The sequence below is a fragment of the Paramormyrops kingsleyae genome, chromosome 7, assembly GCF_048594095.1.
Source record: "Paramormyrops kingsleyae isolate MSU_618 chromosome 7, PKINGS_0.4, whole genome shotgun sequence".
NCBI lineage: Eukaryota > Metazoa > Chordata > Actinopteri > Osteoglossiformes > Mormyridae > Paramormyrops > Paramormyrops kingsleyae.
This window is the reverse complement of record NC_132803.1, coordinates 14,235,162-14,376,690: the sequence shown is the minus strand read 5'-3', so window position 1 is coordinate 14,376,690 and position 141,529 is coordinate 14,235,162. Positions and strand designations below refer to the sequence as shown.

Genomic DNA, 141,529 nt, shown 5'->3' with positions numbered 1-141,529 from the left:
ATTTCTATATATACTGCGTGTTAAACTGTAGGTCCACCTTTCTCTGTCTCCACATCTGTCAAACTGTTTTCTAAATTAGAAATTTTTCTCAATGCAAAGTGAGTTGGTGTCACTCAGATGGATCTCTACACGTATATAGAGTGAATCATTTATTAGCCCTTGTACATGGAGATCATTGTCGGCTAAACTGACGTCTGTGGGTCACACAAAGGTGAATGCTGCTCTAGATAATTAAAATGTTTTAAATGCAGCATGATGTCTCATTTGAGATGAGGTGAATTCAAAACCACACACATATCTTAAAAACGGCATTAATTATATGTTCTATCTGACCAAATAAACAGAAGCTGAGGTATGTGTGATATCTTCGCTATTTGAGCTAACCCACGACAGTAGCATTTCAAACGTTTGTGTTCTGCCTGTTGCCGGTTTTGACACAATTGTAATACAAATCATAGAGAAACATTTAAGCCTGTGCCATTGGCACTTTAATTTGCAGAGAAATGTAATACATTTTAATGTGGTTTATTGTAATTTTTGCCTAGTCATCATTCAATACTGTAGCATTTAGGGTTTTTTGTCAATGCTGTTTTAGATGCAAAAGGAATACATCTCATCATCAACTGCCAGAAGGGTTGGAAAATTTTTCTTTGTGCAGAAAGAAAATCTGCATTTCATTAAATTTAACCCCTTTCTTTCCGAGTCGTCATCTTAACATGCCTAAATCTTGTTTTTGCCACCTTCTTATACTCAACTCTACCCAGCCCAGAAACAACAGTTGTTATCAGTGTGAAATTTCTTGCCAGAGTGTGTGACTGCGGTATGTGTTGGATGTGTTTCTCAAAAAGCATGCCCTGGAAAAACAAGAAAATTCTCATAAAATGTGCGTTGAACTGGCCTCTGCTTTGCCGCACTGCCTTTTGAGGGTGAGTCCACAAGACAGACTGGGCTTTTGCTGATTGCTTTGGCCAAATCTTTCTTGACATTGAACAGCAGGTGTTTATTTTTTTATATATTTTATAGGACTTAACCTCCTGTAGACGCCAGAGTGTGTCTATTCTCCCTGCAATTGTAAGATTCGTTCAGCTGTCCAGGGTTGTGCGTCGATCATTCTGGGCAAGCTGTAAGGAGGGCGGCGGGGGGCCAGAACACATTACCTGATCTGACACTAAGCAACGCCATGTCCGCTGGGCCGAACAGTTTGAGCTGTTGAACTGTATAAATGCAGTGATGTCAGCCCCAGTGGCTGATCAAAGGGATTGTACAGTGCTGGGAAGACAGTGATCTGTATGATATAGGGGTGGAAAAAAACGGCTGCAAAATGGGAGCACAGGCAGAGCTAGATGTATTTGCCTGCCTAATTAATTAGGCTAATGAATAGAAAGCCAGAGTGCATAACTGCTCCGAATTGTATAAAACAATAAGCTAACGGTGAACGAATAGCAGAACATCATGTTTACTGAAGGTGCTCTTCAGCAGAACACCTTAAGCTTCAAGCCGATTTCCCTTTAAATGGAGCGAGACCTGTTTTGCGACCAGTCGATTTACCCTGCAGGGGCTGCAAGCTTTGCAATCCTCAGCCTTTGGCCTCCGTCTTGGCATCAGTGTGGCTTGTGTAGCTTGACCCCAGGGCAAAAAGGCATGCTAGATGGGATTCGCCCTCTTTGGAATGGGTGCTTACAATCAGCACAGATCAAACAGTCCCAGAACTGGGAGAAATCTGTATATCTATGAAATTTGCTGGCTGGAGGTGTTTTGGAAGCAGGGGCGATGAAAGCTTTCAGGTTTGGAGGTCTTATCAGAACACAGCAGACTGTGGAGTAGTGGCTGGGGGGTTGGGGGCAGTCGGGGGCCAGCTCTCAGCCACCCCAATGTGTGCTGCTCAGGTCCACTGCTTGACCCCCCTAGCTGACTACCTCCACGCCTCAATACCTTCTTGGGTTCCAGCTACTGAGAGGGTGGGTGGGGGTTTTTCCAAAGGCAGATACATTACTGTGGGTTAAATATCTGACTTGCTACTCCAAAGCTGCTAATCATAGGTGGTTAAGGGATCGTGTCCAAAAAGTTTCACGTTGAATGCTCTCGCGGGGTGCTGCAGCTGTAGCTTCCAGCCAAGATACTTAACCCACCGTTAAAATGTTGATTTATGAAGTTAAAGAGAGCAACGCCAACCTTTCCGGATGACAACTGGAGCAGCTCTGAAGGTGACATGAAAGTGAGAGCGGGCCCGGTGTCACCTGCCCCGCAGCGTCGCGTTCCGGTGACGGCTCTGCTTAAGCGGCGCTGACGGATCGCCCGCGAAGCCGCAGTTTATCACAGCCATGATTAGCAAGCAGCGCGCGGCGTACGGAAGGGGCTTATTAACATGAACAAACGCTGTAAACGCTGTGAATAATGAGGGAGAGAGGCCAAGTCACTGGCGTATTGTTAATCAAGCCCTGAGCGCAGAACTATGCAAAACATCTCGATTTACCAGGCTGTGGGCTGCGCTTTAGTTGAGATTTTTTTTTTCCCAGGGAAAAAAATGCAGTTTTTGCAACATTAAATAAATAGACTTCAAATTGCCATTTCCAAGGACAAGCTCAGGCTCACCTCAGGCGCTGGACTGAGAACAAGAATCTTGATTGAATCTGCTGGGCCGGGCTTCTGATTAGGTCGCCGGCGTAATTCCCAGTGGGTCAGCCAGTTAATTCAGCCCCATACTGCAAGACCAGTCATAGGGACCGAGCTACTGGTTTGTGTTTGCAAAAGAAATGTGTCAAATAAACAACTTGAAGCTGGATAAAGTAGTAGATTTGCCAATATTCCAGGAACAATATGCTCTAATTGTAAAGTTATTTAAGTATATCTATATCATATATTATTAATCAGTTTAATCCTTATTATAGCAATAGAAATAAACCTTTGTTCTTTAGTTTTTTTGGTCAATGAGAAACATTAGCATGTACAGTACCTCTTGTAAACCCTCGTTGCCCTTCCTGAGCTCTATATTCCTCAGAAAGAATTCATCCAAGGTAGCTTGTTATGTTCTCTGCCTTGAAGGCTTTAAAAATATCACAGAGAGATGCTGTGCATCAGTGTGCTTTGAGTGCGAGGAACAACTGTGGAAAAAAATAACTGTTCTTAGTTTTCTATAGCGAAACAAAACAAAAAAAACGAAATCTTCACTTCTGTTGATCTCAGTTTTTTTCAGCCTTCTTAACAGGGCTTGTCGAGGGAGGTGTGGCCGTAGCAGGATAGCGCTACAGTAAAAACGCAATGAAGCGAGTTCTGCCATTATGCGCTCCTGTATGAGGCAGTGATTTGCATGTATACACACTGCCTGCAATTCAGAGCTCTTAAATAATTAAGTGAAATTATGGATATAACTGTACTTAGAGTGACTGTGCTGATATTCTCTTTGCCACATGCTGCATGAATGATATTTCCCCCCCCCCCCTCCGTTCCTTTGGCACATCGTGGGAGAGAAAGGAGGGGAGGGCGGCAGGTGTGCCAGATTGAGATGGAACGTCTGAGCCCGTCTGCCTGCCTAGCCCGGCAGTGGTGACATAAACCTATATAGCGTAAATGTGTTTGGGGACAAACAGCAGCATGCACAGCATCCGGCTGTCTGCCCCGTGGAATCAAAGTCTGCAGAACAGCATCCAGATGGAGACTCTGCACAGAGAACCTTATTTCTTTGGTGAAATGCTTGAGATCTAAGTTGTCTACTGCCAGTTTTTTTTCCATTTATTATTTCTGTTGGGTTAAAAAAAAAAAAAGGAATATGTGAAATCACTGATACAGAAAATGGATCTGTCAACAGCGAAGTTACAGCACTTAGCAAATCGTAGTCATCACTTTTCAAGATGCCCTGAGAGACTGGGAGCAGAAATGAAATATGGTGAGGGATTGCAGAGATTTATTTATATGTGTTATATAAGGAATAATCTTTTATTATTTTCAGAAATATTTCCTGAGAAATGGTCATCTGTGTGTGGCAGTGACTTCAGAGGGGACTGCAGTTTAGTATGGAAAATCCTACATGTACAACTGGGCATTAAAAACATGAACAAATTACTGGTGACCTCGTGTGGCCTGTGAATGTGTGGTCATGAGTAAGGTAATGAGCCCTCATGTGTAACGTGATTGTAAATGTTGGCTGTTCAGTCATCATATGGTTATGTAACCTCTTGGGAGAGACGCTAGCGGGGAATGGAGCGAGTCTTTGGTCATATTTTCTGGGGGTTTACTTGCATCGTTCACCTCGATCAAGCAGTGAGGGAGTAAACTCCACTGTATTAATGGTAACATCTGGCAAGAATCTGAGCGCAGCAATTCCATTATATCAGCATGTTGGATTCGATATGCTTGAGTTGTTGGTGGCTTAATTGAATACACGATTTAATCCTGCCTCAGCCAACTGCCGCAGCTCATCATAACCATCGCAATTCAGGTTTCCAAAACCTCAGGTGATGACTAACATGCTCTGAGGCCCTTTGCTGGTTGCAGCTGGTGACCCCTGGACTAAGTTAACACTTCAAGCAGCATTGTGAAAAGCATGCTTGGCGTGCCACAGAAGTCGGTGAGGAGTGGAGAAAGTGTTTAAAGCTGAATATCCAGGGCTTGGCCCATCTCCTTTTTAGACGTGAGAGAAAGCTGGGAGAGATGCGAGCCTCAACGTGCTGCTGTTTCTCTTCCTGTCACGACGACAGAGCAACACCATTTATCATCTGCGCCGAACCTCGCTAACGCCAAAACTGAGGCTGCATCTTTTGTTTGATGTTTGCTTGCTTCAGGAGTTTTGCTTATTTTTCCTGTAGAATTTGTCTCACCAGTCAAATGAAATAAATGTCTTGTGGGTTTCACTTTGATTGTCTGACTACATTGCCTGAGGAGTTATATAACTTAAATATTTTATCCATTATGTGTGCATTGCAAGGTAATATTTAAAAAATATTTTCTTTATTTTTAAGCATTTTTGTTTGGTGACAAAATACTGTTTAAATATAACAAAATGCACACATTTTTAGAAACGTACATTGTTTGGATAAAATACACAAAAAACAGGCACAGCAGATCTTTAAACAGTTTGTGGTGAAACGAATAGCACAGCAAAACAAAAGGGGCTTAAGCACTTGTTTGTTTGTATTTAAAATGTATGTGTTTTTGTGCGTGTCCTTTTCAAATGGCAGATGACAGTTTCTCTTATTGCCGGGCAGAAGTAATGCTTGGGGGAAAAAAATCGCAGTGAGGGAAAAATTTTATCGCTCTCTGACAGCTTGTGTCGGTACCAGCTGTCCAGCTTATTACAGCTCCTTGAATTGCAAACATTATAGTCCTCAGGTGTCCAGCGTTGGTGTGTGTGTGTGTGTGGGGGATACAAGCAAATCCTGCATTCAGTTATTCCTGTCCCTGGATGGATGACATTAATTTACTGATAGACTGCCGCCTGTGCTCACCCAGAACTGCTTCATTTGAATGTTTTGCATGATTCATTTTGGCGTATGTGAGCCTTCATTGTGATTTCAAGAGGTGTAATGACTTTTGACAGATAAGATGAAAAATTTAATTTAGTGGAAAAATGTAATGCGGGGGTAATTTCTTGGGATGGGGTTGAACAGGAAAGCCTGTGATTATTTTTATACTTCAGTAAGCATTTGCTGATTAATATGAGTGATTGTACATATGCACTTGGTCTTTCTGAAGATTCTGGCACATTTGCGGGCAAATAAAATGGTCCTATGCTGACCGCTTGGATTGTAACGAGCCTTTTATCTGTAATGGCAGTGTAAACACACAGTGCTGTTGCTTATTTGCTGTTGCTTATTTGCTGTTGCTCAGGGCAACGCTTTTGTTTCAAACAATCATATTGTGCTTGACGCCTCCATGCAGATTTCATGGAGTGGGGCAACTTCAGCATCCTTTCAGGGCTACAGCAGCCAGTCCTTCCCGACGTCCGTGTGACAGCGCTCCTGTCCCTGATTGGATGTTCTAGAATATAAATAGTCAGGTGCTACTACAATTCATTTATAATAGTTTTTTTTTTTCTTTCCAGCGGTTCTCATATTCTGTTTCCACATGAAAGTTCTGATAAATGGCACAGTGTGCTTACATCTTCAGGGCCCAATTAATCTGTTGAGTGAATCTGTAGAAATATTCCTTCTCAGGCCTGCAGTGACCAAGGAGGAGGGTAATTCGCAGGTGCAGGATGGGATTCAGGCGCTTGGTAATTTACTTCAGATGCAGCTTCCCGTGAGAATTGTCCTGGCATCAAGGCGGGCAGGCCATGGTGGATAATATTGATCCCCCCCCCTTCAAAGCAGCGTCAGATCTAGGCATCGAGACATTTATGGGGATATCAAAGCCACTTTACGTGTCGAGCTTGCGCCCGCTTTGAAATTCCCCCAAACTCCAGGTGTTATCATGTGCTATTTTAACAGCCTTTCATCACACAGCAAAACTCTGAACCTGGAAGTTCTTTTATGCAGTTTTCATAGTTTTGTTTGCTTGTGTAGAACAAAAGGAGGGACATCCTGTCTCAAGACTCCTGCCAATAAAGTGAGCATCTCACCAGTTTGTGGGATCACAGCTGCTGGACTAATTGAAGCCTAAATAGTGAAGTTGAAGCGGTTAGTTTCTGATGGCTTCGTGACAGAGATGAGCCGTCTTTCTGTTCCTGACCTTCTGCAGAAAACAAGCCTTCCCATGTTTATTATTGTCGCATAATCTCTTCTGTCTTTATGTTACTTGAACTGGTTTAATTTCCTCTGCACTTCAAATGAATTAGCTTTCTGTTACTGGGAAGTCGCAAACATCCTTTGAGCACTTCGGTAACGTGTTAGTCTGACTACAAAGGTCAGATCTATTGAAATACAGCTGCATCTGTGGGGTGCTTTCCGAAAACTGAATGGATTGTCGACGGGATCTTCGTAAATTTCTCTTCCCCATTACGAAAGGAGCTGGGATTTTCTGGCTGAGAGCTGGGTGAAAGGTCTGAATATGTTGCTCTTTTTTTTTGAGTAATGAGATGCAAAGAGTGAGTGCAGGAAATGGAAGGAAAATGGAGAGATGGCACACTTTAAGTATCAGGCATTGTGTGATATTGCTATAAAATCAACTCAAGCTTTGTTATCTTTCTAAGAGCCGCTGACGTTTTGAATCCATTGACGTATTTGGGAAGCATATTTTACAGTAGTCTGGGGTAACCTGGTGCTGTAGCTCCTTGGCATCTGTATGAACTTCAAGGGAAGAACAAGCAGATAATTCACATGCTGGATACACCAAGTGTCGTTGCAGTCATTCCAGCTGAGATACATCAGTCTTCTCTGGACACAAACTAACTCCTATACGTTATAAAGATGCATGACACATTATTTTGTACAGGATACGTTTCATAATGTGCCTTGTGTTGACTGGGGGCCAGTTTGTTACACCAGTAGCCACAAAGGGCGGCGTGAATGTTCGTGTCTGATTCATCACCTAGGTCCTCCTCGTGAAGGATTTCCACTGTGCAGCAGTTTGTAATGCTCTTACACGTGCTGACAGAAAACAGTGGCTAGGGGACATTTGGGACAGCGAGAGCTCTCTATGAAGACAGCCTTTTCAGGTGAAATGTGCTCTGGACACAGTGTATGGTGTGTAACCTCTGGTTCTCCTGTGAGGTGAACTCTCGCAAAGAGCTTGTGGACCAGACAGGTGGAAGCTTTGCTTCTTGACTGGATGACCTGCTTTTAACAGCTCTTCTTTCCCTTATATTTGTCACAGGCTGTGTTTATAGGCAATCCTGATACAGGTATTTCACTTCATGGTCACATTATGTTCTAGGAGGCTCTTTGCTGCTCATGCCTGTTCAGCTTGTTAAATCTTGCCTAGGGTATGCATGAATGTTTTACTTAAACAAAAATGTTCTGAGGGCAGAATAAAAAACGATTGGTTCAGAGTCAGATTGTAGAGGAGGTAGGTTAAAGCAACTAGAGGAGGCGGGACCAACCAATCAGATGCTTTGTTCCTGCCTCCTCTAGTTGCTTCGACCCACCTCCTCTACAATCTGACTGGTTATCCCTCTGACCCACTCATTTTTTCTTCTGCCCTCAGAACATTTTTGTGTCAGTAAAACTCCCACAAGGGCCCAGGGACCTGTATCACAAAGCAGGATTTCTTGCATAGCTGGATAACATCTCAGATTTAAGGTAGTTAGAGCAAAATGTAAGTCAATGCAGATAAAGTCCATTTAAACTGAAGTACCTTAAATCTGACAATTTATCCGGCTAAGCAAGAAATCCAGCATCGTGATACAGGCCCCATGACCTCTTCCTGTGTTTATTTTATTCTGTTCTTAGATTTATTTCTCTATTTCTAAATCAATAAAGCTGCTAACATCTGGGGTTAATTGGACTGCACTGCTGCCACCCCTTTCAGCCTATAATGCACCGTTACCGAAACCATGCAAAGATACTGGGCAGCTGAGACAAAGGTATGGCGTGAGCGCATCTGTTAGACCGTGGTGATCAGCCCTTGCCAGACGGTTACACCTGTAGTAGACTATGGAGTTGTTTTCAGAATGGATGTGTGACAAAGAGGTTTTTGAATCGGGTCAAGCCAGCCGGTGTAACACTCAGTAAGGTATGTAGCCTTTGTAGGTAAAAGAATGTTCATGCTTCTAAATGGTAAATGGGAATGCAATGAAAGGGTAAAATGGTACTAACCTTATTTTGGAAACTGGTGTTGTTCCTTAAAAGATGAACAAAAAAACTGCTAATTACAATTTTACTGGCATTTTTTGATGATCATAGAGAAAGTAAATGCCTGTGTGGTGCCACTCTTTTTGCTTGCTTGCAAGGGCCAATTTCATGAATAAAGGACGTGGGCTTTAGCAGAGACAAAGGGAGATTCCACAGACAGTGAAAGTTTCTCAAAAAAAAAAAAAAAAAAGAGCCATTCAGAATCGGAAGAATGCTTTGTACGGACCCTTGCACAAAGACGAAAGGCTGCCGCGTAAACAGCGCGTATCGGGCAATAGAATTCTGAAGTAGTGTCATTCTGTAGTTAACAGCAACAGCCATACAGCTGAGAGATATGAGCGGTTCTTCCCAGAGGACAACACTAATTTCATTTGCATGTGGCAGCAGGCCAAACATGGCTGGTGCATTGCTCAGACAGAATGCTAATCCAGTCATCCACTTTTTCATAAAAAACGGGATGGTGCACTCTGGGTGAGAGGTCAGTCCATCATTGGATGCACATTACACAGGCACACAACAACTCTAGGCACGTAAGCTGCATGTCATCAGCCTGATCATGGTTGGAAACTCAAGGAGAGCATATGGGAAATGTATAAACCCCGCAGACACAGATCCTGGACAGGGACTTACAGTCTAACAGCCAGAGAACACGAAGACTAATACTCACCTTCTCATAGCAACAGAGGGTTTATGTCATGTCACCTGAATCCCGATATCCAACCAATTGTCATTTGAAGACGGAGAGAATGCTAATGAAATTGAGGAAGGAAAAATGAAAAACTATAATTATTTTCACAGGTTGCATTGTTCATGAATAAATTGATTTCCAAAACTCATTTCTTCTTGGACCCGTGGAGCAGAAGTCTGGAAGCAGAAGACTGTTTGAGAAGCAGTGGCTAGTGATGCCTACGTGCCTCTGACTCCGTGTCTCTGACTCCGTGTCTCTGACTCCGTGCCTCTTGCTGTTACCTTTATAACACCATTTTATTGGCTAAAACTAGTTCTTTTCCAGTCTGTTTTTGTTCATTTGGTTGGATAATTAATTAATCCTGCTGGTAGAAATGCGAAGATTGTTTCAATAAAGCCTTTAAACTCTTACTAATGTTACCCAGTATACTAAATGGTGAATTTCATTGCTGTCTTCAGTATATTTTTTTTAGTTTTTGGCAGTACGTCTTGCTTTTATAAGACAAGGGAGCATTATCTTTGATTGGCTTGCCTGGTCACCTCTGTTGCCCATTTCTGATGTCCGTGTGTGTTGCTGTGGACTTGTGGAACTGTTGGGTTGAGATTTATTTACACTTTCCGTGACTGGTTTCTGTTGTTATAGGTGAAATGGATTCAGTCCAGAAACCAGCTACATGGTAACATAATTCTAAGAGTGCGAGGTGTTTAATGCATATTCACAAATCACACTCTAGCCTGGATAGGGGGGGGGGGCAGCAGTGGCTTTTTCCAGGTCAAAGGCAAGACACCATTACTCAGGGCCTGCACCTGTAAACAAGAATCGATCAAGGCAGGATGACAATGGTTACAATCACAGCAGTACATAAAGGCTTCATTTCATTTTACCTTCCCTTTTGTATTAAGGGTAATGTCTCCTGTGTGGGTAGGCACTGCAGTGTCAACGGACCTGTGCACGTGACCATATTGTGAGCAGTGGAATGATCCACAAAGGCAGATGGGGGAGCAGCTTTGAGGAGGCATGCCTGGGGGGGGTGGGGGGGGTAAGCACACAAAGGCTTAATATAAATGAGAAACAGGGAGGGTGGGATGATGGCACAGGGACCTCCTGTGTGTAAACGGGAATTGAACTGCAATTGAACAAGAAATGTTTGCATGACTCATGCAAATATAACGGATTTCTAAATGAAAGATGAAATGGGACCGAGTCTCAAGAGGGACAGTTTCTTTAAAAAAAAAAAACCCGTCGGAACATTTCCTGAACACGTTTCTTTCTAGTTCAAACACGATGCAGAAACGCAGTCAATTTAATGATCCAAATGTAATTAAAATTATAAATACACCCAGCGAGTATCTCCCATAGATAAACAATAAATCAAAGGCTAGTTGTAAAATTAACAAATCTCATTCAAGTATTTAAATATTTGTCTTTCGATGTTTCTATTAATTATTGATAAGCGGAATAACTTTTGTGCTTCGATTTCTTTTTTGCAATTTTTTCAAATAAGTGGAGAGTGATGCAATGCCTGCAAAAACGAGGAAACGAGGAAACGAGGAAACGAGGAAACGAGGAGCCCCAGACAGAAAACAGGAGCCCAATTTAACCCGACGGGGCCTGAAAGTACAGCATGGCTCCATGATGATTTACTGAAGCGTGACGCCCTGCCTTTTTTAAGCCAGAGGAGAGAGATTAGCAGTCTGCGGCCACAGAGGGGAGATTACAGCTGGAATATGAGAGATGCGGGAAGTTGCTGTCCAGGGATGCCAGCTGTCTCTGTGCGAAGTGAGATGGATGCTAATCAAGGCCTGCCACCTGCATTGAGCTCTGTAGGCAGTGCCAACCCACAGAGAGTCCTGGAGTTCAGGGGGCTTAATGGAGGGCAAGGGGAGGGCACCATCTGTCCCACGGGGGTGAATCAGCTCACTCCATGGATTAGAGTAAGTTAACTTTTTACCAGGGTGTGTCTCCTCCCGCGGTGAGCCTGGACGCCATATTGCGAGCTGTGTTGATCTCTTTGTTTGCCCTTGTTGTTTGCCCATATTTCTGTATAATAGCTTTCCTCCTCCCCCTTTCAATCGTAGTACGGTCCCCGCCTCCTTTCCCAGCATCCCACTTTATCATGAACTTGGCCTTTTCCTGGTGAACCATTAGACAGTAGCTGACAGGCTTAAGACCTAAATGGACAGAAAAATTTGCGCGATTTCTAGTAAATATATTTCCTTCGTATGGAAGACAGTATGGCAGTGTTTCCCAGTCTGGTCCTCAGGGACCCACATAAAATCCATGTTTTTTTGCTCCCTCCCAGCTCCCGGTAGCAGCGAAAACGTGGACTGTCTGGCAGGGAGCTCAGAAGGAGCAAAAACGTGAACCGGCCGAGGAGCCGTCTCAAGGTGACCGATGACTCATCTCCAAACCAAGCATGCAAACTGAAAAAGCACTTAATGTTTAAGTGTCAGGATGAGACGCAGCCTCAACAGGTAAGTAGCGACCAATGGCGACCGGCCACGTCCGCTTTGCTTTCCTTCCATTCCGGAGGGTTTGCGGGGAAGTGGCACACCCGCTCGTGACGCACATCTCCACAACTGTCCTACAGAAGCTTTTAGCGTTAGTGTTGAACCACTGGCTGTCCAAAAAAAAAAAAAAATACAGCCATAAAACTCACTTAATGGACTTCATGAGGGTTGGGAAAAAAAAGTCTAAGTGCTTTACACAAAACCTCAACTGATGGACGACAAAAATCATGCACAACCGAGGTTCAGTGTAGTTATTGATTGTATGTGTCCTTCAGCCTTCGGTACAGGATGAGTTTGAAAAGGATTATGGGGAGAATCCAAAAGAAATCTTGTTTACTGGTAGCTGGGACATGAATTTCTTTTTGATGGAAAGGGGACCTTCTACACTCTTAGAAGCTTGACATTTGGTAGTGCTTGCAGGAACTTTTAATATTTTTAAAGTAACTATTGAAAAAAAATCCAACACTTACATTGTATAGAAATATCGAAAATCAGACTCCCAGCTTTTGTACCTGATTCAGAATATTTGTAGAAAACGTCCAAGGTTCTTTTGGTTCTCACAAAGACTTTTCATTCCTTCCTTTTGACCACCTCACCTCCTTCCCATTACCACTGATTTTGCTTCACACGTCAACACTTTGTAGCTGCCCTTGTGAAAACAAAAGACAGACCAAGAGCTGATCCCCCCCCAAAAATGAATTTAGGCTTTACTCTGTTCTGTGTGCTAAAGCCAGTGTAACAGAAATCCCTGCCTTAGGGGGATCATAGGAATCCTTGATCTGAAGGGAATCTACAGCAGTGTTTCTCAACCTCCCCCTGCCAGACGGGCCACATTTTTTGCTCCCTCCCAGCTCCCTGCCAGACGGTCCACAATTTTGCTCCCAGATGGTAGGGTAGCTTTCAGGGTTCTTCCTCCCTGTGTCTTTGTATCATTTCTTATTGCAGTGTTTCTCAAATTGGTCTTCAGGGACCCCCAAACAGTACAAGTTTTTATTGTGCTGGGAGCTGAGAGGGAGCAGAAATGTGAACCGTCTCATAGGGCGCTGAGAGGGAGAAAGAACCTGAACCATATCAAGGTTCCTAAGGGCCAGGTTGAGAAACACTGTCTTAGAACTTTCTGGCTCATTCAGGTAGGCTGCAAACTTCTTGTAGGGCATTGGAAAACGGGTAGTATGTGGACTTTGTGATTCTAATCACAGTGAACACATTGCTTTGTGCACTTATGCACACTCTCCAGTTTCTCTTTGCCATACAAGAGGAAGCCCTCTATGAGACCAGTTTTCATCTTTGAGATCTAGGGAATCCATTCTATCAAGCATCTCTGACTCTAGAAGACCTCTTACTCCTCCTTCAGTTAGCGGGCAGCCAGCTTCTCCAGTAGACATCAATGATTAGAGTGGTGAGGGTCACACTGGGTAAGGGGCGGCTCTTGCTCTTCTAGTGGACTCTCAGCTGAGTCTCTGATTCCAACAGCGTAGTGGCTGAGGAAAGGTTTAGATGATGATATTTTTTTCTCCCTGTATGGCATTCAGCTCTCTTACAGCTCCGAGCTCTGTGCTTTGTCCCTGTCTCACCTCTTAAACAGCTCCCCGAAGACACCTTGTCACGCCGGCACCCGTTCCTCTGCCTTCTACTGCCAGTCCTCATCCCCTCGGTGTGACTTTAGTGGTGTCGCCCAAGAGGCCGCGTGACAGTCTGTCTCCGGCTGTCATCAGAGCGCCGGTCGTTAATCTGCTGCGTCCAGCTGCTCGCTCGTTAGCTTCCAGCAGATGCGAGGGAGGAAGGGGGAAATGAAAGAACGTTGAACTCTGCACATGGTCCCCTCATAAAACAACACCTGGAAGCTACTGGCTATTCAGCATAGAACTGCAGCAGAAGGTGCTTGTGTCTTTTGTCTCCAGTCTTACTCTACCTGAGCCAGGAGTCCAGAACCTTCTGCTATTGGCGTGCCATGTTCCGATCTTGGCAGTGAAACTTCAGGTAAAATAATGTCCGAATCAAATCTGCAGCTGTTATAGTAACTCGAGCTGAGCTCGACTAGTTTGGGTGATTGTTTCATGAAGATGATTCCTCCCTTAAAGCTGTACAGTAAATTGAGGTGACTGAGCCAGACTAGCAGTGGGGGCAACAAGCCCCGGGTGCTACTCCTCGTTTGAAAGGACGTTTGCTTTTTGCTGGCCAGTATCCCCCGGTTTGTCCTTGTCATTGGAGGACTTCCATGTCTTTTTTGTATTTTTCACCTAGAAATGGGTATTTAGCAATCTTACCATCTACATCCCTCTCTATGGAGGCAGCGTATTTTAATATTGTCATTCTCTCATTTTGTAAACGGCGTTTGTGCCCAATGTACCAATAGACCATCTTCTTAATCAGTGCAGGGTGACATTTCTGCTCAGCTTTAGGACATTAGTGGCATGCACCATGGCTGTCTACCTGGCCCTGCAGCTTACACAAAAGGCTTTGTGTCACAGACAAATGTCTTTGCTGATCTCAGATGTGTCAGTCAGTGCTACAAAAGGGTGCCCTTTACTGTTGTGGGATGCCGCCACTTTAAGGAAACCTCCATCTGAAAGCTGCACGGGTTTTAGCTCCGTTTGCAAGACTATTCCATAAAAGCACATCCTGTTACCCATAATGCATCATGCACACTCAGGCAGAAAATTACTGAGACTTTCTCAGCAAGCAGGGCAGGTGTGATTCCCTCTGTAGGTAAAGCTGGTCATCAAGGGTCAGTTGAGGGGCTTGTATGTTCTGATAAAATTTTCCTCGCTTAGCCGAGCCGTGTCATGTAAGGCCACTGGGAAGATTTACTGCCTTTAACGTTTTATTCCACAAATGACATATATTCTTCCCTACAGAAGCAAAAGCTATTTTTCAGCCTTTCTGCATAATTATTTATAAATGTATAAGGGGTTGTATTATATGATATAGTTAGCTGACACTCCTGAACGCATGGATAGAGGAGACTCCAATTAATTGGCTCCCAAACTCAGAGAGCCCTGTGTCAGTGGTTTGGGAGTGAGGGTCAGGTGGGAGTCGTTTAAGGAAATAGGAAATCTTAGTGTAATTTGAAAGCTGACATGAGGTGATATAATATAATTCAGGCACAGTAATATACTTAAAGCCAGCAGGGCATAAATAAAGAAGTAAGATTAGGCGGTTGGGAAGCTTGTAAGTGCAGGGAGCAGGCCTGGTGCTTACGCACATGGGAACTCCGTCACTTCATATCCGCAAAGCCCGAGTCCCGCAACTGTAGCCAAAGAGAGCTACTTAACATAAACGGCTTCAGTAAAACTCCCAGCTGTGTAAAAATGGCTTTGACAAGTAGTGAAAGCCCTTGATGAAACGGGATAAGCTCAGCTGATAAGCACAAGAGAAGGCTGAGAGAGCCAGATTCCAGGCCTATGCTTAATGCACATGCAGAACTAGCTAAACGCTACTTAGGCGCCGTTTGCTGGTACGACACACGCATCATTTCCTTCTTAATGTTTTTATTTTCCGCTTTGTCGCATCTCTCACTAAAGGTAAAATGAACAAGTCACACGTGCCCGAAACGTGGGGGACACGGGCGTCCTTTCATGACACGTCGCTCTTTGTTGTGAGGCCCTTTATCCGCCTCCCCGCGCATTAACAACACGCCGTGCTGATTTGAAATTAGTTTATTTAACGATGCTTGCTGATTGCTTGCTGATACCCTCACGCTTGACAAATGGAGCCTGTGTGATGCTCATTTGCTTTTGCTGATGTGATGTTAATTGCATAACAACAGTTTCATGAAGGGAGTGGGGCGGGTCAGTCTTGTGATTTGGCATCAGAGGACACAAATTACTTTTTATTTTTGGCCAACTGGTTTTCCGTTGGCTGCAGGAGAACCTGTGGTCTGTATTGTGGAGACGTGCTGTATGGTAGTGCCAGGCACGGCCCTGCTACAGTTTTGTTTCCCAAGGTACAAACAACAATGTACCCCCAAGTAGTGTCAATACCAAAATCATGACTTCGATACCTGCCTAAAATATTTCGATACCAATACTGAAACGATACCACAGCAAAAATCTTAAACATCAATAAAATTAATTGATAAATAGATGACAGAACACGGAACTTAAAACTATTATTTTGAAATTAATTAAATAACATATTTTGTCAATATCAGTCAATTTTGTCACAGGTGCAGAGCTATACTGAACACGTTTTAACAAAACTAAAATGATTCAGTTGCAGCTGCTATGCTGTTTTAATACAGTACATGCATAACACTGATAATTGGATTATTGTAAATAAATAGATCAAAGTCGTAGCGTTAAAGCTTACATGCTATCCAATATTGTCCTCTATATTTGAGTTTGTTATTTCTTTTACAGTTCTTCAAATTTGCAAGATATCACTTAATAACCAGGAGCACACATCCTTGGCAGAGATCTGCACTATACTGACCACATTTTCACAATTGGCTGGAAACTAAACCTGGGACTGGACGTGAATGCGTACAGCGAACGAATGGCCGAGAGTCCTTTTTTACTTCTGAACGAGAGACCCGAAGGAGTGAACGAGTTAGCGAGTGAGACAGTGAACGAGAGAGAAGCACCTCGGTCGTGACTGAAATACACCATCTAGTGGTGAAGTATATAGCCTATATGTGCAGCGACTTCCCTTAGGCTGCAAATTAATTTTAGAAATGCAACATTTTCACGATTTAAAATTATTTTGACCAAGATTTGTTACAGTTTGCTCTTTAGATCACTATGTAATGAACTGTTTGGTTTGCTTTTTAAAAAAACGAGTAGCTAAGATACAATGTTGAGATACTTAGACAAATATAACAAATATTCTCTCATATGACTAATTGGTGGTATTTAGCTTACTCTTTAGCACAATTTATCATAAATAATGGACTTTTTTTGACATATCAGAACACAAGTGTTTCAGATCTGTTTTATGCAAATAGGAAGTGCCACTGAACGAGTTGGTGAATGAATAAGATTGAATTTTTTAGGTGAACTGAGGCTCGATTTTGTGGATTTGAATCTCGCCCCAGTTCTGTCTGTGTGGAGGTTTCCACCTGAAGGACGTGCTGTTCTTTGACCTTGGTGCATGTGTTGAGGTCTTACAAATAATCACAGCCATAGTCACACAGCTGTTGACTGAACATGGATGGAGAGACCAGACTATGGAATGGGCCACCGAGGATGAGATTACCGTGTCTTGCTAATCGCTGCATAGTTTGGCCCAGTGGGGACCAATGAAGTAACCCAATGATGATTGACAGGACAGGATAATCCCCGGTTATATGCAGGTGAAGGTTTCAAATCCTCATTTCTCCTGTTGTTGCTTATGGTGTAATTACGATTACACCTAGGGAATTCCTGTGGTTTAAGAAAGCCTTTGGAGATAAATCATCAATTGAACTTTAGCACTATGTAAAGAGCTTGGCTGCCATAAATCAGCAGGCTTCAGAAGGTCTAGACTGGTTCCTCAGAGGTACAGATCCTGAGGGCCCAGCCTCCCAGTGGGAAGATCACATCTACAACTGGTTGTAACATGGTGGAATCTCTCAGAAGAAGCTTGTGTTTGGGCAAGGTTTCAGATAATTACACTCCGCAGGTTTTAAGGTGACCCTCAGCCATGGTAAATCAAAAGCTGCCACAAAATAAAGGTCCCAATTTATTATCTTCTGGTACAATTGCAGTAATAACAAAGTCTATGAAATTGCACCTGTTATGCATGGTGCAGCAGTCAGTATTGAAAGCCAGTGGAACCAAGTCGTTTATACGAGATGTCGTATTGGGCATATGAGGGTGACCCACATATTACTTACAGGCAAAGATTCACCTGTATGTCCTGCCTGTAACGTTCCTTTCACTGTTAAGCATGTGTCATTGTATTGTCCTTAAATTACCTGCCTTTGACGTAGTTATCATTTTCTGAGCTCTTTAACAGAGGTTTTTGTTAAAAGCAAGACATAGTCCTTCTTTAGACTTTTTATCTTAATCTAATCTTAAACATCTTTTTTAGATTGTTTTGCATGTTTGTAACAATTTATGATTATTTATGATGTTTTAGCCTTTTTATTTGTTCAATGTGTTTTATTGTCCATTTGCTCGCCATGAATATAGCCCTGGTTGCTGGCACGGTGTTAAAAGTTAAGATAACTAACTAACTATCTTGTGGTTTGAACCTGTTGGGACCCTGCCTTCTATAATTAAGAATAATTATTTCCATTATTAATTGTGCCTTATTGCCTTTGATTTTCTTTCTTCCAGTGCAGCAATGCTGACCATGTGCTTATCACCTGTATTCTTCAGAGTCCCATGTCTATTTCATTAAGACGTCTTAAATCGGGAAATAGAGGTACGGGTAACAGAGATGACATGTTTGGGTGTTTTCCTTGGGTTAAATGTGATTAGAAGATGCCCACACATTTTTAAAACCACCTCGTTTGAGTAATTGCGTTCTAGATCCGATATCCGGGAGGTGTAGATTATATGATGCATCTATCGACAGTGGGATAGTATAAAGTGGTATAAGCATAATTTCATAAACTGTTTATAACAACATATCACAGCAGGTTATTGCAGTGCTTTAAACATCGGCTACAGCTGCGATAACCTGTTTTAAAGGGCAAGGTAATAAATCTCAGAGACATGTCCTTGTGTTTCGCAGTGTTTGCAATGCAAAAGTCCACAGTCATTGTGACGTCTCCGTAATGCCAGCGTCAGTCTGAGCTGGGCCTCTCTTCAGTGAAGGTGGTGATGGCCGTCGCAGTACCTCTGTGCTTTACCTGTGTAATAATAAACAAAATTACCCACAAAATTAGCCCTTCGCTCGCTGGTGATTCTGACGTCTATGTAAAAGGCAGTAATTATCACAGGGAAAATCTGGTGGGAAAAAAAATGGGAAAGCTTAATCATGCATGGAATGTTAAGGAGCGCTAAAAGTTGGAAGCTCAATTACCCGCATCGCTCTCAGGAGCACCGTCAATCAGTCAGCCTCGGTCGTGTTCCTCTTAGAGCCCTTTTCGACGTATACAGTGAATTAAGGAGCTTTATTGCACAGTCCTTTATACGCTATTGATTTTTTAAAAATATCACTCCGGCTAAAAGCTCTGAGCAGATTGGATCTGTCTTATAGCTACTGTGATACCAGGAGGGCTATGCATCGAAAATACAACCTCTCTCCTTTGCAAGTAAAAGTGCTTGTAAAATAAGAGGTGTGTGCGTGCTTAAACTGACGTTTCATCTTCTCTTTTTACCAATGCTGGAATGTGCCTCAGGCTTATCAGAGCCTCATCTTTGAAATGTACTGTATATCGTGGCTTTTACAGGGAGGCGTAGACACCCAATCAAATAGGACAAAGTAATTGACATTGCTGGGTCCCAAGGTTCCTGTATACGTAGTATAACAGCTGTGTGCTTGTGTCGTTCCTCTACGTTATCATTCCACTTATGATCCCAGCGGAGGTACTCTGCTGAGGTCTACTTGGGGGAGGTATGGGGTGGGTGGGGCATGTCATCAAGCTGTTAGCTAGGCTGCTATGACAGCAGCAGTACATGTAAAAACTGCCCTTCAGAAGGCATGTGAAATGGTGATGGTGCCTTAGGGCATTTTGCGTGTGCTCAGTCCTCCAATTGGCATTTCTGTGCCCCCACAGCCTGTGCACTGAGGAACCAGAAAAGCTGGTCAGTTATGGTCCACGTGATGTTTTGGTTAGGTCACTGTGTAGACAGCTGGGAGTTAGGGTTAGGTTTAGGGTTAGGTTTACGGTCACCCTCGTGGCAGTGCTACCTGGACCAGCGGGAAAGCATCCAGTCAAATCTAGATGTTTATTTTCACAGGGCTCATTTCGAACCATTTAAAATAAACTTGTCAAATAAATTTGCACCAGGGAAGTAGCTGTTTCTGTGCTGAGGGGTTCTGTTATTACTAAACATTCCTTGGCCGCCACCTAGTGGTCCTTAGAAGTATGAGCACATGGTTGTTTTTTTGGACATAGTATATCACTGCATTACGACTATGCCAGCTGCTGGACATTTCCAACTGTTTATTGCTATTGTTTTAAGGACAGATCAACTCATGTTAGAGGAGGGGAAACGTGTTCGGGAATGTGCTGTCATGGTGACCTTTGGTACCGTTGCGTAAACAGCGCTCGTAAAAAACCCACAACAGCACAGTGAATAAGCTCTCTGTGGCTTTGGTTCTGCCTTTCTGTGCTGCCCAATAGAAAACAGATTTATTTTATGGGGAAATACAGCTGCTTATTCCAAAACCATTCCCTGGAATAAAGACGGAATCGCAGAGAGACCATGAGGAACGCCGGCTGGATGGAGCGTCTCTCCATGGGACCCTTGATCTTGTTGGTGACGAGCCTCTGCACGGTGACAGGTGAGCAGCTAACAGGTATTGGGGGAGGCCCACAGAACCAACTGCTGCCCATTGGTTATTAAAGGGCCATATGCCATGATGTTTTCTCGGTACGGTACGTAACAGTGTTTTGCAAAGGCATTCTGATCCTTCCTAGGGCGTCCTGTGCTGCGTCTGTACTGTATGAGAATGTGGAATGCCTGAATTGGTCAGTAATTATGGCCACAAGCCGTCCTGGGGTCAGCTTCTGCTGGCTCGCCACCACCAGCTTAAAGTATTCTATACACGTTCTTCTGGTTGGCTTTCTGCTGTGCTTTTTTCGTCCAGGATACTTGGCCCTGATCTTTTCCTAACCCTTCCTCAGTCCTATCAGATCCCTTGTGGCTTTTAGACATTCTAGCGCCGAGCGTACCTTGGGCTGTTATTGCAGTTAGCCACATTACGAAGAATGATTTACGGTTTTCCTGCCGTTGCGCTACCATGACTCTGCTGCTGTCATGGTTCACTCTGCGGATCCCTGGATTACGCGCTGTGCTCCGAGTGGGCCAAGAATAACATCTGGTATTTAGAACAAAAAATTGAATCTCTTGGTCTTGTTGGAGGAGCCTGTACGTAGCTTTTCTGTCCTTTGGAATTACCCAGATGCCTTAATACAAACTCCACAAGGGATCAAATCTCTATGTTAATGGTTGTCTCCATGCCACCTGTGCGAATCATGAAGTGCAGCTGAAAGCCAACAGAGGCTCTTTGGTTCCCCACCATGCCTGGCTACTCTGTTTGGTGGGATGAGCCTGACTTGTAACTGGGCTGCTCCATTTCCTGTGTTCCCAGTCATGACAGGCTGAGGGTCTAACATCTGACTGCAGGTGAATAATTATCAGCTGTTTTTCTCACTGTTTAGTGAAACACCAACCTTAAATGTAGTGTGTACTGGCGTCTAACCTTAAATGTAGTGTGTACTGGTGTCTGACCTTAAATGTAGTGTGTACTGGTGTCTGACCTTAAATGTAGTGTGTACTGGTGTCTAACCTTAAATGTAGTGTGTACTGGTGTCTGCCCTTAAATGTAGTGTGTACTGGTGTCTGACCTTAAATGTAATGTGTACTGGTGTCTAACCTTAAATGTAGTGTGTACTGGTGTCTGCCCTTAAATGTAATGTGTACTGGTGTCTAACCTTAAACGCAGTGTGTACTAATATCTAGTAATTTACCTGCTATACAGTGACTCTGTATTATTCGTTGTATCATGTTTAATACTTTATTCAATTTGCATGAATATGGCTTTTCGATTCTCCCCCATACGGCAATGGTACACTGTTCATCCCTCCTGCAGCGTTAACGTGTGAAGGACAGTGTGGACAACAGCTGCAGGCGTGTTCCTGTCACGCTACGTGCTCGTCTCTTGGGACCTGCTGCACAGATTACCGGCAGTTCTGCCTGGTGGTGTCTCCGTACTCAGGGACGATGTTCGGTGGGACGGACTTTGTAGTCCTCAATGCAACATTTCCATTGGACTCCACTGTTATCTGCAGGTACAGACCAACGCAATGGCAAAACGAAACCAGGCTGCAAAGTCTGCTTGCAGCTTGGGTGCCAAAAGTGAGACAAACACTGTGTGTCGCTGGCAGGTTCAACGGCGACGTTTACACGGCTGGCTATGTGGACGTCGAAGGCAGGGCTCACTGTATCTCCCCCTTACTCTATGAGACTGGGTTTGTTCCTTTTGAAATATCCATGGACGACGGAGTGACATTCAACAGGACAGGGATGTGGTTATCAGGTACTAAAGAATGTAATGGACAACCACACTATTACAATCTGTTTATTTAGGAGACATTTTTTTCCAAAGCAACACATTTGGGGCTTAAGGGCCTTGCTCAAGGGCCAAACTGTGAAATCACCTTGCTCACCATAGGATTTAAACCAACAACCTTCTGATCACACAACACACAAATGATACAAATTAAACTGAATCTGTGTTTCTTTTTTTCATAAATTGGGTGTTATTGAACCCTATTATTCCTAAAGGTTAAACCCCTAAACTGACAAATTCTGTCATTTGCGAAGCCATTTAAGGTGTCGTCATTGCTTTGAGCTCAGCTCTTTTTTTCTCCTTGCAGTGCATTCTGGGAAACTGGAGGCAGAGTTCAAGGTGGCTCTGGGCAATGCTACGCAGTGGCAGTACTACGGCACGGCAGGCGTCGGGGGCAGCCTCAGCCTGTCATGGAAGCCCTGGCAGATCAGAGCGGACACGGTCAACATAGAACTCTGGGCCTACCGGGAGACGGGTAGGTTCGCTGCAGAGATGTTGTGGCTTGGGTCCTCTCAGACAAATCTGTGTCAGATTCGGGCCACACAGGCACATATGTCACTACTTAACCTAGAGAATTTGGAAGCCCTCTGTGCACCTCTCCCTCACTAACATGATGGCGGGAGGCGGTTGTGTGGTCACTTTCACCATCACGAGTTGATTTGAGCTTTTTAAGAAAACATCCAACCGCATTTAAACAGATGGATAATGACCGCAATTGATAGATAGTATCTGCTAGTGGCGGCTGGGCTGGGTTTATGATGTCATTGTCTCGCCACCACCACCAGGGGAGCCCTACTCGGTTTCCTGGGCCTCCGAATGGAAGTACCTATATTCTCTGGGGAAGGGGCTGCCCAACAATGGTAGCTTCAGCTTTGTTCCAAAGCCTGCTGAGAGCCCTTTCTCTGAATGGGAGCTTGGAGCTGTGCGAGTCAGTGCCGGCTCATACCCTGATGGGACAAGGTAAGGGGGACACATTAGGCTCTGCCAGTCACATAACCGCACCATGAACAGTGCATGTGGGGTGGAAAATGACATAACCATGCAATACTGAAGTTTAACTGGCTGCCAGAAATGTAAGTATTTACCCCTAGATTACCTGTTATTTCTGCTAAGAAGTTGAATGCTAGGAACATGCTCACTGGAACTGATAAATAATAGTAATGAATTATCTGTCATTTTCTATCCACTCATGGGAGGTTTACTTACACAAAAATGTTCTGAGGGCAGAACAAAAAATGATTGGTTCAGAGAGATAACCAATTAGATTGTAGTGGAGGTGGGTCCAAGCAACTAGAGGAGGCAGGACCAAGACATCTGATTCATTGGTCCTGCATCCTATAGTTGCTTGGACCCACCTCCTCTACAATCTGATTGGTTATCTTTCTGAACTAATAATTTTTTGCTCTTCCCTCAGAACATTTTTGTGTAAGTAAAACTGCCCTGAGCTTTCTTTCCACAGCAAATGGGGGCGGAATTAATATAGAGCTAAACCACCAGCTAAACCATCATGCTGATCTCAGGTCGAGGTCCTTGGGAACCTCTTTGCACGGCAGTGTGCTGATGGCTGCCCGAGCTCTCACTGCGGTGGGCATTATGTTTCAGGGATGTTCATGCCGCCTGGAGTGAGGACCATGCCCTGGCCTGGCACCTCGGCGATGCCTTCCGGCAGGACTCTGTCGCCTGGGCGACGGCGAAGTGCCTGGCCTGGGACATGCTGGAGAGCCGGTTGCCGAACTTCCTTAACGAGACGCTCGACTGCCCCTGCACTCTGGCCCAGGCGCGCGCCGACACCGGCCGCTTCCATGTGAGCCGGGCTGCCGACACTGACGGTCCTCGAGCATCATACCTGCTAAGCGCTAAAGAGACGCCTAGAGAGACGTGTGAGCATGCAGAGTGACACGACTTGGCTGTTTCCTCAGACGGACTATGGCTGTGACATAGAGAAGGGCAGCGTGTGTACCTACCACCCAGGCAGCGTCCACTGCGTGCGAGCCATACAAGCCAGGTGCCAGCCAAACAAGTCAACATAACTGTGGTAGCGAAGAGACGGTAGCCATGAAACGATTGGCTTAAACGTAAAAAAATGTAAATATGCATAGAAATATGTTAAATGGAACTGGTTTTGTAATACGTAATTTTTGGGATTAGGTTTTATCAATCAATAATTCTGTGTTTTCCCTCCTCCCACTACATCCGGTGACCTTAGCCTGTGTCATGTGACAGATTAGGCTGTAAGAGATTAAGCCCTAAACCAATCAGGGATGCCGTAGATGATGTCACTCAGCATGAGACTGACAGTCTGTTTCCCGCCTACCGGCAGCCCTAAGTACGCCGCTGGACAGCAGTGCTGCTACGACGCCACAGGCTCCCAGGTGCTGACGGCGGACTCCATCGGGGGCAGCACCCCCGACCGGGGGCATGACTGGGGGTCGCCGCCCTACAGGCGCCCTCCGAGGGTGCCCGGGGCATCTCACTGGCTGTACGACGTGCTCAGCTTCTACTACTGCTGCTTGTGGTCTGACAACTGCCAGTACTACTTTAAACACCGGCCATCAAGCGACTGCAGGACCTACCGGGCTCCAAAAGCAGGTGGGCCTTCCAGAGACTCTTCCTCCTTCCCATCTCAGATTACATCTCTGAGCTGCTCTTGGCATCTTATCGTCACGTTACCTGGTTAACCATCTAATTGTTAGAATGGGTTACAGACACCCTGACCTGCAGGGAAGCCCCAGGGCAGTGAAATCGTTACCCTTTGTGTCGTCTGTCTGCGTGTCCTGGTCTTCACAATAAAGCTTCCTTGCATAGCTGCTGAGAGAGCCATTCAGCTATCAATTTTTCTTCATTAAACCGAACCTCCCCCCTAATCGTTTTTGTCAGTAAGAAAACAAGTGACGAACAAGTGAGAATATGTACGAACCCGGCTGCTAATTTAATTCCACGGTAAATCACCCAGCCGGTCTGTCGGTGTTCTGCCTGATAGACATTTTTCTTCTGCGATGGTTTCCTCTGAGATGCACCGTGTACAGCAATCAAGAAAGCAGCTGAGAAAATAATCTCTGTTTGTAGCTTCACTTAATGTGCTGTTTGTGGTGTTTTTTGATAACTAGCAAATTCTCAAATGTATTGCTTACAACAGGGAGTGTGGCACCATTCACCAGTTGAAGTGTTTTGACGTTAGCTCAGCATGGTCGATGTGCAGCTGCTTTGTGTGTTGAGTGGGGGTTGGGTCTTCACAGGTGTGGCGTTTGGCGACCCCCACTTTGTAACGTTTGACGGCATCAGCTATACCTTCAACGGGCAGGGGGAGTACTACCTTGTGCGGGCGGCCAGCAAAGGCTTGACCATTCAAGGGCGGACGGAGAGGGTGAAGATGGAGAACGGTGAGAATCCTAAAAAACAGTACTGCCCTATCTCCTGCTTTCCTTCTCGTAGGGCATAAGAGGGCAACGCTGACCCTCATGGCCAAACCCACCCATGCTAACCTGAATGGATCTTTCAGGCACCCTAGCAAAGGCGGCCATGTTGTCTGCGGTGTCCATGCAGGAGAAGACCTCTGACATCATCGAGGTGCGTCTGGCCAGCCAGCGGGATCACCTGCAGCTGCTGAGGAACCAGCAGGTCCTCTCCTTTGCCGAGCAGAGCTGGATGGACCTGTCAGGTTGGGCTTTGCCCTCGACTCCTTGGCTCATAATCACTCATGGGTCACCATGTGTCGCTCCCCCAACACTCAGCATCACATGACCTGGCACGAGACGTTTCTGGGACTTAAGTTCTGTTCTCCTTTAATTACCCTTTACACTTTACATTTTGATTACCGTCTAGGAAATGATGTATGGAAAATTATGATGTAGTGATAAATTCTACAGTCTGCTGACAGACACCAGCGATTATAACATGATATGTCCCATTAATGGCTCCTTAGCCACGTGGAGATTCTCTGGGTAGCCTTTGTTAATATCGTATAGTTTAAGCATTAAAAGTTTGTTTCCCAAGAACAACCGATAGGACGAAGTTGTTCATTTTATGGGGAGCAGTTTATAATGTAATGATGGTGGTGATGATTAGCACAGCTTGGAACACTGTGCCTCCATAGTCCAGGAGAACCAGGAGATAGGTGGGGCGTCTTATGAAATCAAGATGTACTTTTCGAGTTGTGGTGTCTTGAGGCTTTAACGTTGTGGCAACATTATGACGCTGTATTTTGCGCTACTCTGCCCCCCCCCCCCCCCTTCCCCCCTACAGGTGTGTTTGTTTTTTCGCCGATCCCACAGAACATTACTGTTATGTTCCCTTCTGGCGCGGGGGTGGAGGCACGGGGCCGTGGGGGGACCCTGGCCGTCACTGTACTGCTTCCCGAGGAGTTCTCCGCCGACACGCTCGGCCTGCTGGGTCAGATGAACGGCGACCCCGCGGACGACCTGGTTGCCAGCGACGGGCAGGTCCTCCCACCAGACCAGAACAGTCCAGAGGACCTCTTCTCCTTCGGGGCTGGCTGTGAGCAACACTTTTTACTACGATCCATATTTTCATCCCTGATCTGGTACTGAACCCGCATAAATGCAAACCAGATATCATATACTATAATGTGACCCTGCAGACCAGGGGGGGGAGGGGCAGTTGGGTGTTTAGAGTAATTCGTGCCAGTTTCCAGTTTTCCCCCTCATGTCAGTGTCAGAACTGTGACAGCTGCCTTTAGGTTGGTCAATTCACATTTTTCACTTTGACAGTTTTAGTTGCTTATATGGCACTTTTGGGGCCCTGTTTACACTTTATTTTATTGTATTGGAGCCAGTTAGGATGAATACTTTGCGTGAGGACCGTGCAGCTGTTCCCTCATGTAACTCAAACCTTCAGATTAGTTTGCGGCTTTGAATATCAATTGATCCATTTTCATTAGTGGATCAAAAGTTTCATATGGCAGACTGAGCCTCAGATGCCTTCGGGATTAACTTTTCTTTTAGTGTGTGACCAAAAACGTGAGCTCTGTCGGGAAGATCTCATAATCTCACATTCGCCGTCGACCGTAATAGCTTCTATCACATTGCGAATTGCCCTCGAAGGTCAGCAGGGACGAGATAACAAAGGGTGGAAGTTTCTCGCCTGCGAACGGCAGCGATCATCGCCATCACGGGCACACAGCAGACGGGTTTATGGCTGCAGGCCTGTAAAATTACCTGGACTTTACTTGCCAAGACTCTGGCGTTCAGAGGTGCCAAAGAAGGGGTGACTGGGAATCGCCCTCCTTAGCTGAAGGCGTTACCAGGGTGACAGGCCACCCAGCTAAGGTGGGGCTCTAACTGCTCGTCGTGTCCTTCGTGTTTTTGTTCACTCGTTGGAAAACGCAGCCGCCACGTGTGATCGAGGTGCGGCTTGATGGAGAGCAAAGTGCATTGCGGGGAAAATAAATCCCTCTGGGTGCCGCTTGCCCGTTACCGAGAAAGGCAGCCACGCACTCCCGGGAAAAATACGCCAATTACTGTCAAAACTGGGATGCCACGTTTCAGTGCATATTAGGAGCTAAGCTGAAGTTTGTTGACTGTAGAGGAAAAACGGGGTAAATTTTCAATTTTTAGTGTTACATGAATAAGCATCGAAGAGTCATTAGGGTTTATGACTCCTATGTAGTCAATGACTCCATTTCTGTCTTTTACCCGGTTTACGCTGTCAGAATAGGGGTCTGATGGGGCCTTTATATCTTCTAGGGCAAATAGAGAACGAGACGTCCCTGTTCACCTACGACTCCCCTTATCTGCTGGACACCTACTGCTTTGCGCCCAAGCACAACCCGGACTTTGTGCCCGCCTTCTCGGTGCCCGAGGACCCCAGCGACCCGCTGTACGCGCAGATGAGTGCGCTGTGTTCTGGCGAGGGCTTCCCGCTGTGCCGCTTCGACACGCTGGCAGCCCGCAGCCTGGACATGGGCAACGCCACACGCGAGGCCTTCCTGGCACATGTGTCAGTCGTGGAGGATTTGAGGCCAGGTAGGGGGGTCTGCACCATGCCTGCTGCTCATGGTGGGGGTGACAGACTTTCTGACCACAGTGCTTGGGTGGTTATTCCTGGAGATGCCATCTTGAGGTGTTCAAGCCGTGTAACTAAGCACATTTTACTAAGATAACAATGGCCGTTTATCTTGGGCTCATTTTCTCTTGTTTATTGAAAAACACAACTGATACTTAATAGATAATATAAGATAACTTAATTCAGATAATTAAAGATAAATTTCGTTGATCATATTTTGCATCCAGCAGCAAGGTAGATGAAATGCAGAAAACATGTAGGGCAAAATGAATTTATATGTGCAATAAGAAAAAAGCAATAGTGCGGGACTTTTCTGTGGCAAAGAGGGCAAGCTGACTGAGGTGTTATAATGATGGAGTTTAATTCAGTTTAGGCTCAGGTTCTGTTCCGATTTCAGCTTGTTTTTTCTCCCCGCGTCCCACCCTGCCTGGCTCGGGCTAGAGATGATATGACAGACATTCAGCACATATGGAGGTGAATGTCTTAACTGGGAGTTTCAGTGACGTTTAAAGTCTTGTCAGTAAGGAGAGCCTCTCTGCCCTGCTTGTCAGTGGTGTCCTGTGGCTGGCTGGGCCCTCCCAGCAACGGCAGAAAGGCAGGGACGCGGTACCTCCAGGGGGCAACGGTCAATTTTGCCTGCGATCCTGACTACGTCCTCTCGGGGTCGCTAGAACGTACCTGCCAAGCAGATGGCCACTGGTCAGGTGACCCCACTCACTGTGTTCGGGGTACGTCGGCCGATGACATCACGCTCCTCTCTCCTCGCCCCCGCTCTGTCTGTGATGTTCCCCCTGTACTGTATGCTATCAGACTCTTACACTTCTTTTCTCTGACAGAATGTGAACCCACAGAATCTCTGCAAAGACACAAATCACATTAATTTGGTCAGATATTGCTACTTTTGTATTATTAAATGTCATGTACTAGACATTTTTATGCAGTATAAAAACGTTTCCATCAATATTCCAACAGCTGCAGAAATTTCCCAGATAGTTGAGGGGTGTTTTTACTCAGTAGGTAAATACTTGAAGGAAATGGATCTGTTTCTTCAAATACTATAGCTCTGTTCATCATTAAGCAGGGTCCTGATGTATAAATCAGTCTGAAAGTTAATAATAAAAAAGGATCAATATTTTTCTTGGATGAAATGGGGGTATGCCATTTTAAATTTATATCGTCGCATTTAGTGGCTTGGTTCCCCCTAGTGATCAGAATAGGAATTGCACCAGAAAGGCCAGTAGGTGTGATGAATGCCTCTTTGGCTGGTAAACTGCATACGTGTTGGCATCCTAAGATTCCTTTTGTTTTTTTCAGATAACATCCTGGGAATTGTGCTGGGCAGTGTGATTGGGTCCATTGCGCTGGTCACCTTGATAGCAACAATTGTAAGCCACAGCAAAAAGCAGCAGAGGTATTGAGCCTATGATTTGCATAGATCTCACCTATATTTGTATTTTTTTTTTTACTTGAAATAAGGTTACTTGAATACAAAGGTATATAACCGTTTATAGAGACCGCTGTCAATGTCTGTGTACAGGATTTGCTTTGTTAGGGGGACACACTTCAAAAAAACTGAAAACACATACGTGAGAGAGACAGAAGGAACATGACTGTGTTTAGAATGCTGCACACTGCCAAGAGTAGCATGCTGGTGCAGTCACAGAAAAAAAGTTAAAATGCCAAAAGTCTTGTATTTTGTATGGTTACTTATGGTTAAGGTTAGGGCTGGGTAGGGGTTAAGGGTGTCATTCTTGGGATTAGGGTTTTTCTCATAGAAATGAATGGACAGTCCCCACAAACATATGAATACAAACATGTATGTGAAGAGAAAGAGAGAGAGAGAGAGAGTGAGAGAGAGAGAGAGAAGATAAGGGAGTAAGGGAGAGTGTGTGTCTGTTGGTCTTTCCAATCATTTCCCAGTATTGTGAAGGTAACCTTATACTGGGATGCGGAAATCCATATCCCATCATACAGAAACTTTGAGAAATTGGGTCTGCTGGTCCGATCTCTTACAGAACATGCTAGAACATAGCCAAACCACTGTCTGAAGAACAGCACACTGTTTAAACCATCAGGGGCTTAGTCCCACCTGAGCATTCTTCAAGAAGCCACAGCCCCCCCCCCCCCCCGCCCCCCCATCTCTGGAATGCAAATCAGCGCTTAAAGGCACGGAGAGCTTGAAGAGCTCAGTAATCTTCAAATGAGCTTCTCCATCACTCTCTTGCGGCCAACCACACTGCCCGGGACCCTGGGGCCCAGCGGCCTTCAGACGGCTCGTCTTTAATCTTCCTGGGGAAGGAAAGTGTCGGAGGTTTGCTTCTTACACGGGTCCCATGTACCGTTGGGGGTGGTGGGGGTGCAACAGATACACACACAAATATTAAGTTTGCTACACCTGAGGTGGAAGCTACAGGTCCAGAAAGTACAAATCCAGACCAACCAGTTGAGTATATAGAGTCAGAGTCACAGAGTACTCAACTGGTTGGTTGAAGCAAAACCTTGGTCTGGATTTTTACGTTCCGGACCCAAACTTTCTGCCTCTCTGTAACACATAGTATACGCGCACCCGGTTTTCAGGCTGTCAATCAGCAGACCAACAGTGGCTGCCTCAGTATCTCACCAAAGAAGCTTTTAGGCCCTCAAGAATTTTTTTTCCTTTCCCCTTCGCCAGGTGGCAGATCATAGCACATGGCCACCATGTCTGTGGAGCCAGGGTGCTGGGGGGCTTGAAGATAAGGCCTCACCTTCTTTGCAGTCTCTCCTCAGCCTGTCGCTTTCATCTGTACTCACCATCATAATATTCCAAATTCCCTTTCAGAAGGGCGCCCGAGACGGAGGCCAACGACATCTGAGTGATGGAGCACCATGAGCGACTGCTTCTTCTAGTTCTGGTCATCCCCAAATTTGTGACGTCTGGTTTACTCTACCTACTTTCCACCAGGACAACACTCAAGAGATTCAAGGTTCAAGAGTTTTATAAGTCACACACACTTTTATACAGGTTCAACACGCAGTGAAATGAAAAGCTAGTCTGCTCCAAGATTGTGCAAAAAAACCCAGGAATCAACCCCAGGTCATATGAAGAGGAATCTTGCACGATACCACTACACCAACAGCACTCAACCAATCCCATGGTGGCTCAGGCTGATTCTTCAGCAACACATTTCCATTGGCGGCACTGGGACGATTGGACACGGGATCTGCATGAGTGGACTGTCGGTCTGTCAGTACATGCAGGGGTAATACCAGCTATTTCACTGGGCAGCGCCGTCCCTGATTGCTGGCTGCTTTTTAGATTTCGTTCTGTAAATACTAGCTAAATGAAGTCATGGTCCGTTACTGTTCCTAGTGTAAACCCATCTTCTGCCACAAACTCGCAAAAAACGGGGTTGTGGGGAACTCCCCACATCATTTAATCTTTCATCTCACTCCTGTGAGGAGAAACGCAGTGCCCGTTGGTGTAATATGGGATTTGCATACAAGGTTTATGCCTTTGCCTTTGACTCATGGACAGCACCAGCACTTTTGGGGCATTTTCTGGGTGTGACGGACATTATTTCCCCCCTCATTCCTCTGTGCTCCTGTCTTATCCTGTCATATGACCTGAAGCTGTAATTTGATGTGAAAATTAGAAGAAAAGATGAAAAATCATAAAGGACGCCCTGAAAAACAGCAGCATTATATGTCTGACTAGGACACGGTTAGTTAGCATATAATCTCTGATTCTTGAAAACACTGATCTATGAGAAGCGGTGTCAGATTAGGGCCGCATGCTGCCATGTGGCCCAATCAGATAACTTTGGGATGGAACTGCTTGTGAGTTTGTGGAGGTAAGAGGAAAACTCGTAATGTGGGTCTGCTAAGGGTTAGTGCTGGAAGCAGACCTCCTCCGCGGGGCTCCAGGTCACGGCGGGACGGAGCTTTTGAAGCTCTGCAGTGGAGCAAGTCTGCAGTTCATGCTGTTTGACTTGGCATATGCTTTTATCGACAGTGTTGCGCATCGATGGCGTTACTGGATTATACAGCTGCATTTATGGTGTGATTGGGAGTGTGCTAACGGCATTTAAAACTAGATCCAGAAAGCAGATATAATACAGGCTGGGTTCCATTTTGGATTCAGATGTGTTTCTAGTTCGAGAATCTAAATCAGAAATGTAATGTGTGTGAAAGACCTGGGCTGGACCTGGATCCCCATTCCAGACTCAGAACAGATATAACACAAGCAGGGGCTGCATTGGTATCTGGTTTCATTTTAAATCGGTTTCTGATTTCAGAGTTAGAAACCACATCTAAGTAGGCAAGATGCCATGCTGGATGAGATCTTTGGAGGAACATCTCCTGGCCAGTCCTGACAGAGGGTGCCTCTCTCAGGAGCTTCTGAGATGCGTCTTCAAAGCCAAGCTTAGTGAAGCCCCCCCCCGACCATGCCTTGGGCCCTGAGCTCCGCGCACGCTGGAGATCACAGTCGCGGCCCCCCAAGGAGCCTGCCCTGGCTGGCATCCTGGGCCCTTTCTTGTGGCTGCCTCCCTGCATGGGATATTAACAGTTGTAATCTCCCCAGGTTTTATCCGAGATGGGGAGGCACACATGTGCATTTCTGCTTCATCGCTGGAGGATGAAAGAACAATTTCCAGCTCGTTGCCGACACTTGTTCGTAGCTGTAATGTTTACGTGTGCTTATCTCATAGCCCCCACCCACCCCTCCCCCCCCCCCGCCTGCCGCTTCAACTGCAATTACGGTAATTCTGCTCAAACACTCGTTGGTGTTCTGTGTTTGGCAATGGGCTGCATTCTCTATGGGGAATTTCCATCAAAATCGCTTCTATCCCTTTATAGTGAGTGGATTAATGTGGCTCATGGACTGGCTTTAAGTGGACTTCTTCTTTAAACTGGAATACAGTTTCTAAAATTTGCAGCTCGTAGTCAAGGTTTTCAACCCCCCCCCGGGTTGTTTGATGTTTCAAATTAGCTCCTGCACATGAATGCCATGAAAGGCATGTTCAGGTAGAGGATGACAAACAGGTAAGACTGGGTCACACGGCCCGGCTGACGTGCGTTGTGGGTGCGGTGCAGACGTGACTCGTGTGGCGAGTCTTCGCAGCCTTTTTTTGCCGCGTTTCTGTACCCAGACAGCGGGCAGTGACTGCAGAAGGGGCCTGTATGCCGTGTGACTTCACTGTGCATTTCGAGCTATTTCAGGGACTCAGGCCGATGCCTCACATCCCCTCTTCCCTGCCTGTGTCCCGTATCCCTTCTCAGGATGCCAGGAAATGCTTGTTCACTGGTCTGGTAGCGCAATGAGTGTATAGGGGCACATATGGTGGTGTGTTTTGGAGCTATGAGTCACGATGCAGTTTTTTGGAAGAGCTGACGTCTTCCCGTGGCAGGAGGCCAAAGCTCTGCGTTTGGGGAAAAGCGCTCCACTTTGGTGACAGTCTGGCGGAATGAGAACACTCACCACATGGAGGAACGTCAAACTAATTCCACGTGACGTGTAACCATGTAACATCTTGGCTGGGGTGCTCTCTGCCCTGGTTGACCTGAGACCCAGTGGATGCAGTGTCATGTTTTTTTGGATGTATGAGAGCCATGTTTTGGGGGGGGGGGGGTGGAAAAACAATCAGTACGATAGGCCTTCCTGGGAAACACACTGGCAACAAAGGGCACTGCCGCCATCCAGTCTAGCAGAACCTTCAGCTGCTGTGCTTCATTTGTTCAATGTCTTATCTCGCCAAAGCCATTGTCCATTTTCACCGCTAGCAGTCCTGTTTTTTCGACACTTTGTGTGTCTTTTCTGTGACATTGACACTTTATGACTGAGCATCAGCGACCGACTCAGTGCATTTCGTAAATCTACCTGAGGTCCTCATCAGCTGGTTCCGAAAATTCTCGACAGACGTCCAAAATCAGGATAAATTGTCCTTCACTGTGGACACTGGAAGTAAGAAAAGAATCCATCATTAGTTTGTTTCGCTTACGTAAAATTCAAAACGGCTTAATGCATTTATACCGTTGGATGTTTTTACCATCACAGTCCAAAATGGGTTCCCACCCCTGTGCCTGAGCCAACAATGTTCAGGTTTATGTCTCTAAACCACTGGCGTGCGAAATGTACAAAAATTTAATAAAAACAAATAATAAAATAAACAAGGCAACACTACAAGTTATGGAAAATACTGATGTTACCTTAGATTTGTTATTGGAAGGCGGGCCAATCATTTGGCGGGCCAATCAAAAATCCCTGGGTGGCTAAAAGCTGTTAAATGCTCCTAAATAATGGCTAAGATCGAAGATATGTACCTCAGACCGTAAACCCTTCAGATCTTAGAGGACTTTGTTCCTACTATCACTAATCAGGCATAATTTCTTTGAACTCGTTGCCATTAGCTGCTAGGCTTCCTGTGTAGCTCGGTCACTGCTGACAGTCATCGTGCCATTTAACGGCCGGGAAAGCGGAGGGAAGAGGGCACCCAAACATTTCATCAGGACTTTGATAATTCATCCCGTCTAGGAAGTGAAAGCAACATTAAAAAACAAACTGTGTGTTTGGGTTGAGGGCCATGAGCAGGATTTGGCCTAATAATTGTTTTTATTTTCCATGGCCAGATCTGGCAGAGATCATTAGGTATCGCTGTCATTGTGGCTTCATAACAAGGCCTGCTAATGGAGGAGGTGCACTCTGATGTGTGGAAGGCGCACTACATTTCTGGTGCTGTGTTACTCTGCCCCCCAGCAAGCCTGGTCAGTGATCTTTCCCTTGTTAAAGATAAAATTACAGTGCTTATTACCCCAAACATTACCCAGGCTCTGAAGTGTTGATTTGGCAGAACGTGTTTAACGATATCACTAGGACAACTTAACGATATTACTAGAACTATTTTCCAAATGACAAGTTTCAGGGGATATTGAGGCTCCTTTCATACAAATCACATAATAGCATTGTGCGATTGCACTGATTATAGTCGAAATGCTCTAAAAACGTTCTAATGTCACTTTAATGTAACTTCAAGAAGAGAGCAACGCATATAATAATAAAGCAAAACAGAATAATAGATAGAACATAATATTCCCTTAACAGCCCACTGGAGGGCAATACAATTCGCCCCTCGGGGTACGTTACCGGGGGATTTCCCTCTTAATTAGAATTTCTTTACGCTTTCTTTTAACTTTGCATTTTTTAAGTCACTGGTGTTTCATAACGAAAGGCGTTCCTCCTACGGGGTATGTACTCTGCAGCTGGGTGCACTGGCTTTACGAATACGTAGTGCTGACAGCTCTGCGGCTCTAATGATCCCCCCCCAATCCCAATACACACCCCACGTTTACTGGTCCAAGCAATTGGGCAGATCTGCTGCCATGTGACCTGAAATCGGATCTCACTGTCACCACGGCCCCAGTCCGCGTTCATATCTGCGGCGAGCGGGGCAGAACTGGCCGCACTCAGGACCGGTCGCTGCCGCGTCTCCTTCGTCCCTTCAGCGTTTAAGTCCGAGCTCTGGTCACCTGCGATCCACCTCCTGTCTGCTTGGACGGAGAGAGGAAAAACCTACATTCCTTTTTCATTTTTCCAAGCGTAGCGATGAACTCGATTTTAGCGTCTGTGCTGTTTTTTGCTGGGTTTTTCTACAGAGCCACCTCTTATCAGTTAGGCACAGGTAAGTACTTTAACATCACCTATTCTTTTTTCCCCACCAATTTTAATTCGTCTCGAAATGTGTCGATTGACCTTCTTTCTTGCCCATTTACTATCTGGATCTTGCAAAGCATGTTTTGATTTACTTTAATTAAACACGCTCACTTTATTTAGAAAAATGATCAACGATATACCATGACAGTACGTCTCGGCTGCAGAATCCGTCAGTGTTGTTTTCTATTATTCTTCATAGATATTATACGTTTATTGTCGAGAAAGAGGCAATATTTGTCCATCCGTGACTCGGCACCTGACACTTGCGGTAAAGTTTAAAAAGCTGTTGGATGCCTTCCTATTAGTAATGTAGGACTCATCTGCAGGAAGATCTGACGAAGGCAATACTTTAAAATGAATTTTTACTTTTTGTTTTATATTTGCTTTTAACTTAATTGCTTGTTAAATATTGTTAATGCAAGCGTTCATACTGTATTTCACTGATATTGTATTTCTTTTTCCCTGCTTGTCCAAACCACCTTACAGTTTTACTAGCTATACCGTCGGATGTTTTAATGGAGCGTTAAGTACATTCTAACGATGTAAAGGTATCCCGGTCCCCTTCCCAGACCGGCAGTCTCCAAGTTGTAAATCAGTGTCCTCCAACACCACCGCTCCCTAAATGCAGAATCTCTTATTGCATGTTATGAGTATCTACGGGATATTTTTCCGTTTTCAATCTAGTACCCAAATATACTTTGACTTCTTAATGTGATTAAACAAGCATCCGTTGCGCAGTGCAGAATTATTTCTCACGTGTTTGCCGACACGAGTTTATGTGCTTTGGCCACGGCGAAATGTGTTTCCTATTTGGGTTAGTGGAGCGTTAACTTGTTGAGGACCGGATCGCTGCGGGAAACCAGAAGCCGCGGCGAAGGACGGCGATCTCCCGCGCTGGCTACCCGGACCAGCTCCCTTTTAGCATTGCGTGGATCTCTAGGTACAAGTGATGGACACCAATGAAGATGCGTCCGGTCACCTGTAACAGTGCATAGTGCCTTACAAATTACGTTTTAAGGTCTTTTAAAAAGCTTGATGTTCGGGATGATTCAGTGGTGTAGGCTGCTGGCTGCCAGCCCACTCTAATGTATTGGACTAGATGATGGACTTTCTATTGTTACGTGAACGAATTCATTCAGTTGGAAAAAACAGTAACCAGATCATGGATTTTAATGTATTCCCAGCTTTTGCAGCTAGTGTTCTGGACCTTAAACGGCTTGGATCGTTATGTAGCCTATCATATATTTGGATACTGACTTATTTCGGAAACAATTAAATATCCTGGTCAAATTGTAATTTTTTTTTTTGTTTTGGATTAAATATGAAAAAATGACATAATGATGAAACGATTAGCGTGAAAATTTATTTAACCGAAAAGTTGGTTTCGGATCTCTGTGCCAGGTAGAGGCAGCTGCAGCTGACAATTGTTGCCAGGAGAAAAATTATATATATACTCCTGTAGCTAAACAAGTAAAGCATTGTGATAAAGAAGGTTTGGGTTCTAATCCCAGGGAGAACACATAAATTGTAACGCTGTCCTCTGCTTTAAGTCATTTTGGAATAAATTGTCAGATAAATGAATTAAAAAATACATATATATTCAACTCATGTTCTCAGTTCCTGTGTAACGTGTAAATCAATGTGTCCTGCAACTAGATAGTAATGGTGACCGTCTGTTAGAAATTTGGGGCTGTAGTTAGTTTGCAAGATTATACATGGGACAGTACAGATCTTTATGACTGTGGACGGGACATCATTTACCCGGAACCGGGCGCGAAGGAGAACTCAGCTTCTGTCTCTTATTAGAGGCCCGTCCAAGGCCGTACACAGAATGTTCTGGGTTTTATTTCAAACAAGCGAACACTGCTTTGTTTCTTGCTTCTCGCCAGATGCTCTTGGTAAACAACTTTCCAGATGTGGCCTGGACGCTGCCTGAGCTCGCACATCAAAGGGCACGCCGAAAGGACCAGCATTCCAGGCCTCCTTGTCATTAGAGCCTTTCCAAAGTGGACCAGGAGCAGGTTAGCTGGTGGACTCAAGCGCTCTGGCTCTGTGGATAGGAATTAAGCCTAGTTTGTATTTCACCTGTCCGCATGCTGTTATGCTGCTCGTATGGTCATGCTTGCGGACTTCTGCATACATACTGTATTTGTCTGTGTACGCAGATGGTCGTGGTTGGTGTATATGTATGGCAGTGATATTCCACCAGATCAGCAGGCTCTCGATTCCTTGCACATGGGCAGTCAGCATGCAAAAAGTCAGGCCCTAACGACACGCGGACAAGTGAAGCACGGGATTGGTCTTTACAGTCCCCTTGACCGACTGACCCTCTGTCCTCTGTTCCGTCCAGTGGAGTGGACAGCGTGGGCACAATGAACGCTGTTGTGCATACATGCCACCCTGTACAGTTCTGGCTTGGGAGGGAGGGGGGGGTTGCATTCTGAGAAACTGCATTTTGGATTTGTGATGAAAGGCAAATCTGTTGCTGGATGGGGATGGATATTGGACTTGAATGCATTTACTTAATTTACAGAAGTCCAGGAACATGACAGAAGGCAGACAAACATCCTCCCACTGTCTCTGCACTCAGATGCGATCAGAGACTAAGTGTTTTTGTTATAGGGGTTCATTCTGGCCTCACTGGAAGATGTCATCTGTCATTCTGTGTCATGATGATTTCAGCTATTCTTATTTATATTTACTTGGAGAATTTAATTATTGATTTCTAAGAAGTGAGTATTTTATGGTAAGGTCCTTTCCGGCCCATCCTTGGTTCACTAAATTAGAAGGGTGAAGATTTATTGCAGGATCGGAGGATGTAGATGCCTGCTTGACAGACGTATGCGGTGCTTGAAACTCTTGGCGTAGATCGAGGAGCTCCGACGGCTTTTCCCCAATGACGCGTTGGCAGGAGAAACACATCATTCTGGGCCTGTTGTCATGGCGTCTGGCGCCTGACTTGCAGGACCGGGTTTTGGCAAGCGGGCACTTCAGTCTTCATGGCCCATGGATTAAGACAGAAGTTTGTTCTGGCTCATGATGGTTGATAGACATCAAAGGCTAAAATTCACCCCAGGGGAACTTCAGGAACTTCCCGAATACAAACGGGTAACTGGTTGCTTAGGCTGGGGTTGCATGGACTTTATTTACCAAACCAGTTGCCTTCGTTACAGATTTTACGCCGTCAGAAAGTTTTTTTTCAGAAACTTCCAGAAACTGTATGGAGAAGAGGCAAAGGGCATGGAAGAGCGTGTGCAAAAAATAGTTTTTATTGTGGAGATGAAGACATGACAGGACCTGCTGGCTCGCCCAGTGCCCTCGTTCTGTGCTGTACAGCGTAACCTCTTCCTCAAAGGACTGGGTGGGCACAGACGTGAATGCCAACCAGATCAGTTCATCATAGTAAAGGTCTTCTGTTTCCTCCATGTCATCTGTGTACAAATAAAAGGTTGACAGGCTGTGGGATAACTGCTCACGTCTCTCCCACTTATTCCTTTGTAAATGCTTCACGGTACACAGGTTTAGCAGAACCACAGACGGGGGCTCCCAAAGGCACATTGATACGATACCCGTCTGTGGCATGTAACTCCTTATGGTACCTAAATCGTCCCATTGGCCTGTCATCCTGCCAGCACCGTGGAAAAAATGACAAGCTCTCTAAATAAAGGGAAGCTGTTCTGTTTTTTCTTCTTCTCGTCTTTCCCCACCCTCCATTCCTAGGCTTCATTCCTAGACCAAAACCACTATGTGGCTTCAGGAGCAAATGATTACCCCAGACACTTTGAGGTGCCATCTCTGGCAATGGAGGGTACTGCAAGGGCTGTATGTTTTGTAGGTCTGTTGTCTTGGCGGGCTTTTGCAGAGAAATATCTTATACGTGGGTTTGTTATAACCCAGTTCAAATGAACTCCCCCCACTGGTGTCACCTCAGTGATCTGTTTCCATGAGTTACCTGTCCTGTTATTTAGGTATGAACCAGCTAGTCACTTGCTTTAATGTAGCCGAGATGGTGACTGATGTCTGAGAAACGCATCAGAAGGGCAGGATGATAAAAAGTATATAAGGTAATTAGACTGTTTGGGTGGCTGATTCTAATGAAAGGTTTGGCTTCTTTTTTTAACGCTTCCAACTCTTACAGATTTTTCACGGCTCAAGCTGTTCACAGTCGGAATTGGATTTACTGTAATCATGGAGTTTGTCTTGGCACACTTGGTCCGACTCAGCATGAAAACAAGATACGACGACAGTGAGGGCATCACAGACAATACTCTGACAGACAAGCCTGCAAGTGCAACTATTTAGACCTCTAATTGTAGTACAGAGACTTTCTTTGTACTGCAACTGCTGGGGTAAAGTTCCCTGTTCAAAGGTACAACTATTAGCCTCTGGGGCAATCCTAACCTTCCAAGTTTCAGCTGTGCCATTCAGCCTTGCAGTCACAGCAGGAAAAAACAAATAAAAATGCAGCAAGACAACCAAAAAGAAATTCATAATTCAAGCTAATTATGGTTCTTGGTTCATTTGTAGCGCTTCATGAAAGAGCAGCCTTCTTGTCCGTCTTCCTGCATGCGTGTTTGTGGGTTATGTACGTACGCGTGTGTGGGGGAGCAGTGACGCTTCACAATGCCTTTATTTAGAATGAGAATGAGACGGTTGTCGGGGTTTCCTGATGGAAATGTGCTGGGCCTGAGGTCAACCTTTCAGACAGACGCCATCTTGAACAGGCAGGAACTAGCTTCACTAGGCAGACCGGCCACTTGCCTCTCACGTGACTTTGCCTTTTGAAGACCTTTCAAAGACGACGTTCTTCCTTTTTAAATGTTTCGTCGGTTGTGGCTGACATTACAGTATCCTTCTGAGAAAATGCTCCTGACCACAAATGTGTATTTTTGTAGTTGCTTACAGTAATTTCATTCTATATTTTTGAATGGCTCGTGTGTGTTTTTGAATGTTGTTTCAGAGCTTGGTGGACGGTCGTCCAAATACGCATTAAGGTCCCTTTCTTAGCCTGTTAAGTCAGTCGTCCATTTAAGTCTTTATGCAACCCTGTAATTGTGCAATCTTAGGAACTGGGAGTTTGCTTTGGTGCCAGCACTGGACCCAGAATGCACAAGCTAACCCAACAGGCACAAAGGGCACCAGAGACCAGTAGGGTTTGGCTGCACACTCTGACCAAAACCACCTAAACTTAACAAGCTCAATGGGTCTTCACTTTTGGGCCTGAGGTCTGAAGCTCTTAGAGGTGGTACTGGGGGAGGCCAATATGATTGTTAAACTCAAGCTGCTCTGAAATACAAATAATTGGTTCTGGTGTTTGTGACCAGGAACACGGATGGATGGCACACGCTGGAGTCCACCAGGACTTGAACCAAGACCAGAATGATGGGTGAAGAACCCTGGTTAATTTTAAAAAGAAAAATAATCATGGGAGTTTCACTTACACAAAAATATTCTGAGGGCAGAAAAAAAAAAAAACGATTGGTCCAGAGAGATAACTAATCAGATTGTAGAGGAGGTGGGTCCAAGCAACTAGAGGAGTTGGAACATGGAACCTCCTCTACATTCTGATTATCTCTCTGAACCAGTCATTTTTTTGTTCTGCCCTCAGAACATTATTTGTGCAAGTAAAACTCTCATGAGCAAGTAAAATACTGTACCATATTTTCCTATTTCAGGAGATATGAAACACATGCCGTGCTGACATGCTCTCTGACTCTGCTTTGAATATGTTGTCCTTTGACCTCCATTCTTCACTTTGATAGAGTAATTTGGACGATAACTTATAACAGAGCCCAACAGAAGAAACGCATTAAAGCTCAGTCTTGGCCACGCACCAAATTTAATTAGGAGAACTTGACCAGCAATGGAGTTGGAGCTTCTCTACCTTTTGCCTGAATTGGGATGATTAGATGACTTTGTAGCCCTGTGCCTATAAAAAAGCACTTTTATATTCCTGCCAGAAGCAGAATGACATGCTCTGATTGGATCATAAGGAGGGCCCACGCTTAGGTACACGTGTCGTTAAACACATATGCGTCTAAGCGCCCTTGCACAGCTGTGTGTCTGTTTTTAAAATATTTGTATGAGTTCCAAACATGTGAGATCGTAGGAGATGGTTCCTTTATCGCAGGCTGAGATGTTAGCAAAGTGTTTTGGTTTCTCCAATACAGCCGTAAAGATTTTTCTTTTTATTAAATATTTTCCTCCTTTTTCAAATTACTGTGGTTGTTTTCATGGATATTTTAGAAGAAAAAAAAACCACAGGGCTCCAGAAAAACGTTTATTTTGTGTCTCATGCTCCCTTGATAGGCCTTATGCTGATTTTCATGTTGATTTTTCTTATATTTTTTAAGCGTTCATTTGTTTCATACACCACAGCCTTTTCATCATTATGCCCCCGATTCACTTCATCTGCTTTTCTGCTGTTGAATATTTCCAGTAAAGTGTTCACCCACTGATGCCCCCCCCCCCCCCCCACAGATAATTAACATTCCACTCATGCCAACAAACCATAGGCGAGGGGGGGGCTTTCCGCATTTGCGGCCCCCTGTGACATCCGTGCCCATTCCCAGGGCACCGTTGGCATTGAGCCATTTCTGAGATCTTCTGACTTTCCCCCACAGCCTCCGTTCTTACCCAGTGAATTGTTGGGCCTCCTTGGCAGAAGAGCAGCTTGAGGTTGATGTTGGCCATGAAGAGCAGGTATCTTGGAGCATCTTAGGCAAGGGAGCTGCAAGTTAATAGCATGGCACAAAACTTGGAGGAAGTCCTCTATACACATGGGCTAGGTTCTCCATGCAAGTTCTCATAGGTGAATCATCTTTATTGAAGTTTATTTATTGTTCCGTTACCATTCAATTCCAGCTGACTGGGTTCTATTTACCTGGGTTCTATGTACCCTTTCATACAGGTTAATCTGGTCCACAGATAATCTAAATGTCTCCAGTATGTAACATGTGGGTAACTTGCATTTAGGGTTCTTTCCCTCCTTACTTGTGTGGAAAAAACCTTTTCACATGTTAGATTTGTTCCTGAAGTACCAAGCTATGCCAGGGCCTGTCTTGGGGGTGAACCAATAGGGGACAGGTCTTGATCTTTAACTGTTAAACCAGTCTCACTCTGTGTAGGTGAGGCATGGGAGATGGCTGTCCAGTAGAATGGCACGAATAGTTCATGCTTGGTATAATGATGCCTTCCTTGGTTCTGTGCCGTTCATGTTTTTCTGATGAAAATGGATGGATTTCTGAGGTTGCATTTGCTCCTGGGGCCCTGATGTGTTTTCACAGCTCTGCTCTTCCCGTTCGGCCACCGCCTCCCCTCCGTGGCATGGTTAGCCGCAGAATCCTTCTGGGTGCCAGAGTCTCTAAACCAAGTGCCCAAAAAAAGGGCAAAATGGACACAATGCCTGATTTTCTTTGGAGGTGCCCCAGCTGGCATAATTGGACTTGACAGGCTGCTTTTGGGCCTGGTCTCCTTTCATTTCCTTTTTCCGTTTTGAGACGACCAAGTCAATAGAAGTATCTGCTCTGCACTTGTGGAATCGTCTGCAAAACCGATCTCAAACGATTCAGTTTGCATATTCCAGTTCCAGTATGGTTTTTAGGAGAATGCTTCTTCTAAAATTTCGAAAGGAGAAGGCATGGGTCTTCTAAATGTTGCTAACTGCAAAACATGCATCAAGATCCATGCAGTTGACTAGTGACAGACGACGAAGGGATGGCCTCCTTGTCCTGGCCTGAGGCTTTGCTTAGAAATGGTACTATAAAGGGATTCTCCTGTGTTCCAGAGTGCTACACGGCCAACGGTGAGGACTACAGGGGCCAGCAGAACCAGACTAGCCTCCACAATGGTCTGCAGTGCCTCTACTGGAACGAGACTCTCCAGCACCCCTACAACAGCGTCAAGTTCCCCAACGGAGAACGGGGCTTGGGCCCACACAACTACTGCAGGTAAAAGCACGAGGTTACTCCCCATCAGTAGTACAGAATTAAGCTTTTTTCATTCACATGAATACCGAGTGTGAATATTAGTCAAACTTCAGGTCTGCGTTCCTACTTCGATTATTTGTTCTTGGTGAATGAGTGAAGGAGCAAAATGTTCCAGAAGAATTGAGACCTGCTGCCTTTACGAGAAAAAAATCAGTAGAGGGAGACCCAAAGGATGACAATATCTATAAAGGCCTTTTATTGCTATCAATGGGGGCAGCGTGTGGCTCAGTGGACTAAGCCTGTGTGCTTGTAATCACAAGGTCGCCAGTTCAAACCCAGCCTCAGCATGTCTATGGGTCCTTGAGCAAGGCCCTTAACCCCCCAGCTCCCTGGGCGCCCCAACAGGTGGCTGCCCTTCACAGACAGCTTGTTCTACAAAGAGCAAGTTGATGGAGGCATAAAAAGAATTTCCCCATGAGGGACAATAAAGGTTAAATAAATTATTGCTGTTCTGCTACCTTTTCTTCTAGCAAGTGAAGTGAGGACATGTTCAATATCCAAATCCTTTGCTGCCTGCATGTTCAGACCCTGAACAACAACACTAGCAGACTCTTCAACCTGGGAAAACATTACTGACAGGTTCCTTAGTCTAAATTGTTGCCTTGAGTTTTTTTTTGATAGAAGGTTCCTGAGGGGATTCCGGATGTACTGACCAGTAAGTCCAGCATCGCTAATCAGAGTGGCTCATGCTGATGTCGAGCTGAGGAGGTGTCCTGTTGTAATGACGCTCTGCTCTATCTCTTCAGGAACCCCGATGGCGACGTGGGGCCGTGGTGTTACATTGCAGATAATGAGGATGGAGTCTACTGGAAGTACTGCCAGATTACCACCTGTGAGAGTGAGTCAAATTGTTGGTCAAGGCTTAGTTTGGTCATTTGAAGCTTGGAGTCCAGCCCCATTGCAGCTCATACTATTGGGTGAAGAGGACTTTAGGGTGAGCTAAAGGACACATGGGAGTGTAGATTCTTACGTGTCTTAATTAATGCATCCACATTCGGCAAGTCCATCACCGTAGTGGTTGACTAGACATTTCCATGTATTTATTTTGTGGACACTCTCTTTTTGGTCCATAAGGTGATTCCTACACCCTTCCAGTCTAGGCTCTGTGTTATTGGAATCTCAGTGGTATGGGTCTGGACCAGAGTGTTCCAGTGAACAATAGTCTGTTGTCCGACGAATGATGAACTTTAACCAGCAGCTCCGCCCCCAGTCCTGGATAAAAACTACCCCTCTTGTGGGGTGGGGTTGGGGCTTCGAGTTCTGAATGCTATTTTTGAGGAAGACCATGTTCAGAGAAACTGCAGACATTTACAACTGCATAGTATCAGCCTGTCAGATGGGAACAGTCTGGTGTGGAGGTGCCTGTTTGCTCCAGATGGGGTTTTTACCCCCAAACCCATATCTTTCCCTTCTTCTGCGATCTCCGCCTTGTGACCCAGAGGTGACTGCAGTTTCCCCGGTCCGGGTCGGCTGGCTGCGGTCTCTCCCGCCGCTCTCATTGTACTCCTGCCACCCTCCTTTCTCTTGACCCCCTCTTTCAGAGAAGCGGTTGCAGTAATTTTCCTGAAGCCTGAGGCAGAGGCAGGGATGGCTATTTGCGCTATGCTTTGAAATCCGCCTACACCTCGAAGGGTGTCGCCTTTAACCATGTGTGACATGGTATGGCTTAGACTCAAATACGGTCGGTGTTTATCTGCTTAGTATTAGCTGTAAGCAAAGCAGGTGGTCAATGGCACCAAAGGTATTCCTAAGAGTGGACTGCTACCAAAGAATGTAATAGGGACAGTCCTGTCACCACTCACCTGTCATTCTCCATCTCCGGCGGTAACAATGTTAACATCCTTTAGTGCTGGTCGAGCCCTGGAGGAACTCCCCCCCCCCCCCCTTTGAAAATGCTCCATAAATGTTATTGAAGTGGTCTGCGCACACCTGCACAGCATGCCTACAGGGAAACCCACCTGAGTGTTGCCCACCCCCCCCAAGGAATTCACCTGTCAGCTCCAGGCGCCCCCCCCCTCCCCACCTCCCCTCCGGAGAAGCACCCTGAAATGACTTGGGCCCCGGATCCAGGTGGGGTTCTGTTACGCAGAAGAACCACAAAGAGGACAAAGACACAGACCACGTTACAGCTAACAGACAGTTAAAATCCCAAGAAAAAAAAGCTACTAGAAGCAAGGAGACTTTGAAGCCCACGGTGGGAGGAATTATTATGGGCTGTTAATCATTATGTAGGATAACCCACTTCCCACTTGGTTGAACTGGTGCTCAGCAGTGCGTAAAGACAGCGCACAGTAATAATAACACCTTTGGGTTTTAAAGCGTTCGTCCCGTTGCTGGTGGAGTCTTTGAACGACATGTGTACGCGCATCTTGCTGCAATAAACATCCAACTACGTTTAAAAAAAAATGTTTGGGTAAAGACAGCCTTAGAAAGCACAGCTGAAAAAATTCGATGGTGAGGTCAGGAGGCTCTAATAGACTCTGTGGTACATTAATAACGGAGGTGGGGGGAGCAGAAGGATGCAGAAGCTTATACTTCAAAGGAACGTTCCGGAGCCTCTTTGTAAAACACCCCTTGTGTTTTGCATTGATAAACTTTAAAGCGAGAGCAAGCACAAACGGGATGCAATTTGCATCGTACGGGAAAATACGTCTCCATGCCGACGCTGACGCTAGACCGCGGTTGTTGGAAGTCCTGATGCAAATTACCCGGAGACAAAGATTTTTGATGTGTGTAGACCCGGCCCAACTGTTGGAGGTCTTTATCTTGCTTATATTGAAGTTATATACTGTATACTTTGGCTTTGTAACAGACTCTCTGCTTTAGCGGGAGCTGATGACCGAGCCGCATAGCCTTCCCACTCGAAAATCTCTGTCTATTAGCAGATTAGCAGTTTTCACTTGGCTGCCGTTCTGATCATGTTGACAGAGCTCTGCACGTGTGCGCTAAGCAGATCCCAGTAGGGTCACACGACGTCTGGATCCCTCCCAGGGCGTAACCTCGTTTGCAGGAAGGTGCCGTGCCGTTTCCCGCTCATCTGACGTCATAAGGGGGACCATCACTCTGTGGTGTTTATCCGTCCACCGTTCCCGCCTTCTTTAATACGCAGTGCCTGGAAACTTTGGCTGCTTTAAGGACAACGGGGACCCGCCCACCCTGACGGGCAGCACCGAGACCTCCAACAGGCTGACCATCCCTGGCTGCATCAGCTACTGTAGGGCACAGAGGTACAAGGTAATGTCACCTCAGGACCCTGGCACAGCTTTTTTTACATTTACATTATGTTCTATGAACATAAAAATGAAAAGCCAACTTTGTGGTTACATACGCATCAAGTGACTCGATATCAGCACTAAAATACAGATATTGTACCATTTCACAGGACAGTGTAATATATTGTGCTGTACTCTGCTAAAGCTGCACATTCATGCATAATGGATAATGTGGGCGGGGACCGATAAACTGACAAAAAGAAAATATTGTTTTGGGAAGAAGTGAAACTAAAATCAAGCTTGTGACATGGGAGAAGGGGGGGGGGATCAAAAGACTTTATAGGGAACCAGGGGCAGTTAGCAGTAAGCAATCTGCGGAACTTGCGTCACCTGACACCTGCCGCTTTTGTGTGGTCTGCAGCTGGCTGGCATGGAGGCCGGATATGCCTGTTTCTGTGGCGACCACCTCGACTACAGCCTCCACGAGGAGATGCCCAGCACCGAGTGCAACCACGTGTGCTTCGGAGACCACACCCAGCCGTGTGGGGGGGACGGCCGCATCCTCATCTTCGACAGTGAGTGCATGGTGCCCACCCCGCCAAAAGCCCACCGACCCCAGCCAACCATTTGCAGCCCCAGCCCAGACCCCGTTTTTACATCTCGGAGTAGGTATTGTGTCTGGAGATCTCATGGGAATTTTACTCTCCAAAAGTCTTCTGAGGGCAGAACGAAAAATGATTGGTTCAGACACCAAACCAATCAGATTATAGAGGAGGCAGGACCAACCAATCAGATGTCTTGGGCAAGCCTCCTCTAGTTGCTTGGACCTACCTCCTCTGTAAACTGATTGGTTATCACTATGAACCAATCGTTTTTCATTCTGCCCACGGAACATTTTTGTAAAACTCCCATGAGCATCTGGAGACGCAGCTACATTAGTATTGGTGATGTATCCTTTGCCTTGCAGCACGTGTAGGTTCCTGTGGCGGGAACTACACCTCCCCATCAGCGGTTCTGTACTCTCCGGACTTCCCTGACCACTACCAGCCAGGTCGTGCCTGCTACTGGACCATCCAGGTGCCAGGAGCAGAGGCCATCCTCTTTGACTTTGCCCTCTTCGATGTCGCGGACCGGACGGACATGGTTGAGATGCTGGATGGCTACACCAACCAAGTGGTGGCCCGCTTTGACACCGGAAACCCACCGAGGGACACCACCAACATCAGCGCCGACTTTGTCATTCTTTACTTCTACTCGGACAGAGCTGAGCAGGCCCGAGGCTTTGCTGTGCAGTACCAAGGTGAGACAGCTTGCTTTGGTTACACACAAGTGGACTGTGGCACAAATTAAGAACAGCATCACAAACATATGACATTCTTAAAAGACTAGAAAAGAGTTAGAAAGTAGTATCAGAGGAGATATTAACTCCTAACAGCAGTTATATGGGGAGGGGGTGAACTCTGGGGGCCATCTGGTTGCCAACTCCCTCCCAGGCAATAACCTTAAACAGAAAAGTAGTGATGTGAGGGACTCACATGGTGGATGGGAATTCCACGTGCTGTCAAATCATTGGCTGGTTTAACCCAACGAGAACCAGGAAAGCGTCCAATGAGAGTCATGGAAAGAAATCCCACCACTACACAACAGCTATCAGCCACAAGTCCTTACTGAGAAGAGTTCAAGCATGTGGAGAACATCCCTGCAGCACTAGAACAGACCCACCATGCAAAGGAACCCAATCATATCCCTCAGGTCCCCGTTGTGGCCCATTAGTTATGCCCAGCCTCGCTCCATGGCCCCCTGTGCGTCTTCACTGTGCCCGGGCCTCCCTGCAGATGTGAGCCTGCCACCAGCAAATGCTTTGCAGACATCTAAAAGAAAATCCCTCCCTTCTCAAGCCTCACTCCTTATAAACAACATCTGTGCTTTGGCAGATCCAAGAAGTGCATGTTACAGTCTGAAATGATAAAGGAGTCTGAGGAAAACAGCCCAGTGTCTCTCAGAAATGCTAGCGGGAGACAGTCCGTCCCCAGCCTGCTGCACAGAAGGGTGAAAAGAGTGCTCCCCAGGATGGGTAGACACTCCTCCTTTTTACGTTTGTCATCTTCACCATCCCTTTGCTCTGTACCCGTGTGTGTGTGTGTGTGTGTGTTAGCGCTGCCAAGACCAGGACACGGTCCGCTGGATCATGAGGAGGAGGAGGAGGAGGAAGAGGAGGACACTAGCGCAGCCGACCCGGAGCAGGAGTCTGAGAGCACCACAGAGCGCTCCAACGCTAGCCTGAGCGGCCGCTCCAACCAGGTGGTCTACGTCATCACCTCCACGCCGGGCGAGGTGGACCGCAACATCCCAGGTGCCTGCTCACAGTTCCATGCCCCCTGACAAAGCCATGCAGATTTTAAGCAGTTGCCTCCTTTGAAAAACATCTTTAAGATGCTCACCCTCCCCCCCCGACTTTGGGTTAGTGCAACGCTCTTCAAATCTGGACCTCAATCCCAAATCCAGGCCTTGTTTTCAGTTCTCCCACGTAATTAGTTTAATAATTACCAATTCTGATTGGCCGCAGAGGTTTCACACCTGACTGACAGGTAAAGGAAGGCTGGAGAATCAGTGCTGCCCCTGATTTGAATAGCCCTGGGTTAGTGTTTGCTAAAATTGCAGTTATAGTTTGGTACATGTTCTGTTTCTAAAATGAAGATGTTTGCAGGGTAAACAGTACAGGGTGGCAGTTTGTCTCTCTCTCACCCTTTCGTCATCTCTATCACCTGCTTTAATGTCTCCTGCTTCCTCTCAATAATTGTAATCATCATCTTCACCTTCATCTCGTCCTATCACAGCGTGGACCATGTATGCCATGGCAGCGCTCCTGACCCTGGTCGTCATAGCGACGGTGGCGAAATTCTTGCTGCACATGGCCGAGAGGTGAGATTACTTCCGCCCCCGATGGCCGTCAGCCCGCGTAGACGGGACCGCAAGCGGCGCAGTCTCTCTGAGTCTGGAGCCGCTTGCCATACTCTCGTTTCTCTCCGTAGGTCCTCATCCTACCCCGACCTTGCCGTAGCAGAGACCTGTGCTCAGAACACAGCCAGCGACCCCTGGGTCATCCTGTACCGACCATCCACCATCTCTCTCTTCAAGAAGAAGCTAAAGAGTCACCAGAGTGACCTCAGCCCCCTGGTGAAACACTAACAGCCCTGCAAAGGACCTGCCTCCTGTTGGCCTTTTGGGGGTGGGGTTTATACCAGAGGAAAACAATGCAGCATCGCACAAAGCACTTATGGACCAATCAGATGTGGGAGGGGAGGGGCCAGGGCTCTCCTTGGCCCGGCACTGCTTCTGCACCGGCCACTCCATCCCCGCCTCTTAAGCTGCTTACCCTCCTATGAATATGGCCAGTGGCCGGGTCCATTGGTTAGGAGACGCCATTACAGGAGGAGAACGAGGCTCGTCTTCACAGTCCCCATCGGGACAGAAAGCGCAGCGCCAGCTGCATCTATGGGTGACTGCAAGCGACGCCCCTTCACCTCTGCACTCAAGCCTTGCTGTCGCGCCTAGTTCTGCAGGAGGACCTTCCCGAGCCACCGCTGGGGCATAAATGAGCGCTGAGCAAGGGCCCAGCTTCCAGGAGGAATTCCATCATCATATCACATTAACTGTAGTATGAATCCACTTCACACAGCACTTCTGTAACTAATAAATTGAGCATATGGGCCAAAGAAACATATAGGTGAGTCAAATGGCACATTTCAAACTCTGCCAGCCCAAAATCTGAACCCGGGAACTTCAGTACATTAGTACCGACTTCCAACTAATCCAGCCACCCAGCTATTGGACTGACAGTCCTATACCAATCACATGTATATACCAGCAAAGCCTCATGGGAAATGGGGGGGCGGGGTCACATGAAATGGTAAGATGTTATACATTTTAACACAGAATGGTATATTGTTCAAGCAGGGCGGCTGGCAGACGATCAGGATCAGAGGCGCGGCTGCAACAGCAGGGATTTAAACAGTACGTGAATTTTGACGCTGCACTGGCCTGCCATGGAAATGCCGACGGGGGAGGGGGGGGGGGGGGGGTTTAGGCAGGGAACGTCTCTGGAGAAGAAAACATTCCAAGTGCTGCATTCATGGTTCACGGAGTACAGGCCGGCGGGATGCGGAGGTGAAGGGACCGGACGTCGTGTTTGGGGGATTTAATCGGCGCTCCTCAGGCAGACGTGGGGGGGGGGGGGGGGGCAGTCGCTCCTGAGAAAGTGAGCAGCTCCATTCATCGACTAGGTGCACAAATAACTTGCTAGAATGGCAAAAAACTAAGAGACAACCTGTTATTTATTATTTTTTTTTGTTGGGGGGAGGGGGGGTGGTGTGTGTAGTAATGCAGTGTTTAAGCAAGTGCCTCAGCAGGAGGTCTACATGTGTTATCCACAGTGCCCCCTGCTGCCTTTGTACAAAAAGGGAATTTTATACTAATGTAAAATGTTTATAGGTGTGTAATGTCATAACTACAGGTTTAACTGCTATATACACTATAAAGCTATAACTTGGTTTGGTTTTGGTAGCTTGGCGCCTGTCAGCCACAACTCCCACACGGTTTTGTCATGCAACATAAGATAATAGTGTCACCTACAATGTAAAAATTATTTAAGAACTTTATTTTTGTCCGTTTCAATGAATGCATCTGGTGATTTAATAAACGAGTTAAGCACGCATGTTTGGAACTCTTCCCACGAGCAGTCTAAGGACAGTGTGAGCAGATTACGAGGAAAGTTGATATCCACTGTGGAGCTGGACAGCGAGGCGTCCATTCTGTCACACAGAAGCTTGGGTAGAATGTGACAATGCATTTAATTCTTAAACACTGGATCCATCAAAAAATATTTTTTCCCCCTGTACATCCCAAAATAGGTACCAATTCTACATCTGATTAAAAAATACGCACCATTTTTGGTCAAATGCAATCTTTGTGTATACATTAATTAAATCACTCGAAAAGACAGGACATGAATAAAATTAAATAGCAAATACAACACAGATTCTTTAGATGTTTTGCATATACATAAAGACTGATGCACATAAAATACAATAAAAATTTAAATGTATATGACATTTGTGCACATAATTCGAAGTGCTGAAAAACAGAAATCAGACAAATAGCAAAACCACAAACAAACCTATTTCCCCCCCAAGGGTGTGAAATTCTGTCATACGAGAACCACAGGATCTACAAGCTTGTGTTTCATGCTTTTTTTTTTTTTAAAACTGCCTTTTGCTGATGGGAATGATTTTGTCATGTTGCCAATTTACAGTATAATTTTTTTTTTTTTCTTTATTGAACCAGCCAGGTGATGTTAATTAGCATCTAGGTATTTTCACTCCAGGTTTTGGCGGATCTCCATTTAAACCAAAAGGTGAGCGCTTCACTTGCCTAAAAGGGATAAAAAGGGACCTCCATTCAATCCAAATATCCAGCAAGATAACTCAGGAACGCAGCAGTAACTGCTAAGCCTACGTTTGTTTACTTGTCCGGTTTCCATGGGAAACCAAGTCTGCGGCTCCAAATACAGCAGTCAGGTCTGAGGGGTGGAAAGACGCATTCTCTCCTAAGTACCTGCAGCCCCCCCTGGGTTTCACGTGAGCTGGTTGCCATTATGTGCCAGAGAAGCATCCACCATCTGCACCATCTCGGTGAAGCAGACCTTCCAGCCACCTGGCATGCCAACCACCCTCCACGCCATACTTGCACGAAACAGTAGAAATTTCATTGCATAAAAATATGTAGCCAAAACATTATCATATCAAAACATACATCATAAATAGATAGAATGTCTAAAAACCCATCAATGGTGAAGGTGCAATGGATCAAGAATTAAACGATATTTCATAAAATTCTATATACAGTGCCTAGCACAACACATTCATACCTGGGTAATGCCAACATGTCATCAGCAAGGGAAATTCTCCAGAGGGAAGTTGCTACGCACCAGCTCCGAAAACTCATGCAAGTAACGTAGTTCAGTTGGAGCCTTTGCTATGAATATATGCAGACAACCGCAGCGTTACCCATCGCGATTAAAATTGTTATGCTGCAATGACTAGGCAAAGATGTGCCCATCATTCGTAATCAATGCAACGTTCAGAAGCATCTGCGGGGGTGTGAGAATCTCTGTGAGGCACCAGAAAAAGAGGGAGATTGTTTCATTCTGCAGGAGGACAGAACGGTCCACAGGATGGACGAGCCCTACTACATTTCCCATGCTGCTCCCATGATCCTTTGCTGCCACGTCTCTTCCTGGTCAGCTTCAAGTTTGCATGGAACGTGCAGGACTACCAAAAATGTATCCACCTGCTCCGCGATGTGCAGGAACCACAATATCAACAGGGAATTCTGAGACTAGGCATTATAATTTAAAATATTTGCCATCTTTGCTTCTGATAAAAAAAAAAAAAAGCAAAAAAATATGCACGATATTTGCATAACTATACAATCTCGAATATTAAGTACTACATTCCAAAGAAATTAGACGGTCATGGTACATTCTAAGCTTGTCATGTACAAATGCGCAAGTTCACAATGGGCCCACAGGTTTTTGGGATCCCAACTCTGAAGGAGGCCCCAGACCAAGGCATGCTGGGTACTCATGTGTAATGAGGTAGAACATGCAGCTGGGAAAAAGCGAGTGGGCGTGGCCTCTCCATACACTGTCTACATTAACCAGCAGCACTGAGGAGCTGTGTCACGTGGGGAAGCAGACCTTGGGCTCCCCCTGCTGGCCGGGACACGTGTTCCGAGAGCATGTTTGATCTCCATCGCTCCCCACGGCATGGCACACCCCAGCCAGCTCCTTCCCCTCCCTCTCTGCAGGAGGGTGCCTGAGGGGTTCTAGGTGCTGCGGAGTTCTGTGGGCCTGACAACCCGGCCTGCAGAAGTTCTCCGTTCTGCCTATGCCGGCCCGAGCCTGGTCAGAGGTGCTCCTGAGGTGGACACAGCAGCACTGGCTGCTGTCCCAACCAAGACGGTCCTCCGTGGTACAGCCACAGGGCTGGTCCTCGGCGTCTGCCTGATCCATCAGGCTGTTACATGGGCCACTTGCATGGGAAGTTTGGGTCAACAAGCCCTGGATGCGCTGTTCATCATCAACCATTTCCAAGAACTTAGCCTCTCCAAGTTGATAATGTCTTTCTTTAGTGGCAGCAGGCGGGATCTTGAAATGGCAGCCACAGGCCACAGTGTGACTACCCCGGTCATCCTGAACCACACTACGGAAGTCCGCTCTGGCGCCCTCTAATGCCCCAGGTGGTGTACTACCATTTCTTTCCATTGGTTCACTTGAACTACAGCTTCTCCTGTTGACGTCAAAAGTGCACTGGGTGAGCAGGTCCTGTCGCCGTCGAGAAGGGGACCCTGGCCGCCCATGACGGGTGGGGGGGCTGCCATTCCTCATGTCCAGCCCCGCACTCCCGCCAAGACTCCCACTGCGAAAAACGAAGGGGTCAGTGTCGCTGCTCAGGGAGCTGCGAAAGGTGGAGCAGCTACCAAACGTGGCTCGGTTGCTGGTCTCCGTGGAGTCCAGCATGGAGTCGCTGGAGGAGGAGCGGCCACGTCCACACCGGGCAGCGCTGCTGCTGTCACTGCCGGGCCCGTCTCCCAGGTAACCGCTGCATACTGACTGGTTGCCATGGTAGCAGGTGCGGGCGGGGCCAAGGCAGGAATGGATGCCGAGGGCAAAGCCAGTGTGGAGCGCGGCGGGGCAGATGAGGCTGGATGTTGGGAGGACCTGTTCAGCCCCAGGATTGCTCGGCCCCTGGGGGAAAGTTAACCCTTGGTAGAAGTAATGCTGGTACATAGAGTCGTTTGGGGAGACACAGGGAACTCTGGGAAAGGAGTGACCGTGAAGCCTGGAACGCCTGAAGGTGGACGAGGAGGCCGACGGCCGGTGGTATGTCCCAGCGGGCTGGACGTAGAGTCCTGCAGGCTGGGAGCAGTCCGGCATGAGCCGGGATGAGGCCCCACCCGCCTGCCGGACGGGGGGGTAGCCACGGAAGGTGGCGGAAAACCGCGGGGCGTACAGCGTCCGATCGACGCGCCCGCCCGTCTGCGTCGCTGTGGGCGCCAGGCTGCCACGGAGACCCGTTCCGCCGGAGTTGGGGTATCCAGGGGTGGTGCGGTGCACACGGCCCGGGTGGTGGGCCGGGAGGACCACCCTCGGACGACGAGCATGCGGCGGAACCCCCGAGTTGACACAGGCAGAGCGGAGGTTTCCCTTCTGTTGTTCTGCACGGAGGAGAAACGGAAAGCTAAGAATGAGCAGCAGCCCCCACCCACCCAATCTAATAACTGGCCCCCGCACAAAATATCCAGCCATGACATGTACCTGAGGGGCAAAGCAATTAATGCACTTTAATCTAAAACGGACCAAAATGTCAGCATCCATGGAAGCTGCAAGTCACAGCAGCTCTATTCTAATCCCTCATGTCTGCACCAGGAGCTGCAGCAAAAACCCCAGTGCCCTGTAGGTGGCGCCACAGAAAGCTCACCCACGATGTTGCGCCGGCAGTGAGGGCAGGTGTGGTGTTGCAGGAGCCAGGGGTCCACACACCTCCTGTGGAACCTGTGGGCACAGGAGATCACCCGCAACTCCTGGGGGGAAACAGTCACACCAGCAGTAAAAAATCTGGACGGGGATTGAAACAAAACATTGAGAAAGCCTGTTCATTTTTGACAGTGGGACGGATTTTATGCAAAAAATAGAAACTGGTCAACATGATCAGGTGTGAAGCGACTGAGCAGTAATGATCTCTCCTGCTGGAGGGAAAATCACGCGAAGCTGGTACTCCAGGTTACGAGGAATCATATAAACATCCCAGGACTTCCGCACTTCTGCAGCCAACCTTTCCTGGAATCCGCCAACCATGTTTGTTTTGAGTCTGATCAGAGGAGGGTGTATGTTTATATACAATTTCTAGTCCAAGCTTCTTGCTGACTGTTACTATTCCCCTCACCAATGAACAATCAAGGAACGCGTGCGTTACCGATTTGACCGTCCTCGTCGTTTCAATGTTCTAGTGGCGTGCACCTGACCTGGATGATGAAAACGATGTTACCACAGCTGGGAAGGGAGGGGTGGCCGTGTGCACCGTACATATGAACCAGCCTGACATCTGCCAAGTAATACTCAATCCCTGCTTTGCAGATGGTTTTGCCCTTGTCCAACTCCTCCTTTTCATTTCAGTTTTTAAATGCAAAATGCTCCCAAATATAAAATTATAAAATTTACATTAGCCAAGATAGGATAAAAACCAGAACACTATTAGCGAGAGTGCAAACAGTGCACCTACATACTGGTATATACTGGTGTCAAACTCCAGTCCTGGGGGGGCGGAGCCCTGTGTAGCTTAATTCTTTCCCTGTTCCACCACAAATGATTCAGCTCAAGAGCTGTGTGGTAATTAGCACAAGGAGTTGAATCAGGTGTGTTAAAATGAGGGGAAACCCAAAAATGTGCAGGGCTCCGGCCCCCCAGGGCTGGAGTCTGACACCCCTATCCTATACGGTAACAGGACTGATACAAGTAAAATTCTATGTAAATATTTTCAAAGTCACTGGGAAAAGGCATAAATTAACACGGTAAATCTTGGGATTTTATGGATCGATAATGAACTATCAAAACCAGTATTGCGGTTAATGGAAAAATCCATCATTTTCCCGACCCCTACTGGACTCTAAGACAAGCAGCTGGAACACGGGGGAATTGAGGGATGAGGGAGAGGGGGATAGAGGGACTTTCCTTCTATGTTTACAACCCACTGTTCCTCCATTTACATGCTTAGTGAGGATGAGAAGCATTTAAAAACCAGATTTCTAAAAGTCAAAGACCTTTATTTTGAATGAGCAGCTATTTAAGCAGACAAATGCTACTGTCGTCATTCTTCATTCACAGTAAGTGTGGGACTAAATCCACGCAGGAACGTGCATTTAATTACTTCCTTCTGCCAATGCTCCTCCTGACTGCATTTACGGGGTGAGGGATTTTTCGTTCACTGGAAGACAATAGGCAACATAAACACTGGGCATTTGTCACGCTGCGATAAACACCATGTTTTATTCACTTAACCTTGTTGCATCCCTCCCTGCCAAATTAGGTCTCGCTGTGCGACACACGGCACCATGGATGCTTCCTGGCTCATTATAACATCAATATCCAACTGGAAGTGGAATTGAATTCGACCTCTGGGGGGGGGGGGGGGTCACCACACGGCATTCTGATCGACTCCCACAGTAACGTTTAATCGTTCAGCTTCAGCGAGTGCTTGCATAAAAGCTTCTTCCAGTAAAATACTACGGTGCGTCGCAGGTGTTTCAGTCAACGGTAACATAAGCACGAGGCAGAACTCATAAAATAAAGGTCTTAAAGTTTATCCCTTAATCCCGCTCCTCCTTCGAAAGCAGACAGAAATCAAACTCTGTGCACTAACCTTTCATTTGCAAGCACACTTATTTCTAGAGTCAAAAAAAAAAAAACACCATTTGTTAATTTCACCCTGTAGGTGGCGGCAGAGCTGCAGGCTGTGTGACCACTATGGCACCTTTCTTAGGCTGCCTTAAAAAAAAGCCTGGCGCCCGACAAACTGCAGCTGTTAGCTTAGTGGTGATTATCTGAAGTGGTTCACAGTGCAGCTGCTATAACCAGACCCCGTCCGGCGACTGACCTCTCCGTCGAGGTAGCGCTCCAGGCAGATGGCACAATCGGAGGCAGAGCTGCCGCAGAGCGAGTCGCGGTGCCCCTTGGCCTTGAAGTGACGCGTCTCCATCTTCTCCAGGGCCTGCATGGCCGCCCTGTTCACGGACCCCTGCCGGGCGAGGAGAGCAGCCGTGCATCAGATGGCCGCCAGCACAGTTTCCAAACCGGCCATGACGCCATGAAGATGCTTCATCGAGTGCCAACTGTAGCTCCTGCCTCGGGCTGATCGGGAGCTGGCGCGGTGCCACCTTACAGAATAAAGTCTACGGAGAAACGACGGCAAAGCCAGAGGAGACACTCACCTGGGTTCTCCGCTGCTTGAGCTTGATCTTGATGAGCAGGAGGAGGCAGACGAGGGACACCGCCACGAAGAAGGCCAAGAAAACGCCCATGTCGAAGAACTCGGCCGGCTGCTGTGGAGAGGAGAGCCCAAAAGAGGGAGAATCAGGCCTTTCCAGGGGCTGACTGACCTCCAGCTTGATGGCATGTGGGACACTGAGAACATGCCAGGAGATATTAAAATAAAGAGCTCTGCTGATGGCAGTTAACTCCCAAATCATTACTCGTCAACATGGAAAACGCCGAATGAGACCAGGGTCCGAAACACATTAATTGGCTCATGCTGAAAACCTGCTATGATCTCAGTTGTAGAATTGGCAGATTTCCCCGTTTCTATCAGTTTTACGATGACTTATCAGTATTTCAATTCACCGCTGAGATTATCATCGTTCCTGTGGTTTCACACCAAAACTGCGTCTAGTCTTTTGTTCCTTGCCAACACATCACTTATACGCGAATCCAAATACATAATCCAGCCGACACGCTTCTCTAACGCTTTCACGTTTTCACACGCTTGTCGTCGCTCACCTGGGGCGGTCCGTGCTGGATCCTGGCACGGGCGACCTTCTGCTTGTTGACGATGTTCATGAGCTTCACCGCTTCACCCCCCTTGACAAACACCACAGGCCTCTTCAGGGGGGTGTCCGAGCCCTGGTCCAGCTTCAAAGGCCCACCAGACACATTGCATATGACACATGCCATCAGTAAATACTTTTATACGAGTTTATTATCCTTGTTCATCTTTTAGTAAGCAGGAAGTGCCAGGTGCTGATTGGATACCAACCTGGTCAATGGCACCAGGGTCCTCAGACACGTCCAGGATAACTGCAGTGGCCCCTCTCTGGACAGCTCTCTTGGTCTGGATGGATGGATGGAAAACAGGACTTCAGTCTTCAATGTAAAGGCAAGAAACTATGGTCATGACTACATGGTAATCCCCATCAGACTGGGCTGGCCAGGTCCAGGCCGCGCTCCCAGCACAGCGACATTCTGGTGCCAGAACAGGTCACAGATTCTGAAAGTGGCCAGTAAGGATTTTGTAAGAAAAGGAAACTGTGCCTTTACAATGTCCCAAACCCACATCTCAGACAAAAAGAAATAAAAAATAAAGGATCGAAATCTGGTTTTAGTTCAACTTGTCTTTTCTATTGCTGTGACAATTTCCATCCTTTAGTTATATATCAATTGATACTGAGATAATGCATACATGCATCACTTACATTCAATTTTTTTCTGTGATATCTAAAAGCAATTTGACCAAACTGCACAAAAAGTTCATTGTTATTTAAATAATCAGGATCAAGTTGTTTGAGCCCATTGAATTCCCAGGTGTGACAGGGTAACTGGAGACAGTGTGAGCCATTGTGATTTCTATCCAGTGTGTCATTAACAGAAGATTCTCACTGCGGTTTTTCGAGGTCTTTGATTGTTTCTTTTTTTAAACAACCTAACATGAAGGGACGGAGGCTAAACGCCCCAAGTTTCGGATCCTCACACGTAAAAAAAGACGTACGGTTAAAAAAAGTTAATTTCACAGATGACCGGCAAAAGTGGACGCAGGCATGAGAAGAAAGGAAGGACGTCTAGCTGAGGAGGGAAAGGAGGAAGCGTTTCACAGCCGTGAGCGGAGAGGGAGCTGGGCCGCGTGCGGATGGCGTAAGACCCAAGGCGGGCGGGAGGCCCGGCACACCGCCCCACTCCCGTTACGGCCCCCAGCCAATCAGGGAGGCTCCCGAGATCCTGTGACGCAAGGCCCGGGAAACGGTGCCGACGGAGCGGGGAGGTGGGGAGGCACGTGGCGGCCGGGGGCGTCTCCAGGAGACTGCTGGGGCAGAAGGAGCGTCGCCGTGTGCCGGGAGACCGAGCCTCACCAAAGACGGCACCAGCGCAAGGAAGCAAAAGCCCGATAAAATCAGCCTCAAGGTCAATCCATCACCAAAAAGCCTCCTTATTTGTAACCAACACCAGATTAAGTTCATCCGCTCTGAATGGAAATTCACACTATTTTCATCTGGAGAGGCACCTCACCAGACAGACACAGGTCTTTGGCAAAGCATCTAAGCGGCTTGTTATTCTGCAGGGGGAGGGACACGCCCAGCTCTGATTGTGTATCCTAACCTTCCATTACAGCCAATCTGAGGATCCCTCAGCCAGTATAATTAAGGTAATTAGGACTTTGCAGTACCCTGTCCTGGTACAGTCTGAGGTTGTATGTCAGCTTTTTATTTCAATCTTTTCTCCTTGATACCTCCAACTCGGTCTCATGACTGAAAGGACTGTTTAATGACCCCCCCCCCCCCCCCAACCCCCCCGCTAGCCGCGCAGAATGCAGGTACCTCTGTAACAGTGTATGTTCAGCTTAATGATAAAATGATCAGAAATGCCTCTGCACAGGGCACATAGACTCTGGAAAGAAGCTGCTTTTCTGCAGGATACTGGCCCTCAGCCGATCACCAAGCTTCTCTGCATCATGCAAATCTGACCCAAACATCTCTAAATAAACAAACAAAAAAAGGCTTGAAGAAATGCTAAGAGAACACAGAGGATCAGGTTTATCCAATTTTTTATTTATTATTAATTAATAAGAAGAATAATATCATCATCATTATGGACTTTGAGCAGAAACACACTATGAACAAAGCCTCTCTATTCGCATTTGTCAACTAGTAAGACTTCAAGCAAAGGAGTCACCCAAAAATACTCAAATCTAATGCTAAATCTCTCCAGTTACAGTGAGCTGGAAGAACAGAAACTAGAATGAAAGAGATGAGGAAAAGCCTGAAAAATGATTACATTTAGATCAGAGAGATCAAAAGGTGTTTGTTAGGACGTTTACTGGGAGAACAGGTCGAACCAGAGGTGACGGTCTGGTTCTTCAACTGGACATGAAAGACCAGTCACGCTAAACACACCCAGACAAGCACATTAATAAAGAGAGGCAGCTGAAAACTGGGGCTCAGCATCTAATCTCTATGTAAACTTGCCTAAAGCACTGTCTGGATCAGCATTGTTAGCGCTGATGTAAAGCTGTCCTCCTCTGCCCGCCCTCCCCAACACCACAGCGCACCTGCCCTCGCACACGGAAGGCTCGGTGCATCAGGGATTTCACGTTTCAGTGGGAATTCACCAGGCTATGAATGCTACAGACACAAACCAGAGCGCCACGCTTACTGGACCTTCCCATCAAAGCTAGGCTGCTCATGTTTTCACTTCCTGTTGTTGAAGCTATAACCAAGTTCTCCAAGCACACCTGCAGCATTTTACTAAGAAAGGCACAGCATTTAAGGGGAAGGACTTTCAAAACTCATGAGATGAAGAGCAAGAAGTGGAGTGCAATACCACCACCATCACCCCTGTTTAAAAAGTTTAGGGACCGTTGTGAAATTCTGGACACGGTGATTAGCATCCAAATCTCAGTGCAGGACATCGCACGCACCAGTGCACCCACAGCTGGATGATCCCACTACATCATACTTGCGTAACTTCCTGACCAGATTACATCACCCTCTCTGCTGGGAGGGGGGTCTGCAGAAAGGTGGGAGCAGCACCCCCATGGTTTTCTGGGGGTCTGATATAGCCAGTGCTGGACTCCCAAGATGAGAAGCGCCCTTGACCAATCACAGTAAACCTCTGACTCTGTGCTGCAGGCTGAGATCTCACTCAATACCCTTGGACAGGTACTTAGGAGATGATTCAGACCCCTATTGATAAAACAAGCCAGAAAGCACATTAGCAAGAAAGCAAGAACTTCTAATGAGTTAAGCCTCAAATTGCCCAAAGGTGAAAACCTCATTTAAAAGAACATTTCAAAGTGATTCGATCATGCTTTTACTAAAGCAGGATCTTAAAGGCACATTAACCAAATGCTTAACTTGGGAAAAGGACAGCCAGAAATTCTTAGTAGGCGTTCAGTTTATAGCATGGGATATGACTTAGGCGGCTTTGTAGCATGCTTTGTGGCTCAAGCAGACCGACATGTGACATTTACGCGCTGTGCCACACAAAGGCCTTCCTTGTGCCCTTGCATTCTTCCCTTCAGTTTACCCCGTCGCAATATCTAAAGGTCAAACATAGCATAACTGGCACTTCCTTTGATCTGACAGGGCAGGGACAGGGAGAGGAACAAGACGACAAAGCTGTTCTTGTAAGCCAGTCCACAGCGAGTGAGGTCTTGGCACGTATTAACAGAGCTTTATCACTTATTTTACTTCATCCAATTCATTGCCAGAAATCAAGGAATCCAAACAAACGTCCCACACCGACCATCGCAGCAGCCAAGGTTAAACCTGATTCTTAGGGGGCTCAGGAATCCCTGGTCTGCCAGCTCATACAGAACAAGCAGAAAAACCCACCAGACCCCCATTAGATTGCCTGCCCCCCCCCCCCCCCAAGCTGGCCCAGAGTGAGGCCCCATGATCTCTGAAACCCAGACAGTAACTGCTCTGAAACGAGGCGAGCTGCCGGCACCAGCGGAGTTTCATCTTCAAAAGGTCCGACAGCAAACAAAGGTGGAGCCTCCGGGCATGGCGGGCGTGCAGAGGAGGGCGCGGCCATTCCGCCCGGAAGCTGGGACCGCCGGGCATGCTGGGACCTGACCGTTTCCAAAAGGCTAGAACAATCGCGGCGACTGTTTTGTTTTATTCTGCAAACTGACGCACGTCGGTTCAATGGCCTTTTCAAGTCGCTGCAACTGAAAGTTTAATCCTCTTCCCCATCCCACCTCATTTACCCAGAAGCCTTTGCACACCCCCAGTTAGCCCCACCCTCCTATCCTTCAATTCAACACCACTATCACCAAGCATAGCCCAACAGCAAACGGTGAAAATAGGATTGTAGGTGTGCATGTATGTGTGCGTGTTGAGGAGTGATCTTGAACACAGTAACACCTCCTCTCTGACAAGGGGTGCACTGTCAATAATGCAGTCACTCACATCATTGTCCGCTATTATTCATCAACAGGGTTCAGTGGATATTATCACCAGTCATTTTGTTTGCAGATTATTTATGAAGACAGTGTTTTGATGGGGTTTAATTTATAGGAAACACATTCCATACAATCAAGTAAAAGCTGGATGTTGATGGTGATCACACGGCCTCACAGCGAGGTAAACGCACTCTTACCTTCCCCAGGACCGTGAGGCAGCTTGGGTCCAGCTCAGGCTGCTCCAGCTTGACCACGCCCACCCAGCCGTAATCATGGAGATCCTCCTCGTTGTTGCCATTGCAAAGACCCAGCGGGTGGACCTGAAACGGCCCAGACAGCATGTCACACATCCAGCCACCAGGGAGCTGTGCGCGTGCCAAGCGGAAACCCACCAAATCAATGCCACAAGGGGGCGCTGTCATCTGGCATAGGCGAGGTCATGGGGTCAGGCGCCTTCAAACGTGACAAATACCACCTCATTGTTACGACCCCTTTGAAAACATGCCACTACCCACAGTACAAAAACAATTAAAGAGTGTAAATGTAGCTTCTACTGGGACATGGCCGGATGCCTTCAGCTAACGCGGATAAATCATGCCAAATGGAAGCCTTTTTAAGCGATACTCTGGGGATGTGCAATTAGTTCAATAACTAATTAATAGAGATATTTTACAGAAACCTTGACGTCCTTTGGTTTCATAAAGTATTTCACCGGAACAGGTTTCACCCAAGTCATGCCTTTTAATACATAAATATAAAAGTTTGTCTGAGGAACAAGTACCGTAACATCCTTAACATCTTCAGAAAGTTACCAAAATACTGAGGCAACAAGAGTACAACCCAAAGCATTTTGCCCACACACACACACACACACACACACACACACACACAAACAGCAGCATAAGAAAGTAATTATGAATTCGCCAAGGACCGACACCAGGAAAACAGATTTTTATAACCTCCATCTTCAGTTAAAAAAACGACCAAATGGTTTATAAATAACTTATTTACTGGCTGTTTTACAATGCTTACTGAAACAAACAATGATGATGAGCCTTAAGCAGCAAAAGGCTCATTTATTCCCCAATAACCTCATAAATTAGCATTACTTTAAATGCTTTGATGGACTGGCCTGACCACAAGCTCCCAAAAGCCACAAAATCGCGGCATCAGGGTGATCGACACCCTCCCCCAAAGGGTGGAGCCAGCCTCACATTAAAGGGCCATAGAGCCACATCAGCCTATCACAGTCTGGGTGTACAGGTTTCACAGAGTGTCAGGTGCGTCTGCTTGGCACCAGAAGGCGTCCCGGCAACCATCAGGATCAGGTGGCGGAGGATACAAAGGACCACATGTACTCCCAGTGGCCGTGTTCTGCTAATCGGGAAGGAGGTTCTTGCAGAATAATGACACGTCCTACCAGTAAAGGGTGGGGGAGAGTCGGTAGATCAAAGCAGAGAAGCCTCCTAGGGGCAGAGCCAAAAATGATCCCAGTTCCGCGACTACCCTCACGCGCACCCCCACCTCCTCGGAGTGCCATTGAAGTCATGCCGGAAAGATGACACACACACCAGAAGGACCGTGGCATCGCTGGCGAGGGATTTAAAGCATTTTCCCATAGTCCTCCCTCCCCAAAGGGGATAATGTTCAAAAGAATCATGCCTTGTGGCCTTTAACCTCTCCAGAAGGTCGGTGCCGGTTGGAAACCCCCAGGGCCAACATGCAGATGCTGACCCCAGTCCGTGGTGGGGGACTTTGGGGTGAGTAGATCCTAAATTTGCTCTTAAAACGTCCCACACACAACCACATGTTTTGGGGGGGGGGGGGGGTATATCAAAGAGTTCCGGGAATGTCACTTTTTCCCAGAAATTTTAAAAGAAAATTAATCATAGGGTAACTCATCCCACTCAAATTATCCATGTCAAGTCTGGCTCAGACCAGTCGAGACCCTAAGATGTACTGTAGTCTTAATGCCTTTATTAAGATTCTGGCATTGGCGGCATCACACCCCCCCCCCCCCCGAAAGACTTTTAATACAATTTAAAAATTCAGCTTAGATTTCCATAAGATCAGTCTGCATGTTTCCATCAGTAACCGCTTGACCAGAGTTGAGATTAACGGGACGACAAAGCTGAGCTTGTAAGCCAGTCTACAGCGACTGAGGAGAGTGGAGGTCAAGGGGAGGTCATGCGAGCTGACGATCGCAAGTTAAACGGAAAACATTTCGTTGACCTTTGGGAGGAAACTGAATTACACAAGATCTCCACACAAACAAAGCAGAGGCTGCATACAGCTGTATTAAGTGTCCTGAAGGTAACCCTACCCACCACAAGTCCTACATTGACTGGATCCAGTCCACTGCTACTCCTGAGAACCCTGCAAACTTGCTGATCATAACAGTTAGCCACACTGCTGCCATACACACCGTACCACAAGCTCAACGTTGTCTCCATGGCTACAAAGCGCCCACTGCTGCTGATTTTGAGCTGTTGTTGCTCATGTTCAGACAGATTATATGGCCCACGGGTGGCAGCAGGGAAGCAAGCATGAGAACCTTCTAAGGCGGAATGTGACACGGGGCAGAACTAAGCTCAAGCCTGAGCAGGCAGCAGCCCAGTAGAGCGAGCGGGAGGTGGACCAGGCTGCCGTGCAGGATTGGGACTAAACCAGCCCCGCTCAGTCTCTCAGGGGCTGGAAATAACCTCAGAGCAGCGTTACTGATGCTGCCGCCTGGGATGGCAGAATAAGAGGCTTCACAATCTGTCGATCATCCAAGAAGGTGCGAGTGAGCTAAAGTGATCAAGCACTTCCATGGGTTCCACTATACATCATCCAATGCAGATCTAGTCCAACTTCAACACGTTAACCCTGGACCTCACCATCAGATATCAAAAACCCCAACCAGAAGACTGAAGAGACTATAACCATGATAATATTTTGCCATTGGACAGACAGGAGCGGACTGTGCTAAGATAGTACCCAGAAAGTACAGTGCATTCTGGGGGAAAGTCACTCTGCACAGAAGCCCACACCATGAAAGAAACTGCACTCCCTCCTGGAAGACATTTCAGAGGGCTTCTGAGATCCAGCTGACCAAATAGGTGACTGCAGTCAGAACTTCTCGGAAGGTTAAAAAAAAAAAAAATCCATCCTACATCTGTGCTTAAAGCGTGGTTTTGGGGTAGACTGGGGCTCTGAAAATTGTCCGTATAATATACAAAACTCTTAAGAGGTTTAAAATGAATTTGCTTACAACACTAATCTCCAAGCCTTCATGAAGCCTAATCCAGCAAATAAACACACACTGTGCTGTTCATTCATATAAATCGCTTAGTCACACAGAAATAGGAAAATCCTGCAGCAATGGCCAAATGGTAATAAGGCAAGGTCAGGTAGCCCCCTGTGTACACGCCACAAGAAACTGGGAAGACCTGACTTGATGGATACAGTGGCTTTCCATTGATGAAAACACTCAGTCACCTCTCATTAGAGCAACTGTTGACTAAACCTGAAGGCCTGAAGCTTAGGATGCAATTCCAGCTGCAATTATGAGTTGGATGTGAATGCTGCTGGTGTAGTTGACGTATTTGTGGTTTAACTGTGCCACAAACATTTCCTGCTTCAACAAAGTGCAACCCTGGACTGTACATTAAATACTCCCCCTCCTGTTAATTTGGCTCAGTTTACTGGGCAAGAAATTAACCATGATCACATCAGACAGTTAATGGGAACTCGGAGACGGACAGGGACAGAGAGGGACTCAAAGGGGGCACTGAGGTGACAGCTCCCAGACAACCACCGACTGAATGCATGCTTAACAGCGCTGACAGGACTGCCTAAAACAAGACGTTCAAAGACATACAGGATGATGTCACCTGGTACCTAAGGCAACCAGAGTCATGAAGAAAGAAAGAGCTGTGATATAGGTTTGGTGCCGGTGGGAAGCAATTGAATCCTTTTAATTATCTACAAACACAGAAACTGCAGCAGAGTGTGTTACAGCCCACGGCCATAATCAACACAAGGCTCTTAAATGTACCAGATTCTCTTGTTGGCATTATGTTTTTGGGATAAGCCCTTATTCATACAGCAAACCCGTGTGGGTCAAAAGTCAACCCCCAACCCCCTTGAACAGAGCATGGGAGTTTTACACACAAAAAAATTTTCTGAGGACAATGAAAAATGATTGGGTATCTCTGTTGACCAATCTGATTGTAGAAGGAGTGGATCCAAGTAACTAGAGGAGGTGGGACCAACCAGTCAGATGTTTTGATCACGCCTCCTCTGGTTTCTTGTACCCACCTCCTCTACAAGCTGATTGGTTCTCTCTCTGGGCCAATCATTTTTCATTCTGCCCTCAGAACATTTTTTTGTGTAAGAAACTCCCAAGAGCTTCAAGGCAACCAGGCTAATGGCTCATAATACAAGTTTGCCACAGATAACAGACAGCACAAGCTTACCTGATCCCCAAGGCTGAAAGAGTCAGTGCGTTGGATTTTATGTTAGCAAACTCAGAGGGGCAGGGCAAACACAGACAGAGCAAAGACTCTTCCAATTACCAGATCCACCTGCCGTCTCCAGAGAGACCACCCAGCAGCGTTTCAAAGACCTGAAGAGACTCTTTCATAACACTATGAAAAACAGCAGCATTAGCATTACTTTTATTAGTCTAAACAGACTGGTGTAGCCACAGAACCAATACAGCAACCAACAGGGGTTAACTCAGAAAGACGTCTGAAAACCATTGGATTATAGAGCATTCCACGTAGAGTTAATAAGCAGTTTGAAGTCCAGCACTTTAACCAGAAAGGGCCCGCTGAGAAGCTGCTACTTTCAGGAAAGCTGCTCCAGTGAAGCTTTCTATTGTGATTTTTTTTTTTTTGCTGGAAGAGGCTACTTAGAAATACGCCACGTCTAAAAATCCACATTCGGTCACTTAAAGGATCATGTGACTGTACCGCCTATGTAACTGTACGAGTTCAGCAGCCTACAGGACAAGCTTCTTTCAAAAGGGCTCAAAAACGCTGGCTGTAACAAACAGGTGGGTTTTTTTTTTAAAAAGCAACATTATAGCAATTTAACACTATTGCTTAACGGCCCATAAAAAGTCATTAACAAGAATGCCCTCTTAACTTCACTTAGCTCACAACCCTATTGGCTCACTTTTCCTTCATCTTACACGTAACAGGAAAATGTATACTTAGCTGCGTTTAACACTAATTTACATGCTATAAAATAATGCATTTCTTATCGGATGACAGAGAACAAATACCAAAAATGTTGATGCAATCTCTTGTAATCGTTTATTTGGTTTGGGAATTTCCATTCAGCTCCCCAAAAACAGCTGCAACAAGTGAAGCTGAGGAACCAGGACCATGTCACACGCCATATTGTCGTCAGAGCCGGAAAACTATCCAAAATCATAGGCAAGCAGCGGAGATCACGCCTTCTGCTGGCATGCACACCAAAACGTGGGGGGACGCTCACTGCCATCACTACCGGACTCATCTTCATTTAACATATCAACACCCGATAGATTTCCCACCTGTTTGCATGAAGCCCAATAAAACCAACTGATTCACGCCGAAGTCTGAAACAGCGACAGAGCAGCACAAACGCAGTGCTCTACATCTGCATTACATTACTGTAATTACATTCAACGGCTCGTGTGCAATTATGGGCGACTATAATCGACAATAAATACAATTAGTTAGAAAATGTTTTGCAACTTGTTTTCACATACTCGCTTTGAATCAATATTATGATTGAAAGTCAAACGCAAAATACACCAGTCATCGAAAGTTGTCAGGTTGAGTTACCAAATAACTTCAAGCAGGTTATGAATATCAAATAAACGACAGGGTGCCGCTTCCAACAAAAATGCATCTTTGAACCCGAGTCGATGTCCACGACTTTTGCGGCAAAATAGGAGCCATCTTGGGACCACCCCCTCCAAAAAAAGTTGGGGGTGGAGGATGATCAAAGTGAAAAGAAACGGCACCGCATGCAGCCCTACACGCGTGAGGATAAGCGGGCATTTCCCTGGTCCCGTACCTGTACGATCTCGCCTTCCGCACTGATAGTGGCTCCGGCTTTGGAGAAGCGACCTTGCAGACCCGTAGTGTAAGTCGTGTAATCCCCATTGGGACTGGACTCGAACAGCACCACTTCGACGAAGGCGGTGTCCTTGGCAAAGGCGCTTCTCGAAGCCGCCACGGTCACCAGGATCAGGAAGGCCACCGGATCGCTCCGCGGAAAAGTCATCATAGTGCCGTCCGGGTCGACGCCGATCGGGACATAATTCCCACTTGCTGGGGGAATGCCCCTGACTCAATCCGAGCACTTAGGAAAACTCAAGAGATCGAGCACCGTGCTTGTGCGGAATGGATCGCAAAAAACGACGAGCAAACTGCGAGAAATGGACGGAAACGCACTTATTTGCTCCCTCGCAGCCTTGTCATCTGCAAGACGCCTCGCTTCTTTTGCTCTTCCCTCGCCCTCTGTTATTTCTAGTCCTATAAAGCGGACCTCTTTTGATCTTCAAACACGTGATTTTTTTTTTCCCAAAAGGGTTATCCCCACCCACAATATTCCTGACCCTTTACTTCCCACTCCGTTTTCCCGCAGCTACTAAAGTTAAGGGCGCGCTACACTGGCAATTATGCTGAAAGGAGAAAAAGATAATCTTTTTAGTTTTACTTTCCTTGTGGTAGATATGGCATTTGATTTGATTTACGCTCAGAAAAATGTCTCAACGTGTCTACTGTCTAGGTTTGAAAACAGGTCTACTTGATAACAGGGCACACCAAAGAACACGTTTTCCAAGAAAATTGCCTTTTAATTCTGTAGCCTGTACTATCGAAAACTAATCACCTAGCTTTTTTAAAACAGCAGTAACATTAATTTTTAAAAAATCCGGAATTTACTGTGGCTTAATTAAGTTAATTCTTTTCCGAAATATTGCGATTATTTTTTTCTTTCAGAGTTAGAGAAAAAAAATAACTGAAGCAAAAACTACCAAATTGCCCCTGTTTGGGAATAATCTCGACTAGCAATTTGAAATGTTCGAAAAATAGGAAATAATTTGTTTCATTTAATTTAGATCTAATTTCCCTGTTAGGAGAATCAAACAGCGAGTTGACATTTGCCGATTTTGTGTAGTACTGTTGATGAATGCTATCAATGATATGTGGCTTACAATGACACATGATTATTACTTTATTATTGTTATTGTTATTATTGTATTGTTGTTGAGTTTTTACATTGTGGCAGTCTCAAGCAGATGCCGAATACTGCCACCTTCCACAATCTGCGTAAACTACGTGCTAAAAGATGTTTACATTTGCATCCCTCTCGAGTTTCATTCAGTGGAATGGAGTCACTGGAATGCAAACTAACAGTGAATGGAGGTTTGTTCCCCTGGTCCCAGACTAAACATTTCCCCCCTCCGTTTCTTTTCACTCAGAGCTATAGAAGGAGGAAACAGCCAAGAGAGGTGCCCATTTACCTACCCTCCTGAGTCAAAATTGACTGGAAATGTGCTTGTTTGCTGCAGGACTTACAAAGGGTCTGTGCAACTTCAGAAGTAACAGTACTTACTGGCAGCTTGAGGTTCCATCCCCCTTGTTTGAAGAACATGGTGGAGAACCAATAAAAAATTAACAATTTCTTGTTAATTTTCCTCACATTACAAGTATGTGGGGGACACAGATGAATCACATGGAAGGTTGGACCACAAAACAAGACAGCAGTGAAGAAAATGCTCCTCCCAAATGCAGAACAGATTGATAATTGAGTTCACTTTATGCAGTGCCTTATGATCAGGGAATAAGCCCCCCCCCATCATCTTGCGCTTGGTAACTGCATATTCCAGTGTCCCGTATTCCCTCTCCTCCATACCCCATCCCAACTCCTGACGCCTACTCTACCAAATGTCACTGCAACATGGAATCCTACTTCCCAGGGAGCTCACAAGACCAGCCAATGGCACTGTTGCTGCTAAGCAGCCATGGCTGAAAATGTGTTTGTGTTCGCAGTGAAGGACAGCATTCTGTGAGATCAGGCCCCACATCACCACAAGTCTACACTACCTGTGCTTGTTTTCCCCAGTGAGATTGCAAAAGGAGGAAAATAAACTAGTAAACACCACGATGCTCACTTCCCCCATATCCAGAAACACAATGCTGTAACATATGTCAGCTATAAGCTGCCTTGAATCCCCCCTTACCATACACCAGCTGTTTCTGAAAGCACGCTTTCAAAGTCTTCCACACACAGGAGGTTATTAGTTTCATCTCACTTAACTGGAGAGCTGCCACCAGGACATTAAACACGGAGTATGCTTAGTAGTAATCCTTAGAAAGTATTATATTCAAGGTGACAGAGTAGAGTTCCTCTGATAAAAAAGGACAAGATTAATGGCGACTAATTGGCTGGAATGAGATTATCTAATATAGTGACTATTACGGTCAATAAAAAGTTTTGTCTACGATATGGTAATCGCAGTTCTGAAGAACAGTGCGTTTTAAGTGAATCGTATTAAGTTATGCCGCCCTCTTGCGGTTGTGTGTCGTCAGGGACTGATGCTGTTTAACTTCCGCTCTGAGAGCAAATCTTTGAGAGGCGTTAATGGTAACAGGGCTGGTCAAAGTCCACGTGACGCTGTTAATTTGGATACCCCAACACAAGAAAAGCATGCGCAAATATTTTTTTAGAATTTAATATCTATATTATATATACAGGCTATGAAGTGGTTTTGATAGTTTTGAAACATGATCGTATATTCGATTAATCGCGAAGGTGTGTGTTAAAAATAGTTTTACAGCCCTATTAGCATTTTTTTTCTGATCACACCGTGCTAACCTATGCCGTAACACTGACCGGCCCTGCCTCCGCTCACCCGAAATCCGTTACGGACTAGGCCTAATTCTATATTGAGAATTTTGTATGTCTATAACTTTATTTGTTATATAAATTACAACATTTTGTCGGTCTAACGTCCAACAACTTCACTGCGTCTTTTAATGACGTGCACATTAGCTAATGCATTGATAAATTATGTAATGTTACTTTACTATTTACGCAGCGATCATATTGCAATACTCAATTACGACAGCAGGTGGCACCAAAAACCAAAGAGTCATTTGTACTAGAATGGCCCACCAGAAGACTAACGCATGTCCTGGTTTTAATTACATTTAGGCTTTCAAGTACGTCATCGAAGAAAGTAGCTCCATAATGACTATTTATGAGCTATCCCTCTAAGCAGTGAACCTCACATACAGCTGGACATTCTTCATAAGAACAAAACTGCATTACATCAGTGCTACACTGCTACAGTGCTACACTGCATAACAACAAAACTGCTTTACACCAGTCCCCTAGCAGACAAAGCAAGGATAATTCAGTGTAGGGTGTTTTTTTTCTCAAATTCTATAACTGCAATGTTACTTAATATTAGAATGCATTGCTGTCCTCTTTGCCCCATTTGCAAAGCATTTGCTATGTCAAGCATGTGCAAGCTTGCTTAACATCATATGACAAAGGAATTTAAATCACCAAGCCTTGTTCCCAGAATCCTTCTCTGTGCCCATAGAGCCCAGCTGTATTATTATTATTTTCCATTGTGTGTAATGCAGAGCTTCATGCTGCTGGTGTTCACTTCACAGGAGGGCAAGGCTGGGCAGGTACCGTAAGGGGACTTTAGCACAGCTCCCTTCAGACTGTCATTAAATTATATCTGCTGACTGTAAGTTAATAAGTAAGCAAGAAGTAAAATTTAAAGCTATCCCAGAATCCCCAGCAGCTGCAATAATATACTGAAAGCGTCAACAACACCCATATAAATGGATTGAGGTTAAGGAGTTAGCGCCGCTTCGCACCAGGGATGTGCTTGTCTCTGGTTCATGGGGCCTTGCAGAGCTCACACTTCAACACTGGTGAAGCCAGTCAAACTGAGTTGCGTCAAACAGAAGAATCCAGGCATTAATCATACTAAAAATATGTGTTGATGATTTGGCTTGTCACCCGGCTATAGGATGTGAAAGACTTATTCCCTGTAGTGTCTGCTGAGTTGGGGAAGAAAAGGGAGGCGTCTTGACCTGGAATCATCAACGCGTCCGTACAAGGGCAAAGGTGTCCATGGCAAGACTCATCTACACCATGCAGACAAAGTATTGGGATACACCTCTTAATCATTGAATTCAAGTATTTCATTCAGATCCATTGCCAGAGGTGCATAAAATCAAGCACCTAGTCAATAACACTCTCAAAAAGAAGAGTACCAATTTGTACCTTTTCTTGTCACTATTTCTGTACCCTCAAGGGTCTGCCAATTGTACCCTGGCAGGAGGTAAATGCGCTTTTAGTCCAATTTAAGGTACATAAATGGAGCTGTCATTGCTACAAAGGGGGCGTGAACTCAGCATTGAGGCCTATGGGTTTAGAATGGGATGTCATAAAAATTCCAGTAGGTTTAATGGTCAGGTGTCCCAATACTTTTGTCCATATCATGTATGTCCATGGCAAAATGTTTCTATTGAGGGGAAAATATGTAGGCTTTTCAATAGCATGTCAATGGTAAATTTGCATTTTGATCAAATGACCATCAGATTTCACCCTGGTGTTGAGCCCCGGTCTTGACCTAACAGTAAAGCCCAGGTCCAGGTGGGCTGGCAGCACAGCGGATCTCTTAGGCCCTTCCTGAGTACCAGCATGTTCATGCCGCTGCCGTCCAGTTTACACCCCACTAATCTTTGCAGATTTTCACTTTGACCGTGGACATGATGCAGCATAAGGGGATATTTATTCAACTGAGAATTCGATACGAGCTCGTTTTGGTGCTCTTTAGTGCTCTTTCTGATTACTACGTTATTCCACAAATTATGTACTGGAGGCTGGCTTTGACTCCCCAGAAACTTCATCTCACCTTGCTTTGACTCCCCAGAAACTTCATCTCACCTTGCTTTGACTCCACAGAAACCTCATCATGTTGGGTTGAGGTGGCACAGCTCATGCTGTCACCTTTATTTCCCCCTGCACCCGGCATCTAAGATGGACATTCAGTTGGTTCCCTTTTCTAACAATCGGTATGGAACCCCCACCCTTCATCCCTGCTGTTCTGGCCAGATGTCGTCCCACATGGGGACTGTGTAATTAGAGGTACTGACTGTATTCACATATCTGCTATGCATAGTGGAAACCTAAGTAGGTCATGAAGCACCCAGAGAAACATCAGAAAAGATCTGACCTCATCATCTTAAAAAAATGCTATTTCTGTTTCTTTTGTGCTTTGAGACTATTATGCTGCAAAAGATGCTATACATAATAAAATCAAAATACAGTACAATGAAATTCATTAGTTCCTCGTAATAATTGTGTGCTTCATAAAGGTTTCTCTATTTCCATCTTTAATGCCTTTCCACTCTCTTGAAAGGGAAAATAAAACTTTGCATGGTCTGAGAATTACAAACGGAAATGCTTCAAACTCTGACTGTCTGCCTCAATCTGCTGCCTGTTTCTCAACTATCAACTTTGGTCAGTGATGATACAGGTATCTGATTCCCACAGAAGCTCAAACATCCGTACCGTATGTTGTTAAAAGAGTATAAGGTTTTTTTTAACATGTAGATTAATGCACTCTTCTGTAGATAGGATTAGTTGTATTAAAAGTCTGATTTTCATGACACTGTAGAATTGAAAGGCGGGAAATGTAACAATTTATTTAATAAATCCACCTTTTAAAACCAGGCAGCAGCACAGTGGTTGGGCGGCAGTGCAGTGGTCGGGCGACAGTGCAGTGCTTAGCACTGTTGCTCTCCATCTATAGACGCAGTTCTGAGTCTCAGCCGTGGCTCCACACATGTAGCGCTCCTCCCCGTATCATCAGCGGCTTTTCTCCGGGGTCTTCAGTTTCCCCCCACAGTCCAAAAACATGATAAGGTGGATTTCAGTGTGTGTGCCCTGCAATGGATTGGCATCCCATCCTGGGTTAAACTCCATCTTATGATCGTAGCTTCTAGGAAAGGCTCCTGACCCCAGAGACCCTGCATAGGACTAGCGGGTATTGAAAACGGATGGATATAAAACCTTAAATGGACACAATATTTAGTAGTTTATAAAGTCACTGGATGGAAGTCACTGTGTATTTTTCCTATCACATAGCAAACAATGCTGAACAAAAAGATAATTCTGTATTCCAGTGACTAAAGCATACAGTAATAACCAGGTTCAAGGTACTTTTGGATGCCTGGAAATGCCATCCTTCCTGTGGGTAAAAAAAAACAACAAAAACCATTGCCTTTGAAAATATACCACTGACCTACCCACCCCCCTCAGCTAATCCTCAGCAATCCATTTAGAAAAATCTTATCACTGGGGACCCCCCCCCCCCCCACCTTGAAGTACAATAATGTGCACCTGTGCACATATTAGTGTGATATAGCCTCACTGTGACTCAAGAAAGCATGCAAAATAATTACATTTATTCTCAAAACATCTCTAAACATCATTTTCACCCAGTCTGGAATTAATCCCAAGATTTTCCTCCCCCTCTACACATGGTCCAATAAGGACGAGTGAAGAATAGTGTGAAGTAAGTGTGTGTAATCACCGTCTGCTTCTTTTTACCCTCCTTTGTCAAACAACGTAGCACAGTTGCAGAAGGCAGCCATTCCCTCACTTCCACCCACAGAGCTGTGGAGAGAGGCTCTGCCATGAAAGGATTAGAGAGCCTGTCTATTCCTTTAAATCACCAATTCCAAAATACTCCTGTCATATTTTGTGGCCCACGGGGGACAATGGATGTTTTATTGTTTTTTCTTTCTTGTTTAATGTGCTGTGATCACCAAGATGCGTTGTGATGTTAATTAAATTGTCTGTAATCGTTACATCTTGCTTTCTTCTCTCGAAAGAGACCCCTACTAACTGTGAGCATCTACAGCAGTCACGCTACCCATTATTTAACGGCCAAGCAAATCGTTACGTTTTTCTCTGATAAGTGTATTAAACGGGTTAGTCTGACCTTCACGGTATTTTCTCATATTTTTACGACCGATAGCGTTTATGGCATCTTAATTCTGATGTCGTAACTAGCCTTATGTTCCTTGCTTTGTGAAACAACTGCCTGTTATTGCATCACTCATCTGTGGACAGCAGGTTAAAATGAGTTTACAGGAGAGGTACCACCTATTGGTCATAGCAAACAGACGCATAAATAAGGGATGCTGAATCATTTAGCAAAATGCTAAATCGATGTCTAGGGTAAGGCTTTGCAACCCTGTATCTACTTAAGTTTGTCCCATATATAAAAATGTTTCAATTTTAACATGTTTTGTATTTGTCCCGTCAGCTTCCACATTTTGTAACACTAACGTTAACCATTTATAGTTTTAAAAAATCGTTAACAGGTGCATATATGTTAAAAACAACGAAAAATTATGCAAATCGTATGAAACTGCATATACAAGAACTGAAAATTATGCATGAAACTACAAAAACTGCCATAACCCTGAAAGTAAAACTAATTTTAATATGCCAAGTGTACGTGCTGTTTTAGCCCCGAAATCCTATGAAAAAATATTTTGAATACCGCTATTTTAAATTTTTTTCAATCTTAATTATTTCAAATAAATTATTAATTACTATAAATTTATCACATATACCACAGACACCCTCAGGCTGCAACAAACATGGATGTTTGAAAAGTTTATTATGATTGTTGTGGATACATAATAGCAAATAATATACAGTTATTACATTAGTACAGGGACGTCAGATACGTTAACAGAATGCTCCTAGCTGTCACGGTGACAAAGTTGCATACTCCGGTAGCTGATCAGAAAAAAATATATTTTTTAATCCAATCAGCTCACACCTTGCATTGACGTCAAAACCGCATACACCAATCACATTTCACCACGCCAATAGTATACAGCTTCGGACGGAAATTCTGTGGATCATTAAAGAATCGGGAGGTGGGGTGTATCAGTGGAAAATTAAGGGATATATTACGTTTTTTTTTTGTTTTTATTCTGAAAAAAAAGTCCTGTTTTTTCCTCATAATATAAATTATATAAAGTACCACTATGGTGGTTGTGACAACAGGGACAGGGGGTGCCCATAAGATATATCTCATCTCCGGGAAACAGTCGGCGGGGTCCGGCGCGGCAGATGGGAGATTTAGCCGGTCGGTGTCTGTCGTCTTGCCCCCTTCGGGGAATCAGGCATCTTCGGATACAGACTCTCAGGGATCTGGGCCGCCTCAGCGCAAAAGACAGCGGCTCACACATCTGAGCCCAGAAGAGAAGTCACTGAGAAGGTTGGTGCTTTTCCCCCCCTTTTTATTTATCATTTTTTATCAAGTATAACAATTATTGGGGAAAAAGCTGTCTACAATGAGTACTGTTATTTATTTTAAAATAGTCTTTTCCTTTATTAACATACTTCTTGGCCGTGGTTGTTAGCCCCCCTCCCCCTCCCCCTGGCCATCCCGACGCGGTGTCCGCCTGCGTGGCAATATGGCCGCCCTGCGCATCCGAATAAAAGCCTTTACTTTGCGTTTCTTACAGGAAGCTGAAAAACAGGGTTGCTGCCCAGACAGCAAGAGACAGGAAAAAAGCCAAAATGGGCGAACTGGAGCAGCAGGTTTCTGAATTAGAATTGGAGGTGATTCATTTATTTTCCCCGATCTAAATAGCTGGAATTAATTTTATTTCGCAGATATCACACATACGTGACGGTGTTTATATTTTAAGGGAACTTCCATTATGGTATTTTTTATTACACCATATGCGTGTACTGTCATGTCTCCGTCAGAACCAGAAACTTCACTTGGAAAACAAACTGCTTCGTGAAAAGACTAAAAGCCTCATGAGTGAAAACCAGGAATTTCGTCAGAGGCTGGGGTTGGACACTCTGGACGTCCAAGAAAAGGTATCAAGATGAGCTTCTCACTTACGGTTACCTGTCTGTTGTTTTGTTTCAGAGTCAGGTTGTGTAAGTAACATTCAGGCTTTCTTATGGAACTGATTTCTCGATTTCAGTCAGAGGTTCAAGTCCCCCAGAGCTGTTGGGGTGTGACTTTTAAATGTCTGGCCGTCTGACGTGTCTGTTCATGTGTAGCTGTATGCATTTCTCGTGTGGCTGAGGGGGCGATCATATGCGCCGTGGCTGGCTTAGTCCAGCCTCTGACGATCCCTATCTCCTCCGTCGCAGTTCCAGAATGCTCCGTCCAGCGTGGATGCCGTCAGCACGGTGATCGGGTCTTCTGAGTCCGCAGCACTCAGGCTACGTGTGCCTCTGCAGAAGGTGCAGGCCCAGCATTCATCAAAGCTGAGGAGCTCCAACTGGATGTGTGCAGTCATGGCTCTGCAGGTCCTGAGGTGAGTAGTGGGGGGGGGGGCAGCATTTTAAGAGGTACCCCTGGGGGTGGTTTTTGGGTTCTCCTGTTGTGCCTTGAATTGCATGTGTGGGAGTTGGCTCTGGTTCATTATCTCTCCATTTGTCTCCCCAGTCTGATCTCCTCCTGGGCATTCTGGACATCCTTGACCCAGAATTGTTGCTCAGGTGTGGCTCCCTGGACCAGGACGCCGTGCCGGAGTTGGACCGGGTCGAATCAGATCCAGTATCCGCCCCCTCTCATACAGATGTGGGGGCCCCACCGACAAGGCTGGAAGGCCCTAATGAACTGATCCACTGGGACCACATCTACACACGGCCCGTGGAGGTACAGCAGGAGGCCACGGCGGAGCAAAGTGAGGAAAGCGACTCTGAGGTGAAGGTGGCTGGGGAACGGGGCCTGGGGGTGGAGCCGTCAGCTGAGATGCTCCCAGTCAAGGAGGAACCAGAGGAGAAGGACTTGATCCCCCCACTAAGCCAAGGTGACTTGCTTAGTCCCGGGGGTCCTGAGGAGGGCTGCTACCTGTCAGAGGCGTACAGCGACTCTGAGTATGAGCGTTCCCCTTCTCCTTTCGGAAGCATGTCCTCTCCGCTCTGGGATGACATCTTTGCCAATGAACTCTTCCCCCAACTCATCAGTGTTTGAGGATCCAGCACCATAATCTTGCTCTTATATGTAAACACTGCCTAAAATTGCTTCATTAGACCAGTAATCTCATATGCTGCAGTAGAGCCCACTAAGCCTGTATTGTCCCTTACCAGCTGTCTTCAGGACTGCTGTAATGGGTCTCCACCGATGATTCGTAGTTACAGCGCTTGAGTTACTCCTGGCTTCGTAATTCTGTAGTTGTATGCTTAAAGGATTATCTGTAATTTGAGTGGTATGAGATTCAGAATGTTGGGAAAGCATTTCTGTACTTTGTGCAGGTGATAAATGCCACCTAAAAGTGAGAGCACTGAATCTATTTATTTGTTTGGTTCGTTCCGCCATGTGTATCATAAGATGGAGCGTTGTTGCTGGTGTGATTTCACCATGTTCTTTATTCCTTTGTACATTTTCATACTAAGGGTACGCTTTCCTCACAAAATAAATATGCATAAAGAGAATCAAGCATTACAACTTCCGTGTTCCTTGTCTCCTTCTCCGGTTCTTATGTGTTCAGTGGTAAAGGGTGGGGCAGCACCGTGGTCAGTAATATAAACGTGACGCCAGAAGGATGTGGGCTCCAGGTCCTGAAAGGTCTTTCTCAGTCTTATGAAAAACAATGGCCGCTCCTGTATTTTTGACGTCCTTATTAGCATAAATAATGTTTATGCCTTATTGAGATAGAGGCTTCCATTTTATTGCCGCTGCTAGTAGCTTTTTTGCATAAATGTTCTAGAATTTCAGTTTTCTCCAGAAAGCAAGCACCAGTGAAACTGACCTCACTCGTAATGCTCTTATTGTTTGATCAGCAGGTTCTCGGACAGGTACGTCAGATGTTATGGGTGCAGAGCAGGTGTAGCCGTACTGATGTTCCTGTCCAGCCTGCTGCTTATTGATCATGGGGCAACTTAAATCCAACCCTTCTGAGCGGATTTGTATTTTTTACAATGTGAATTCCACTAAAGTCCAGTTAGGCCCTGGGAATCTAGGTGCCACTGGAGCTTTTAAATCAGAAGAACATCCCCGCCAGCCTCCCCTGTAAAGTGTTGAATCTACATCTGTCATGGCTGCTCCTCTGTTAATATCCCAACCACATATCATGCAGCCCGTTCTTTTTTTTTTTTAACCATAGGCTTTATCTTAAAAAAAAAAAAAAAAAAAAAAAACAGTCTGCATGATATGAAATGATATGGAAAAAAACCCATTTCCTCTTCTGCTCCTGGAAGTGTGTTGCTCTTTGTTCCTGTTTTTGGTGGCTTCCTGTTTGAGGTTTGATCTTCATCTAAAAGTTGCTCAAAATCCCCCGCTTGTTTTCTCCACAGCTCTTATAGCCGACAGAAAAACAACGCTGAACAGAGACTCGTAAATTCCATGCTCTGACCACACTAAAAAGAAAAAATAACCACCTGAACATAACGCGAGTTAAAAGCATTAGAAGTTGTAGAGTTCAAAGTATCTGTTGGGTGATATATTTTCTGCCCCGGGGCATATATGGGTGACAGTTTGTGAGTAAATTTGTTGAGTGGATTACCTTATAGACAGTAAGATGTAAAAAGGGTTTATAATACATCAGGTTCCACATGACCTGCAAAAGGATCTTATCGTGTCACAGCAATTGGCACTCATGGTCGGCTTCTCCTTCTGTCATTTTTGACCGAAACATGGGCGACTGAAATACCCATTTCTGGAAAATTCAGCTGTCTGATATATTGCATTAAGTCACAATGTGTAAACACTCGTCGCAGAACAACCACATTTAATTAACCAAAGGTCAAATGAACTTTTATCTGAGTGCCCAAATAAAAACACCCTAGTATGACTCATGACATATTTGAGTCCATTTACGATTTCACAATCGGCATCCATTTTTGCTTGCCTCTAAAGCTGAATTACTTTTAATTATTAGTTTTAGTCTCAGACTGAGTTTGGGTGTGTTCATCTGGTAAAATGCTGTCAATCTGCGGTATAACTTAAAAAAGCAGATTCATAGAATCCCTGTCTTTCAAGTTTGTCACCTTCCTATGACTTTGGGCGTTTTCCTGTAACTCAAGATTGTGGCACAAAAGAATGAAAATATGTGTGTTATTTCAACAATGGAGAAGATGTGTTAACATTCAGAGTAGCGTAGCACACAGCCTGTACTTGCTACTGAACAGGGCCTTCATAGTGCTTTGTGGGAGTCCTCTTGAAATTCGCCTCAATATATTTCCTGATTTGGTTTCCAGACAGCGCCTAGGAATCAGCTGGGTTGCCTCCCTCCCTGTACACAATATACAACACAAATTCTTCAAACTGGGGTTTCTCTAACTGGATAACTAAAAACTGGCTGATGGTGGGGATTGAAGTGAAAGACCAGCCAGGATGGAGAGCTTCCCAAACATGCTCCAGCTTCCTACAGGATCTTGAAGACACACTGTAACTTGGAGTCACAAATAATGGACCATCACCTGGATTTTAATTATTTGTCTTATGTTTGTCTGCCACGGATTAATAACAGACAGATTCAGAGTAGGTCAGCAGGATTATATGGTGTGTAAGTGGTCACAGACATCGGGAGCGTCACATGACCCGCATTCTGATGGACCGTCAGTTACGGCACTACGGCCATGTGGCGCGATTCCCTGAGGGTGATCCGGCTCACAGGATCCTCACTGCTGAGGACCCAAGCGGCTGGACCAGGCAGAGGGGACGCCCACGTAACACCTGGCTGCGGCAAGGGACTGAACCCCATGTCGGCCTGGGGGGTTGCCAACCGGGATCCCGAGGTGTTTCGTCGTGTGGTAGGTGCAGCAGCGTGCTGTAACACTGCATGCCCCCCCCCCCCCCAACCAGACCTGACCTATGTGGTCACAGTTCCTATTCATCTAAACATTTAAAAACACTATAAATAAGAATACCGTCAATATGAACAATGACATATATGCTACATTCTGGGCTCTGCTCAAAGGATTTTGTCACTGCCTGGCACTAATTGACTCAGGAAAAAGTCTTAAAACATTTCAGTCATATAACCTCAATCAAGGCTTTCCTCTGACCCTTTGACATCGGTTGGCCGGACAGCATTATCGTGACGACTGGAGGTCGCTCTCTCAGTCCCCATTCAGGCCTGGCATTCAGCCTGCTCTTTAACACCCTGACAGGACAGGACTCACTTTGAAACCAGAAACCGAAGCTGAGGATTCAGTGGCTGAGACCCAGCTGCTGTAACCAAAGCCTCGCAGCATCGGTGGGTGAGGCTGCTCTATCAGTTGTTTAACTTATCCGGTTTCCTTCGTACAGCTTTATTCCATGTACGTCACTATCAAGAAGTCATTCAAGGATGAGTAATTGAAACAAAAATTTACATTTTACTCTCCCATGTCACAATGCCTAATACTTCTAACGATAGGCAAGTACGATAAATCAGTGACAATTAAAGACATGCACTGCATGCCTTTATGTGATACGCAGGTTTTATTTTATGACCAGTTCGCACACAGTAAGTACAATATAAAAGCGTCAATAAAAATCCCCTTCAGCACCAGCGCTACGTGGAAGGGCTTGACGTGTGAGGGGAAGAACATGAGTATTTTTGTATTGCTATTTTAACGGGGCTTATGTTGTGTTTTTCATCTTAATCTGAAACACAAAACACGCACATACAGTTTAAATTACAACATTCTTGCAGACTGATCTGGAAACCTGATCACGCGCAGTGTCTATAAAAAGGAACGCAAGGAACTATGGGTAAGAAACGGTCATATTCAGGATAAAATCAACTGCCCCCAAGTTGGTGAACTTGCTAAAATTTAAATGTCGATATACATTTTTTGTTATTAAACGGAACTTTCTGAACATCTCAACACTTAGACAATCCCTAAGGTAGGGTTGCCATCCGTCCCTTACAATACGGGATCCTGCCGTATTGGAAAATAAAATGTTGCATCCCGTATTATAAGGGACGGGTGACAACAATACCCTTAGGACAAATCATTTATCGTCTTGCGGACAAGGCTTCTATTACCTTGCTCTTCCAAATATAAAATACGACATGTAAACACAATGTCTGAAATTAACAACTACGGCGCCATCTCCTGGACATATAAGAGTATTTTATTTATTTATTATGTAATTTCAGAGTAAACAGCTTATCACTCAGAAGATTTTAAATAATCATGTTTTGAGCAGTAACGACCTGAGATTCACACACTTCTTTGTGTGTTTTTTAAGTGTGTTTGGAGCCTGAATGTTATACTAACACAGAAGGCAGCATATTGTTTGCATATACCACAATCGATGTATAGGTATGTCCATAAGACACAACATCCTGTGACTGCTTGGAAACTGCAAATTCTTTGCATTTCTGTTTTCATTTAGACAGTTCACCTATTGTGCGGGGCGAAGTAAGTGAAGCACAATAAATGTCAGACGTGTTTAATTTCAGTGGACCCTCCTCTGCCAGAGAATATTGCCAGGACGCGCTGTACTTTATCAAACGGCAGTGATCTCATTCGCTGAGGGAGCTACAACGGGAGAATATCGCACCGTTACTGGCCTTGACTATAAGGTTGCCTAAGCGAAGGGGCGTAGACTGTATTTATCAGAACTTCGGATACTCTCGGGAAATGTTAGTGTCCTGGGGTTGTACCCAGTGGGCTGGTGAGTGTTTAACTTTCGGTCTGATCGGAGAAGTTTTCTTTGAATGGGAGTGATTATATGTTCTTATAGATAAGATGACCTTATAACTCTGATTTTATATTTCTCTGTGTTAGTCTGTGACTGTATAGATCGTTTGACAATGTATATCCTCTTCGATCTCCAGTCCATTTACCGAAAACGTCCAGCTCCCTTTTTTCTGTCTGTTATAAGTATTATTATTATTATTATTATTATTATTGTTGTTGTTGTTGCTGCTGCTGTTGTTCTTGTTCTTATTGCTGTTGATGTTCTTGTTATTGCTGTTGTTGTTGTTCCTGTTGTCGCTGCTGCTCACACCTCGCCAACTTTTTTGCGCGAAATTCCCCCCGCGTTCTCCAAGGCGATCCTAACGCATTAGATCCCAGAGGAGTCCCGCGGGGGCCCCGCCCGGCACTGTCTCCATCGGCGAAATTCCTCACCGCCCTGCTGACTGTACACAGTCCACCTGCCGCTGTCAGCCTTGCTGTATCTAAGATAAACAGCTCTCTGATTTCCCCCTGATAATGGAAATATTAATTCATCAAATAATGCTGCATAGCCACGTTTTTAGACCTACAATACTTCAGGAAAGGTTCCTCTCTCACATTGCAATATATTTCATACATTTATTTTATTTTTAGCTGGGACTAGATTTTTTTTATAGTACTGAAATCATCCAAATATTCATTCCAGGCTTCTGTATTTTTCTTTGACTTTGAATATTAGCAATGCAGACCAGATATAATATCCAAGCACCAAAGAAAAACGAACTAAAATGTGCATTAGCCAGTCCTCATGACGATCAGACTCAGTACAAAACAAAAAGCATTAACAGCAGTGGGAACCCCCCCAGCAGCCATCGCCGTCAAACACAGCACCTCCTTTCACTACTCAGAGGCGGAGTATAAGCCAGCTGGCCCCCAGCAACAGGGGTCTGCATTCCCAGATCTCTCCTGTTGGTTGCCACTGGAGCGAGTCTCCTTGAATCTGTCCTGCAGAAAGCACACCTTACCGTGCAGCAAGCACGCATCTCCGTGCTGGGGGGCCCAGGCTCCGGTCACCAAGGAGCCAGCGGAGCTCCCTGGGATATGAGGGGATTATAGAGGGCGGTGGGAGGCAGCAACATCCCTGTGACCACAGTCATCAGCCAACTATTTGCCATTTCCCCTCTAGGGCTATAAATAGGGGCAGTCAGCATCTCCATCGCCGAGCGGCTCGGCAGTGACCCCCCCCCTCCCCACCTACCAGGAGCATCACCTCATTCCCACCTTCCCCTCTCATAGGATCACTGTCCCTGCTGAGTAAGTGTCACTGCCGGCAGCTCGGATATATAAATGAATTCTCCAGAGTACTGAGCTATTGTTACTTTAAGCTCTGGCCATTAATCTGCCTACCCCCCCCCCACCCCCCAAACTTTTCTAGAGAATTCCAACGGCTCCTCTTGGCTCACAGCTGCCTTCCATTTACCCGGACATTACAACAGCCGTTTGAACTGTGTTGTATTCGAGCTCTCGCTGTCTGTCGCATCTCTCTGCATCCTCTTCCCACACTCCTGCTCCCCGCTACACCATGACTGACCACAGCAAGGTGGTACCACGCCCGCTCTTCCACCGGGACATGAACTCGGACCCTTTCCATGATTGGGCTCGGCCGAGCCGGATCTTTGAGCAGGACTTGGGGCTGCCTCCATTCTTGGAGCCGGGGGACCTTGGCTGGATCAACTGGGCCCGACGCCGCCTTGCTACGTCATCCTCGCCGGGGTATACGCGGACCCCGCTCTTTGCCCCATCCGGCCTGCCTGGCCCCCAGCACCAACACCAGGTATCTGGGGGCGTGTCGGAGTTCAGGACCGGGCCCGACTGCTGGAAGATTGTGCTGGATGTGAAACACTTCTCACCGGAGGAAATCACAGTCAAAACCAAGGAGGGCTACCTGGAGATAGCAGGTACAATGAAATCATCTGCAATTTATAATTGATAAGTGGAAAGAGACCTTTCGATGTGCAACCTCACTTCATTTCTGAAAATCTGAACTAATGTATCAAGCGGCTACATAGATGTTATGTATGTAGGTAACTTGATATTTTACGTTTCTGTAGCTCACAGTATTGAAAACACTCCATTAATAGCTTGTCCCCACGTCCTTAAATTCCAAGGTGAGAATAGAATGTAAATATGCTGGTGAGTTCTGACAAATGATCTGCTCCCTCCATTTCACTGAACTGTAAACTGTGGCCAAATTGCACTGAAGCATGTGAGCTTTCTGAAAGCTATGGGGCTGCTCTCTGGATGAAGTGCTAGTGCAAAATCCCTGGACACTCTGCGTGCGCAGTCCGGCCTCGTGTTTCACCGTGTACATCTTTATTTGTGTTGGATGCTGGATTTAATGTTCAGGGAAGCATGAGGAGAGACAGGATGAACATGGATTCGTCTCCAGATGCTTCACAAGGAAATACAAGTGAGTAGAGAAATAATCTCTGTAACTTCACATGCTTAGCAACCTGGAATTACAGCATAGTGTTGCTGCTACTTTTTGATTAACGGAGAGCAGACAGTGTCTCCAAAGGCTGTTGCTCACACGGTGGCGCTTGTTTGTGTCACCACTGCCCCCAATCAGGTGACTGTCCCTCCCCTCCACAGGCTCCCTTCTGGGGCGGACCTTCTGCACATCAGCTCGTCGCTTTCTGGGGACGGTGTGCTGACTGTGGAAGCCCCGCTGCCTCCCCCAGGTCCCACACTCACGCCGGAGATCTTCATTCCCATCCAGGTGAAGAGAGTGCTGAGAGTCCAGCCATGCTCTGTTTGGTTTTTGCCTACATTCCAATCGAAACATCATTTGAGGCTCTAGTATCGATGCCCTTATTTCCTGAGTCTATGATTAGAGATTAACTGTGTTTATGCAGGTGGAAGAGGAAGGAAAAAACAGGGAGAAGGATCTGAGAGAGATGAAGCAAGGGTATTTAGAGGAAACAGCACCCCCTGCTGGTGGGGAGAAGCACTGGGCAAGAGAGGAGAAGCCCCAGTCTGGAGCTACTCCTTATGCCACTAACCAGTCAGAACAGGAGGAGGTGAAGCTGTAAATGGGAAACCTGGTTTGGTGCAGTGGACCAGCCTGGCACACCATCACAACGTGCTTGATCCAGACCCGCTTTCAACACTGTACAGCCCAAGCCTTGATAACGCATGACCCGCACTGAGCAGACGTCTGGGTTAGGGAGGATTAATCACGCGACGCAGCAGCTAGTAACCAGTGACCGGCTTTTCTGACTGAAAACGGAGTCGCATATCAAATATTCAGCATAAACTAAGTATAAATTAACTGAATGATGGCTTCTCTAGGAGCTGCCAGGACACTGATAAAGGCAGTCAGTGTGGCTCCCACCGCTTCTCCTTAGTTAACCTTAAAACCACTTAACCTGTGTTTTGTTCAAAACTCAAAAACGGTCATCATTTAGTCATCTGACTGTTTATTTATATAGATTTATATACCACAATTATACGTACCAGTAAAAAAGAACACAAATTACTTATAAACTCTAATAATCTCAGGAATATGGAAGATGCATATTTTACAGTCCATTTCATTCAGATTCCAACAGAAAAGAAAGGTAATTATAATAGGATGGCTGGTGGGGGTTAGAACCGAGGATTGTGGGGCCGGTGAGGTCTTTGTCATTGTCCCACCGTGTGTGAGCTACGCGCGTCCCTGTGTCAAGCCACGGGTGTCTCCTGAGCACTGGGCTCTGACTCTCCACCCTTGGTGCCGACGGCATCCCTGCTGAAGAGGTAGTAGGGTGGGGTGTGCGGAGCCTCGATAATGAGGACGCCCTCGGGGGAGAGGGAGGCGAAGACCGCCAGGGGGTCGACGGTGCCTGGGATCCTGGGGACAGGAGTGAGAGACAGAGCTTATGCCAGAAACCCGGCCAAGGCTGTCAGGCTCTGCCTCAGCTGATTCCACTCAAACCCTCCCCACAGCTTCACTGGTTCACTTACCAATTATATATATTTTGTCTACTGATGCATATTCTTCAAAATAATATAACTGATATATTTACTTTCTGAGTATTATGTTAAGTAGCTACAGTCTTGAATATGTTGTACACTTTTTAAATGTAAAAATTATAACCATGCCAATAAACTATTCAGACACAACTGAAGATCAAATGTTTTTTTCTTTTCAATTATAACGCAAATGTATATTCTAGACAATCTCTTAAGTACTGTAGCCTGCCATCTGATTGGTTGACAGGGACAATAGTAATTGTTTGGGATCGCCATGGAGACCCGGCCCCATGAAAGTCACCCAGGGCAGCATCTTAAGCAGCGAATCCTCATAACTCTGCGGTGGAAACAGCTGCAGCGTCACCATCAGCTGTGTGAGCCTAATAAGGACAGGGCCAGTCTGCCTGTGGCTGGGGGCGGGGGGTGTCAAACCCCGAGAGCTGTTGCATAACTCCAAACTTCGCGCACTTTCCCCACAGCTGAATGCCACCCAAAGCGGGAGAGAAAGACCTTCTCACTCTCCAGGGAAAAGCCTGCCAGCAAGTACAAAATGGACAACAGCTTCCAAAAGTTGGCAGACCCCCGGTGCAGTTTGTCAAACTGACAAAACAAAATAAATATTGTGACTTGAACATTCGCATCATTCATACCTGGAGATAATGGTTAGTGGCGTTGTCACGGAAACTACTGATCTAGCGACCTCCTGGAGATGCCATGTAGCTTAAGTGTATCTGGGTTATGCGGAGAGTCGTCCAGCTTGAACCGACCCTGACCATTTTAACAGAAAATACTTTCCAATAAACACAAAGTTTGAGGAAAAATAGCTATATTGACTTTGGCTATCAAATCTATATCGTAATGCCCACAAACACCCACTACTGATAAGAATCACTGTAGTATTGATGAGCTATGTCCAAATGTCACTTGAGAACGGGGCCCTCTTTGATGGTGCAGGTGACATGTCCGTCACAGTGTTTTAACAAAGCACTTATTCTGATTGGTTGAATTGGCTGTGATGAAGCCGGGATCTGAGAGGGATCTGAGGGGGATCTGAGGTACTCACTGGATCCTCTTGTTGAAGCTTTTTGTCACGGTGCCTCCCTCATTTTGCTTTTCTTCATGCTTCCCTACACAAAGGAGGACACAAAAGGAGGTGTGCAAAGTCATTTATGCGGTTCCCATTGGGGGACACATTCATGCCCCTAAGAGACTCTGAGCAACAGGAGATGACAGGGTGTGACTGAACTACAAATCCACAGCAGAGGGACTGATCCTCCGGGTTTAAGTATAGGAAGGTGTCTAACGTTCAGGGTCGGGACGGGAGGATGATATAAGTCAGGAGTAATTCCTTTGGCCTCCAGGCACAGAACGACATAGCAGAATCCAGACTCCAAAGCAGCCTAACACAGCTCTCCTCACCACTGTTTAATAAACACTGTCTTCCTTTCAGAAGGTCTGCTCAGGACATTGTTTTCTGCTTCTTGCAAAATGAAAGCCAGCATAAGAACTCTGGTTACGGACCCCGGAGCCCCACAGCCGACATGACTGACCTCTCCACTCACACACACAGCCCCTGAGGTCGTAGATGTCACCTCACTGTCTCTTTAGGAAACCAGCCATCTGCCCGCACAAGACCAGTCAGCAGTGTGCTGGTTTGGTATGCAGCAGAATACTTACACCTCCGATATGTGTTCCATGACACTTTAAGACTGCGGTCAAGGTTAATTCAAAACAGCTTAATTTCAACACACTGGCTGTCTTGCTCTGGTACACAGTACACGTGGAAAGAATCACACTATAAGTATTATCGTTGTCATGACCCATCTACTGACTGTGGTTCAAGACCTCTTTGTAGAGTATCCACGACTATTTCACTATTAGTTTCATAAATCGAATAAAAAGGGGAAATATAAAATAATATAACCTTATTTTGTTTTAATAATGACCTTGAAAAGTCTTATTCAAAGCGGAAAAGTGCTAAAATAAATTAAATGTGAGCACAGTAAATGATACTACTTAGAATGTATTGCCTACCAGAAACTTCGACATATCCGTCTTTGGTTTTGATGCTTATCTCTTCCGGCTTGAAGCTGTTGACGTTTACGCAGACCTTCCACGGGTCTCCGGGAGTCTCCGGCGGGTCGCTGTACCGTGTGGCGCCCCCGGGCGCGGAGCCCCCGGCCGTACGTGGGAAAGACGAGCGCAGACCGCTGGAGAAGGGAGAGCCGAGTCGGGAGCGAGCCCATGCCGGCCAGTCCATGGACAGATCATCGGGGAAGGACGGCATGGTAAACTGATCATCCATGAACCGGGAGGCTAGCGATTGTTCCCCAAACGGATCCATCGGTATCCTTGCCCTTGCCCGCGGGTGAAAGTGTCCTTCTGCCATTGCTACCGGGAAACTAACAAAAACTGCGTAACCTATACTTGTCTGCTATTTAAAGTAATCCGTAAACGAGCCTCAAGCTGCTGGAAGCCGAGATGAAACTTTCCAAAAGTCGAATTGACGCGTAAAAAGATTTAAACGCACACGGCCAGGGTTTATGAGTTATACAGTAGTGCCGCACTTCTGCTGTAACTCCTCGCTTGCGGGATCGCAATGACCGCGCGCACTTTTCCGACTTTATATAAGGGGATTTACTCAGGCGGAGTTTAGGGTCACTTGGCCCCTGTAGTTTGCCTAAGTTGTGAGACATTGACAAGTTGTGCTTTTTTGCGCAACAGCTGACGTTACCCTGGGAGTCACCCGATGTCCTGGCCGCTGGCCCGAATTTTTTATTGATTCCGAGTGTTGAGAAACATCCAGGGTCCTGGCATGTAACCCAGCCTGTGACCATCATGCCCTTTAAAAATAGAAATGATGTCAGCACCTATGGGAGACATACAGATTAGCCTGATGTCAGTGGACATGCAAAACCGGACCATTCACTCCCGAAAATTTTGAGTGTAGTCATTTAAAGACGCTTGCTGTAAAATCCCCCATAGACTAAAAAAATTATAATTTGCAATCTCTAGCTTAGTTATTTGTAAAACTATCAAATGACTAATCCCATGAAGAAACTGGGTGATTTTCACATATCCAGTCTTGCTTTCATTGAAGGCGATGGATATGGGCAAATGACCTTATCCAGGGGACTAGACTGACATCAGCATGGAGACTCAGGTTTTGCTAATTTCAGTAACCATGCTTGGGCTCATAAAGGGGTAAATAGCACAGAGGCCACAGGCCAGAAGGTCGCCCCCCCCCAAGAGGGCCGCATCCAGCCACCCTGCAGCAGTTGGGGTAAGGTCAGTGGTGTCAGAAGGAGTTTGACATGGGGGGTGCCATATATATTGTTACATCGCGATGGGAATGCAGACATTAGTCACATCGTGAAAGGATATGATGTAAGAAATATTTTAAAATACTAAGACTTCATCAATAAAGATTTCATCCTTTAAAATAAGAGTAACACTTCAAGGTACAGTTTCACAAATAAAAAATTAAAAAGTAACTGGTCCATATACTAGAATGATTCAGTCTGATGCAAAACTACAGTCTTTGTTGGTAGCAAATTGGCCTCCATTTCTGACACCTCTGGGTAAGGCCCCTCCTCCACGGTCCAGTAGTGATGTCATTCCTCTGCCGGCGATGGGATTCGGACACACAACCTTCTGTACATGGGCCCTAACCCCCTGATCCCTGTTCTTTCAAAGCAGCTGAAAATGGGCTTTTGCTCAGACTCACAAAAACAAGGTTTGTGCAACATTCAATACGACCCTCACATAAATCACTTTTGTTTGTATCATTTATCCCAGGACACATGTTTGAGGATCATGTCATTTTCACAGTCATGGAGAGAAGTTGGGAGCCTCTTGGCTGATGGATCATAAACTATCGAGGGAAATACAGGTTTTTGTGTTACTTGGAAACTCATAATATGAAAAAATCCAGGGATCTGTTCTTAAAAAATGCTTATTCTAAGTTCAAATAAAGAACAGGAGTGAACTAAAATCCAATATAAACACTCACTGTTTAGCTCAAAGAAGCTGGACAGATTAGGACAGCACATGAACTGCTACAGTTTTTCTGTCTTAGGGCTCTTTTTTTTGGGGGGGGGGTGACAGAGTTTGGTGATGAGAGTATTTTTTATGCTTCAAGGGCATTGTACTGGCGATTAAAGGGTTCATAAGTGGCCTGAGCGGCTGCTGGGTCCTTCATCTTAGAGTGGCCCTCTTTAGGTGTCCCACACACTGCCTGACTGTGTGCAGTATACAAGCTTTTAGCTTGTCAAGATACTCTGTGACTATGGCTACATAAGGCCTTCTTCAATGTAAGACCGACCACCTGCGGTCCTGCCAATCACATGATGTCCAAGCCGTAAAAGGAAAATCACAGGAATCCTTTGAAAGTTGTGATGGACAGAGACAGAAATCAGTCCTGAACGAGTACTGTCTGCTGTAGCAAGCTACTTCAGGAATGCGCAGAATGCAGTTTACCACAGGACTATTTTGGCTGACTCAGGTTGTGGGGATGGTACATATGAAATGATCAAAGTTTAAATAATCTTGTTCAGGGACACAATAATTAAATATACAAGAGAATCAGACTCCCATTTATGCAGAGAAAATGCTTTTGTACAAGTACAGATACATTGGACTGTGTTTTTTCACATATCCCATCATATTAAGACATACACGCATTATAATGTAATAATAATGTTATAATAAGGTTATAGTGTGTATTCATAATCAGTTCATTAAATAAAACAAACATTTTTTAGAATAAAATAGAATAGCAAAATACGGACCCCTGTGGTCTGTGCACTATTTAGAAAACGCCGTCATGCATTTCATTTGTGTTCATGTTAAAGATGCTTCAAAAGAACGAGCAGTGGATTTTCAAAGTGCTGCAGCAAGTTGCCATTGAAAGGCTGCTGTCTTTCTGCTAAAGTGATTTCTCCATTATCTCCCCTGTTAGCCGTATAAGCTGAATTACATGGGAATTTTACATGGGAGCCGGCTTCCTGATTCAGCATGATCTTAAGTAAGACTATAGATCCATGTCGTGTCCCTTTATCTCCTTTATTTTGGTGTCTCGGTCAAAGACTCTGTTAAAAAGAGGCAGTTGAGTCCAAACAGAGAGTTTCAGCAAAGCCAGTATAGAGATTATCCCTGTAGTGGAAAAAGCAGCTATTCAGAAAGTCTTGGATCACCGTAAATAGTGATCCAAGGAAAAGTGAGTATTTCACTAATGCAACGTGAAACATTTTTATCACTAGAGTCAAAGCATGAACGTCGTCAGAAAGGGAAAAGAGGAGTATGACATTCCAGGTCTGGACACACCGTGTGGGATTAGATCAGCCTGCGGATGTTTCCAGATAAAATACCTCTAACATACTTTTCTCGGTGTGACAGAACTATAAAAATGACTTCATACAAAGATCAAATCAGTATGGTGAATTAACATCAGCTAAAGTCTAAGTAAATGAACTTGCACATGCAGAAAGAAACAGAGCAGCTGAGCAGGAGGACCTGCTGTGCCATGTGGCCCATGGATTGTACGAGGATAAATGTCTCTTCCACTGGGGAAGATTAAATGGGCCATAGTTCACTGAAAAACACAAAAACACTGACACTTTAAAGATGCTTTTGTAAATCACAGAAGTGGGTTTTACAGGAATAAAATAGTATCCAGAAAAAAAACTTATACTGAACAAAAAAAAGGAACTTGTTACTAGAGTTCAATATGCCTACTCAACATATTGTAATTATTCCATAACTGCATCGAATGAAATATTCTCGCAAATCAGATCTTTATTGATATGTAGTTATTTTTTCAAAAGGAATGGAAAATCAGAAAACCTGAAATGTATTCCATTGCTACCTCAAATATTTTATTTTCTCCTAATAATTTGAACTAAGGTGTTTAGTAGATATTAGCATATAAGGAGTGGATTGAGGCACAAAGCAGGACTTCAGATGGTAAGATTGCCCGTCAGTGGCTGAGTCCAAGGGCGCCACTACCAGCAGGGGGGGCTGCTGAGCTCCCACTTAGCTGCAGGAGGGCAGGCTGTTGAGTGCAATCAACTGAGAAACGGCTTAGAAATGACTTTGCATTTCTGTGTTCATGAATTTATCGGCCACCTGATGCCTTGCTACTGGTACTTGTTGCGTTTCAGACCAGCAGTCAGAGAGACTGATTAAGCAAGTGGAACCTGATCAGCCAGCACTGGGGCAGTGAGGTAACCTGCTGAAACGCTGTTCCTCCCAAAATCATACCATGGATTATGTCATGCCCCGCTCGTCCGATCCTCCCAGTTATAACTCAACTGGATCATGCTGTGATTAATTGTGTCATATTCAGTAATGCCCTGTCTCTCGGTATGCCCCTTTGGAAAATAAGCAGTTTTACAGTGTGGCTTTCCAGCCTGCTGGACGTATGTATCTGCGTGATACGCACAGCAAATTAGCGATATCTGGACGTCGGCATGTCACTGTGCCTGACATCATGGGGATTCCACCACATTTGTGCATCAATGCACCTTTATCAGCACATTTAAACTGGGACATGCAGCAAAAATACCAACATGTATTATTGGGTTCACTGGAAATAACTGGGTAATTTTGTTTTTATTAATCCTGAACGATTTTTTACAAATATTATTATTTATTTCTGAGTGCTTTAGTTCCAAAATGATAATGGTGTTGAAATTACACAGTAAGTATTCAGAGCTGAAAGGGAGACCTCATGTGAGGCCAGTAGGTGTGTATTACTGTGCACATCTCATTAGAACAGGGAGAAGTTCATGTTTCAATTTCCATTTCCTGCCTTATACCGTTTCCCACTATACACCACAGACAAATTGGGATACTATAAAACAGAAATTGAAAAAATCCCACACTTAATCATCCATCCATTTTCTGTAACTGCTTTTCCTAGTCAGCATTGCGGGAGTCTGGAGTCTATAAGCACAAGACAGGGGATGACCCAGGACCGGGCACACACACACACACACACACACACACACACACACACATACAGGTACAGACACCCCCCCCCCCCCCACACACACACACACATACAGGTACAGACACCCCCCCCCCACACACACACACACACATACAGGTACAGACACCCCCCCCCCCCCACACACACAGACATACAGGTACAGGTTTTTTTTTAATTATTTTGGATTCTGGGGGGAAATCAGTAGAGAAACCCTACGACAACACAGGAGGGACAAGCAAACTCCCCACGTGGAGTCATGCTGCTAACTATCAGTGCTAACCACTACGCTACTCCTCACATTTAATCAAAATATAAATATTTAGCTCCATGGAATCCTACTATAATCCTTGTTTCAAACTGATAACTTTGTGTATATTCCCGACCATTTTCACTGCGACTATGTAAGCATCTTTATTAACGCTTACTGTTATGTCTAGATCTGGCCACGAGAGGGAGTATGGGGTAGCATCAATCTCAAGCCATACAGTTCACCTTCTTATTATTAAAAGACGTCATTATTGGTTAGTATCTGGTTCGCTTCTGGATTTAAGACTAACCTTGGATAAGATTTTTCTTTTCCAGCCCTGAGCCAATCTGCCTGGTGGGCTTTTGGTTTAGTTTTTCCTCTTGATGAACACATCACCCGCATAATTGTCTCTGAATTTAATGTCATGTAAAACTCACCAATTTTGAATTTGTGTGCAGATCCATGCATTTAATCGCTCAGTAATGACAGTGTCGCAGATGATTTTATTGTATGAGACATATCATTAATAATAATCTAACACAAAAAAACAGGACTGAATTAACATCCCGATTAGCCCTCGGGTTCTGAATACATCGTCAGCGAAGATTTGCAGCCAATCTGGCAACCGCGACCGTGGCCGTACACGATCTCAGATACATTGGCTCACTTCTGACCTAGTGGCTCATAATTTAAGATGATGTGCTGCATCGAACATCAAGTCGTGAGGCTAATGTGTTGGCTTACCTCTTCATTTAAATAAATACATTATCCCGACAGCAATAAAAGTGTTATGCAGGCTCGCCAGTACTAAAGGTGATGTATGGGTTTGCGGGTAATGAAGCTGACATATTGATGGGCAGATGAACCAAAGCCAGAAGGAATTCCACACAGACATGGACCCCCGTCAAAAGGGCTCACTGCAAGTCAGTCACCTCTGAGATATTGGTTTTCACCCGTTAAGGAAGCCAAATAAAATAAAGTATCGAGTTCACGGACATCGAATCCTTCGGCCATTCCTCCGTAATACGGTGTAGTCTGCATTCATGCATTCTGCATGTTTGCAAGCCTGAATTAATTCATGACATCATCGGTTACTTGGGTTATTTTACAATTTGTGTTTTGTCACTTCGTATGCATATTGCCCGTAGGAAGCAGTTCTCAATGAGATATTAACCGATCGCATATGCTATCGTATATAGAAATATAGGAAAGTCGTTTTAATAATTGGATTTACCGATTGACAGAAAACAGAATCAGTAAATAGGGCCAAAATCTCTTTTTAGTATCTATGTTTTGCAATTTTCTTTCTAAATGGGTAAAAATTCCATTTTACTGTGAAAAAACTAAAGTTTGGTAATTTTGGGTAGAAATCCATAAATATATGTATGAAAACTTTTCGGCTTTTAAATCTATATGAAAGACAACCAAGCCTGATCGAAAAATCTGAACGCAATTTTTAAAAACTATTTTAAGGTAAACAGTGACAATGTCCAACTGATTCCATGAAGAAAATAAATAAACACAATCTGGCTAAAGCCATGAAAGCCAAAACCGCTGTGTGGCAGCATTGATTAGAAACAAAACGCGAGAGAAGAAAAACGGCACATTCAGAAACGACCTAACCAGTCTACAAAGTAAAGCGTATTTCAAATTAAACATTTATAGAAATAGACTGGGTTAGTGCGCGATTTCGCACGTACAGTCTTAATTTTATACATGCCTCTATATGTGTTGCACAATAACTAATGTAATAATAGTAAGAAACGAAGAAGAAATGATCAGCAGGACGATTTATGAAAAATGACGTTTGAATGAAACACCCTGTCAGCCATTTGTAAAGCTCCATACTGTTTTGCTTGGTCAGTGGTAATACTCTGCTCGGACAGCAGATGGCAGCAACACACAAATACTTCTGCTGTGACGCTTATCTGAGATCAACGTCGCAGAAGGACCCGTTACCCGCGCACTTCTCAGTGAAAAGCAATAAACGTTGTCATTTACGCGTAGTTTTTAGAATAACCAAGGTAGCACTTCATTTTCCCGTTGTATGTGTCCATTAAAACGTTTGCTGCAGATCCTTCACCAACATTCAGTACATGTACGAGTGGATTCCACAGAATCAAAAGTGGAATGATCTGGAAGGAGATATAGAATGTAGTTCAGTAGTGTAGCCTTTTGTTGAATCCTCACTATTGTAAGTCTGTGCTCCTGTTCTGGATAAGCAGCTGGAAGATGGATGAGTATTATGTACATACATTATACCGGACAATTTTTCAGTGAACTTTAGAGGTATTCTCATTACAATATGGGAAGTGGGCAGCCAGACCTGGTGAGAGCTTCCTGTAGCTTGACCTGCATAGAATTTCCTGGGCAGTTCACCAGTGGATCACACCCATGTGGAGAGTGCGGATGCATCACTAGTGATAATGTGACCTGACTTTTGCTCCACTTAGTTCAGCGTGTATTTTGAAGTTGGTTACGTGTCAAAGCTGTCATAATTACTTATCATTTAAGCATAAATACTGGCTTTGTACTGCATTTGCATTTTGTCTATTTGGCCCTATGTGTATGTAGGGTGAGCCACCTAATCCATGTAGGAAGGTGCACTATGAGCCACAACGGGATTTGCAAACTACCATTTCAGTTAAAAGGAGTCGGAGCTCTCTTAAGCACCGAGTTCTTGCTGTGTGCTGATTGGTCTTTTATAATCATGCATGTGCCACTGATGTCAATGTGAAACAGTTGAATGAGTCTTTCAATCAAGGAAACACACCAGTAAAAGTATAAGACGAACCGAACAATTTAGACGAGCATAAGAGCTTTTCAGTTTTAAGGTAGTCTGTAAAAACTGAAGTAGCTCATAGTGTCCTCCTGATATGGATTAGGTGCTCATGCAATGCGTATGTTCATCTGTGCACTGCGTTCTCAGTGCTGTAGGCACCAGAATTGCCCCCTCCAGGATCAAAACGCTGCATCCTAATCTTAATAATTGGGCATAGAATTTTCCCCGCTAGTACTTCAGATGTTTCGTTTAAGGATGAAAGAGCAGGGTCCTTCCTGGGATCTGGATTGTTTTAATGTGTGGGGAGCTTGGCTGCTATTGTGAGACGCACAGAAATTCCTCCGTGCTGAAATGTGCAGGCCGATACGTCCCCTGGGTGGCCTGTCACGTCACCTGCAGGCCCCGATAGAGGCCATGCCGCACCCCCGCCGTGTTACTCAGAGGTTCCACCGCGACGCCGTGACCTCACACATCTGTCATACTTCCTGCAGCTCCCACTCATCAGTTCTTGGCATGTTACTGGTAAAAATTCATTTGAAAAATGCAAATATTCACGCCACAATATTCACAGAATTTCCTTTCCCCTTTGCTGGTGGACAGGAACTTCACAGCTCAACCCCTAGAAACCACTCCTAGGTTTACAATGTCATTTAAGTCTTTTTTAAAAGGCCCCTTCAGAAGCAAATATAATTCAGAAATCTTACTATTCAGACATGGCTTCTCTGCAAACTCCAGCCTGTTGGTAGCACTAATACAGTAACATAGTAGCGCATGGTTGGGCCTGAAAGCTCACACCCCTGCTATCTACTGCAAATGCTCCCAGCATGCCGTGCGGCTGGACCCATGGAACACGGCTGCCAGTTAATTTAATGAGTTCACTGGCCGGCTGACATGCCAGTAGAACTTCAGCTGTCTCTCCACCCCAAAGCCACCAAAAGGGCTAAACGCACTATGGCATCACTGACCAATAGGCTTAACTTCCCTTCATGGGGTGACCCTTGTGACAAGGCCAAGGAGCCGCAAGCTTCCTCCTGACCAGGACCAGGGCCTGGGATCAATGCAACACATAGAGTCAAAATGGGAAATGGTTTCAGTGGGTGAGGAAGAGGCAGAGACGTGGCTTTGTGAGTCAGGGATATTAGAAAGTTGAGGAGGTGCAGAAGACTCTGCATGGTTCAGGACTGACGTCAGGTCTGTGGTCTTAGCTACCGGTAAAGATGAGCGGGACCAACTGACACAAATTCCCATGACATGGCCAGCCACAGAACCCCGCCCCGCCCCCCCCATCCGGACACTTCTATTTTAAATCAAAGAAAAAGAATAAGAAAGCAAAAAGCAAAGAATAAAACCAATAAAGAATAATAATAAAGAACAAAAACGCAAAGAATAAAAATAATAAAGAATAACGTCCAGTGAGCCCGAAAGCTCCTGTGAGCCCGAAAGCTCCTGTGAGCCCGAATACTCCTGTGAGTGTGAATTTCAGCTCCATCAAGACGGCGGCCCTCAGAATTTTTTTGTATTTTTGGGTCATAAAGGACAAATCATGTGACTCATAAGCTGTATAATTTTAAGTGACTATTAGAACAAAGATTCTTGTTTGGAATAGAATGGAACATTAAACTTCCTGCTTATAATATGTAGAACTAGTGGTAAAAATCCTACTGAGGTTAGTGCACATAGTTCACATGGGATTGGCCTAGTGAGTGTCATTAATAATAATAATAAAAACTAGCCCAGCAGTAACCTCAAGATACTTATTGCAGGTAAATAAATAGTAATAGTTTGTGCTAATGCTTAATGCATTTAAACAATCACTAAAGTTGCGATATGTACATTTCAGAGAATTTGGTCAACCCTCCATTCTCGAAAAACAGCACGAACGCCTGAGACTCACTTCCTACTTCTGATAGGCTGGACTGCCTGCAGGTGGTGGTCGGCTGGAAGATCCCCCCTCAGCCTCAGCAGAAGCGGCCTGATGCGTCTCCCTCCCGTGCTGCATCTGCTGTGAGAAAACAGAAACTGAGCCAGGCCACTTTACCAGGTAACCCTTGCTTTGGGATATATATTTTTTTTTGATGTGTGTGGGTTTGACATCCTTTTATTTCCAGACACATGGTGTAACTCCGCAATTTCTCATTTCTTGCACTCCACTAGCAAACAGCTTGTGGTTTATAAGTGACGTATCACCGTCCCCTGGCAACATCTGACCAGAGAAGCTTCAGCTTCCGAAGACAGCTTGTGTGGTTCCAAGCGCACATCATGCAGATCACAATGAACAGTTCATAAATTATAGATTGTTTGTAAATTAGCCTTGAGGTATTACAGGAAACAACAATGGTGCTCAATGGTGTATTGATATAGGACAGAAGTTATGTGGAGAAAGTTTTTTTTAGATTAGTTTAACCACAAGAAAGTTCCAATTTGTTATATAAAGAGCAAACGTAATCGTACTAGACATGAGGGTGACATATGTCTGGTTTTAAAATAGATAGGGACCAAATTAGCCCCCAACTCCCTAAACACACATGGGACTCCCATTGTATTGCAAGAGAACTTCATCCCAAACATTTTCTCTTGAGTGGTAGTATTAAAAATATTCTCGATCATTGACCTGCATTGTGTCTTGGAATCGCCGGGTGTCACAGAACACGTATACTACACATGTGTCAAGAGGCATAATACATGGATGGTGTCCCTGCAAACAGCCCCCCCCCCCCCCCCCCCCACACCTCTACATGTGGGGAGCATGATTAGGAAGACTATGTTTTATTTACAGCAGTGTTTCCAAATTTGGTCCTTGGGGACCCACAGACAGTCCTCCCAGGGAGCAGAAATGTGGAGTGTCGGACGGGAAGCGCAAACGTGAACCAGCTGCGGGTCCCCGAGGACCGCTTTGGGAAACACTGATTTTCAATGCTTCTATTCTATAAGCTGCGGTTGATTCTCATGGTCCATTTGCATCAAGCTTGGGTGGCTTACGGCCCCCTGACATGAGCATGCTGCATGGTTAGGACAGCTGTCTGGTGTTGCCGACCTCACAGGATCTTGTGTGGTCTTGATTTTCCTTTTAGCTATGTTTAGCTTTGATTTTGTTGACGTTTCATTTTCGATTGACGTCTTTCAAAAAGTCCAGCATCAACACAGATATCCGGCTCATTTTTTTCACTATATGTTTTGCAATAGTGAATGTTTTGCGCGAAAGACTAACATCCTGTCCAGGGTGTCCCCTGCCCTGTGCCCTGTGATGGACTGGAATTATGCCCAGGGTGTCCCCTGCCCTGTGCCCTGTGCTGGACAGGCAATACGCCCATGGTGTCCCCTGCCCTGTGCCCTGTGATGGACTGGCATTACGCCCAGGGTGTCCCCTGCCCTGTGCCCTGTGATGGACAGGCATTATGCCCATGGTGTCCCCTGCCCTGTGCCCTGTGACGGACAGGCATTACGCCCATGGTGTCCCCTGCCCTGTGCCCTGTGACGGACAGGCATTACGCTCATGGTGTCCCCTGCCCTGTGCCCTGTGATGGACTGGCATTACGCCCAGGGTGTCCCCTGCCCTGTGCCCTGTGATGGACAGGCATTACGCTCATGGTGTCCCCTGCCCTGTGCCCTGTGACGGACAGGCATTACGCCCATGGTGTCCCCTGCCCTGTGCCCTGTGATGGACTGGCATAAGTAGTCAGATAAGTAGTTGGAAGACGCATGAATGAATGATTGCCTATAGAATATTGGGCAACCTCTGATTAGAAAGATTGTATTTTTGTAGGGAACTGGGTGCTGAAATGTTTATAGCATTTTTTGTTGGCCGTGTGTTCGAACAGTAAGCGACATGCATTATTGGAGATCTGTATGTCTAAAGCGTGACCTGAAAGACATTCACAGCCCTCACAGGAAGCTTCTAGAAAAATCCGCGGTGTGGATGTGGGTGGACAAAGGGCTTGGGAGGGTGAGGTGGGGGGTGGGGGGGGATTATGTCAACTCCCAACTTAACTCATAGTCATACAAGATACTAGACACCCAGTTACAAAGATGACTCAGGTAAACAGACATGTTCCCAAATGACGACCAAAAAATTACATTACAGTCCTTAATAAACCATTTGCTCCACGAATCCTAAATTTTTTCAACTTGGAATGATCATGAACCTTTGGACGCCACCTGTTTGAGGACATTCATGGGTTCCCCAAGTCAAGTCTCAAGACACTTTAATGGTACTGTAGGTCAGGAACTGGAGAGTTTGCTGTTATAATGCTATTGTTTAGAACCTAAACTTAAGTTAAAAATTAGCTGTTAGATGTTTTCTGAACTAGCAGGATGTATGGATCTCATCTACACAAGATGTGTCCTAGTATTGATGTTACCGTGTGATGTGATGTAACTGGTTTCTGTTTCATCCTGACCAGATTCAGAAAGTGATGTAACTGGTTGACCCCCAGGATTCCCCACACAGTCAAATCTCTGTTCACCTCTGGGCTCAATTTAAAATTAGAAGGAATTGTAAGTAGGATTTAGGTCATGTGTTTCAGCTATTTAGACTTAATGGTAAAGAAAAGTCATTTTCACAAAAACAGACACTGCCATTAGATTTTAAGTAAATGAACTAAATCTGTTCAAGTTTAATTGCAAAAATTGCAATAAAAGCAAAAATTTGGCAGCTAGCATTGTTATTTTGACTAAATAAAAAAGGTCATTTTCTGAAGCCCAAATTCACGGTATGCATCTCAAATAACTTCGAAAGGCTCGTTAATGAAAATACTGGAAGTGGCTTGATCGATCCCATTTAGAAACACCATGTTTTACAGATGTTTCTGCCAAGACAATTCCTGCCCTCTCGATTCTGAGGAAATGCTAATCAATTAGTGAGGGATTTGGCAGGGTAATGAATAAAAGCATCGCTGCTTGAAATCAGTTCGGGGTATCTGGTATCCAGGTTCCCCTTCTATATTGATCCATTTCTGTGGATGAAGAAGGTGACATTCAGTGAAAATCTGTACTGTGTCTTTAAATCAGGAGAGAAGAGAGAGAGAGGGGGGTAGAGGGAGATGGAGAGCAAGGGAGATGAATAGAAGGCACTAGAAGCAGACCGTTTATGAGCCGAAAGCACGGCTGAAATGTGATAGAAAAACCAGCAGAGATACTTGGAAGATCGGGCTGTGGTGCTGCCTCTGTACTGCGCTCTCAGCGCTGCAGAGCTGGGCGTTCGGGGGCCGTTTTTCCAGCCCCGGATGATGGCGATCAGACAACGGAAGAAGACCGAATGACAGTTCCCTTCTAAGCGGCCCAGTGACCCTGAGGCAGGGACGAGTTGCCGAGGAACTACTTTGTTTTGCTCTCTCGCATCCCTTTCTGGTGGTCACCCACACACTGGGGTCTGTGGCCCCCTTGCTGGGATACCTCCTCCCTCCACATCCCCCCACCCAGGGGGATTTTTGCCTCTGTCGCCGGAGAGAGGAACGAAGGGACGAGGCCGACGTGGCTGGCGCATCGCTGCCTCCCTGCAGCCCGGGCAATGAGCTTCCCGTAGCAGGGAGCCGCGGGAAGTAACAGGGCCTGCCGGGAGGGGGGGGCCCGGGCGGGGGGGGGATGCGTGCCAGTGGGGGGGGACGGGGAGCAGCAGCAGCGACGACAGCGGCAGGCCGAGGGCGAGCTCACCGGCTCCCTCTCCCCCTTCTCCTCCGCCCCTGCAGGACCATGCGCTTGTGAGGGATGGGGCGCCGCACCCGGAGCCCAGGCCTGAGCCACGGCCTACCTCCCCCGACCGGGGCCAGGCCCACCACCACCGGAACCGGGAGCGCTTCGCCACCATCCAGTCAGCACCTTTGGTAAGGCCTGAGCCTCCTCTTCCTCGCCGTCTTCCTCCCTGCCGCCCCGCTGGCAAAAAGAAAAGCGTTTTCTCTCCGGTCTCCCCGGCGCTCTCCTTGTCGGTTGTCATGGCAACCCCATCTCGTTACAAACAGCCGCCTCTCTCGACCCCCCCACTCCCCCCCCCTCCCCCCCCACTCCTCCATCATCTCTCATCATATTTTAATCGTTAATCTCGGTGATGTGAAGGCTTTGCGCTGAGGTGCGATTCGTGTGTCACGCATCGGTTATTTTTTGCCGTGTGCCTGAAATCACGCCGCGTGACATTTCCATGTAGCGTACGACTGACCTGCGGGTGGTTTCTTTACCGCCTGATTTCCCCTTCTCTGCAGTTTATGTGCATGTGTCTCAGTACGTGTGCCTGTGTTTGCCTGTGATGTCAGTGCCTGGCTTGCATTTATGTGTGTGTGCGTGTTTGCGTGTAAGTGCGCCAACCAATTTGCATGTAGGGTGATGCCAGGCAGGGGCGACATCCAGGCGTGATACTGTAACATCGTATCGTAATGTGTGTGCGTGAATTTGGTGCGTGCCTGTCCACACGTTCCAGGGGCCGTGAGTGAACGTTACCCCATGCTCTACCCTGATTAGCATCATCAGTGCTAAAGTCATGTCATGGATCATGTGTGCATGATCGCCTGCTGCTGGACTACAGCTCATTATATGTTGCCATTTTACAGAATCTGCTTCCTCTCTTTGGCGAGTCCTTAAGTTTAGACACTGTTGGGTGACAGTCTTCATGCTGGAGAGTCAGGCTGATTCAGTAATGATGTTCCTCACGCTGGAGGAAGGAATGTAGAAATGAACCGACAATTACAATCTGAGTGTCCCTCTACATATGACCCCCAGGCAGCGGTGTTCATGTTACAGGCAGAAAGTCTGAGACATTCCACAATGTTCCAGAATGCAGCAACCAAATGCCACGTACAGTCTGCCCCATAAAGTCAAAAACATCATTTGTATGAAGATAATAAACTGTTTCCGATTGTCAGAACTTAGCTGGATTCGTCTTCTCCACCCCCCTCCAATCCTCACTGAATTCTGGAATAATTCTCCCAGAAATCAGTTCTGGCAGCTTGGAAACTTGGCCTGCTAGGTCATTGGAGTTTTCTAGATGAGGAGTGATGGAAAATGGTCAGGGGGAATATTTTTGTGATGGAGAAGATCTTTAAATCAGAGCAATTTTGACATTAACTCATTCTGTCACATAGAGACATGATGCTATTGTTATTTTTGACAGTTCTGTGAAGTTTACCTTATTAGAATTTACTAGTATTGCCTCAACCAAAACTTATAAAATTACTTTAGGTCTGCCTTTGACGTGAGCCAGACATCTCACATTATTGTTTTTTATAGTGAGTGTAATTGTATCCTAATATTAAATAAGTTGCTGAAGCTGTAGCCTTTGATCTGAAAGTGTTTTGTTGAATTATTCTTGTATATTTATCTGCACTTTGTGACATTTGATTATCCATCCATCCATCCATCCATATTCTACTTACTTATCTTAGACAATGTTGTGGGGGGGGGGGGGGGGGTGGAATTTAGTCACTCTATTTATTGGAAAATTCTCATTGTCAAAGGTTTTGTTCAATGTGCATGTGTGTTAGGATTAAGTTTAGAGTTGGACATATGGTTAGGATTAAGTTTATGTTCATATATTCAGTTGTGGTTGTTGAACATTTTGCTCAGTGTGTATGTGTGTGTGAATCTGCATGTGGAGATTCTGCACATACATCTTGCTAAACGTTATTCCACCCATTAAAATCCAGAATGAAAACCCTCAGGCCAGTTTGCAGTAGCTATGAGGAACATCCAGATTTTTTGGATGCTGTTAGGAGGCACTTGTCCACCAGGTCTTAACCTTTGAAAGCTGACCCCCAGGTTACGAGGCAGATCCAGGAGCATGAGCAGGACAGCGAGCTACGAGATCCGATGTGGGGCTTCAAGCGGATGCGGCGGCAGCACCAGAAGCAGCTGATGGCGTTGGAGAACAAGCTGAAGGCTGAGATGGACGAGCACCGGCTCCGTCTGCAGAAGGAGGTGGAGACGCACGCCAACAACGCCCACATCGAGCTGGAGAAGCTGGCCAAGAAACATGCTCTTCAGCTGGACAAGGAGGTGAGTGACCCTACTTGGCATCTCGTGGACCCACACAGGTGGTATCAGGTGTCCAGATCTGAACCACACTCTGAAATCAAAGCAGTATTTGATTCCTTCAAGCTGGCGAATCCTCTGCCCCCTGAAAAAAACGTCCTGAGAGAAGGTCAAGATTAAGTGCAGGAAATTGTGCTACTTAAAATTTTGTCCCAAAATTGGAGCTCCTAAGACAGCTGCTGGTAAGATGAGGTGCACATACTCATTCCTTTCTGGCTCCACTTTCATTCCCTCCCTACCTCTAGACGAAGGCGGCAGCTGCTGATGAAAAGAAGTTCCAACAGCAGATTATGGCCCAGCAGAGGAAGGAGCTGACCACCTTCTTGGAAAACCAAAAGAAACAGTACAGACTCTGCAAGGAGAAGATCAAAGAGGCTAGTGCTGTTTACTAGTTCTCCTGGAATCATGGGTCACTGTTCTTGTGTTTGTATGTGCATGGACTCAGCCATTATAGACACTAGTTGTTTTTTAGACTCTTGTTCCACACCAGAAACACTAGCAGTGGGCAGCGTTTGTGCCCTTGCACCTGGAGACACAACATAGGCTGCAGGGTGTTGGATTATGGTTTTTTCTTCAAACGCCAGTGTTTTGTTAGCAATGCCATGCTAACAGATTGTACTGGGGTCGTCCTTATTTATGCTCTCAGATGCTGCTGCCTGGATCCCAGGTCTGCTTTGCCCATCAGTTATCAGCTTAACTGACCCATGTTGTCAGTGTGATCGAGATTCTTCTGTTATAACTTCCACTCTGTCTGCTTTATTATTTCATTAGTCATTGTAATCAGGCATCTCAAAGGAACGCAAGTGACCATTGAGTTCATAGTTGTAGTATTTACAGAGATCGTGGAGGTGCTGCATATTGGACCTTCCCCTGAATACTCGGCTGTGGGCAGAGGTGGATAATTCAGGTCCAGAGTGTAAAAATCCAGACCAAGATTTTGATTCAACCAACCAGTTGAGTATAAGGAGTCGCAGACACAGAGTTACTCAACTGGTTGGTTGAAACAAAATCTTGGTCTGGACTTCTCTCTCGACCTGAAATACCCACCTTTGGCTGTGTGTCTAAGCCTTGTGCCCTTGATTCCACTCTTCCTTGGTATTGTGACTTAGGAGATGAGTGAGGACCACAGCACACCCAAGAAGGAGAAGCTGGAGAGGTTGTCCAAGCACAAGGAGACCATGCAGCATTCCCAGGCCGAGGAGGAGGCTCAGCTGCTGAGCCAGCAGAGGGTGTTCTACGAGCGCAACTGCCGCGCCTTCAAACGCAGGATTCTCAGCAGGAAGCACGAGTTCGAGCAGGAGCAGATGAGAGAGGCAAGACTACAGCTTCATGTCAATGTTAACTCTGATGTAATAGTATAATTAAAATTAATTAATCACGCAGTGTCATTATTTTTGGATCTTTTCTTTCAAGATTTATCTACCTGCTGCCACAATGAGTAATTTCAAGCCTAATTTTGTTTGTTCTCCCGGTCTTGCTAGATATTTAATTGTATATCCATATGCACTCCCAGTCAAAAGTTTGGACACACTGACCCATAGAAAGGTTTATTTATACTGTTCTGTACATTTAAAAATGATTAGAATAATGAAGATAATAAACAATTAGAATAATAAAGACATTAACACTATAAAATAACATATATGTAATTATGCACTGACAAAAAGTATATAAAAAATATTTACTTGTTGGGGCAGTTCTGTGGGTTGGGACTCAGAAGGTTGCCAGTTCAAATCCTGTGATCAGCAGAGTGATCCCACCATTGGGCCCATGAGCAAGACCCTTAACCCCAGTTGGTCCAGGGACTGGCTGACTCCACTGTCTCCTCTAACCAGTTCCATGAGGCAGCCTCCTGGGATGCTTCTCCAGATGTCCTGAAGGAGGTCCCACATATATGCTGAGCACTCATTGGACGCTTTTCCTTCAGTCTCTGGTCAAACTCCTTCAAAACATTTTTACTGTGATTAGGTTAAGTGACCAGGTCGCATAATGTGACACTCTGTCACTCTCCTTTGTAGACAACTTGGCGTGTCCAAACTTTTGACCGGCACTGTAGATATCAGGGTTTTAGCTAGCTCATCATTTTATATCAATATTAAAGTATAGTTGGCCATAATGAATGGCAGGAGTCAACAGTGTTCTCCTGTGTTCTTGGCTGCAGGAACTGAACAAGAAAAAGTCCCAGAAGGAGATGGAGCACGCCATGCTAATCCGGCACGATGAGTCCACCCAAGAGCTGGAACAGCGGCAGCTGCATATCCTGCAGAAGCTGCGTGTGGACCTCATCCAGCTGCAGCACCAGACGGAGCTGGAGAACCAGATGGAGTACAACAGCCGCCGGGAGCGCGAGCTGCACAGGAAGCATACCATGGAGCTCCGACAGCAACCCAAGAACCTGAAGGTCTCAAGCATTAGCATCAGTGTCCATCATTAGCATTTAGCATTACCCTGTCGTATTACGAGATAAAGAGTATAAAATGAATTCAAAAATATGAGTATCTCACTTTCAAATACAATTCTGTGCTTGATGAGTAAGAACTGATAGGGCTCCTACAGGGTATCACTAATGGTACGTTTCTCTGAATTAGCTTATAGCTGTCTATCCTTGTGCTAGGCTTGCCAATGTGACGTGTTAGCCCAGCTTTTAGTATATTGTTTATGAAGAAAAGTAATGGAACTTCGAACACCCCTGCCTCTATTTCTTACAGACTTTGGAGATGCAGATTAAGAAGCAGTTCCAGGATACATGCAAGGTACAAACCAAGCAGTATAAGGCCCTGAGAAGCCACCAGCTGGAGGTCTCCCCCAAGAGCGACCACAAGGCCATCCTGAAGTCATTGAAAGAAGAACAGACGCGCAAGCTTGCTGTGCTGGCGGAGCAGTACGAGCAGAGCATCAACGACATGATGGCATCGCAGGCGGTGAGCAGGGAACTGAATACACTACATCAGGCCAATACCTGTTCCAATGCAGTAAAGAACATTTAAGTAACTCTAGGCCTCGATCGCATTCCCAATAGTACACCTAGTAGGATATGATTGTATTCTGATGGTGGTTTCTGGTTTGGTACTGGTTTGAGGTCTTCCAGTTGATGCTACCAATGTTCAGCAGTCAGATGCATCATTTAAGTACCTTAGACTAGTTTGGTTGTCCCCAGAAAGCCTAAGTCTAATCCATCTCACTAACTGGATGAACAGGTTCGGCTGGGTGAATCCCAAGAAATGGAGAGCCAAGCACTGAAGCAGCAGCTCCAGCAGGAGATGGAACTACTGGATGCCTACCAGGGCAAGGTCCTCATGCAAGCCGAGGCACAGCACAAGCTAGAGAAGCAGAAACAGGAGCAGCAGGCATCGATCCGCAGGACCCATCTCGAGCAGAAGGTGGGTGGGCTGCCTCGGAGCATCTGCTTCTTCTATGCTTCTTTCTTGGGTTGAGAATCACTGATTATTCCCAACCCAACGCAAACATCGTCACGACTGATAGTACTAAAAGGTAACTGGGACATAGAGACCCCCATTGCAATGAGAACTACAACACATAAGCTTGAGTCATTTTAGGAACCAGTAGGTAAAGATAGGTGGGAGGGCAGATGCAACCTGTGGTTAAGGAATCATACTTGTCACTGAAAGACTAGTTTCACATACTAGGACCTTATGTTGCATTTTTGAGTGCAGTAGTTGAGCGAGCCTTCAGTAGGACATCCAGCTATATGAATAGGTGAACCGTAGCAGGCTGGCTCTTTAAGTGTGGCAGTGTGACACGTGGCCGGCCGGGCAGGGTTTATCGGGTTGGGCTGTCTCCGGTTTCAGATCGAGGAGGAGTTGGCCGCGCTTCAAAAGGAGAGCACGGAACGGGTGAAGCACCTGCTGGAGCGGCAAGAGAGGGAGGTCAGTGCTTTCGACACCGAGAGCCTCCGCCTGGGCTTTGGGAGCCTCAGCACCCTGGACGTCCCCATCGAGGACAGCAGATGAAACCAGACTCGCCGCTAGCGCCTTGTCTGCCCCTCCTCACCCAGGGGCTGATTCCCCGCCCTGTTCTCTCCTCTCACCTTCCCACCGGACTGCTTATGGGCCAACCTCAACTGTTGCCATCTGCTGCCCCCACCCTCACCTCCAGCCAAATCCCGTTCCACCCCCCACCCCCCCCCCCACCGAGTCAAGATGCTGGATTAGTCCCTCCGTTGTCTTTAAACCCAACGTCGTGATGTCGGACATGTCTCGTGCAATTACAGCGATTCTGGGCGGTCAAACTGGTTGAAAGGTGAAAGCACCAACAATTGTGGATGGGCGTTGCTTCGAGATCAAGCACCGGCGACAACATGCTTGACAAAAAGAAAAAAAAAAAACACAAAAGTATTTCGACTTTAAGACACTTGCAGCCATATCTTCTGAGCTGCTCCACTTTTGATAGGTCATCAGGAAATTTTTATTAGGGTCGAGCAATTTGATATGTTTAAATATGATCTCTTTGTGTGTGCATTGGTATTTCAAAGAGGTTAACACAGAAAAAAATACGGCTGGGGGCTAATGCCCAGAAATTGGCTATGTTAAATTCCGTTTCACCCATGAGAGTAAATACCTGTTTCAACACCATACCCAAGTCCAAGATGCTAAAGACTTGGTTTGGTCCTGGTATTTTTATTGCAAGAGAGGTTTAAAAGGAACTTTTTTTTTATTATTATTATTTTCATATACGTCTTTAATTGGTCAGCAGAATTTTGAAGTGCTTTTTAAATTTTTTTTGGCTTTTTTTGAGTTTTGTTGCTCAGTGTGATGTTCTATTTGAAGTAACATCTAGATCATTATCACAGGTTTAGCCACTTTTGAGCTGTGTATTTTCTTACAATGCTCATAAACTCATAAAATGCTTCATTGTTGCATGCACTTTAAAGAAAATTCAGGTTACAGAGAGAAGCATGAATCTGTCAGAAGTTTTAATTCTATATTGTAAATAAACATGCTCACAGCGTTTTTTCGTTTCCCCGATAGCTAACAGTATCTTGCGTTCATGCCGTATTTGATATGACACTTGAGATTTTTAACAATCTTTATTTGAGATGTGCCTATGGATTGGTTTGTTTTTGATTAACAAAGCCAACATTGTTCTTTGTTACGTTAACAGCCAACATTGTAAATGATTTAATGTTGAATGTCGTTGGTGTCACCCGGTAACCATCACTGTTGTAATGGCAGTGACCATTGTACTGGATGTAAAATATTTTGATAAATATTTGTAATTAATTACCTAAACACGCGAGCCAGAAGCAGGGGTCATTCATGTAATTGTTGTCAGCTCAAAGTCATTGTAAAGAAGTGCTGTTAATGTTTGGTATTTAATTACATTAGTGAACAAGGACTCAGTGCACAGAACGCATTTCTGAGAGCAGAACTGAAAAACACCCGATGTAGTAAATAGGATGCTAGTTTTGTCAGTGGTCAAAATACAGTAGCTCATTTCTCTTTTGTATCTTTGGATAACATTCTGAGACATTTTCTTTTCGTGACTCAGGCGGGTGAAAGTTGATGTGGCTCTGAGGCAGTTATTAGGAGGTAAAAGTCCAGATTGGCAGAAACTCCAGCACCAAGTTATTTGAAGCGCTGGGCATTTTTGAACTGCTGAACGTGTTTATATTTTCAAAATCAGCACGTGACCAGCAGCTGAGTCCTCGATACCAGTATTGATGTTCAAGCCCTTTATAGTCATACACCGACACTCCACCAGAGGGAGGTGCAGAATAATGTTGTAATTTGGGCTACTAGTGTGCCAACCGATTCTTGGGACCACCTGTTTATACCCAAAAATCAATGATCCTTGTGCCACTTGGGTTGTGGGGGGGTGGGGTGGGGTGGGGGGGAGAGGGGTTCTGGAATGCTGCTAGTTTTAGCCCATGCACATGTTTGTTGACTGTTTGAGAAGATTTTTGATATTTTTGGCCAACCCATTCAAAGTCCCATATGGGCTCATTTACTCACCAGAGCACAGAACATACAACAAACTAATGGAGAAACTCCATATTATCCCCGTAAACTGGGGGAAACAATGGACTCTACTGGCCTGTGTTGGAGCAGCCTGACCCACTGCATTCTTCTTGGAGTGGTGGTTTGGGATTTATGAGCTTGTTTCTCTTTCCTCATTAGTTCTTAGTTTCTTTACCCGCCAGAATGCTCTTAACCGCACTGGCAGCAAGTGGGTCTTGCGGCTGGGTTCTTAGAGTCTTTGTCAAACTGCCTCTTGACATTTGACCTTTAACCCTTTGGCATGCCGGATGGGAAATTGCCTGATTGTGCCTGTGGATCTCATTGTCGTAGGAAAGCCTGAGCTGGTTGCTATTGCTGCTGTGTCTGTGGTCTCGGATGCTAAATAATGCCAACTGAACGCTGCCCTTTGTTCTAGAACAGTCTCCTTAGGGCCTCTTCTCAGAGCGACCCATAGATTATTTCACACGCCGTTTTTAACAATTATTTATTAGTATTATTAATATTATTGCTATTTTGATATTTCAGTATTCCTTCATGATCCACACCTCTTTTTGGCTATTTTTAGTTGTTCTATTTTGGGTCTGTAACACAAATGCGAGACGTTCGTCTTTGTGGGTATGAATCAGAGCCACGGGTTCTGTGATTGGAGCTGAAGTCATGTCACTCCCCTGGCAATGAGTTAGACACCAGGCCTCATTGGGAGATCAGGCTCACTAAACATCTGCCTTTCCCATTCCATGCTCATTTTGCTTTTGAATGAAGGTGGTTTGGACAGTTATAAATCATATGCTATTACCTGTCCATATAACTGCCTTTTTTTGGCTAAAGCATTTTACGTGATTTTTCTTGCTCAGGCCTACAGCAGTGGCCCATCATCTTGGACTCAGTTTGTGCTCTATGGCCAGCTTTGTCCACAGACGTCCATCTTTGACCATCCGTGCCACCTTCCGCCCTCAGGACAGCTAGAAACAGCTTACATAAGACGGCTGTTTCCTGTCTGGCAGCTTTAGCTTTGTGGGACAAGTGTGTAAGCAAAGTGGTGGAAATTCTGACTCATGAGTCATTCAGAGATCCGCTTGCATCCCTCGAAAGAGCCGGATGTCCTTTGAAACTGGGCCCCCATTTCTTTTGATTATGATCCTAGGGTTCCAGATGTACAAGGATAATGTGATTGGTCGAGTATTTGCATCTGCTTTTAAACGGAGTTGAAACCAAGTGGTATTCTAAACAAAAAAAAAATCACTGAAAATGTATATTATTAAGTCAGGATAATCCCTGAATGAGTTCCTCTGTGGCACTGTTAAAAAACAGTGTCATGTTAAAGTGCAATGAATGTGATATATACCTATAAATAAATAAATATATATATATATATAAATATATATACACACACACATATATATATATTTTTGTCCATGATAGTGTGGGGAATGTAAATGGAGCTCTTAGAAATGCTCAATATTTTCTCTTAATCGATATGTTTTTAATTTCAGGTTTTTATCAGGTCTGTTATTCCCTGCATAATTAATTTAAAGAATTGCAGAGTAAAGCTTAACAAATGAATGGAAATATAAAGAGTCTTACTTTAATGAGTAATAATTTATAAACTGATTTGTGACCCAGCCCCCTTATTAGTGAACTGGTTAACTGTGACTGGCTGACTTTTTCTTCCTCTTTTTTTTTTTTTTTTTTAAAAAAAAAAAACAAAAAACAAAAGGTGCAATATTATCTATTAGATATATGGATTTATTATGAACATTTCATTTACTGTGCAAGACACAATTCTAGATTGTACAAGATGAAGGCGAGAAAATATTATTATTACTGAGATGCAGAGTGAAATATGAGTTCTTTTGGGTGCTGTATTTTGAAGACTAACATTGTAACAGGAAGGTTGTTGTATATGTGGTGCTGTATTCAATAAAAGGCATAGAATTTGACAAAAGACCATGTTTGTGGCCCCTTGTTTTCCTGGCCAAGTCGACGCCTCATTGAAGTGCAGACAGCTTGACCTTATGCCCTCTCGGCTAACCAGGTGAGTGGTTGAAAATGGGACAGTCAAGCAACAATGCATGAAGGAAGAACATGCGATCGCTTGAATATGCAGGAGAGCCAGCTAAAAAAACTTTTTTTTTTTTAAAAGTCACAGATATTTAAGAAGTTTGCAGTGCAATCTGGTCCTGCACCATAGGCTACCAACTTATACATATTCACAAATTATAATGTTAATATAAAATCCAGTTGTTTTGATAGAATGTGTGTTGGGAGGATGGCTGATTTTTATAGCTGTGTTATTTTATTTTATAGCTGTGCTATTTCCCTTAATGTTTTAATCCAGCTGCGTTTGGCACAATGACAGTTCACATATAAATAGTACAGAGTCTATGATGGTCCATGTTACGATATTTTGATTTTATGATGGGTAAATGTTTTTCACTTTCAGTACATTATTCAATAAATTACATGAGATATTCAACATATTATTTTAAAAGAGGCCTTGTGTTAACGATTTTTCTCAACTATAGGCTAATGTAAGCGTGCTAAGCTTGTTTAAGGTAGGCTAGGCCATGATGTTTGTTAGGTTGGGTGTATTACAGTATATTAAAATGCATTTTTGCCTTACGATATTTTCTCTTTACGATAAGTTTATAGGAACCTAACTCCATTGTAACCTGGGGAGAGGCTGTATAACCAAACAGTCCCTGTTTGTCATGCTGTTTGTTAAGAAGGGGCTGTTCAGAGGGGAGGAGGGGAGGGGAGGGTAGGCAAATAGTTTTGCGCTTGATAAATCCACTCGTTCCTCGATGGGTGAGGGCAGTGTTTCCCAACCTGGTCCTTGGACAGCCCACATTTTCGTTCTCTCTCAGCTTCCAGCACTCTCATACCAGGCTTGATTGCCTGGGAGCTGGGAGGGAGCAAAAACAGGTACTGTGGGGCTCCCTGAGCACCGGGTTGGGAAACCCTGTCTTAGACAAATGTTTGGATCCATTCTCCTCTTTCCGCAATCCTGTCTGCAGTCCAGCTGCTGTGCCGACTGCTTTTTTTTTCTTACTAGTAGTTTGGAATAAACCATATTCCGCACAAGCCCATCCTGAATATCCTGGCAGGAGTAAGCACGCCCCCTGCTGGTTCTCTTCTAGTCTTTGTGGAAATTAGTTTTCCTTTTTCTTCCTGGATGCTGTTCAACCTGCCACCACACAACCCATGTTTCCCCTTGAGCGGGACATGGTTTCCTCCCGATAAAGACCCGGTTCTGTTGCCGCCCGAAGCGTAGCCACCTTTCCACCGTGCATCCAGAACCGTGGTTCTGAGCCCCGAGTCAAGTTCTCTCTCCCTAAGGCCCAAACATCTGACTGTTCACGGCACTCCAAAAAAAAAAAACCCTTCAGGGTCAGTAGATGTGCCAGAGTCTGCAAGAAAGAAAAGGGGGGGGGGGGCGGGACTTTCCTCAGCAGACTGCTCAGCACTTCCTGTGTCTGGGGCACCTCGAACCTGCTTCCAGTGCAGCTCGCATGTTCGTGCGAATTCGCTTGAAGCTGTACATTCCGCTATGCATTAAGAAAGCAGTGAACAGTAATTAGGGTGCAATTGATATATGACTGATTACTAAATGCCTATAAAACAATCAATGAAACATCTGCAAATAAATCAATGAATTGCATGAAGGGCTACCTGGTGTGTTTTCTCAAAAACATAGGAGAAGCGTAGCACTGAGCTGAAATACTGGAAACGTTGTGTGTGTGTGTGTGTGTGGTGGTGGGGGGGGGGGACTCAGGCATGGGTTTCTATAGTTATCCACCCACTTACTCCGTGTGTCTCCCTCCCCTGCCGAACCTTGTTTTGTTTGGTCTGTGGGGCACCTCGGACTCCCCTGCCCCCTGCCCCCCTGCCCCCCGCCCCGAAAAGGGAAAGGTCACTGATAAAGGGTAGCTTTGCTTTTTCAGATCCACCCTCCATCACATGCTTCTGTCCTTCAGCTGAACCGTGCCACACCCAAAGGACCAGGCCTTCCTCCGGAAAAATAAAGGTTCATCAAAACACTTGTATCTGCAGTCTTTGGCTGTAATGATGCCAAGAAAGTTTCTTTGAATTTAACTGAAAATGAGGTGAGGTTTGGCAGGAAGTAGGGCAACTCTTGTCTTCCCCCCTCCAAGGTCTGATGCTTTCCTGTGCTTTGCTGCTGTCTCTCTGTTACTCTGTAAGTCCCAGGGCTTTGATCTGGAGCCATCCGGGGGGGGGGGGGGGGGGGGGGCGGGGGGGGCTGGGGTCATGGCTGTGCTGTGGCGTGCTTTTGCAGAAACCCGGCCACAATTCAGGCCACTGGGTGAGACAGCCAGATACCTGAAAGCAGCTTGGAAAGCACCCCGCTGCCCCCTCCCTCGATGGTGAAAATGAGAGAGCCGGATCTGGACGCGTTCCTCTGCTGATAGGGCAGCTGTGGAATTCCCTCCCCTGTGACTGGCTGCTGCTCGTGTTGCAGTGTTAAGACGACTTCATCCTGGAACACCATGTCTGTCAGGTTAGTGTCTTATAATGATTCATGGAGGAGGAAGGAAAATGCTATATGCTGAAGGCAGTGACGGTTCTGGCTTGTTTGACACCCTGGGTAAAATCTGAGTGAGCTGTACTGTCATGCCGTCATGCAGGCGCCCTGTTGGACCCCATGAACGATGCCGGCCTGGGAAACTGCACGTCTTGCCCTGCACAAGCCCATCCTGAAAACCTGCCAGCAGTAAGCACGCCAAACAGTGTGAACCAGAAATATATTTCCAGGCTTTGTTTTGGGCCTATAAGAGCCAATGTAATCCACTGAAGGTCTTATTAGACCTGATTAATTCAAAGACAAGAAATACCACCTTAAAAGGAAATGTTCTTTTAGATCTATAAGATATTCTACATCCGGCCAATTAGATATGTCTGCTGCTGACGTTTGCTGAGGATCTGCTTATCTTGTATCTGTGACACAAATACAGAGCCACTTTGCCTGGTGGTTTTAGGGATGCTATAATTGAAACATAACAGGGCGAGGCCTCAACGACAAAACTGACCTCAAACGAATTTCACATGGCAAACCAGACACTCATATTTGGGAAATTACCTGAGGTAAGTTATACATACCCTTCTGAAGAATTAGCATCATGCACATAACTAGGACTTAAAAAAAAATAACTTTTTTTCATGCTGTAGTCTTCACTTTGACTGAAAGCCACAACAATGATTACCAGGAAAGCTCACAGCCTGACTGAAAATCTCCGAATGCCACCAGCCTCTTTTTTCAATCGCATGTGTTTTAATTTCAGTTAAGTTTTGTTTTGTAAGAAAAGGCGCTTCAAATAAATGTGTCAAACGCCCTGCAGCAGCAATCATGAAGACATTGCACAGTGGCTAAAGGACTGAACCAGAAGTTCTGCAATTCCTCCCTCAAACAAAAACAGTTCTCCTGGATTTCCCCAACAGACGAATAGGTGCATCAACAAGCATCAAGGCGGCCTTAGCAGTGAAATATGTTACAGTGTGCAAATGATCCTGTTGCTTATTTTCACACCAATGTCCATGAATAGCGGGAAACCATTGCTATCAACCATGAAACTGTGAATGCGCGATGACATTTAGCAGGGCGTTCATGGTTTCCCTTGTCGCTCGTTCCATGCCGTGTGAAAGGCTGCTTGGGCATAATCACCTTCCATTATGCATCTCTCGTTTATCATTTTGGCTGCTGATGCAACATTTGCACAGTTTCTGAATGCTAAAAATATGTTTTTGTACTTAACTGCACAATTTTATGTCTTGTTTAAAGTTTATATTTATAGTTTATTTATATATGTGTAATGTGCCTTTTTTTGTAAACCGTAAAACTTGGAGCCACATCGTCTGGTTCAAATGTATTCATGTATACAGCTGAGATGACGATAAAGTTGACTGGCTTCTAGACAGTGCCACAACCTGCACGATACCTGGAGCCTGTCTTGCAACAAAAAACTCCTTCTGCCCCCAAAATGGCAGTTTTCTACCTTTTTTGAGCTCACTGTCCCATTTCTGCTCAATCCCCTCCTCACTAGCAAGGTTTCACTAAAAGAACAAAAACGTTGCCATTTTACATCATTCTCCAGGTCAAACTAGGTGACACGGAGTCTTAGTGAAGAAATTATGTTACACTTTTCTAATCTTCCGTTTTAATTGAGGAACATGGCTAATTGTTGTGAATTGGAGTGTAAGAATGTGATCTTGAGTAAAGTGGCTCTTCGCGTCTTTAAATTAATAACCAAAGAGTGTGCAAATATTCTATCCTTTCTTGTAATAGCTGCGCCTTCTAAAATTAATTTTAAAAGGTGCCACTATTAGTAGCGTTTTAGCTTAGGTCAGTGTTACCTTGCTTGCAGGACTGTAAAGTCTCTGTGATATTTTTATTTAGCTTTAAGCATTTGGAACAGTTGCTGCAAATGTTTCCTCATGGTAAAGAACCATTTCTAGATGACCACACAGCCATAGGCATGAGATGCCCAGCGTCCTGTGACGTTCCTCTTTGCGTGTGATGACGTGACTCTAATACAGTATCCTGTTGTGAAAGTACTGCAGGCAGCAGGGGTTAACGGGTTTGCTCAAGAGCCTAGCAGTGGTGTGATTACTCTGATCCGATGGCTTTCCAACCCACAACCTTTCAGACACAGATCCATCCATCCATCCATCCATCTTGAACCTAATTCTCCTGCTGATGGTCACAGTTAATAATTATTTTTTATTATCCGTGACCCTGTTCTGGATAACTGGCTGAAAGATTAATGGACAGATTAGTTTTATTTATGTTCATGCTAAATAATCCAGCTAATACAGACTGCAGAATCTCAAACATACCCACGTCACTGACCGTACACATGTCTCCAAAACATTATTAACCTCCTGCAGATGAATATTGTGCTCTGAATTTGGGCGAAACCGCCAGTCGGTTGTTGACTGATGCATAGAAGGATGGGTGGAGACAAGTTGAGGTGGGGTTTGTCCATAAGGATGGAGGGGAGTGAAAGTCGTGGTACAAATGTAGCAATGCAATTCTCAGAAGTATTGCTCCACATCCAGATTACTGCGTCATTTCCTCTTATGACAAATCTGAGGTTAGACTTAAAAAGTTTTTGCGCGGCGCCGATCATGAGTAGTTACTGCCGAACGAGCCGGTGTCACCACATGCATGATGCCAGGTCATAGTTACCATCTGGTCCCAAGTGCTCAGCAAGCTGTAGGTAAGTACCATTAGGCAATACAGCCCTGGTCATACCATCATAGCCTAGAGCTGGAAGCCAGGAAGTCTGGTTTGGATGGTGAATATGTGTGTGTGTGTGTGTGTGTCTGTCACTCTGTCTGCTCGAGCCCATGCGTGCGTGTGTGACGCTGCCGGCTGCTGTGTCGGAAACGAACTTGCATGCTTCGCCGCTGACCATAGCCTGGTGCTGGTGTTTCAGAGTTGGATTCCTTACACTGATCGTCAGGTGTCCGGCTCCTAGACTTTCAGTGGTTTGCTGTTAGCGCTCCGCTAGCAAGCAACATCCCCTCATTCCATCTACCAGTCGGCACCACTCTGTGGTCCCTGAACGCTCACTAGTGTTGTGCTTTGTCTTGTGATTTGAATAGATGTCTTATTATGTTCCCGCTATGTTTGAAAGGTGTTGTATAGCTCTTGCCCCAGTGCTGCTTACACTTGTGACTGAGCATTCACTGGAATCTCAGCCTAGCCGTGTTCACACCTAGCTGACTGCAGCTGTATGATTGTGATGTGCTGTGTACCTCATTTGCAGAGGTGTAGATTTCAGGTCCAGAAAGTACAGATCCAGACCAAGTTTTTGTTTCAACCAACCAGTTGAGTACTCTATGACTGTGATTCTTTATACCCAATCGGTTGGTTGGAACAAAATCTTGGTCTGGATTTGTACTCTCTGGACCTGAAATCTCCACCTCTGCTCATTTGTATGTTGCTGTGAGCAAAAACATCTGCTAAGTAAAGAAATTTAGGTGTTTGCATAGTTCAATATATTGAATATTTCTAGTAAGCTTTAAATGTCGATTATTACTAATGATATTAAATATAGGTGTAGTTAGGTCTAGCATCTACTGCCTTGATTGAAAAAAATGAAATGATACAGTGTGGTAAAAGAAGTATCCTTGCAGTGTTTGTAACCTTAACATCTTCGTGTTCTTCACAGCTTTGTGGTTGGTTCTGCTGGTCTACATCAGTAGGGCTGCTGCATCTGGCAGCAAAGCAAACTCTGATTTACTGAAGAGCATTTCTCTTGCTGATCTAATGAGGAAGGACGCTGGGGAACTCCGCAGAACATATGTAAGTATGCATCTTCCATAGCGCTGGATATGGCAGCTGGGGCTCTCATTTTCCTAAGGGCCAGTCACCAGCTTTATAACTGCTACAGTGACTGTCACAGAATAACCCATGAAAGCAGGGAAGACTTTTCTGTAAACCTGAGCTATTGGTCTTATTTTCTTCTTAAGTAAATGCCTGTTGCAAAAACTCTTGCAGTTTCCACTAATATATTGCATTAGACTAAGCATTTTCGAATGATTTGTGCAAGACAGCACTCTTGTTTGGTAGAAACGCATATAATTAGACTTCCTTAAATTTATATTTTGCTTGTCTGTTGATCCCTAGATCAGAAGCCAAGGGGATTTCACGAAGTCGTTCTGTCAAACGCATGTGGATAACGCACCAGATCCCGAGATTACTGGTTTCGAACCTGCAGAAAAACTTCAAAGTATATGCACCAAACTCAAACTGTTCCAAGAACACCTCGCTGCGGTCAGAGAGCAGCAAATACAGCTTCAGGAGCCCTCCAACTCATTGCTCAGCAAGTTGAGGAACGCTCATGAGCGTTTGGGCGACCTGGCATCGACTGTCAACATGGCCCTGCAGTGTCTGAAGCCCAACGAGCTCATCACGGTGGGGTCCATAACCAACTCACCAAGGAATACCTTCCAGCAGAAAGTATATGGCTGTGTGGTTCTGACAAGGCACAAGGAATTCCTGTCTCGAGTTTATCATGAGCTAAAGAACCTCAGGAACACAGTTGAAAGATGAACTACAGGAAGAGTTCTCATATAGCTCCAGTGGACAATTTTGGGTTCCGTTATTATATGCCTATTATATGCCTATAAACCAAAGACAGCAGATGTTATAAATTTTTGTATACATATTTATTTTATTTAATTATTAATTTATTAATGTGACTGGTCACTATATACTGTTCCAATTACATTACTGCTGGCAGTCATTAAAGGTGCGACTTCCTTTCTTTTATAAAAGAGCTCTCATCTGTTTTGTTACAATATGACCCACGAACCACCCTCTTCCACAATATTAAATTTAAACCTGTTTATTTTGATATATCATAATTATGCATTACAATAGGAATGAGCTGGTGAGTCATATAGACACAAGGGGGCACTGTTTTCTCTAGGACAAAATATAGGTAAGGGCTGGGTTCGAATTCAGGGGCTGCATCTTTCTAAGGCTGCATTTGAAGACTGAATGCAGGGCTGTTCCATTTCAAAGGCTCCTTCAAATGTGGCCCAGAAATACATTCTTCTTTTGGCCAGTTGTGAAGGATCCACCTGCTGAATCCTTTGCAGCCCAACATATCCCAAGATTCATTGCATGGACCTTCGAAGCACGCAGCCCTCAAAGGCTACATAGCCCGCGTCCTTCGTAGGATGCAGCCTCCGAATTCGGACACAACCATGGTCAGACTGGTAGGACTGGCTGTAAGGCAAGCAGATGGCTAGGTATCCCCTACAGTGACAATCATTCACCCTCAATCCATTTTTAGCGTACTGACTGGATACATTGGATAGCATTAGCTTTAGCATAGTTTTCTACACTGCATGTAGCAGTTAGTCTCTCAGTAAACAACCCAGTTTTGGTTACCCAAAGTCAACTTATTGAAGATTTTTATGTGTCCCTTGGCTAAACACTAGCAGCTATTAGGAAAAACTAACAACTACAGGGGCTCCTTGCTTTACGATGGTTCGACTTACGATATTTCGGCTTTACGATGGTGTGATAGCGATGCACATGCAGTAATCAAATTTGAATTTTGATCTGTCGGCTTATGGCAGCATCCACGCAGCGTCTAGTGTCTGTAGTGATCACAGGCATAAACATCTCGTACAGTGTTTAACAGTGTTTTCTTTCTGCGTTTAACCAAATAAACTTGTAGTCATTTATTTACTTTTCAAATACTGGTATTTAATTAGTTACAGTAGTTTGTTAACCATATTCAGTGACAGTAATTTATTTGCTTATTCAGTGACAGTAGTTATTTATTTATTCATTTATTATATCGTACTCATATTTCTTTACTTATTTATCATATCGTATTCATATTCGACTTACGATATCTTCCTCTTACCATGGGTTCATTGGAATATAACCATTGTAAGTCAAGAAGCCTTTGAAAAAATACCAAAATGAAATATGTGCAACTAAAGACCTATGCATCCTCTACCAGGGTGAACCCATGGAAATCTTGACTGAGGTCAGCAGGCGAAAAGCAGGAGAACAAGGATGGTTCCACCCTGCCCTGGTCATGTGATCTAGCTACTCAGCCAGGTGATTGTTGCTCACCCTGTGCTGTCTCCTGCTTTGTGGCGGTCATGTGAGACCTACTTCCCTGATTCTAGGGGCATTAAGATGCAGAAAGCACAACCTATTCTCTGCACACAATTGTCTCTGGCAGCTCAATAATAACATGGTCAAGGACTCTGCACACCATTATAGAAAGCTCTGCTAATGTGACTTAGCTATCCACACTGCTAAAATGTCAAAGTACCACTAAATACATGCTCCGCTAGCAGCACGGCTAATACGTCAACGCACTGCTTTTCAATTAAGCTTTATTTCCCATTTGTATAATACAAAGGTTTTCTTTCAACCAACCAATTACGTATAAAGAGTCACAGTCACAGAGGACTCAACTGGTTGTTTGAAACAAAATCTCAGTCTGGATTTGTACTTTCTGGATCTGAACTCTCCACCTCTGGTTATCAGTGATGCTAAAAAGTCTATGTACTATTGTACAAAAATCTCATGCTCATGTAACTCTGCTAGCACTGTCTGTGCACTGCTAAACAAATAGTTCAAAATAATGTGACTCTGCTAGCTGTGTTGCTAAAATGTCTATGTATTGCTGTACAAATATCTCATGCTAATGTAACTCTGCTAGGCCCGCCTATGCGCTGCTAAACCAATAGCTCAAGCTAACGTCACTCTGCTAGCAGTGTTTCCGACAAAGTCTATGCCAATGTGTTAGCCACACTGGTGAAATGTCTATGTACTGCTATAAAAACAGCTCTTCCACTAACCCTGCAACCCAAAATTCGTTTGCCAGCACTGCAATATTGACAGCTGAAAATAGTGATGGCGCTAAACATCTGATATTCTTATATTAGCAGCATAATATTAGCATTTACAGTAAATTCATGTCAGGACACTACAAGGTGCAATGAATGCCACGAGTTTTTCTCTTGCTGCATTTTCTGCCTCTTGTCTTCTGGGCTAATGCTAGGACCAGCGGAAAAAGCACTGCAACTGCGCCACGCACACTAGCCTCTAGCTAACTCTTCCTAACCTGAGTGCCACCCACGCAGCATAATTGCGACATCGGGTGTCCAGCCATTGCACTCTTCTATGGCGAGACGGTTGGCGCGGGCATTCCGCCGCAAGTCACAATCACACGGCAAGCTGGACACTGAGAGGGGCTACTGCAGGTCAAGGTCAAGTTCCCCCTTTCTACTGTCTGTGCGTTTTTGGGTGTGACTTCTGTTTTTAGTGGGGGGGTCGAGGTGTGAAGATTATGTCATGAGTTATGTCACAATTATTCACACATAGAAACAGATTAATATTTCCAAGAACATATGCTGGAAAATGTGCCTGTTTTAGACGTATATCTGGGGATGAAATCGAAATAAGATGACAGCAAGTAGGAAAAAGAAAGATGATGTGCTTTCAGGTTTTGCACCTAGAGCAACTCGAGCCTCGCAGATATCTGAGCTGTCCACGTCATCAGGAGGACATCAGTGACGTCACCACCACACAGTCGAGCGATTAACTAAAGCTCTGTATCTTTAAACCCCAGGTGTGTCGGCTGTCTTAAACCACACAGAACCGTGTCCCCAAAGTGACCCAATCCCAAAATGACTGGCCAACCCCCCAGTGTCCTAAATGCTGAGAGATACATAGGAGATGGAAAGTCAGAAAGCACCTCTTCACATGACGGTCTAGCCTTTGTTTTTCAGCTACTTTTCTGCGAATAAGTGCATTTTTTCCACTCTTTGTTCCTGAAACAGCAAATGATTTCAACATCATCACGGCTCACACTGGATGAAAGTTAAGCGTGTCCTTTCAGGGCTGAAATGTCATCCTTGTTCTTTTTTGTCTTAAACAGCAAAAACTTTCGCCTGCTTTGTGCCCTATGCTACTTGGGTTAGGCACCCGGGTCCACCTCATGACCTGCATTACACTGGATAAGCGCTTGATCAATGGATGATACCAGGGGCGGAGCTACGTGGTGGTTTGGGGGGAGCATTGCCCCCCCCGGTTGAAGCTTGGTCCCCCTCTGATGCCCCCCCTCCATCCCGATCCGGACAGCACATGACTGCAGACAATCACGAAAAAAGTTTTGCCACACAATGATTGGCCTGCATGTGATAGTGCATGGCTCTGATTGGCTACTCTCCTGATGCGGATGGAGCGCACACGCAGCAGTGGGAGACTTCGAAGGCACTGCACAACTAGCCAACGGTAAAATCAGGTCAGTCGATGACGGTTTAAACGTTAATGCTATGTAAGTTGATTTATAAATGTAATTTAAGGTGGTGGAATTTGGTCAGCTATCTTTAGCCAGTAGTATAAAGTATTGTTAGCTAGCGTAAAAGTTAACATAGTTAACTAACTATCCAAGCTTACATTTATAGTGTTTAGCAGTACATATGTAGTCTATCTATTGCCGTTATTAAATTAGCTACCGTAAAATTTGAAAGATTGTGAATAGTTTTATCATACCAAGTGCCAACCCCAATAAAATGACTGGACCTTGATGCCCCCCCTCCAGTAGATAAGTGCTGGATGGTTCCCACAGGTACCCACCTGGTCTGGTCTGAATATATGGTTGTGAAACACTGTAGCAATTGCGAAATCGAAGTTCAGAGTTCTTCATTATTCATATGCAGTCGTACTTGTACAACATGCAGTGAAATGCTTATTCGACCAGGTCCCCTGACTGTGCCGTCTAAAATGAGAGAAATCCCCCAAAGGGCGTGTGAAAAAGGTGTTGAAATGCGTCCACTCCCAGCTGCAGCAATCGCAAGTCAGCAGAGCATGAATAGTGTTTTTACCTTGTTGGAAAGAAGATACAAAACAGAGATATGCTGTGTGGGAATGATGACAGAGTGAAATGAGCAAGGCTGTTTGTTTTTGGTGTGGCTGGAAAATGAGGAGTTGAGTGTTGAAGCCCCTGTAGATTAATCATGGTGAGAAGGGTGGGCAGTGAAAACGGGGGTGTTTATCTTAAAGCCACAGATTTACAGTAAGTTCATGCTGGGGCACTCTGCTCAGAGGTGCAATGAAGGCCACGTGTTTTTTTTTCTGTTCTTTCTGCCACTTGTTTTCTCTAAAAAGCACTTTAAGCTTTCTTGTGGAGAGGTTTTCGCGGTTTCTCTGAGGGCTGTGGAATCGTCCGCCCTGAGCTTCTTCGCGACTTCGGCGCCTGACTGTCAGTTCACTTTCACGCAGAAACTTGGTGCAACGCAAAACAGGATGCATGAAAACGACAACATTGGCAGCAGATGATAATTGAAAGTAATCTCATTAGATGAAGGGCATTCGAACCACACTTCATTACAAGTCACTTATGGGAAATTTGCCTCCTATAACTGGTTTAATGAAACGGCTAACCGGTTAGACAACTGGTCAGCGTTATTAACCTGAAGGTGACTATAGGTTTCTATCATGGGACCATTGTAGATCTTTTCATATTTTTGTCCTGTGTGACTCAAGGCTGATTGTCAACATCACCCTGAGAGGTACTTGATTTGGGTTGGGGCGGTTTATGTTATGGGTTCCAAACCCCCGGTCCACAGAAAATGCTGCGTCCCATATTGATCCACGACAATACACGATTCGTCCTGTATTTCTGCACACATTGTGGTCCCCCCCCCCCCCACCCCCCAGTTAATTAAATTTTTGCATGACGCAGACTGGTTCACTGACATCAAAATGCTGGGAACCCCCGGTTTTGCAGGTTAGCGGGGGTATAATAGTCATTAGATCTTGTCCCAGGTATTAATTGAAGAGCACATGCTGAGCCCTGTGACTGGGCCGCTCTTTAATCACACATATGTCACAAAAGGTGCAGGGTATTTTAAATAGCTTGTTGTGGCATTTGTGCATGTATGAGCCTGCTGGCAGATTCCAGACCATTTGCCTGTCCTTCCCTCTTCATTAAGCCCAAAGCCACCTCTGTATGAAGTGTTTGATGTTCCATGCAGAATTCTGTAACCATGCAAGGCTTCCAAAATAAAAGCACTATAAATTTTCCTTGTGAATGTGGAATTTCTGAGAAATACTGGAGGAAAACTAAGGGAAAAAAAGAAAAATTAGTGACAATAGGTTTTAAATATTTTATTCGACAAATATATTGTGTTCATTCACATGCAAACACTTGTCGATAAAAATAAGCTATTATGGAAGGCACAGTTGTAATTTATTCCAAAATAAGAGGACCTAACAGCTCTTTATCTAAGAGAAAGTTTAAAAAGATATTTCTGCTCTTTGTACATGTTCCAGAGAATGTCTGTCATACACATGAAACCACTAGAGGGCAGTACTAACAAATGAAAGAGGAGAAGAAAATAAAACGCGACACCCAGATGAAACAGGTGCTACTCTGTGCATGCAGAACTGCAGTTCCACACTAAACCAGTATGAAGGCGTTTTTGCATTCAGTCATACCATACAGGCAACATTTTGGGAAGGCTTCAGATTACTGTTCTCAGCAAAACACAGAGATTTTTAAATAACAGTCCCTATGGTTGATTTGGAAGGAGGTGACTTCAATGCAGGTCTATAAACGACAAAAAAAATCTCAGTATATTGTTTAACACTGTATCTGTAACCTCTGACAGGCTGACTGGCACCGAAAGTTGTGTGATGGTATTGATTTTTGTTATTTAGCTGAAGCTCACATTTAACATGACTGATTACTCTTAGAACGTAATCTAAAGAGCGGAGAATGGCCGTGTTCATAGGTCACAGCCATGAACACTGCTCCACAGGCTTGCTGTCACGTGTGATGGAACCTTGACGTGAAACATGCATGGAGAGAACCACAATTTCTTTATTCTTGAAAATATTCTTGGAATATACACCGGTCAATCATAACATTAAAACCACTGACAGGTGAAATGATTAACACTGATTATCTCTCTAAAATGGCACCTGACAGAGGTTATTTATGTTATTTAGGCAAGGGGACAGTCAGTTCTTGAAGTTTATGTGTTGGAAGCAGGGAAAATAGGGGAAGTGTACCGATCTAAGCGGCTCTGACAAGGGCCAAATTGTGCTGGCTGGAAGACTGGGTCAGAGCATCTCCAGAGCGGTAGGTCTGGTGGGGTGTTCCTGGTATGCAGTGGTCAGTAGGAAGGCCAAGGAAGGCCAAAGGGTGAACTGGCAATGGGGTCATAGGCACCCAAAACTCATTGGTGTGCCTTGTCCGATCCCACAGGAGAGCTACTGTAGGTCTAATTGCTGAAAAAGTTAATGCTGGCTATGATAGAAAGGTGTCAGAACACACAGTGCATTGCAGCTTGCTGAGTCTGGGGCAGACCAGTCAGGGTGCTCATTCTGATCCCTGTCTACCTCTGAAACCACCTAAATGGGCACGTGAGCGTCTGAACTAGACCAAGGAGCAATGGGAGAAGGTGGCCTGGTCTGATGAGTCACATTTTCTGTTACATCATGTGGGCGGCCAGGTGTGTGTGTGTTGATTACCTGGGGAAGAGATGGCACCATGATGCACTTTGGGAAGAAAGCAAGCTGGCAGGGGCAGTGTGATCCTCTGGCCAATGTTCTGCTAGGAAACCTTGGGTCTAGGCATTCATGGGGGTGTTACTTTGACACGTAGCACCTACCTAACCAGGTACACCGCTTCATGGCAACAGTATTCCTCAATGGCCTCTTTTAGCAGGATATTCCACCCTGCCACACTGCAAGAATTGTTTAGGAATGGATTGAGGAGCATGAAAAAAGGTTCAAGTGGTTGACTTGGCCTCCAAATTGAGTCTGATTGCAGCATTAGAGGGATGTTCTGGAGAAACAAGTCCAAACCATGGAGGTCCCACCTCACAACTTATAGGACTTAAAGGATCTACTGCTAACATCTTGGTGCCAGATACCACAGGACACCTTCAGAGGTCTTGTGGAGCCCATGCCTCAGTGGGTCAGTGGTGGTTTTAATGTTATGGCTAATAGGCCTATATCTTTCCCCTTCTAGTATTAATTATTGATGTGTGCAAGTATTTCCATGCAAATATGTAGGCTTTACATGGGGATATGTTTATGACAATATTTATGCAAACCCAAGAGTGTTTACTCATATAGTTCTCATGCCATTTAGAGTGTGACAGATACTGTAGTTGTACGCTGGTGATGAGATCCGTCTTATTGCACATAGTAGAATACTGCATAGTATGCGTGCATCTAATTTTAGGGCAATGGGAACAGGCACCAACAATTACATTACATGCATATTATTGCATATTTCTGTATTATTTACTTTTTTGAGAACCTCTAGGCATCACGTAGACTACAGTGTTTATACAGTTGCATCCGTATTCACTAAGTATATTTGGTCAAATCTAGATCTGCATAGATGTGTGAATATATGGGTATGAAATTGAGTAACATGATCAAAAAGGTACATTCTAGAATTATTCGGGAGAAAGAAAAAAGAAAACATCACTGATGTTTTTTTCTTTGTTTTTTTTTTTGCTTGGTAAAAATCTACTTGCTCGTTTGCAAATCCTGGGAGAGGCCATGTGAGTTGCTGGAGCTGGATCTGCAGCCAGTGAGGAGATGAGCTCATTAGCACAGCGCACAGGCATTGTTCTGGAAGCGAATGTGCATCTTTGTTTCAATCTCAATGTCTTTCAGAATCTGGAAAGTTGAGGCATGGGGAGTTAGGGCACGTGTGCGTGGCGGGGGGGCCACGAACCAGCCAGCCTCTCACACCAAACATATACTTCTTATCAATGCAAATTTGCTCGTCGTGGCATGAAATGGAAAATGGCAAACCTTTAGAAAGTGGTCAAAGGTGATGCCTTCATAGAAGTCGTCAGGGTTCTGAAAGGGGAATAAGCCAAGGGTGTCACTTCAAGGTAAGGAGTCTCCACTCACATCCACAACACAGAGATACAGTGATTCATGCTGGTTTCTTGCCGTGGTGTTTTGGGCTGTTATGCGTGTGATTTAAGTGACTACCAGCAATGCATTGTGGCCTTGGATTTAAGCTGCATTATTGGATTACTCCCATGTCCATATTACTGGACCTATTGACTGTATCTTAATTTAAAAACATCATTTTGGTTCTTCTGGTTCATCTGGTTATATGCTTAAAATTTTATTCTGTGAACAATAATCTTATATATGCTTTTTATGCACTCTAATGAAGGCTAAGAGGAAATAAAAATGTCTCAATTTAGATTTAACAGAGTATGCAATACACTGTTAAATGATTTGATAACTATTTTAAAAGTGCATTGAAACCCCACCCCCATCTAGATGGGCAAATTCTAGCCTTCATCTTAAAAGTCATGGCTTGGTTAATGTCGTGTCATGTACTCGGTTCTTATCACTAAATGTGCTGTGGACTTCTTCAAGCATGTTAACATACTTGCAGGAATGTGCTATTTGTAACCTCAGCACTAGAGGTCACTCTAGAGCCATGAGAAGGAGAGTGAGCCTTTATCACAGTAAGGACTGAACCCAGAACAGAATTAGTACTGGGCGATGTAACCAGCCAATCGTATAGTTGCAAAGGTACCATGCGGCCCACTGTGATGCTGGCCACTTCCAGCATGGCTGCATCAGCGATCCCCTTGGCCGTCTCCTTTCCTATGGCGCCGCTGCGAGACAGGAGCTCCTCCACCACCTATGGAGTCAGGAGAATCAGAAACGGTCAGAAACCCTGAGCGGAGGCAGGCGTGTAACAACGAGCACCCAGGAGTCATGTGACTTACATGCTTGTATTCCTCTAGTGTGATGGTCCCGTCATTATCCGTGTCATGCATGTTAAACAGGACTGGGGAGGAAAATAAAAAAGTCAACCCACTTTGAATGATTCCGTCCATTTTTTTTTAAGTTCATCAGATTTAATACGGTGTTTTCATTCTTCCCTTATGTATCCTGGATAGTACACTGGAGAAGGTTTAAGTTACACAGGCAATGACAGTGTCTGCCGCCAGTTATGGTGAAAATGAAAGTTAACTTTCAAGCATGGAAGTATGCTGGTATAAGAGAATTAAACTGGGTTTGTTTCACAAGCACAGAACGAGTGATTTGATTGGCTCTTCCATGTGTAATGTTAACCGAAGCTGTGAAGACAATTGAAACCCACGGGTCCAGACACGTCGCCACAAAGCAGCAATCGATGTTTACATTCTGTGAATCATAATCCCAGAAAACATCCACAAAACATGTGTGTAATGTCTGGCTGCAGACGCCGCTCTCATGCCCGCCTCTCTCAGGGTCCACCAATCTCAGGCTTGCTTCTGTCAGGCCTCCCACTCTCAGACCCGCCGCTCTCAGTACCCGCCACTCTTAGGCCCATCGCTCTCAGACCCGCCACTCTCAGGCCCACCGCTCTAAGGACCCGCCACTCTTAGGCCCATTGCTCTCAGGCCTCGTTGCTCTCAGGCCTCGTTGCTCTCAGGCCTTGCTACTATCAGGACCTGCCGCTCTCAGGCCCACCACTCTCAAGCCCCATTGAGAATGTAATAATCAAATTAATATCCAGAATGCTTCAAATTTTAAAAGTGATTGACAAATATCTAGATCTAACTGCTAATATGAATTAAAATGCTATTGCTTTCATTGAGTAAATTTTCACGCATGACCAGTAAACCTTTAAACAAAAAAAAACAAAAAATAAAATTTTAAATACATTGACAATTACGAAACATAGATCATGCAGAAATATATACACGGGACATTTTTTTCAAACACCTTAAACAGATAAATTACACTTTGAAAACTCGTGAAATTGATGAAGTACATGTGTCAACCCAACCGGGAGGGGCCTGAGAGCGGTGGACCTGAGAGAAGTGTTGAGAGTCCGCAGCCATATGTTATTGAAATGTCAGTTAAAATACATATTGGGCTTTGATGACAAGGCAGAGCAGGGCAAAATGGCTGCCCATTTGGAACTCCACTTCCCATAACCCCCCTTCCTTCGTAATCACAAATTACTGTGCTTTTATAACTCTCCCTATAACTGTCCATACTGCTCCATTTAAAAGGTAATGCGTGAAATGCAAAAAAGAGCTGCAGGCATATATACAGATGCGGAGACAAGGGGCTAAATCTTCTGGGCACAGCACCCAGGACGTTCATGGTGGTGATGTCAGCACTCATGCTCACAGCGGAGTTTCTCTCTCCTCATGCGTTCCCTCTGCTCTTCTGTCATGTTGTGCAGCGGCACAGGTAGGAAATGAGACATGACGATGACGAACTGCTCGAAGCTGATCTCCTCCACCGAGCCCACGGCGTTCTGCCGGTAGTTCCTGTGGGGGGGGGGGGGGGTCACTGTTGTTATCGCCGTTCAAACAAACCCAAAGTCATCCATAATACTCCCACCGCTTTTCCCCAGTGTTTCCAGGTTGAGGTTTGCGGTTAAAGCCCAGCTTAGCTAAAAATATCCATCTATACTGCAGCCTTTTTGAGGAATTGATACTATACTACATTTATGTGTCTTGCTAAAAGTGTTTCCCCTTCATTCGTCTTCTGAAAGCATGCGATCATTCAGGAGACCCAAAGCCTGTCTCAGTTTGTATCCTGGATGGGACACCAGTCCTTGGCAGGACAGTAGGACACACATATGGATTCTCACACCCACGGACTTACAGAACACACAAAAATTAAGAGACCAGAGCAAAAGTTTCAGTTTCACTCATTTCTCAGTTTATGGGTTTGCTTCTGTGTAAAATATACATTTTTTTTCAAGCTGCAGCCTGGTTCTTCCCTGCTTCTCATTGATGAAGGGCTTCTTCCCTGCTCTATGGGTCTTCAGTCCTGCTTCTAGGAGCCTGTTATGAACTGTCCAAGCAGTGCACTTCACACCTACTCTTCATGTTACCCATTCCTTTTGAAGGTCCTTTTGTGGGGCACTGCCGGATAAGTTGATGGTCATCTCTGCCATTAGAAAGTTGCTTCTGGTTGGTGGTTATTGCCAGTGTCTCCTGCTCCACCTTATTCTTGTGTACTGCTGTCTTAGAAACTGAACCTGGAAGCAAGCCTGCCTTGCTGTGTACCATGATTAAACCAGGATTAATCAATGCAGATTTTCAAAAAATAAAAAGTGGTCTCTTAATTTTTTCAAGAGCTGTATATCTTCAGTCATACAGGAGCCACAAACACACAAATCCATGCAGACAGGGTGTCTGGAATGGAAACTAGGAGGCGTGAGACATGAAGGTTGTCTTTAGGAGGGCCACCACAGCCAACCCCCATGTCGGGGGTCCCACTCATGAGAGCTACAATGCTTACCTTCACCTGCCAGTCAGTCAGTGTCAGTCAGTCAGTCAGTCAATGACAGTCAGTCTGTATCAGTCAGTCAGTGTCAGTCAGTCAGTATCAGTCAGTCAGAAAACCCCCAACATTGTTTTTCGCAGTCCTGTGTCTTACCTTTTGTCGAAGAAGGCTTCGATGATTTGGGTCCGTATTGGGTTACAGGCCAGGTCCGTGATGTTGTTAAAGTCATCTCTCCTACAAGTCAGACACAGGCAAATGTTTACTCTGAGAGGCAAGATTGGACACGCAGGGCCATCATCGGATTTGGATCCTATTACTGGAAGGCATCCCATCATGTTAGAGCAGGAGCAACAGATGATAGCTATGGTATTTTGGATATAGAGTAGGGCTGGGTGATATCATATTGATATTATATCACGCATGTGCAATAATCACCAGGGCTTCAGCTGACGAGCGAAATATTTGACCAGATGCCAGCTTTTCCGTACTATATGAATGTTTATTTACACCCACAATTTGATAAGCAGATTAGCAGTACAGCTGAAATAGTAATGCGATGTATTTTGTGACACCCGAAAGATAGTAATCTGTATAAACTCAGCGTATATTTATGTTTATTAAATTTGGTTAGCAAGGCACACCACATAATGCTGGTTTGGTGTACTATGGTTCGGTATATTTTACTGCGATATACACCGTAGTGGGGCACACCACGTAATACTGTTTTGGTATACAATGGTTTGGTATACTTCAGTGCGATATACACCATAGTGGGGCACATCACATGATACTGTTTTGGTATACAATGGTTTGGTATACTTCAGTGCGATATACACCATAGTGGGGCACATCACATGATACTGTTTTGGTATACAATGGTTTGGTATACTTCAGTGTGAACACACTGAAGTGCCTCTTTAGAGGGCTGGACGAAATCACGTCGGAAACAGCTCAGCAGCCAAGACACCTTTTATAAGAGGAGATCTTGTGGATAAACAAGGCAAAAAGACGTCTGTGGTGTGGTGGTACTTTCTGCAGTTTAAAGTCTAACACGTTTATTAAACATAAGGAAATGCATAATTTATACTTGTTACTAACTTTTGGGCGTCATAAAATGCCTCATTAATATTCTCGGCATACTACTAATCTGCTTAACAAACTGTGGGCATAAATGAACATCTGTACAGTACTGGAAAGCTGGCGTTTCCCCCATCATCTGAAGCCCTGGTGATTATGTGCACGGCTGCTGACTGCACAGATTCTGCACAGAAGTTATAACTCAGCCTTTATACCCATTGAACTGGCCCCCAAGCCTCAGCCCAATCCTGCTCAGCCAACTTAAGCTCCTTGCCCATGATAATCCTGGAGACAGGATGCAGAGGGTTTCTGGGCCAGACCAGCCAGTTATAGACTCCTCCCCCTCGCCCCGGAGCCATCAGGATTACCGTAACGAGTCCTCGTCGTTGCTCAACTGCTTGAACCTCTTGTGCAGGATTTGGATCTGCTCCGGGGAAACTGGGGAAACAAGCAGGACAAAGTACTGAGGTGCTGGGTTGGGAGGGTAGCCCGCTGCCCAGAAGCAGCACCGGCCTGGAAACATCAGCGGTCTCTAGTCCCGTGGTGATCCGTCATCTCGCTGCGGACACCGTGTAACATGAATCACGGCATGACGTCCATGTTTGCAGATTTCAGATGTCAGCAAATGTGTAAATATTTATGATGCATAAACATGTCATGACATTGTCATTTACCGAAACATGACTTGCATATCAAATTGTTGTCAGCCGTGGTGGATTGTGGGAAATAAATCTGTCAGATTGACTTCAGAGCAAAGTTTAATGAAAGTAGAGACTTTTATGTAAAAAAAAAAAAAAAAAAAAAAATGCACAGTAAAGTGGAGCCAAGGACCCAGTTAGACAAGAACAGGTGTGAAAAATTGTGACAGCTCCTTTAAACCAAAACTGATATTTGTGTGTCACAAGGATGCACTGTGGTCTCAACCTCCAGGTGTCTGGGTCTCATCTTCACCCCCACTCTCTGTGTTGGGCCTCCTGCTCTCTCTGTGTTAATGTGGCTTTGTCTTGGTACACTGATTGCCTCCACCAGTCCAAAAATATGTGTTAAGTTAAAGTGGCATCACTGGCCTTAATGTGCATGTGTCTCTGTGTGTGTCTGTGTGCGTGTATGTGTGTGTGTGTGTGTGCGTGTGTCTCTGTGTGTGTGTGTGTGTGTGTGTCTGTGTGCGTGTATGTTTTGTAATCATTACAATGTGATGAAAACTTGTAAGTTTTTTCCTTGTGGGGACATTTGTTTTGCAATCAAAAACTGCAACCGAAAACTAAAAATGCCAAAAGTCTTGTATTTTGTTTCTGTGTGTGTGTGTGTATGTGTGTGTGTGTGTATACCCTTTCCTTCGGGATTCATAAAGTTTTCTGATTTCTTTAGTTTCTCAGAGAGGCCCCAGGCTCAGTAGATGAGCGAAACAGAAGATGGATGCATGTTACAAAACTCCCCATGAGAACATCTCACGCTCACAAAATCCATTCCGCACTGGAAGGTCACTGCCCAGAAAGCAGATTTATTTCAGCTGAGCTTTCCCCAGCTGCCATTACTCACCCGCCTCTCCCCCGAGTCATGATACCATACATAGTCCTGCTGGACCCTGCAGTCTCGCATTGTCGCCTTTCTGTTCTGAACTTGCTAATGCACTCTTTCTCCCTCCCCCTTCCGGGGGTGAAGCACTCGGAGGTCCGGATAGATGGAGCCCCCTGCCTGCCCACAGGTCTGCCTGCCCGCCGGCCGCCTGTGCCCCCCCGCCTGCTTGCCGTCTGCCTGAGCCCCCTACCTGTCTATCTGCCTGCCTGCTTTGCTGTCCTGCCATCTGCCTGAATTTATCTCACACTAAATTATGTAAACTCGCACGTCCCCATGCCGGCCAGTGAAACCCGGGCCTCCCCCTTCATTCTGGGCCCTCCTCTCTCTGAGGGCGTTTCTCCCCTCCTCTGTCACCTCAGGCTTTTACTCCCCAGGGACCACAGGCCCAGGGAATTGCGACAAAGCTCCTTGTTAAAGGTACTATACAAATGAGCTGAATAGATGGATTAACTTAAACTAACAAGCTAACAGATGACATATACTGCTGTACTATACTGCTGTCTATTTAGAGTGATTCTGACTCAGGTGTTTCGTGGGTACTGATGAGTCATGCAAAAATGGATTTGAATATTCTGCTGCAATGTAAAACAGGCCAAAACCAAATCTGCACTCACAACTTCATTATCAGAAATAGAACTCCCATGTACTAATGTCATGGCCATAATTCCCCCCACAAAAATATTTATAAACATGAAGAAAGTGTAATAAACTACAGGAGACTTGCAAGACAGCAGTCTGTTTGACAAGGTACATCTGTACTTTTTTCCCCCCAAATGATTTTATTGTAGTCTTCCCTGGGTGGCTGTAAGGCAAAGCTTTAAATTATTCACTGTGGCTCACTTTAAACCTCAACAGCTACGTAGTATAACTGCCTTTTGGCCGTGCAAGAAGGGTATACATTAGTCACAAGTACCATGAGCTCCAGAGAGAGCTAGAGAGCCCAGAGTGACTGATCCCTGAAATGTCCAGCACCGACCCAAACACACGCGTGTGCACACACACACAAGTTTGTAATTTTACCTTTGTGGGGATTCTCCATTCATTTCTTTAGGGAAAACTCTAATCCCAACATGACAATCTTAACCCCTACCCAGCCCTAATCTTAACCAAAAATATCCTTTTTAAAAAATTTTTGTTTTTTGATTGCCGTCACATATTTTTTTTAAATTGACATCAAAATAACAGATTATTATTACACTGTGGGGACATTTGGTCCCCACAATGTAATGTATACCTGGACCACACGCACACACAAACACACTTGTATCCACATGTCTTTCTAAAGAGTAGTTATTAAGTGCACACCCATGGGCAGCAAACCATGCCTCTGCCTAAATCCTGGTTAAACATTTGAGACTGCAAGGAACTCTTTATAGTTACACCATGACAGAAAATCATCTTTCTAACAGCAGTCTAAACTGGCTGCAGAACATTCTCCAATTCGGCATGGCGCAACGAGTAGAAATACCCCCTGAGCTCCGCTAAAGCAGAGAGTAGTGAAGTGAAACTGTATATTACCCTCGATTTCGGGAAGCCTAGAAGAAACAGAACGTGTAACTTGCGCTAAATTTCTTTTGGAGCGCCTGAGACATCAATATGTCTTCAAAAGCACAAACTATCAATTACTTATACACCTGCCAGTGAAGCAATCACCTTGGTACGGCACGGAAGCACTTCATTTATTTTTCATGGTCGGTCCTGTACCTCGATCTTCTATACAGCCAGACATTGAATTATTCATTACAAAACCTTGGACAGACCAGCTGAACTTCAAACTGCGCAATTCGGCAGTTCTCTTCCTCACTTCCTAAAATATTTTACTGTCGTGATAGTCAGGCTCTTGCCAAACATACCCTTTCAGATAAATGACACCAAATTTTTATGGGGTTCCTATTTGCGCCAAAAATATGTCGATATACGCACTGTTCATGTCAACTGAACGTAACAAAACATTTGTCTGTGTCTATTCAACTTTTAACTGAACATAAGCCGCGAAAATACGATTTTGACAATGAGATTGCGCACCTGACAAAACATTTGTCCATCAGTTCAGCTTTAAGTTATACTTCTCGCATCTTAATTAGCAGGCGATGTGTCGTTATAGATGTGGTCCTGATCGTGCAAAACGACAGGACAGTGTAAAGTTGAAATGACACAGACAAATGTTTTGCCAGGTGAGCAGTCGACATAGGCAACCTCCTTGTCAAAATACATTTGTTAAAGCTGAAGTACAGTTCAAAGTTGAATAGACACAAGGGCATAACTTTTGGTTGACCATTGGGGGGGGGGGGGGGGGGGGTTGAGGTTTCCACCAATTTAAGGGGATCCAAGGGGTTGTATTGGCTGGTTTTGAATACTGGAGGGCTTACAACCCCCCCCCCCCCATCCCACCTATAATTTACGCCCCTGAATAGACACAGACAAATGTTTGGTTACATGTTCAGTCGACGTGGACGGTGCGCTATTGACATATTTTTGGCACAAACGGAACCCCACAAATAGACAGAGACACATGTTTTGTTACGAGATACATGTTCAGTCGGTCGACAAGGACAGTTTGCATATAAATCTTTAAAAAAAAAATCACCGATCATCTTCGTGCACATAATCCCGAAAAGAGTCATGTTTCCTTTGGGTTATACTTTAAAATAAAGTGTTTACATAAAACAAGTCTAATTTCTCTTCCTTTTTGTGGACAGATCTAAAGCCAATGAAGAAATATATAAATATATAAAGCTCTCCTTTATTCTAAAGATGATCTTATATATTCAGGGTGACACACACAGTGACCAGGAGCACTGCACCTGAATGCTGATGTCTCATCTCTATAGTGTGCATTTACGGTACACGTACACACACACACACAAAAGAAGTTTTCGGACTTCATAAGAAATGCACACAAAGCCCGGCGTTTATGATCGTTGTCATATCACACTTACATCCCGTCTTCTCTGATAAATCTTGGAAGTGGTCGTCTGGCGCCGAAAAAAGGGCTCCCATCTCTCGGTAATCCAAATAATAATTTTAGCATAGAAAATGACAACAGACGGGATGCCCTTGTTCGGCTGGTGACTAGTTCAGGTGCCCAGGAGCAGAGAGACACCCGGTCTTAACATCGGTTATGTACCGCCTGCAGTAGGTATTGCTCCCCTTTAGTGAAATCCGGAGGGCGTCCCCGCGGTCCTAATGCATTTTAAACTACATATTTCACTAGTGCAAACTTCCGTGATGTTGCTTCCCTTGTGCGTAACACACCAGTTGAACTGGTGGAGAAGACGTCGCAGCAGATTAGAGCCACAACAATCCGACTGACGACGTACGAAAGATGTACGATAAGCTGTGACCCAAACCGAGGTGGTCGGCGCGTATTAAAGCAAGTATAAGCTTGCAATGCGTAAAAAAAGACAAACCGATCAGGAAGATTGCAGTTGGGGTTGTCCTGGATCTAAGTAACATACAATAATTCTAGTTTCGCTTCATGACTGATCAGAGATGTGTAATGATAACACATTACATGTTAACATTCAGTCAAGGATATAGGCAAAGATGTACTCCTGTTGATTTGCACGGATGGGCAACACTTCCTGATTGATGTATTTATTACCCACGACTTCCAAAAAACGTGTAAAGTCGCACAGATAACCGAACACAGTACGCTAATGCGGCATTGTTAATATTGCCGTTGTTATTTTTCGCTATTGTGATTCTTAGCATTTGCTTCTTGCTCTCCTCTGTAAGAATACCGTCTGGGACAGCGTGGGCAGTTTGTAATATTTAAAAAGGTGTCGCCTGCACGCCCATTAAAGCGACATTGTCTTAATTTACGTGAAATCTATTTCCTATTCCGTGATTCACAGAAGCGCAGTCACCAAGTCGCTAGTTTGTACTGCAGTACTCCTGTCTAAGGACCCGGCGATTTTGTGAGCACACTGCAGTGCTCATTAGATATTCACTGTACGTGGTTTTCAACGGACGGAAGCACTAGAGCCCTCAAGGGCACCAGTGTCACAGTGTTTTTTCGTCTTTTTTGCATCATGTATTATACTACACCCCCCCCCCCTCTCTCTCTCTCTCTCTTTATATATATATATACACACACACACAGTATATATAGATTTCATGAATTAAGGGACAGTGGATTTCATTAAAAAGCAGCATAACTTGCACTTTCTGCATGGTTTGGATGAGTTAGTGGTTTCAGTTTCAAGTCCAGGCAAGCCAAGCCAAGTGGGCTTTACTGTCATACCTTCCATATACTCCTGTAAGCCTACAGTTGCACAAAATAACTTTGCCAAGATCATGATGCAACATGCAAACAAGTGACAAATGGAGTGTTTCCTAATATTTGAAGCTCAAGAAAATAAAACAAAACTGCTTCAATGAAGGTCTGGACACAGGGGGCCTGGACACAGGGGTTTACACAATGCACGTGATGTACATACATAGTGCATTGAAAGTTGTATGTTAAAATAAATAATGCAGCAGCACAAATGGTGGAATAAATAGTTTCAGTTCATTGATAAAAGTTTAAATGTATAGACCCCCTTTTGCAGAAGTTATGTATTGACCACAGTTTAATTGGCTATTGGAGACCACATTGATTGCTTATTCACACAGTCAATGTATGAAGACATTATAATCTCACAATGAAAACTCCCCTTGCTACAAGTGAGATATATTCCCTTAATCACTGGCTGTTATTTAACCCATCCTTTGCAGTGACCTGAGTGATTAAAACACATTTAGCAATTTATTAAGATCACACAGGGCCCTCCTAACTTAAGAGACTTCATTTGCAACAAGGTTGTCCTGAACAGCAAACAAACTGGGCAGTGGCAATGCCTTTACAAATGAACAGATGGTGTGAAATATGGGATGGTGAATGGTCCCAGTGAAACCCAAGTCATTTCTGGTGTGTTAATTGTTTTGTGGCTGCACCACGACGATCAAAAATGGAACCAGCCATGCAAGGGTCAATTCCTAAGTATGATGGCATGACACGGTCATGTATTCATAATGAAGCTGTTAATCCTGAAGGTAATGTTTGCTATCTAGTTGAAACATGAAGAAGAATTAAGGGCACAAAGATATCCAGGCACCACAGTGGCCTTTCATCACAGAATTGAGTAATAGTAATCAGAGACGCTGCTACAGATTTTGGGCCCCATGAAAGCTTATCATATTGGGCCCCCAACCCAGACCAATCCAATTATGTTCCAGATTGTTTAGGGCCCCTGCCACTTGTAACCATCCTAACTTTCCCTGTCTTTCCGGCGCCCTTTAGCAAGTTACCTGCTTATTTGATTAACCACTTTTCAATTTTGTTCCTGCATCCAATGTACCAGGAATTCTATGACTGTTCTATGGTTATATTTGTTATTTTCAAGTTAGGAGTAAGAAAACGTAAGAAAAAAACAAGCTGTATTATTGTCATGACCTGCTCGTATAATCCTCCTGTGTGCCACGCCGCCTGATTTACCTCATGTGAAACCCCAATTGTGACCAGCTGTTTCCTGTTATTTCGGGTTGTCTTGTGTATTTCAGTCCACGTTCAAGTCTGTTTCCCCAGGTCTGTCATTGACGTTTTGTGCCATACTGCTCGTTCTTCGTTAATAAACCTTGTTTGCCCGTATTCACAGCTCCACGTGCCTGTTTGCCTGCTCACCTGAAACGCGCCGTGACAGAATGACAGACCTCCATGAGAAAGTACCCCCCCTGACCGAGGACGTTTACCTCAGTCTGGTCGATGAGGTACTGCACTGGATCGCTCAACCCAAAATTCGGGAGGACCTGATAGCCTGGGCGCTAGAAGAGAACGTGCACCTCGCTGATCAAGTGTGCGAAAACCTCCGGCAGCTGTGGGGGAGACTATCCAAGCTGAGGACCGGGCTGACCCCGCTCGACAGCGAGCGGTTGTCAGATCCGCCGCTGGACCTCCCCAGAAACTCCCAATCTCCGCCAACAGCTGCAAACTGGAGAAAGAAGGGGAGGGAAGTAAAAGATCAGAAGACGCGCCGACAATCTTTTTGGGGGTGGTCTCCCTCTCCTCTTCTCCCCCTGTCAGGTGTCAGGAGAAGCGCCTCCCGATCCTTGACCCGGGGGTGTTCATGCTGGCGGCAGACACTCCTGCACGGCTCCCAGAAGAGCCTGATCCGTCATTCGCCAGACAGTACTTCACCCTCCAAGGTCTATACTGGAGGGTGCTGGAAGATCTGGCTGTGCAGGACTCCTCGGAAGCAGCCCAGCTCACCAAACAGCTTCAAGGAGAGTTTGCTGCTTTCACCCCAACCTCTCCCCGGGGCGATTTGGAGAGGTTGGCAGATGGCTGCTCCAGTTGAGGAAGGAGCCGGCGGCTGACGGC

The 141,529-nt window shown here is 45.2% G+C and overlaps 9 protein-coding genes and 1 long non-coding RNA gene across 14 annotated transcripts; 6 read left to right on the top strand and 4 right to left on the bottom strand.

The window, feature by feature from the left end:
• Window positions 1-19,905: 19,905 nt before the first annotated feature.
• susd2 (sushi domain containing 2) lies at window positions 19,906-31,784 on the top strand. 2 transcript variants are annotated; one of them, XM_023823038.2, is made up of 15 exons: window positions 19,906-20,300; window positions 21,612-21,810; window positions 21,907-22,058; window positions 22,399-22,566; window positions 22,877-23,051; window positions 23,694-23,895; window positions 24,011-24,096; window positions 24,412-24,680; window positions 25,328-25,471; window positions 25,591-25,749; window positions 26,334-26,585; window positions 27,794-28,072; window positions 28,664-28,840; window positions 29,427-29,523; window positions 30,931-31,784. In XM_023823038.2, exons 1-15 carry the CDS (start codon window positions 20,222-20,224, stop codon window positions 30,962-30,964), a joined length of 2,472 nt encoding a protein of 823 aa, XP_023678806.2. In that variant the 5' UTR covers window positions 19,906-20,221; the 3' UTR covers window positions 30,965-31,784. The 2 variants fall into 2 exon arrangements, with proteins under 2 accessions (XP_023678806.2, XP_072570456.1); XM_072714355.1 differs by lacking the exon at window positions 19,906-20,300 and adding an exon at window positions 21,104-21,145.
• Window positions 31,785-32,893: 1,109 nt separating this feature from the next.
• Window positions 32,894-51,711, top strand: LOC111850000 (kremen protein 1-like). Its single transcript, XM_023823402.2, has 9 exons — window positions 32,894-35,767; window positions 43,586-43,748; window positions 44,534-44,625; window positions 46,897-47,021; window positions 47,421-47,574; window positions 47,967-48,299; window positions 49,155-49,352; window positions 49,837-49,921; window positions 50,032-51,711. The coding sequence occupies exons 1-9, from the start codon at window positions 35,692-35,694 to the stop codon at window positions 50,186-50,188; spliced, it is 1,383 nt and encodes a 460-aa protein (XP_023679170.2). The 5' UTR covers window positions 32,894-35,691; the 3' UTR covers window positions 50,189-51,711.
• Window positions 51,712-51,830: 119 nt separating this feature from the next.
• On the bottom strand, window positions 51,831-69,551 carry LOC111849759 (E3 ubiquitin-protein ligase znrf3-like). 4 transcript variants are annotated; one of them, XM_072714354.1, is made up of 9 exons: window positions 68,826-69,027; window positions 63,399-63,459; window positions 63,204-63,326; window positions 58,867-58,941; window positions 58,611-58,742; window positions 58,046-58,156; window positions 57,712-57,852; window positions 55,540-55,642; window positions 51,831-55,276 (listed from the first exon to the last, which is right to left on the bottom strand). In XM_072714354.1, the coding sequence occupies exons 2-9, from the start codon at window positions 63,426-63,428 to the stop codon at window positions 53,739-53,741; spliced, it is 2,253 nt and encodes a 750-aa protein (XP_072570455.1). In that variant the 5' UTR covers window positions 63,429-63,459; window positions 68,826-69,027; the 3' UTR covers window positions 51,831-53,738. The 4 variants fall into 4 exon arrangements, with proteins under 4 accessions (XP_072570455.1, XP_023678687.2, XP_023678688.2 ...); XM_023822919.2 differs by lacking the exons at window positions 63,399-63,459; window positions 68,826-69,027 and adding an exon at window positions 69,061-69,551; XM_023822920.2 differs by lacking the exons at window positions 63,399-63,459; window positions 68,826-69,027 and adding an exon at window positions 69,061-69,551 and having other exon boundaries at window positions 58,046-58,153.
• A 7,384-nt stretch (window positions 69,552-76,935) lies between these two features.
• LOC111849892 (X-box-binding protein 1-like) lies at window positions 76,936-79,522 on the top strand. Its single transcript, XM_072714353.1, is given in 6 exon segments — window positions 76,936-77,323; window positions 77,574-77,670; window positions 77,821-77,937; window positions 78,220-78,386; window positions 78,518-78,650; window positions 78,653-79,522. Coding segments are annotated over 6 exon segments (1,143 nt in total). The 5' UTR covers window positions 76,936-77,090; the 3' UTR covers window positions 79,049-79,522.
• A 3,295-nt stretch (window positions 79,523-82,817) lies between these two features.
• Window positions 82,818-87,855, top strand: LOC111849899 (heat shock protein beta-1-like). Its single transcript, XM_023823192.2, has 6 exons — window positions 82,818-83,686; window positions 84,878-85,005; window positions 85,127-85,649; window positions 86,098-86,161; window positions 86,344-86,470; window positions 86,607-87,855. The coding sequence occupies exons 3-6, from the start codon at window positions 85,274-85,276 to the stop codon at window positions 86,781-86,783; spliced, it is 744 nt and encodes a 247-aa protein (XP_023678960.1). The 5' UTR covers window positions 82,818-83,686; window positions 84,878-85,005; window positions 85,127-85,273; the 3' UTR covers window positions 86,784-87,855.
• Window positions 84,046-84,833, bottom strand: LOC140592103 (uncharacterized). The gene is made up of 2 exons (XR_011992365.1): window positions 84,717-84,833; window positions 84,046-84,222 (listed from the first exon to the last, which is right to left on the bottom strand). It is a non-coding gene; the product is annotated as an uncharacterized lncRNA (long non-coding RNA).
• LOC111849900 (heat shock protein beta-8-like) lies at window positions 87,154-90,415 on the bottom strand. Its single transcript, XM_023823193.2, has 3 exons — window positions 89,740-90,415; window positions 88,769-88,832; window positions 87,154-87,583 (listed from the first exon to the last, which is right to left on the bottom strand). The coding sequence occupies exons 1-3, from the start codon at window positions 90,092-90,094 to the stop codon at window positions 87,415-87,417; spliced, it is 588 nt and encodes a 195-aa protein (XP_023678961.1). The 5' UTR covers window positions 90,095-90,415; the 3' UTR covers window positions 87,154-87,414.
• Window positions 90,416-103,317: 12,902 nt separating this feature from the next.
• Window positions 103,318-110,115, top strand: taok3b (TAO kinase 3b). The gene is made up of 8 exons (XM_023823405.2): window positions 103,318-103,544; window positions 105,466-105,702; window positions 105,984-106,112; window positions 106,848-107,051; window positions 107,900-108,139; window positions 108,447-108,659; window positions 108,936-109,118; window positions 109,548-110,115. The coding sequence occupies exons 2-8, from the start codon at window positions 105,517-105,519 to the stop codon at window positions 109,707-109,709; spliced, it is 1,317 nt and encodes a 438-aa protein (XP_023679173.1). The 5' UTR covers window positions 103,318-103,544; window positions 105,466-105,516; the 3' UTR covers window positions 109,710-110,115.
• Window positions 110,116-118,689: 8,574 nt separating this feature from the next.
• Window positions 118,690-121,193, top strand: m17 (IL-6 subfamily cytokine M17). Its single transcript, XM_023823327.2, has 3 exons — window positions 118,690-118,951; window positions 119,909-120,042; window positions 120,367-121,193. Exons 1-3 carry the CDS (start codon window positions 118,900-118,902, stop codon window positions 120,790-120,792), a joined length of 612 nt encoding a protein of 203 aa, XP_023679095.1. The 5' UTR covers window positions 118,690-118,899; the 3' UTR covers window positions 120,793-121,193.
• A 5,182-nt stretch (window positions 121,194-126,375) lies between these two features.
• tescb (tescalcin b) lies at window positions 126,376-138,460 on the bottom strand. Its single transcript, XM_023823262.2, has 8 exons — window positions 138,108-138,460; window positions 133,959-134,028; window positions 132,667-132,747; window positions 131,404-131,546; window positions 130,005-130,066; window positions 129,809-129,916; window positions 129,061-129,108; window positions 126,376-128,922 (listed from the first exon to the last, which is right to left on the bottom strand). Exons 1-8 carry the CDS (start codon window positions 138,166-138,168, stop codon window positions 128,851-128,853), a joined length of 645 nt encoding a protein of 214 aa, XP_023679030.1. The 5' UTR covers window positions 138,169-138,460; the 3' UTR covers window positions 126,376-128,850.
• Window positions 138,461-141,529: the final 3,069 nt, after the last annotated feature.

Coding starts and splice junctions, on each gene's coding strand:
- LOC111849900 (XM_023823193.2), bottom strand. CDS start 90,094: ATGGCAGAAGGACACTTTCACCCGCGGGCAAGGGCAAGGATACCGATG. Junction 88,833..89,739: donor CGGATATGTCGAAGTTTCTG/GTAGGCAATACA, acceptor TCCTTTGTGTAG/GGAAGCATGAAGAAAAGCAA. Junction 87,584..88,768: donor AGCTTCAACAAGAGGATCCA/GTGAGTACCTCA, acceptor TCCTGTCCCCAG/GATCCCAGGCACCGTCGACC.
- LOC111850000 (XM_023823402.2), top strand. CDS start 35,692: ATGAACTCGATTTTAGCGTCTGTGCTGTTTTTTGCTGGGTTTTTCTAC. Junction 44,626..46,896: donor CCAGATTACCACCTGTGAGA/GTGAGTCAAATT, acceptor TTTAATACGCAG/TGCCTGGAAACTTTGGCTGC. Junction 47,022..47,420: donor GTAGGGCACAGAGGTACAAG/GTAATGTCACCT, acceptor TGTGGTCTGCAG/CTGGCTGGCATGGAGGCCGG.
- m17 (XM_023823327.2), top strand. CDS start 118,900: ATGATGCCAGGTCATAGTTACCATCTGGTCCCAAGTGCTCAGCAAGCT. Junction 118,952..119,908: donor AAGTGCTCAGCAAGCTGTAG/GTAAGTACCATT, acceptor TGTTCTTCACAG/CTTTGTGGTTGGTTCTGCTG. Junction 120,043..120,366: donor GGGAACTCCGCAGAACATAT/GTAAGTATGCAT, acceptor GTTGATCCCTAG/ATCAGAAGCCAAGGGGATTT.
- LOC111849759 (XM_023822919.2), bottom strand. CDS start 69,273: ATGATGACTTTTCCGCGGAGCGATCCGGTGGCCTTCCTGATCCTGGTG. Junction 58,157..58,610: donor TCCAGCACGGACCGCCCCAG/GTGAGCGACGAC, acceptor TCCTCTCCACAG/CAGCCGGCCGAGTTCTTCGA. Junction 55,277..55,539: donor CTGCCGGCGCAACATCGTGG/GTGAGCTTTCTG, acceptor TCCTCCGTGCAG/AACAACAGAAGGGAAACCTC.
- susd2 (XM_023823038.2), top strand. CDS start 20,222: ATGAGGAACGCCGGCTGGATGGAGCGTCTCTCCATGGGACCCTTGATC. Junction 20,301..21,611: donor GAGCCTCTGCACGGTGACAG/GTGAGCAGCTAA, acceptor TCCCTCCTGCAG/CGTTAACGTGTGAAGGACAG. Junction 23,896..24,010: donor CCGACACCGGCCGCTTCCAT/GTGAGCCGGGCT, acceptor CTGTTTCCTCAG/ACGGACTATGGCTGTGACAT.
- LOC111849899 (XM_023823192.2), top strand. CDS start 85,274: ATGACTGACCACAGCAAGGTGGTACCACGCCCGCTCTTCCACCGGGAC. Junction 86,162..86,343: donor TGCTTCACAAGGAAATACAA/GTGAGTAGAGAA, acceptor TCCCCTCCACAG/GCTCCCTTCTGGGGCGGACC. Junction 86,471..86,606: donor AGATCTTCATTCCCATCCAG/GTGAAGAGAGTG, acceptor GTGTTTATGCAG/GTGGAAGAGGAAGGAAAAAA.
- taok3b (XM_023823405.2), top strand. CDS start 105,517: ATGTGGGGCTTCAAGCGGATGCGGCGGCAGCACCAGAAGCAGCTGATG. Junction 107,052..107,899: donor AGCAGGAGCAGATGAGAGAG/GCAAGACTACAG, acceptor TCTTGGCTGCAG/GAACTGAACAAGAAAAAGTC. Junction 108,660..108,935: donor ACATGATGGCATCGCAGGCG/GTGAGCAGGGAA, acceptor CTGGATGAACAG/GTTCGGCTGGGTGAATCCCA.
- tescb (XM_023823262.2), bottom strand. CDS start 138,168: ATGGGAGCCCTTTTTTCGGCGCCAGACGACCACTTCCAAGATTTATCA. Junction 130,067..131,403: donor GAGGAGAGAGAAACTCCGCT/GTGAGCATGAGT, acceptor TTTCCTCCCCAG/TCCTGTTTAACATGCATGAC. Junction 129,917..130,004: donor CACTAGAGGAATACAAGCAT/GTAAGTCACATG, acceptor CTGACTCCATAG/GTGGTGGAGGAGCTCCTGTC.